This window comes from Dryobates pubescens, chromosome 13 (assembly GCF_014839835.1).
Source record: "Dryobates pubescens isolate bDryPub1 chromosome 13, bDryPub1.pri, whole genome shotgun sequence".
Classification (NCBI taxonomy): domain Eukaryota; kingdom Metazoa; phylum Chordata; class Aves; order Piciformes; family Picidae; genus Dryobates; species Dryobates pubescens.
The window spans coordinates 8,064,690-8,176,145 of record NC_071624.1 but is presented as its reverse complement, the minus strand read 5'-3'; the positions used below and the strand labels follow the sequence as shown (position 1 = coordinate 8,176,145).

Genomic DNA, 111,456 nt, shown 5'->3' with positions numbered 1-111,456 from the left:
TCAGTTCCTTTTCTGTCCAGTCTCTGCTTGAATATTTTCAGTGGCATCTTTGAAAATGAAAAGCCTCAGAGAATATCACAGTATCACAGTATCACAGTAACTAAGGTTGGAAGAGACCCCAAGGATCATCAAGTCCAACCTGTTCCAACAGACCTCACAACTAGATCATAGCACCAAGCGCCACGTCCAATCTCCCCTTGAACACCTCCAGGGACGGCGACTCCACCACCTCCCTGGGCAGCCCATTCCAATGACAAACGACTCGCTCAGTGAAGAACTTTTTCCTCACCTCGAGTCTAAACCTCCCCTGACACAACTTGAGACTGTGTCCCCTTGTTCTGGTGCTGGTTGCCTGGGAGAATAGAATTAACCAGGTTGGAAAAGACCTTCAAGGTCATCAAGTCCAACCTATCACCCTTTTACCCCTCTCATTTTTTCCCTACATGACCTATGAACATCCTTAAACATTTCATGGAACAGCCCCTGTCTGGTAGGAAGTCAGGTTTCCAAAGTGTTCTAGTGAAACACTTAGGACTGGGGGTTTGGGTCAAAATAAATGAAGAAATAAAAAGGCATCTTGGTCCATTGACAACTCACACACTGATAAGAGTGATGTGAACAATATTTAGCTAACAAAAAAAACCCAGTAAAAATGATTGCACTCAAAAAAAGAAACCCCAAAACTTCCTTGCACTTCTCTTTGCTTGCACTGAACCGCCGTGGACATCAGGGTCAGCTTACTGCTGACCTTTACAAAAGCCTTTCTTGCATCTTCCAGGGAACACACAGCCACAGAAATGCTCATTTGCACACACAGGCAGTGTAATGGCTGCTGTGAGCAGCAAGAAAAGGCTGTGGGACAACTCTGAAGGGGGGCAGGTAGCTGGGAGGTGTCCCCAAGCCCTAGCTGATTGCTGTGTGCTCAGCTGTCATAAAACCACAGAATCACAGAATTTCTTTGGTTGGAAAAGACTTTTAAGATGGTCAAGTCCACCCATTCTCTAACTCTGCCTAATCTGGTACTCAGCCATGGCCCTCAACCCCTGCCCTGGAGAGTCTGTTCCAGGGTTTGAGAACCCTTTCAGTGAAGAAGTTTCCTCTAAGTTCCATCCTAAGCCTCCCGTGGTGCAACCTGAGGCTGTTTGCTGTCATCACTGTTCAGTCCTCCAGCAGCTTGTTCTACCTTTTCTATTCAGCAATGCCAATGTGGCCAACATCCTGCAAGTTTTCTGCATGTTTCCAAAGTCCTGCACTGACAGGACAAGGGACAATGATTTCAAACTACAGAAGAGCAGATTTAGATTGGATGTTAGGAACAAGTTCTTTACCATGAGGGTTGTGGAACACTGGAACAGGTTGCCCAGGGAGGTGGATGAGGCCCCATCCTGGGAGATATCTAAGGTGATGCTCAACAAGGCTCTGGGCAACCTGATCTAACTGAGGATGCCCCTGCTTACTGCAGAGGGGGTTGAACTGGATGACCTTTGCCAGTTCCTTCCAACCCAAACCATTCTATGATTCTATGATTCCAAGATTCTATGATTCTGTGATTCAATGCTCCTGCTCTGAGAAGCCAGTAAGCCTGGATGCTAAAGGACCTCCAAGCCCATGGGCAATGGCAGATCCGCTCCACAAAGTCCTGAGTCTCCTGCTGTGACTTTGTTTCAATCAGGGAGGTAACCTGGGGTCTCCAAGGATCCCTGCTGACCTCAGAGATACTGGGATTTCCTGTAACCCAGCTTTGCTGAGCAGAGGGCCTTTTGCTCCTGGCCCCTTCTCTGCTTATTACTTCTCTTGTCTTCCCAGGATGCATTTGGCCCCAGAGGAGAGGCCTTGCACTTGGGATTCACCAGGCTTTGAATTACCCCTGTCCCACTCACCAATGCTTTCTCATTACCCTAATGGGGCTATCAGTCCCCAGGCCTTTCAGTACTCACACTGACACATCCATGTGGCTGCTGCTCCACTGCAGAACTGGTGTTCAGAATCCACACATCCCAGGGATGCACCATCTCCCAGCTCCTACTCTGGTGCCTTCCCAGCACAGACAGACCTCTCCTACAACAGTGCAGCACTGTTTTTGTCCCAGAGGATGAATTTATCTATCATCACCACCACCCTTTGAACTGAGCCTTAGCTGCAGCCTTTCTTTGAACAGAGATCCAGCCCTGCCATCGTGTATCAGCATCAACCAACAGGTAAGAGGCAAAATGAGGACCCTGTCCATCCTCCACATCCTGGCTGACACAGGTCTTCTCTTCCTTGCCTCCTTGCCACCATCCATTTGGGCTCACCATTGCTCCTCTGCCTCTAGGAGCATCAGAGGCATCCCAAAAACTTCACTGATATGAAACAACTTGGGCCTGACCATGGGGCTGGGGCATTTCCTCCTCCAGCAGGCAGGGATGTAGCTGAGCACAGGGTCATGCCCTCCCTGCAGCCAGTCCTGGCCCAAAGCTCCACCCTGCCCCACACTGCCTGCAGCTGCAGTTCCCACAGGCAGGCAGAGGTGTGTGACCCACATACCAGTGCTCGGGCGGTGTGGCCCTGACTCATTGTTCATGTGAAGTAACATACCTGAGCAAGGGAAAGAACCCCCCAAAACCCAACCCCCACATGCCAGCAAACCCTTGCAGTTGAGCTGGAAGAGTGTCAGAAGAGTTTTGGTTGCAAAAGGCCTTTAAGGTCACTGAGTCCAATCAGTATCTAGCTTTACCAAGGCTGGTGCTAAACCATTGCCTAAACCACATCTCTGCCTCTTTGAAACACTTCCAGGGATGGGGATTCAACCACCTCCTTGGGCAGCCTGTTCTAGTGTTTGTAAACCCTTTCAGTGAAGATCTGGTCCAGCAGGTCCATGTCTCTCTTGTATTGGGAGCCCCAGAGCTGGACACAACACTCCAGGTGAGGTCTCATCAGAGCAGAGGAGAAAGGCATAATCACCTGCTGACCATCTGCTGACCATGCTCCTTTTGATGCAGCCCAGGATGCCACTGGCCTTATGGGCTGCAAATGTCCATTGCTGGTTCACATCCAGCTTCTCATCCACCAGCACCTCCAAGTCCTTTTCTGCAAGGTTGTTCTCAACCTCATCATCCCCCAGCCTGTGTTTGCCCTGACCTAGGTGCAGGACTTTGCCTTACTGAACCTCATGAGATTCTTCTCAGCCCACCTCTCCAGCCTGTCCAGGTCCCTCTGGATGGCATCCTGTCCTTCACTCCAACCTCCCTTTAGGGATTTGTAGAGATTGAGAAGGTCTCCTCTTCATCCACCTTTTCTCCAGACTAAACAACCCCAGTTCCATAGGAGACCTCATCCATCTCATCCCTTTTGCAATCAGCTCTGACCTTCTGGAGACCTGCGAGTGCTGAACCTTGGGCTGGAGACGTGCATTCGGTCACAGCCAATCTCTGCCTGGTCCTTGCCCACTATGTGCCAACACGAAGACCCCAATACCTAGTCTAGGGAGAGCTTCCAGGAGTCACACCTAAGAGCAAAAGCCTAACAGGACTGCCCTGCAGGAGAGTGAGGAGGCAGAAAAAGGGAGGGAGGGTTCCTAACCCTGCCAGAAGACCTGCAGGGCCAGTCGAGGAATACCTGCTGCCTTGCAAAGGCTGGCTAGCTGGGCTGCTCTCATGCTGCTCTCAGGCCCCAGCTGCCTGCAGTGTCCTGGACACCCTGCTCTTCCTATTGCTGGGGACATGGACACAAAGCAACAAGGACAGGTAGCATCCATGCCCCTGCTACACCTGCCTGCACAGCCTGCACCACCATGGAGCATCCCCAGCTGCCTCCAGCATCTCCAGCCACACTGATCATCTTCAGCCACCTTGAGCATCCCCAACCACTTCAAGTATCTCCAGCAACCTCGGCTAGGAAAGGCAATGTGCACAAGGTTCCCAAAGAACCAGATCATGCCTGCTACTCCATCACCAGGCTTCCCTCAAGGAAAAATTTCTTTATTTGAGGGTGCTGGAGCACTGGACCAGTCTGCCCAGAGATACTGTGGAGTCACCTTATCCGAATGTGTCCACCTGGGCACATTCCTGTGCAACCTGCTCTAGGTGAACCTGTGTTTGCAGTAGGGCTGGACTAGATGATCTCTAGAGGTTTCTTCCAACCTTCACCATTCTGTGATCAGGTGGCCATGGGGACCATCAAGAGCAGCAGGCAGAGCATGGCTGGGAAGTGAGTGCAAGCAGAGACAGTGAGCTCGTCTGCCTGGTTTTTCAAGGTCACAGAGGTGGTGGGAAGGGAAGAAAAGAGATTGAGGGGGAAAAAAATTGACTCAGAAACCACAGGGAATTTTTTGCCTTTTTAGAATACTGGGAAGAGAAAAAAATAGCCACAGTTATTCCAAGATTCCAGGATAATAACAGCCTGTTTACTGTTTGCATGCAAAGATGGCAGGCAGGCAGCACAGCACAGCACAGGGAAGAGGAATGAGGAATTTGCCATGGCCCAACCATTTTTGTTCAGCCCACCACAGTGTCAGGCAGCTCTCCCAACCTGGCTGCCAGGGCAGGAGCCCAGTGTGCCTGCCACAGGCTGGGGAGGAAGGGCTTTGGGAAGGGCCTGGGGCTGTGGAGCATGGAGAGGGAGCTGTGAGCTGGGGGAACACCTGGGAAAGGCAGTGGAGCAAGGGAAAGAGGAAGGGGGAGGGGAAGGGTTCAGCAGGCCTGGCGGGGAGAGCTTCATTCCTGTTGGCCTGACAAGCAAGCTGGGACTTGAGGCAAGAGAAAGCACCATGGTTTGCCCAACTGGTTTGCTGGGAAGCCAGCTGCAAGGCTGGCCCACAGCATTTCCAAACTCCCCCAACAAGAACCATGATTATTTGGAAGGGGAGTGAAATTCCCTTTCTCACAAATCCTAGTGGGGATTTTTCATCATTTCAAAGAGCTTTTTTCCACCATAAGGAGATTGTGATGAGCTTGTCTTTCTCCATCCAACTTTAGCACTTGGCAGGTGAAAAAAGGAGGGTAAGGATTGACTAGGGCCAGTGAAGGACCTGCTAGTTCCAAGGATGCTCCAAAGACTCATGTCCAACCTCCAGGCTTCAGGGAGAAATGAGGAAAAGCAGAAACCAAAGCTGCAGAGATGTTGTTGTGTTACAGCACCGAGAGAACAGAACCACAGAAGCAGCAGAGATGTTGTGGTATGGCACCAGGGGAACAAGGTGGTCCTGGCTTGGAATGGGTCTTAGTGGTTGGCCACAGGTCCCAAACAACATCCTCAGTCTCATCCTGAGTTGCTGTGACCATGTGAATAGCCCCTGGGACAGATAAGCCGTCACCCTTTCAACCTTGAAGGAGCTGCTGCCCCAGGACAGGGTATCTCACTCAAAGCCACCAGGATGACAGTGGTGGCATTTGAAGCAGAGCCTCTGGTCCTTTTGCATTTCTCCAGCGCTGTGAATGTGCAGCCCACAGGTGTCTCATGCAAGCACCAGCCCAGCCAGAAGCTCAGCAGACATCTGGGCTCTAGAGCCACCAACACAGGGGAGACACAAACCTGTTGGACCAGGTCCAGAAGAGGGACACAAAGATGATCAGAGGACTGGGGCACCTCTCCTGTGAAGACAGGCTGAAAGAACTGGGGCTGTTCGACTTGGAGAAGAGAAGGCTGGCAAAGGACTGTTTAGGAGGGCTTGCAGTGATAGGATGAGGGGCGATGGTTTGAAGCTGCAGCAGGGTAGATGTAGGTTGGACATTGGGAGGAAGTTCTTCACAATGAGAGTGGTGAAATACTGGAACAGGTTTTCCAGAGATGTGGTTGAGATCCTGTTCCTGGAGACATTCAAAATCAGTCTTGGCCCTGGGCAGTCTGATCTAGTTGGATGTGTCCCTCCTGACTGCAGGGGCATTGGGCAAGATGACCTTTGAAGGGTCCCTTCCAACCCAGTGCAATCTGTGAATCTGTGAATCTCCAACCACCCCTTTCCATGGTCATGGGAGCCCAGGGACACAGAGGTGCAAAGATAGTGTATGCAGGGATGCAGGAACACAGGGATGCGGAGATCAAGGACACAGGGATGCTGAGATGCAAGGAAGGATTGAGGACACAGGGATGCAGGGTCGTGTGGAAGTGAAGATCAAGCATATATGGACACAGAGACACAGGGATGCAAGAGCCAAGGACATAGGGATGCTGGGCCACAAGGACCAAAGACAGAGAGATGATGGACACAACAATGGGAATGGGAGCAGGAGGCTTGGTTCCTGCATAGTATTTCAGTTGAAACACCAAAAAAGTCACCAGCAACTGTGCCACAGCATCAGGGACATGTCCTAGCCTGAGCAGGACCCACGTGGGTCCAAGTGATGCTGATGGCGAAACCCACTAAGATGGTGTGAAAAGGGTGGAGGGAAATGCCTGAAATGGCAGAGTGATAAAGCAGGTGATAACACACCCCCACACCAGCCTTACTTGTGCCAAGGTACCGAGCTCTGTTGGGCTGTTGCTCTGGCTGAAAAGCAACCCTACCAAAGCGAAGGAATTTGGACACTGCTACCACATCCGTGGGGGATGGAGACATGACCTCCTGCCCTAGTCTGTTGTGCTCAGGCATCCTCTCTTCATGGCCTGACACTTGCATTCACAGATGAGCTTTGGGGCTTTCCTTCCCCTTCCCTTTTTTTACAGCTCTTCTTTGTTGCCTGGCTTGTAAAGGGCTGTGCACCCTCATTTCCTGCTTCCCCGACGCTGTAAAGGACCTGAGCATGACGATCCACAGGGTAATGATGGGCAGGATGGAGGATGGCCAAGCACTAGGCAAACTCTCAACAGGAGCCCATTCCCTGAATTCCTGGACCTGGAAGGCTGCCTGCAAACAGCCAGACCTGCTGCAAAGGCCACTCAGCATCCGGGTTCCGGTAAATAAAGCATGGGGCGGGAGAGCTGTGGTATGCCAGGAATGCTGCCAGCCTTCCCTGGTTACTGCCTGCAGCACTGGGGCAGCAGGAGCTGGGGGAGGCAGGGCAGGTATGATATGGCTCCTGGCTGGAGGCCACCAGGACACCACCCCACAACCCTCTCCTCCCCCAGCGTATTCCCAGCAGCAGCTCCCTGTGAGCTTCTCGGCTAGTCATCCCGACATTGGCTCTGTTTTGGGCAGGGCAGAAGGATCCCCTTCAGAGCATGGTGGGAGCTTGTTTCCCTGCTTGCAAAACCCAGAAGTAATGGGAGGAGCCTGGCTCCAAGCTTCCCATTGCTTGGAGTCTCTCTAGCCTGCTCTCACAGGGATGGAGACCTATTCAAGGTCAGAGTGTTGGAAGACTGAGAGGTGCTTCACAAGGTAAAGCCTTGAGGGATAATAATGTGCCATGAAGCTTAAAAGGAGGCAGAGCCTTGTGAAAGGAAGAGCTAACATGGACTGCTAAAATGGTGCCTTTCCCTTTGGTAATTACAATGTGAATGGCCCACCCCTCATACAGACTCAAGGTACTGTCAATAGGATTAACTAAGGTTCCAGGGGGGTGGGTGGGGAGTGAGAGGCACTGGGTGATCCCAAAGGACAGCAATAACCAGAGCATCGAGGTAAGAGAATGGTAAAAATTCTGCCTTTGAGTGGAGTGAGGAAACCACTGCCTTACTTTGTTACTGTTTTGTACGTAAGACCCAGCTTCTGTCTCAGGAGGGCTGTTAGCTACTTGACATCACCCTGCTACCATCTGATCCTGCACATGGTTGTAATAAACTTGGTATGTTGTCTCTCTGTGTGGACTGGACTTTGCACACCAGGCAGAGAGTATGTTTCTTGGGACAACAGCAGCGAGCCTCAAGTTTTCAGCCATGTTCCTTTCAGCCAGGCTGGGGGTCCGCAGCACAGTCCAACCAAGACCAGTGATCCTCAGCAGAGTCCTAAGCCACCTTCCAGCAAGGACTTGGCAGCTAAGCTGGTTTCTTGTGCCATTGTTCTCCATAATCCAAGCTAAAACCCACTGCAGAGACTCACATAAGATCTCCTGGTCCCCAGAGACAGCAGGAAGGGGGAAGAAAAAGAAAAAAGCTGCCAATGAAAGTCAAGTGATGCACAAAAGGGAAAGCCCCAGCCCAGCTGGTGATGGCTCCAGCCGGGCTGCCAGCACCCAGTCAGACAGACCAGAGTCCCTGGGCATGCTCTCTGGGAAGCATTAATGCAACAGCTATTGAAAACAAAAAGCAAATGTCAGCAGCACACAAAAACCTTCAGAGAAGGACTGGGTAGCAGCATGATGTGACCAGGGAAGTCCTAAGGCAGTCCTAGCTTGAACACTAGAAATGGTCCTCCAGAAGACCAAGCAGCTAAGCAGAGGGGGAAGGGATTGGAGGTGGCTGACAAAGCCAGGGAAGAGCTTGGGGGCCAGGTCCATCAGTGCTTGAGGATGTGGCCATCAGAGTCCCCATGGGGGAGGCTTAGGAGGGCAGGAATAAGGCATATGAGGAAAAGGAGGATCCCATCAGGACCGGGTTATGGAGCGCTACACACAAGAAGGAAACTACATTGGCATTTCTAGGCAACTCCATCCTTTTCCTCCATCAAGATGGGGGAAGTGGGATCTCAATGGAATTTTGGGGAATACAGAGATATTCTGGAGCGATTTTTTCCCCCCCTCTTTCAGACAGCTGCCCCCCAAATCGCTGTCCTCGGGAGCTGGGAAGAGCAGCATTTTACATAGAATTACATAGAATTAGAATTACATAGAATACATAGAATAAACCAGGTTGGAAGAGACCTTCAAGATCATCGCGTCCAAGCCATCGACCAGTCCAGCACCACCCAAACAACCAACCCACGGCACCAAGCACCCCATCAAGTCTTCTCCTGAAAACCTCCAATGACAGTGACTCCACCACCTCCCCAGGCAGCCCATTCCAATGGGCAATCACTCTCTCTGTATAGAACTTTTTCCTAACATCCAGCCTGAACCTCCCCTGGCGCAGCCTGAGACTGTGTCCTCTTGTTCTGGTACTGGCTGCCTGGGAGAAGAGACCAACATCCGTCTGTCTACAACCTCCCTTCAGGTAGTTATAGAGAGTAATAAGGTCACCCCTGAGTCTCCTCTTCTCCAGGCTAAGCAACCCCAGCTCCCTCAGCCTCTCCTCGTAGGGCTTATGTTCCAAACCCCTCACCAACTTTGTTGCTCTTCTCTGGACTCATTCCAGCAAGTCAACCTCCTTCCTAAACTGAGGGGCCCAGAACTGGACACAGCACTCGAGGTGCAGCCTAACCAGTGCAGTGTACAGGGGCAGAATGACCTCCCTGCTCCTGCTGGCCACACTGTTCCTGATGCAGGCCAGGATGCCATTGGCCCTCTTAGCTGCCTGGGCACACTGCAGGCTCATGTTCAGTCTACCGTCAACCAGCACCCCCAGGTCCCTCTCAGCCTGACTGCTCTCCAGCCACTCTGACCCCAGCCTGTAGCTCTGCATGGGGTTGCTGCGGCCAATGTGCAGAACCCGGCACTTGGATGTGTTCAATCTCATGCCCTTGGACTCTGCCCATCTGCCCAGCCTGTCCAGGTCCCTCTGCAGAGCCTCTCTATCCTCCAGCAGATCAACTCCTTTCAACCAAGGGGGTCCCACCGTTAGGCCCCTTCCCCTTGGCAGCATCTCACCCCAGTGCACTGGGGGGGGTGAGGGGGTGGGGAGGGGGTGGGAAAGAAGAGTAGCCATGGGTCAAGAGTTGGTGGTTTTTTATTATTTTATTATTAAAATACTGTTATACCAAGTGGAATGCTACAGCAATCTCGGTATAGGGCGTCAGAACGAAACAGCCAGGGTCATGTTTAAATACTTCAGATAACTTAAAATGCACAAAAGAGAACTCATTGTCTTTGGCAGGAAAAAAAAAACCAACAATGTTCACAGCACAAAAAAAAATACTTAAAAGAAATACCAATATTAATATAAAATATATTAAGTTGTGGGGTTGTTTCTTTTCTCTTTCATTATGTTTTGTTTTTGTTTTTGCTTTGTTTTCCACTTTGTAAACAATGCATGAGAACCAAAGGCATTTTTTACCTGTCTGGGAGAGAAAAATAACAAATGCAGTTGTCCAGCAAATGCACATGGATTGAAAGGGAGAAAGGAAAAGAAAGGGGAAGGAAAAGAAAGGGGAGGGGAAGGGAAGGGAAAGGGAAGGGAAAGGGAAGGGAAGGGAAGGGAAGGGAAGGGAAGGGAAGGGAAGGGAAGGGAAGGGAAGGGAAGGGAAGGGAAGGGAAGGGAAGGGAAGGGAAGGGAAGGGAAGGGAAGGGAAGGGAAGGGAAGGGAAGGGAAGGGAAGGGAAGGGAAGGGAAGGGAAGGGAAGGGAAAATTATATATACATGAAGGGTAGGGACGAGAAGTGTTGGAACTTGGAGGAGCAAGATGTTGGCACTGGCTATGGGCAGAAGCCAGCTGCCAGTAGCCAGGGATGAGGAGGGATGAAGCCAGGAATGGCACACCCCACTGGCTCCATCAGCTGCTGTCAGTTCACTCTGAGCATTTAATCTCTGCTTTCAGGGATATTTCTTTTCCACCCTTCATTCCCTTGATTATCAACCATTTTCTCTCTTATTTCACCACCACCCCATCCTGATCCCCTCACCCACCCATGATAAAAACCCAGGATGCAGGTGATGGATGCAGATGGTGGAGGTTTGGAGTTAACAGCACTTGGCTTGGCCACGTAGGTGCAGGTGGCTGATGGGACTTACGGAGGATCCCTGCTGCTTCTGCCCTCATGCAGCAATGTCGGCTTAAAAGGACAGTATGGGTGAACAGAGGGATCTTCTAGTCAGAGACCAAGCACCTGGGTGGGAGTGGATGGCCAAGACCCAAAGATAGGACAGGGATGGAGCCAGCATAGGAGGGAATGCAAAGAAGTCTCCTGCCTCAGGAAGGAGAAGAGGCTGAAAGGATCAGTCAGTTTGCTCCTGTCATACAAAACCTGGGTGTATTTACAGGGGCATCAGGAAACCCCAGCACTGCTGTGGGGTCCCTGGGCTCCAGCGCGCCCTGCGCAGCTGGGGACTCCTGGGGGTGCTGAGCTGGGACAGTGGCCCTTCCGCACACAGGGGCCACCCGCAGAGACTGGCTGTAGGGATGTTGCTGAGCTCCTGGCTCAGTCCTTCATGCAAACTCCTCTATCCTGGGCAGCTGCAGACAGGGTGGCTCTGCCGGTGTGTCAGGCAGGGACGGCGGAGGGGTGGGCATGCAGCCCCTGACTGCCGTCAAATCAGGATCTCTACAATGTCAGACAGGTCCAGGGCTCTGGCAGCAGCTGAGCTCTCTGCAAAGAGAGAATGTGAGAGCTGTAGGAGAGGTGAAAAGTATCAGCATGGCACCCACCCCACCAAAGGGCTGGCAGCAAGCATACTAGTAGTCCAGCCTCTCCTCACGGTGTTAAAACAGTGAGAAAGTGGATTCAAAGCCACTGGTCTCATCTGGGGCCTTTAAAAGGCTTTCAAAAACCCCACCAGTGCTTGTGTGCAAAGCCTGTCTCCTGGGTGCCCAGCATACATGCAGGATCATCCCCAGCTCTCCCCTGTGCCATCCCCAGGGGACTCACCCAGCAAAGTGGCCGGATGCTCAGTGCCCTCGCTCCGGCTGTTGCTCTCAGCTGCCCGGTCTGTCTGTGTGCTGCCATCCTTGCTGCCGTGCTTGGAGTGGGAGGGCAGGGGAAGGGTGGCAGGCACTGCTGCCCCTTCTTCAGTGGCTTTGCCTGCTGGAGGAGAAGCCATTACAGATTGTTGATTCTTCCAGTCTGTCCCTATGGCTCACCAGAGAAATGCCCCCTCCCCAACCTCTGATTCCAAAACTGACAGGGAAGCTGCAGCCAACTCCCTGCCACTGGGTGAAAACAGGAAGCAGGCAAGTGCCTCTGTTTACCTGTGCTGTCCTGGGAGCTGCCTTCAGCTGGTCGGTCACCCTGGCCAGCCCCTAGCCAGCTCGGTGCAGCAGAGGCAGTGAAGACAGAGGGCACAGACTTGGCTGGCCGCAGGGAGCCCTGGAGGGCTTTGCTGGGGTCCCTCCGTGAGCGCTGCTGCAGGACCTTGATGACAGCATCTTTCTCCAGGATTTGGGCATGAAGGGCTTTTAACCTTGGAGAGAAGAGGCAGAAGTTGGGAGAGGAACCGGAAAGGCGGATAATGGGCACTGCTTGACCAGGCCATGGCACAAGCTTGTTGGGGCAAACAATTCCAGCAAAGTGGGCCTACCTGTTCTCCATCTCCTGGTGCTTGTGGCTGGCCAGGAGGAGGTCCTCATTGAAGCTGCTGTTGGGAGAGTGTCGTGGGGAGTGGCTGATGAGGGTGGTGTCCCGCTGGGCGGCTGCAGTGGCTGCGGCATCCATGGCAAACTGTCGCATGGTGCACTCCTCTAGATACTTCTGCTCCCACTTGGTCATGTCAGCCTCCAGGGCCAGGATCTTCTCCTCCTTCTCCCTCAGCTGCTCAGAGAGTGAGTGAGCACTCAGCTCTGGCATTCCCCTGCCTGCAGCACTCGCCTGCCTCTGGAGCAGCAGAAAAAAAAACACCCAAAAGAGAGAATGAGGAGGTGCAGGGAGAACACAGCGCTGTGGCTCACCAGCACCCACTGCTGTACCTCACTGGCGCCCACCTGCTGAGCCCGCAGCATCTTCAGCTCCTGCTCCAAGCGGGTGCGGAGCCGCAGTTCAAGCTGCTCCCGCTTCTCACAGGCGGCCTGGAGCTGGCCCAGCGCAGCCTGCAGCCGCTCCACCTTCTCCACATAGGCTCGCTTCTTCCGCAGCTCAGCCTCCGCCTTGGCTGCCCGTGCCTGGGCGCTGCCCAGTGCCTGCTCCAGCAGCTCTGCCCGGCGCCGCTGGTCCTCATTGGCACTGCGCAGCAGGGACACCTCCCTCTCCAGCTTCTCCTTCTCCTGCTGGTGCTCATAGCCTGCAAAAGAGCCCAAGTCTCAGCTGAGAAGGCTTTTCCACCCTAAGGCACTCTGCTCACCAAAACCTGGCCGTGCCACCCCTCCACTAGTAGACACAGTGTACGGGGGCCAGAGGCATCCCAGTTGCTCGGGCAGATGGACAAAAGCCTCAGTTTGCCACATTACAGCCCACATTTTGGCTCATGAAGGGTAAAAGCCGACTGGTGTGAATTCAGACACCCCAGGGAAGGGGATGCGATTCCTCCCACCTAACGCCAACACCACATCTTTCTGCTAAAGCAATGGATTCAGGGATATTTTCCCCCTTAAAAAGCCCAGTCCTGTGCAGCTGCGAGGTGGAGGAGGGAGGAAGAAGGGCCAGGCTGGCTGGGGCGGGAGTGCGGGCTCAGTGCTGGAAGAGCCGGCGCGGCAGCAAGAATGTGGAGTATGCGGGTCACGCCGCTGGCTGGCCAGCCCGTCGGGATTAATGGCTCGAGTCCAGCGCCAAGAGTGGCTCCATCCTCCCCAGGGAAGGGTGAGAGCTGCTGCCTGCCACCCACCTCTTCCTCCTCCAGCCAAAAGGGAGCATGACAAGCCCTGCCATCCTGCTCGCGGATGCCATGGGGAGCTAGGCAAGGACAGGCATCCCTCAGGACTTACTCTGTGCCAGGAGTTTGGCCACACTGCCCTGGTTGCTCTCCTGGCTTTCCTGGGTCTTGCTGGCCAGTTGCTTGTTTGCAGATTCCAACCGCTCTGGTCCAAAGGAAATTAAACCCAATTAAGATTTAAATACAGGACTTTGGTCGGAGGAAGTGGGAGAAGCCTAGTTTCCTGTGGTAAAACTCAGGGGAAAGGCCAGGAGACAGAGAGCCTCCATGGGCATGGGGACATGGAGAGTCCCTCACCTTTCAGATCCCGGTTGAAGTCCTGAAGCCGTCGCATCTCACCATCTCTCTTGTTCCTCATGGCTTTTTCTAAGGCTTCCCGCTTGGAAGACGCCTTGACAAGGTTTTCATAATCCTCCGAGATGCGCTGGATCTCACTCTCCAGCTGGGGTGGAGGAAGGGACAGGCCGGGGTTAGATATTTGTGGAATGAGGAAAGGAAGAGGAGACGCTGGCTCAAGCTCACTGGATTGCTCAGCCTAAGTCCAGTTACCAGAAGAGCTTGGTGCACCCATGGGACCCCCCAGGCTGACCCCCAGCACACATTTTTGGGGGAAAAAAAAATTTTCTTTCTTCTTGCAGAGGAGCCCCTCTGCAGCTTTTAGCTCTGCTGTAGTCCAGCCAGCAGGGAACAGCCACCCCTTGTACGCAGCTGCTCAAAGGGCTTTCTGTGGAGGCCAGGGATGGGGAGGCCAGGCGGCGGGAGGGGGTCACAGGAGAATGGGCTCCTTCTCCCCTGTCCTGGCTGCTGCACTGCCGAAAAGCAGCTGCTCGGAGGCAAACAAACTGCCAGAGGGAGGGGGAGATGAGATTAAAACACTCAAGGGGGTGAACTTTCACAGCAGCTGGTTAAGTAGTCCCCTGGGTGGGGGGACACGATGCCATGGCCGCAGGGCTGCCGCTGCTGGCTCACCTTCTGGATGCGGCTGGCCTTCTCGGCGTAGCTCTCCAGCTCCCGCCGCAGCTTCTCATTCTCCCGCTGCAGCCTCTCATTCTCCCGCAGGACTACATCTGCTCGGGCCAGGCGGCTGCCAGCTGAGACCGCCTGGGCACTCACCAGTGCCTCTACACCAGCAGGGCTCAGTGTGCCCGGGCACAGGGCACCTGGTGGTGGCAGGAAAGCAGCAGGGACATGGGTGGACAGCACCCTGCAGGGAAGGAGGAGAGAAATGGGTTTAGCTTGGTAGGGCAGGAGAGCTGACTGCATCTCCAGCATCCCACCAACCACTTCACAGGCCAAGCAGGTACCAATGCCTTTGGGTCTCCTCAAAGGAGGAGGGAGGTTATGGGAAGAACCTATCCTACTTCTCAGAGCTGGAAAGTGTTTGCTTTCTAAAAGATGCTTGCCCAAGCACCCTAGAAGACAAAATAAACTGCATCTTGCAGGAATGGCTTGACCTAACATCTCTAGGGTCTGGCTGACTGGTCAAGATGGGCTCCAAGCCCCCCAGGCCCACCTGGTGGGGCTGGTGGGCTGGTGGGATGCAGCAGATGACAGTTCTGCAAAAGATGCACCTTGGAAGCCAGCAGTGCCCCTTTTCCTTGTGTACTGGGCAAAGCCAGGGCTCCTGGCATGGCTTCTCACCACCAAACTATTAATACATCCTCACTGTATTTGGAGGAGCAGGGCCAGCATGGTTGCTCTTCATGCAACCACTTCAAGTTCCTCGACAACCCATGGCCACCTCGAATACCCTGAGTGGGGCGGCTGTGCATGGCCCAGCCCCATTCTGCTGCAGGCTGCCTGCCAAGGGCCTGCATTCCTGCGGGATGATATAGGAGCAAGGAAGAATAAATACATCTTCCTCGCAGCTCCCCTTCCCCTCTTTGTTCCTTGGAAGGAGAAGGTTTTCCTGCCTGGACCTCCTGGCTCCCCAGACCTCTCTGCAGTCCTTGCAGACAACTTTGGGTTTTGACAGAGGTGTCAAGCTGCTGAAGGGGAGAGCTGCCCAGCACTGCTCATTGCCTCCATGAACCATCTGGCATGAACCCAGGCTCAGCTGAGCAGCAGTCCCACAGCATTGGCACCAAACCAGTGCTGCGCAGACAACCCTGGGCTCAGAACCACGGGGTGGCTTTCCACAGAGCAGGGAGCATGTTTGCCTTCCAGCAATGCCCCATGCCTGTTCCACATTTAGCTGTTTCCTGAGTTAGTTCCAGCTCTTAAATTAACCCCAAATTCCTCCCAGTACATGGGGTGGAGACAGGATCTGCAAAGGCAGCGGGATTTTCATCACCGACTGGAAAAATCCAACTGTGCTGGGGGAAACTGGTGAATGGAAAGGACTAAAGGGGTCCCTGCAGATCCTCATGGACTGAGATGGATCTAGCCCAGGAACAGCTGCCCCAGGCCCCTCACTGCTCTCCACATCACACATCCTCCAAGCATCCATCCCTGCCACTCCTGGAGCACTGTAGCTGGGAGGTAGCCAGTGAGCACCCAAAAGTGGGGCCCAGAGGTCAAAGGTTACCTGATTTCAGGATGCTGAAATCCAGGACCTTCCTGGGAGCAGGGTTGGGGTTTGGCCAGGTAAGTGTCCTGGGAAGGGATGATGTAAGGATACTCCGGAGGAGGTCCCCGCAGCTCTGGCCCCTCAGGATACTGTCCTTGGGGAGCAGCAAGTTGGTGGTGGCGGGAGAGCTGGGGGTAGCTGTGGGAGGTGCTGATGGGACTCTGCGCTTTGGCTCCATTCCTCTCCAGTGACAACCGCATCAGCCGCTCGCTGAGCGACCGCACGTGGCCGTGCTTCAGGTCCTTCAGCCCTTCATCAGGGCGTCGGGTGCCACTCTCAGCCCCACGGGGGCTGCTTTCACCCTGGATCAGCAGGCTGGTCCCTCCAGGCTGCTGCCCGGCCCGCTGAGAGGCGTAGTACTGGGAATGTGCCTTGGCCTCCTCATAGGTTGGAAGCTCCTCGCCCTTGTGCTGGGGCTGGCAGAGCCGAAAGACACTGTTCTCCAAGTAAACATGGTCTGAATGATGCTCCTGGCCCTGGGGCTCCTGCCGAGTGGACTGCTGCACCATTTGTGTTTCTTCTGGGCTGAGGCTCTCCAGGGAGGAGCGCGGGCTGCCGGCACCACCAGTACCACCGCTGCCACGCAGGGCCTGCTGCTGGATGGCCAGCAGCGTGCGGTTCTCTGTCAGGTTCCCATAGCGCAGCTGCTCCTGGATTAGGCGGTGCAGGACTGTCCCGTTTGAGTCCTCTGCTGTCCTCATCTCTGCTCGCAACGAAAGCAAAGCTACGTATCCACCCGGGAAGACCGTTCTCAGGGACCTTCAGCACCAACTGGCTGCACCGAGGCACCTATGCAGGGCAAAGAGGGGACAATTGGGAGCTGGCCCAGGCAGGATGCAGCACAGACTCTGGTCCACCAGGGTCTGTTTCCCAGGAGTGCCGCTCGGCTGGGTGGCTGGGACGCACCGGCCGGGCTGGAGCTGGTGGTGGCGGTGGGAGTGCGGCTGCCGCCTCCCCACTACCGAGGCTGAGCACTGACGTTCTCATCGCACCCACAGCCAGGGCTGGCTCTGGGAGCCGGGGCTGGCTCCGGATGCCGGAGCCGGGTCGAGGGTCGCGGCTGGCTTGGGGGCTGGCTCCCCGGGGACTTTCCCAGGGACCGGCGCTGCCCCCGCGGCCCGAGAACGGGGAAATGAGGTAGCCCCCGGGAACCGGGCACAGAGCCACCGGGAGGGCACTGCCGCCCCCCGCCCCAGCCACCACCCCCGCAGCAAGAGCGAGCCGAGTCGGAGGTCCCCGCACGGTTCTGGTGCCGACGGGAGCCCCGCCAGGGCGATACTTACCGGGACATGGCGGAGCGGGGCGGCGGCGGTGACTGCCCGGAGAGCGCAGCAGCGGCACTGGGCGTCCCGCCGGCAGCGCGGGCCAGGCCCGGGCGCTGCTATGCCCGGAATGCAGGGACTGGGCCCGCCCGCTCCGCTCCGCCCCGGCCCTCGCCGGCCCGGTGGGGCCGCTGCCGGCAGGGGGAGCGCGGACACGGGGGCCGGGGCTGGCAGCGTCAGGACCCCGAGGAGAGCGACGGGCGGCCCCGTTTTCCCACTCCTCAGAATCACCCCAAAACTCGCGTCTCCCGTGCCCACCGAAGCCCCGCTGGCACCGCGACCCCGCAGGGGGGGCGCAGGGAGCACCCCGGAGCGTGCTGCAGAACCACAGAATTGCTTCGCTTGGAAAAAAAAATCCAAAATCTTAGACTTCAACCATGGAACCAACAGCACCACGGCCATGAACCCTCTCCCAAAGTGCCACATCCACAAGTTTCTTGAACACCTCCTGGGACAGTGACTCCACCGCTGCCCTGGGCAGCCTGTTCCAATCCCTGGCCACTCTTGCAGCGAAGAAATTTTTCCTAATCTCCAACCTACACCTCCCCTGGTGCAACTTGAGGCCTTTTCCTCTCATCCTATCACTTGTTCACTAGGGAGAAGAGACTGACCCCCACCTCACTCCAACCTCCTTTCAGGGGGTTATAGAGACTGAGAAGGTCTCCCCTCAGCATCCTTTTCTCCAGACTAAACAACCCCAGTTCCCTCAGCTGCTCCTCACAGGACCTGTTCTCCAGACACCTCAGCAGATTTGTTGGCCTTCTCCAAACAAGCACCTCAGTGTCCTTCGTGGAGTGAGGGCCCAAAACTAAACCCAGCACTCAAGGTGTGGCCTCACCAGTGCTGAGTCCAGGGGGGCAAAAACTGCCCTGGTCCTGCTGGCCACACCATTCCTGATGCAGGCTAGGATGCTGGTAGCCTTCTTGGCCATCTGAGCACACACACTGGCTCATGTTCGTCTGGCTGTCAATCAACAGACTTTCTCTGCTGGGCAGTTTCCAGCCACTCTGTCCCAGGCCTTGAGACTTCATGGGGGTGTTGCCTCGGGTGTTTGGGGCACTTCCTGAGCTGTGGCAGGGGCCTTGCACATCCCATGGGTGCTCACAGGCAAGTGCAGGCCCTGGGAGGCAGTTGCAGCAGTGTGCTGAGGACACTACAGGCGTGCGGGGAGCTCGCAGCTGCTGCGGCTGGGGAGGGGGGCCCAGCGAGCTCTGCCCACCAGCTGTCTGTGAGCATAAATCTCTCTGTTTAATCACAGCCTGGAGAGACACGCCATTGTTTGCAGGGCCAACCCAGCCCCACAAAAACCTGCTGATCCCATCTGCTCTACCCTCACACTCCCCCTTCCTCACGTTCGTCCTGCCCCACCCTCTTTGGTGGGGGGATGGCTGCTTGCTGCAAGCGCATTGTCTCTGCCAGGTCTTGCCAGTCGGGTGCGGGGTTCGGCAACTTTGGGTATTCCCCTCCTTCCTCCCAGCCACAACTTCCCTCTTTGGGCAAATGTCCTTTGCAGAACAGCCACCAGACCACAGCAGGGCTTAGCCACCCACTGTGCTTGGGGGCATGAGATTATGGAGGAAGCCATCAGGGGCCAAATTCCTTTTCTCCTTTCAACACCAAAAAGCCCCAGATAATTTATGGGGGCACACGGAGAATCCTCAACTGCAAAGCAGAGAAACACAAGCACTGTCTTAGTCCTGAGCACCCAAAGCTGCCAGCGCAGAGCCCAAAACCAGGGCTGTCTGCAAGGCCCTGAAATGGCAGATGGCCAGAGGGAAGGCAGGAGTGACAGAGAAGCAGGTGCAGGGGAAAATTGCTCATTAGCTCCAGGACATTAAGCTCCCATTCTTGGGAGAGGGAACTGAGTGTCTTCTGAGTGGTAGAGACCCAGGAGTCAGTTCTAGGGGGGGAACACAGTCATCTCCAGGCTCATCTCCTTGCTTTGCTTGGCTCTGCTGATGTGAAATCTACCTCATCCTACACCCTGATATCACCCCTAGGCCACACCAAGTGCCCTGAAAGCCACAGGTTGTGATAGTAGGCAGGCACAGCTCCTTCCCCTCTCTCCCAAAAAATGGGGGAGGAAAAATTAATCCCTAGGCAGAGATTACCTACCTACCTATAGCAGGTAACAGACTCAAAGTCAATGAAACATGCAGAGGAGATGCACAGGGAGGAGTCAAGGTTAGAGGAACAGAAGCACTGCATTACAGACCCAGAGATGGATTTGTTCTTAGCAAAGCCAGGCAGGTGCTGAGCCTGTGTTGGTCGCTGTGTATGGGGGAGACTCCAAAACCCTGGTGAAAGTTTAGCCCTTTGTATGGAGGAGAGGACGGCACAGTTCTTGTCCTTGTGTCCCCACAAGGACACATGTGGGGCCTGGACAGACTAGCCCAGGTCTAGCACCAGGCAGATGGACAGATGAATAGATAGATGGATGATCAGAGATAGCAAGACTGGCAGTAGCACTTCTGGAAGGACCCAGGTATGCCTCTGCCCTGCTCTGTCCCATGGGGCCAGGGTACCCCACCCTGAGCCCTGAGGGAGCGAGCCCAGTTTCCCCAGCATGTGGGCTGCCTCTCCCGGCTCATCTGTTGGCCTTATCTATGCCTGCGTCATCCCGGTTCCCTTGCTATCTTAACATGGCTCTATTTTTGGCAGCAGGAAACCCCTCCTGGACTGATAACACCCCTTTGGAAAGTGATCTGAAGAATTTCCTCCTTTTCTTTCTAATACTGGGGGTAAGAAAAGCCTCAACCTTTTCATTTTCCCCTGGAAGAGGTGAAATAGCAGCTGGCAGCTCCACACCAGGCAAGACCTGTTGGCAGCAGACAGCAGCAGGGGCACTGTGGTAGGACCCTCTGAAAGGTGGGGGCGTGCAGGTGGAAAGCCTGTCTGGGACCATGCCCTAGTACAAGGACTAGCAGCTCCAGCTGGAACCATGGAGCTGGGGGTGAGCACAGGTGTGCTGGTCCCAGGCTCCCTGGGTGACACACGGCTCTGCAATGCAAAACTCTCCCACTGACCTCACCGCTGAGCCTTATCGGCAAGGCGTTGGAGCAAGACGCATGAGCCAAGAAAATGCTTGCAGGATGAGATCACCTAGGCTGTCTTTGTAGCTCCCAAAATGCCTGGGCTGTGCTGAGCCCAGATAACCAGAGCATTCGGGCACTTCAGGTGCCTGCAGTGGAGAGGAAGTTTGCAGACAGAGCTTCAGGCTGGGCTCAGCGCATCTCCTGGGGCTATGGTTATGGTGGTGAGAGTGTCCCCCTGCCACCAAGCCCTGCTGCTGAGCTCCGTGATGCTCCGTGGTGATCTACCCTGTAAAGCTCCCCCCAGGTACCTGCTTCTTACCCAGTTCAAAGTGCAGCCAGGTAGGAAGGGAAGCTGGAGTTCAAGGAATCACACAAGCACCTTTCCTGTACTGTTGCCCTGTGCAAAAATCCATGCAGAATGGATGGCAGAGGGAGCCCCAAGGCTGCCCCGCAAGGGCACCGCATGCTACATTCCTGTGGGCAGGGAGCAAAGGCAGCACCCAGGCCCTTCTCCATCCAGCATCCCAGCTGGGTACTCCAGCCCTAGAGACACTCTTACAAAATCATAACCATCAGGACTAGGGATGTGATTTTACCCTTCTACTCAGTACAGGTGAGGCCACATCTCAAATACTGTGTCCAGGTTTGGGGCCCTCACTACAAAAGGACATTGAGGTGCTGGAGTGGGTCCAGAGAAGGGCAACAAAGCTGGTAAAGGGTCTGGAGAACAGGTCTGGTGAGGAGCAGCTGAGGTAACTGGGGCTTTTTAGTCTGGAGAAAAGAAGGCTGAGGGCAGACCTTCTCAATCTCTACCACTCCCTGAGAGGAGGCTGAGTGAGGTGGGGGTCAGTCTCTTCTCCCTAGTGAACAAATAATAGGATGAGAGGAAATGGCCTCAAGTTGTGCCAAGGGAAGTCTAGATTGCATATTAGGAAGAATTTCTTCACTGAAAGGGTTCTCAGGCACTAGAACAGGCTGCCCAGGGATGTGGTGAAGTCCCCATCCCTGGAAGTATTTGAGAGTCATGTAGACATAGTGCTGAGGGACATGGTTTAGTCAAGGACTTGTCAGTGTTAGGCTAATGATTGGACTCAATGACCTTGGAGACCTTTTCCAATCTGGGCAGTTCTATGATTCTGTGAGTCCTCTTCCCTACCTTCTGACACTGGCTTCTCTTTGGCAGCTTGGAATTGCACTGCTCTGAGCATGTCCCAGCTCTGCCCTACTCTGGGGATTTGTGGCCTTGGGGTACTGCTGCATCACAGGACCAACCCCTTTCCTGTGGCTTTTCCCACAGTCACAACTCAGGGAATGCACCTCAAGATGACTGGGGAGGGCATGGCAGGAATGTGGTCCTCCTTGCTTTTGCCCAATCCCTTCACTCCTTTTGTTGCTGCTTCCTGAGTTGGTGACTGATACGGCTGTTCTTCAGTGGAGGAAGATTCCTTCCTGCCCATGAGGAAACCCAGACTGCCTTGGTAGGAGCTCATCTGGAGTGATGGGGGACCAGGGCTGGTCCTACTGGGGGACCCTGATGGGGTCATTGCCATAGGCAGCTCTCCCTGAGACAGTACTGCTCCTACCTGCCCTATTGCTCCAGGAAAGAGCCAGTTGCCTCCACTCCTCAGATGTCTATTTCAGAGCTAGGGCTCTGAGAGCCCCCTTTGTATGTGGGGATGTTGAGTCTGACCCCAGGTGAGAGTTGCACAAAGTTAGGCTGCTCTTGCTCCACCATCCCACTTCCCCCCAGCCTTGTCCTGGGGCAGGAGAGGACTGTCTGCCACAGAGATGGGATGTCCCAAAACTGGCACCTGGGTAACTTAGAGAACATCCACCCTCCCCAGCAGGGGAATTCTTGCTGCAGTTCCCCATTATTCAGTCACCCAGGGAGGTGATGCCACAAGTGTATTCACAGAGACCCTTCCCAAGAATTCAGAGAGGGGAAAACCATGGCTGGAAAAACCTGGGCTGCTGCTTATCCATGGGATAACATAGATGGATGTGTTTCTGAGTGTGCACACTGGTATCTTCTGCAGTGCCTCAGCTTTACCTTCCTAGCTCTGGCTCCAGAAGCCACCACACTGCACGACCAAAACGGACTCCTGACAGCAGGAGGGACAATCCCAAGATTTTTTTCAGCCTTTGGGAAGTTGTCGTCACAGGAGCCCAGCAAGGGTGCACTGAGGCTGGATGCCTTCTGTGCTCTCCAGCCCCATTAAACAGGCAGCAGGGGCTAAACCCTGGCATAAGGGACAAAGTAGTAAATGTGAGGGACAATGCACAATGTTGTGTCAAAGCCACTTGGCCATCATAAAGAGGCCAGGACAATATGCATCCTCCTCTTCTCTGTATTTTAAGCCCCTGAGTAATTTCCATTCCTGGATGTTTAATTGTTCTTTAGTGCTTTCCTTTATTTCCTCATTTTCTGAAAGGGGTTTGTTGTTCCTGACCTGCTGGCACCAGTGCAGTTGGACCCAGGACTTTGCTTTCAGTTGCCGGCATCCACCAAGGAGATGCCACTGAGGACAAAAGTTGAATGCAGCAGCCTGCTGTGGCCTAGTGAGATGCAGGGAGCCACCAGCCCCAGGGGACACAGCTTGGCATTTTCATAGCAAAACCCTTTGCTGTTGTTGGGCCATCTTCTCACGTCTGAGAATTCTCACTCTCTTGAGAAATGGGAAGCGGGGTGTGATTTCCTGGCCTGGGGAGGGTTGGCAGTGAAAAGCCCATGGCTTCCACATCACAGCTCCACCTCCTGCCCCACTGCTGGGTGGGAGCATGGAGTGAAACAGTGCCACTGGGGAAAGTGATATGGGCAGGCAGCCATGGGCAGTGTTCCACTGCTGGGCACATTTCACACTTCTCTCTGCTCCAGAGCACCTCCAGGATGACATGGTCTCCTTGTCCATACCCCTTTTGCACAGCCAAGCAGGGGATCAGCACCCTAATTTGGTGCCACTACCTGCAAAAGCAGGAGGGTTTCACCCTCTTCTCATTGCTCTCTTGTGATGAAAGTGATTTCACACATCTGCATCTCGAAGAAAGCCTCATATCTTCCTGGCTGTGAGAATAACCTGCCAAGGCTGCAACCTGGGAAAAATCAGCTTGGTGGTGTGTTCCTAAACATAGAGTAAGTGAAAACTATCCATACTGGAAGATCAGCCCTGGCCAAGTCATGCTGGGATGATTGGGGGAGAGAAAAAGGCTGTCCACTTGTGTGCCTTGTGCTGACACTTTACAAAGCAGGCTGCCAAATAGCTTTTCTCCAATGCATGGACATATGAAATAAAAAGCAGGAAGAAGAGCACTGGGCAGAGGTCATTCTTCATTGCAAAATTCCACATGCAGCAGGAACTTGTTGCCTTCTCGATGCTTCGCCTGCCTCCTGCCTGCCCTAGTAGAGACCTGATGGTCTGTTGGAGAGATTTAGGCCACTCTGCAGGAGGAATTTAGCTCCCACACATGGGGTGTCCAAACCCTACCTCATGCTGTTCATCTTTATTCATTTGGTGCTCCCACCTCAAGACAGGAGGAAAGTAAAGGGATAACAAGGGCAGATGTCAGATGGCATCAGCCTGGGTGCAGCCCTTCATTTCTGGATATCATGTCATGGTTTTGAGGTATACACTCTCAGGAAGCTACAGTGGGCACCAGGCCCCTGGTGTGAGTGTGGTGTTCTTGTCCTGCTACAAAAGGGTGCCACCATGGAGCAGGACATCAAATGAGGCACTTCCCTGGCAGTGGCTCATCTTGTGACTCCACCAGGACAAGAGGCATTGTATCTGAACCTGAGAACTGCAACCTCCTGGAGCAGCTCCCACTGGGTCCCTGCTACCATCTGCCCTTGGCTAAGAAGCCACAAGAAATAGGGATATGGAGGGAGGACTTTGCTTTCCCCTTTCTCAGATGAGCACCAGCTGCTCTTTGGACCGCTCCTCCAGGTGAATTAGTATCTGGTGACCCACATCCATGGTCATCTCCTGTGCAATGCGGAGGGACAGCCGTGTGGGATCTTGTAACTGGGTTCACAGCCCTGTTTGCTGTTTCACCAGCTCCTCTGCAGAACTGAGGCATTTTTACACAGCAGCTTGGCACCGTGAGTAGGGGAGACAGCAGCCACCAAGCAACATGCTTTTAAATTTTCATGCAAACACTGAAGAGCAAAAGCAGGCAGGAGAAAGACTGAGCGTTCTCCCAAAGCCCTCACCGTGCTACACTTCCAACAGACCTTCTCAGGACAGCTAGGCTAGTCTTTGTAGCTAGCAACACATTTTGAACTGCCTGATAAATTGCAAAGATAAACTTTGTTTTGCAGAACATAAAATACACAATGGGAAAGACAGATGGATGCATGGATGGATGGCTGGAAAGAAAGAAGAAAGGAAGGAAGTACCTTGTTTTTTCTCCTCTATTTAAATGCCATAGAGATAATAATGTCTTATCAGTACAACAATTAAATGGCCAAATTCTTCAAAGCTCAGTTGATGCCTCCATTTCTTCAGAAGCTGCTTGGCTATCATGAAAGGAGATGGGTGTGAGCATTTTTCTGCAGGAAGAAGTGTTAAGGGAGAGGCACTGGAATGAGGTGCCATGCTGAAGGTTGTCTTGCTCACACAAATGAGTTTGGGGTTGGCAGCCTGAAGCTCTGCTCCCTGAGCCACCTGCTTTTCCAAGGTGTGCCTCCTCTGGGAAGATGGGGACAAGTCCACATGACTGCCCTGAACATACAGTGTCAGTTCAGGAATCTCACAGCCAGCTCTGGGCAAGGATGGTGATGGCACGCAGTTTTAGGAGTTGGAAGAGTAATACCTGCATTAGCTGGGGCAAATGAAAGGCGCCTTGGCCAGGGTGTGGGAGCTATTTTTGTTGTTCTGGGGGTGAACTGTTCTTCAGAGCTAATTTGGCAGTCCTGTGTCACATACAGGCAGAGCCTGTGACACCTGGAAGCTTCCATGAGGAATATGGAGAAGCCCAAGTGCACCAATAAGGTGGTACTGGTATTCTCAGCAGTTTCTCCTTTTACAGTGGAGGAACCTTCATAAAGCATGGTGCAGACCTCACCCTTCCCCATCCCAGCCCAAGGCTGGAAGGTTATGTTGGACTGAGTAAAGTCCTTCGAGCAGAGCTGCAGGTTTTATCTGCACACTTGATGATACAATAGAAAATACCTCTGAAGTCCCAGCCTTCTAGAGCATTTCCTTAGCTCACTGGAATTTCCGTTCAGCTCTTCCTCTCCCAAGCTCTTACAGAAAACTGGTGTCACCACATGTGTCCCCTTGGCAGGCTCTGAAGACTGGTCAGTTCCCTCGTTCCCCCCCTCAGATCTCTCACCAATGTGCTGGGCATTTTCAAGCAGTGAGCTTCCCGAGGGTGTCAGCTTCAGCTCACCCCTTGATTAATCACCAAAGGCAACTGTGCCAGTCAAGGAAAGATTTACAAGGCAGGCAGGAAGCTCTTGTTTTTACAGGAGTGCCTCAAACACACAGCACACAGTAGGAAAAGCAAACATTCCAGGCATACCAAGGGATCCATGGGATAAAAATTCCGCAAACAGCCCAGATTAAGACACTTGGCAGCACATGGAAACACTAAAACCTGCACTCAAGGATTTAATTGTCTTATTTAGCAGAGTGCCCTGAGCCCTCTATGGAACAACCTGAGCTGCATGGAAATAGCCACCCCGGGGCAGGGGTGGGGAGCAGCGAGAGGGTCAGGAGGGGTACAATAGAAGTCAGGGCTGGCCCCCACCTCTCTCCCAGCTCCATATGGTCACCAGAGCCTTATGGCAGAGTTTAATGTGAATCTGACTGTGGAAATGCTCAGCTCTGCTCTCTTAACAAGTCAGGCAGGGTCACAATGAATTACAGCAACACTAAATCTGAGCCTGTTGGATCAGAGAGAAGCACTGTTCTGGCTCCAACCACCAAGACTCCTGGCCTGAGACCTGTGGTTGTCATGCTGGGTCAATGCCTGTTACCTTCCACTCTACTGATGCAAGTAGAAACACTCACACCCTCTCTGGTCCAAAATGCTAACCCAGAAAATGCAGCTTGTGTCCATCGAAATACTCCTTAAGCATCATCAGGATTGAAGGAGAAGAGAAAGGGGCAAGCCAGAGCAGGTCCAGTCCCACCAGTGGGGTCAGTCCCCTGGGCTGCTTGACCAGCTCATTCCCTGGCTGGTGCCCAGCTGTCACTGTTTGACAAACAGCAGCAATATTTTTTTCATGTATAGGTTTTCAGAAGGCCATGCAAAAGGCAGGGGGGAAAGAGCACTTTGGTTTCTTAAAAAAAAAATCCAAACCAGTCCAAATTATGTGCTTCCTCTGTCTCTGATGCTCTTTTGAGCTTCTTCTGCTTCTTTTTTTTTCATTTGAAACAATTTTTCAAGGGTGTTCACTCTGTGTCTGTATTTACCAGAACCTGCTCCTGTTTGTCAAGTTATCTGTGCAATAATTTCACAGTGGTGTGGTTAGTCTTGACTATGAGTTGTCAGATAAACTGAACTCTACATCAGGGTCTGAATCTGTTGGTGAAGGAAAGGACGAAGCCCTGCAGGACAAGAAAGCAAGAAGGCTCAGCCATTTTTGTAAGCTGGAAATACTCACCCCTCTGAAAGGATCAGTTGCCACATAAAGGCTGCTTTTACATCTTCCTGCAAACCATCCCAGACAAAGCAGAATTTGACATTGGCAAGTTATGTATAGCTTGTCCACTTCTGTTCCAAATCCAGCTGCCAGTGGTTTGTCCTGATAGCAAGCTCCAGCTCCCACTTACAGATGGACAGTTTCTGGAAGAGCAGTGGAGGGGACTGATAAGGAAATAAGTCATCTGCTGAAAGTGAGAGTTAAATGGAAGCACATACTTGAGATGGTTGAATCACAGGATGATTGGGTTTATCTAGCTCCAATTCCCCTCCCCGTGGTCAGACATGACTGGGGCTGCCTGCCCAAAAACCTCACCCCAGCTGCCCTCCTGTAGCCCAAGCTTTCATAGAGCTCTCTGTGGCTGTGAGGATGCTCCGTGGGATCACACATAGGAACACAACTTGAATATTGAGAGTTTGCATCTCAGTTCATCACATCCTTACCGCAAGCATTTTCCTTGGGGTCCTCTTCTCTTTTCCACCTCTCCTCATCACCAGCTAATGCAGCAGAAGTCCAGGAGACCTTCTGACAGCTAGTTCACAGCCATGAATGCATCCTTCAAAAACTGGTTTTGTCCCAGTAAATATGATTGGCTTTAATGTGTGGCTCTGCAGTTCTGTGATCATATGTGTCAGCTCCTCATTGTGTGTGACCTTCAGTCTAGCAGCCAAGTTTAAACCTGCTTCCATGTCAGCTTTCCCAGCATCATCCTCCTAACATGGCCACAGCTGTGCTGAGCATGCTGTCCCTTTTCAGGAGCCTGCCATCATCTCTCCTTACCACAACTTTTGCCAGTCACATCTGAAAGTTCAGCATCTGCTTAGGAAAAAAAAAACACCAAACAAATGAATCTGGCTGCGTTTCGGAAGTTTAACGTGGCATTGCAGGGACATGAGTCACCAGCAGCAGTGTTTTCTGTGCCATGGTATTTTTGTTTGCCCTCAACCACAGAAGAATGACAACTCATCTTGGCACATGCCAGCAGCACCTGGCCTAGCAGTCGCAGCTCCATCTGTTGATAAAAAGGTAAATAAAAACTAAAATCACACCGTGCAGCCCAGGAGCCTTCCTGAGGGAGATGGCCACCACACACACCGTTCAGGCCAGTGCCACGCAGGGACCAGAGGGTCCTTGAATCCAGCAGCCACTGACTAAATGTGACACAGAGTGGTGGATTCAGGAAGCCAGTGGTCAAGCAATTGCTCACTTGTCCTAGAGAGAATCAGGGATAAAGGTCCGGGGAGCACCATAGTCAGGAGACCTGCTGTCAGGAGGACAGCTGTGGCTGTCACCCACTGCAGATGCTGGGAAGGCTGGAGGCCTCAGTGAAGCACTGTCTTCCATGGTCTCAGTTTGCAGCTCTTTTTGAAACAGTTCAGAATGAAGATGCCTCTGGGGGAACCCAGAGGCCTTCAGCATCAGCCCTGAGCATTGCTGCTGCCCCTCCAGTGCTCCTTTCCTGCCAGGGAGGGCATGGCATTGGGAAGTGGAGAAATGTTAAGGCAGGTGGGACTTCCCACCCTGACCTCAAAATGGGATTGGGAGACTTGGCCAGGGTGCTTCAATATAGGAAAGAGACATGGAGCTGATGGAGTGGATCCAGAGAAGGGCCACAAAAATAATCAGGGGGTTGGAGCATCTGTGTTACATGGATAGGCTGGGGTTGTTCAGCCTGGAGAAGAGGAAGCTCTGGGGAGACCTAATAGCAGCCTTCCAGTACTTGAAGGGAGCCTACAGGGAGGATGGAGAGAGACTGTTTACTAAGGCCTGCAGTGACAGGACAAGGGGCAATGGCTTCAAACTAGAGAAGAGCAGATTCAGATAGGGATGTTAGGAACAAGTTCTTCACTATGAGGATGAGGAAACACTGGAACAAGTTGCTCAGAGAGGTGGTTGAGGCCTTTCCAGTAAGGCTTGACGAGGCCCTGGGCAGCCTGATCTAGCTGCGGATGTCCCTGCTGGCTGCAGCAGGTCGGATGACCTTTGGAGGCCCCTTCCAGCCAGGACCATTCTGTGATTCCATGATTCTAAGAGGCTTTGGGTAATACAGTTAATGAGCCCAGATTCTGAAATGACCTGCATTTGCTATTGGATCAGAGATGGGACCCAGGTAATCCAGATACATTTAAATGACAGGATTCTGGATTGACATGCATCAAGTGTCCTAATCTGGAGCCATCACACTCCAAGATTTGATGCAGGAAGATCAAAGGCATCCAGCTCCAGAGGGAAGTCTGTTGGGCAGCTCTCCACAACAAAGGGCTCAGCGAGCCCATCGGGCGGGCTCCTTGTGGGCGCTCCAGCCTCACAGCTGCACGAGGGCCTCTCGCTGCAGGCGGGCAGGGCTCGGGGCAGCGGCAGCAGCCGGCGGCGGATGCTGGCAGGCCCGCGCCGCCGCTCGCTCGTGCCTGCCCCTGTCCCTCGGGACGCGGAAATGCGCCTCTGATCCCCGCGAGCCCGGCGTCACCGTCAGGGGAGACCGGCCTGACCCCGCCAGCAGCGCGGGAAGGCACTCGGCAGCTCCCGACAGGGCGCTCGGCAGCTCCCGACAGGGCGCTCGGCCCTCAGCTCCAGACCACAGCGCACCGCCGGCCTTTCGCAAAGGGGAAGGAATCTCGCCCGAAGGAAGCCAGACCACACGGGAGGCGGGACGGGGCCTTCCCGGCGGAGAGGCCGCGGGCAAGGCGGGACGGGAACGCCGCCCTTAGGCCACCGTCGGGCATCGCCCCGGACCCGCTCCGCTCTCTGCAGAGCAGGGACCGTGAAAGCGTGCAGAGCGAAGCAGCTCCCTCCGGGGGAAAGTGTTGCGCCAGGAGGCTCTGCTCAGTGTCTGCTGTTCCAGAGCCAACGCAACGAAATTATGGAAATAATTCATGTATTAAAAAAATATTTATTATCTGTAGATTTATATACGTGTATATGTTATCTGTATTTATTATGCTTTATATACCTACACTTCTTTACCTAAATCACCAACCATTCCTCTAGCTTTCAAATTAATTCTTCAGTGGAATTACTCTGTTGCCCCGCTCTTTTAGAACACGCAGCTTCAGCATCCAGGTATGGGAACAACAGCTTATCCCCGCGAGGTTGCCCCAGAGACAGGGACTTTCGGTATGGCACAGTCAATCAGGCCCAGCAGCCTGCCCTCCAGTCGTGCTGCAGCTGTGGCCCTGCCGGACACTGCGGCGGGAGAGAGCTGAGGGCGGTAAGTTCTCTCGCTCGTGTTGGGCAGGGCTCGGTGGTCCCAGGCTGTGCCTCTCCACAGGCTGTGCGGGGAGCTGCAGCAGCAGGTAGCGAGCGTAGGCAAGCAGATGTCTCTCCCCTGTCTCTGCCCCTGTCCCTCGGGACGCCGAAAGGCGCCTTTGGCCAATGTGGGACGAGCAGGGTTTCTCCCTGAGAGAAGATTGGCCTGTTCCCGCCAGCAGCTCCCCACCTCCAGGCACGGCCCACTTCGTGGGGCAAAGCTGCGGTGGAGAGCGGAGCACTGCGGCGGGCGGGCGCGCCAGGCCGTGAGCGGGACGCATGCGCGGGAGATTCACCCCAACCCCGGCACGGCAGCCAATGGGAAGGTGGCCTCACGCGCGCGCGCGGGCGAGGTGGGTGTCGCGCGCAATGGGCGCACTTCCGGCGCGGGCCCGCCGGGCCTATGTACCAATGGCTGCTGGGGACGCTCAGCGCTCTTCTTGCTGCCGCCCGCCGCCCCGCGCCCTCCCCAGCCCCGCCGCCGCGCAAGAGGCCGCTCCCCAGGTCAGCGAGCCGCCCTGCCGTCTCACGGCCCCCCGAGGATCAACTCCTGCCACCAGCCCCTCCGACCCCACCGCGGCTTCTTGGGGTTGGGGCCTGCGGGACCCCCAGGGCCCGCCTGCCGGGAACGGGAGCCCGCCCGGCGCCTTCGGCCGGCTCTCTTCGGCCTGAGTGGGTCGATCCGAGGACGGGAGAGCCGATAGTTGCTCTGTGGCATCGTGAAATCGGGTGCAGTCCGATGTCTTGCCCTGCGGTTCCCCTCCCTCCAGCTCCCCTCCAGAGGGCTGGACTCAATCCCTCTGCCCGTCTAGAAGCGCCGTCCGTGGCGGTAGGGCTCGCGTGGGTCTCCCAAGAGGCCTATCTGTGCCACCCACCGCCCTTTCCCACCCTGGCACTGGAGCGGGGGAAGCAAAGCTCTCTCCTGGCCCTGCTGTCCCGTGTGGCTGGCAGTGGCTCAGGCAGCTGTGAGGTCACCCTTGCCCACGGCCGTGGTTCATGTGTGATGCTGAGATGGTTTTTGGTTCCAGATGCTCCTGGTCATTCTGGTGGCAAATCCACCCACTTGTTTGCTTTTCATCTGCACAAGGCGATTTTGAAAAGAGGAAAAGGGGTGGAGACTTGGAGTAGGGGTGTTGAAGGAGAAGAGAACAGTGTATATGCATCTGGGAATAGATGGGTTGGAGGAAAGTTGTGGTGATGTGGTATATGGTATGTGGTGTGGAAGAAAGGTGAATGCCTTCTCGGGTGTCCTGGAGCTCACAGTGGCAGAGGGCTAAGCCATCTCTGTACTTCTTGCTCCTATCTCCCTGAAGAGAGGGAATGAATGGATGTGTTTGAGGCATGTGGATGCTCCCTTTGGGAGAAACTTGCTCCACAGTAGACTCTATTTAGTGTCTTCTGTTACAGAGAGAATGGGAAAAGCAAACATCTGGAAAGAGCCAGGTGGTGCACAGGCTGTTGTTCCCAACGCTGTGCTGAGCACAGTCCTGCTGTCAGTTTTGCTAAGAGATTACTGGGAGTGACAGGTGAAGCAGCTGGGGTGAAATCCAAGTGAAGTTGCATTAGGAGGCTTCAGAAGCTGACCTACAGAAAACAAGTTTTCCATCAGTGATTTCTGAGATGTACTGTGACATGGCAAAGCTGTTCCCAGGTCCCCTGTGTGAGTCTGTTCAAGGCAATCTAAACCACAGGCTGGTTGTTATGTCTGCTGCTTGAGGTTTTGGCTGGATGGGAAGGAAAAACCCTGGGCATGAGTCTGATGGAGAAAGTAGATCAACATTAGCTGCTCTAGAACTGCCCCACTGAAGCACAGTGTGATTTTGTTGTTGGGGGGGTGTAACCTGTCAAAACTCAAACTTTTGTACAGTTTAGAATTAGAAATCTTCATGAACTGTGCTTAGCCCTGATGAGGGAGGAGTTTTGGAAAAGAGGGCCTGAGGCAGTACAGGTGTATGAGGAGTTAGGGAGCTTTTCCAATAACGTGTTTTTTACCCTGTACTTGCACTTCAACAATTCTTTGGTGATGGGAACAAACTCAAAACATTTGGAAGCATTAAGGAGACAAAGTAGCCTGAGATGCTTTAGTGAGATAACCAGGTCTGTGAGCAGCCTGTTGTTGGGAGAGGTGAGGGGTGTTGCTGAGAGGTGCTTAGCAGTGGCACTTCAGAGAGGGTTGTGCCTGAGCTGCTACTGGGGGCACTTGGGTGGGGAGACCTTTGTGGTATGAAAAGTAACTTTGAATGTCTGGGCCTCTGAAGGGAAGTCAGCCTGTTGGTAGCCTGCTGTGGTAGCAAAACACTGTTTTGTGTGTTCTTTCCTCAGCGTTCAGCCACCTCTGGAAGATGAGGAGGAGGTTCCATCAAAAAGGCAAAAATCAGGTATTGCCTGTGACAGGAGTGTTTGTTCTGCTTGATTTTCTTTAGGTTTTGTGTACCTGGGAAAGCTCTGGCTTTTGTCCTTCAGCACTGTGACTTAACCTGTAGCTTTTCAAGCCTTTCTTTCCTTGTGGCCCTTGGTGTAGCCAGTGCCTGAGGGTGTCTCCTAGGGCCTGGTCATATCCAGATGTTCTCTGTGTTGGCTGTGGTAAGGCACAAGACTTTACTGCCAGCAAGAGCTATCCCAGGTCCCTCTCCCTGGTTGAGAGCTCATGCATGTCAGCAGAAAGCATTTTAAATCCCAGCTGTGTGTTCCCTGCTCCCTGCACTCACAATGTACCTCTGCCAGTTCAAAATACCTCTGTGTCTTACAAGAAATCACTTGAATCTGGGCTGTGAGGAAAAGTCACTTCAAAGCGATGGCAGGCAAAGAAATAAAGCTATTTCTGTGAGCTTTGAGGAAAAAGGAAAGCTGAACTGAAACCCAGAGTCCATTTTGTCTGAACCTGACAATTTTGGCATGTGAATTATGAAAAGGCAGCAGGAGAATGAGTAAAGAAGGAAAGAGATGCATCAGAGGCTAGGCCTAGAACAGCAGGGTGGAGATGTGCTCTCTTGGGTGAGCCTTTCTCTGAATCTCCTTCTGTAAAATGTTTAAAGGTAAAACATTGCAGCTGCCTGCAGACACATTTGGGCCTCTGGATGCCAGCTGCATTGGTTATGATTTGAGAAGGACATTTCCTCTTTTCCCCTCTTTGCTGATGAAGAGGAAAGATTGAAGCTTTTTAGACTGTATGCCATTTAGTTCTGCAAGTTCTATGAAGCTCTGCGAGTTCTCCAGGGAGGTGTGGAGCTTCCTAGTTCCTGCTAGGCTGCCCGTGCTGGCTGCCCCTGCTTTAGTGATAGGGGCTGCTGAAGTGTTCTTTTCAGGCTTAAACAGCTTTGACAAACACATCACACTGATATCTTCTTCCTCTACCTCTCCTTTTAGCAACAAGACCAACTCTTGGTAGAAACAGTTCCCACATCTTAGTAAGTGTACCAGATAGCTTCCAAGAACATCGTGCTATCTATGCCTTCATTGCTACAGCACCACTCTCTTATCTTCAAGCCAAGGCTGTTGTCTAATAGGATTTGCAGCCCCTTATTAGGCAGCTGTGGCTCACAGCTGTTTGGCAATACTGTCTGAGAAAGGGCTTGCATATCTCAGCTTCTTTCATGCTGAAAAGAACAGGCTTAGGCAGCTTTGGTTTCTAGAGCTCATCAAAGAGCTTCTCTCAGCTCTACAAGAGTGATGCATGATATACTGCAGCAGTGCCTGCCCATGTGGAGAGGATGAGGAGGACATGTTGCATCCTGTGGTGCTTCTCCAGAAACAGGGAATGTTCCCCCAGGCAGGGTACTTTTTGCAGCTCTGGCTGGCAGACTGGTGGGTCAGGCTTTGAGCTCCCCTCAGAAGCATTGCTCAGTGAGCCACCTGATAGAAACCCAACAACAACTGTTCTTGGCAGAAGGGTCTGTGACTTGGAATGTGTTACACTGCTTTAGGTGGGACTAAGGAGATGGGTTTTAGTGCAAGTAGATTTCTCATCCCTTTTTAAACCATGGTCTTCTGTGGCCTCTTTTGTTCCAGGTGATGTCATCGCTGTGAATAAAGAGAAAGTTCCGTCGCTTTCTGCAGTGGTGAAGTTGCCAGCCAAGACAACAAGGAAACACAATGCCACTGCAGAGTCTGCAGAAGAGGTTAGCAAGTCTTTTGAGACTGGGTAGGCTCTGTACAAGATGGCAGAGGAAGCAGCTCTCCCTCAATCATCTTTAAGTGGGCCTGCTCTGAGCCTGTCCAGTAGTAGGTGGTTCTTTGCCATTTGTAGCTGGTTACTCTTGTGTGCTGGGTTTGGCTTAGTCCAGTTTGCCTGCTCTGCTGTAGCACTTACACCTGAGGAAGGAGCAAGATGTTTGTAATCCCTCAGATACTTTGCAGTTGTTCAGGTTTATGGTTGTAGTGTGTTCATAAACTGTTACTCTTTTTCTCAGGCTTCTAGTTAAGGAGTCAAAATACTTTATTTTATAGGGAAGACTCTGTACTTCCTCTGAATAAACCTCTTTTTGCTAGGATTGTTTTTTAAATCCACCAGTACAGGACAGGTTTCCTGTAGAACTTTAGGTCTGTAGAAATGAGGCTTGAACCTAATTTGTTTCAAAGTTGTAGTGATTTTTTTTTTCCCCATCTTACTTCCTCATAGGATAAAAGGAATAAGAAATTTTCATACTTTAATTATTCATTCCTGATAAACTCCTTGACTCTTATTTGTACAAGGGCCAACCTATCAGACTATGCAGTGCTTAGGAGCTGACTGATGAGAACTCGCTTATAAGCTTGTGTTGTTTTAATCACTGTATGTGACAGCTTGTCTCCTGCAAAGCTTTGTATTCTGCTGCAATGTGAACCAGCAAATCATGGTCCTTATGCTTGGAGTTCATGTTTGCTTGGATTCACATTCAGATTATACTCCTGTTGAGACTTACTTTGTTGTGTTGGTTTTGTTGTTTGTTTTTTTAAGAGTCAAGCCACTACTTCTGACCTTTCATCTAAAAGACCAACAGGTTCTGCACTAGAAATAGAAATGCTACAACTTGGTAAGGGTGACATGAAGTGATCAGTTTGTTACTACCACTACTTTGTGTGCTCTGCCACTCTACCCCTTGGCATGTGTGGATTATAGCAGGTATGATGTCGAGGTGCTGTATAGGAATATGTGAGCATGCACTCTGTTTCCTCCTTGCATCCTGACATTGCCTCTGGAGTGGGGCCAGGTATTAATCTTGTCAGCTTGGTAGAAGAGCTGCTTTGGCTGCAGTCCTTCAGTTTTGGTATGTCCACTGTTTGCTTGCCAGTGATAAGTCAGTTTCAATAGTAATTTTAGGTAGTACACCCTGATCACCCTTTGTTAATTTAAGGTGTGGGCAGGCAATAGTTTGTGTGCACAACTTTCTGTCGTGGCCAGGATGAAAATCCAAAAATGTCCTAAAGTAACATAACACAAATAATATTATGATGTATGAGAGAAAAAAATCATTGATCTGTAATGGAGCTCTTTACTGTAAACTCATAAAATTCTTCATTTTCCTTTGATAGTCACTGGTGGCTTATGCTCTTCTTTTGTAGATAAAATGCCTTGTGGAACCAATACTTCCTTGAACAGAGAAACACTCTCCCTTTCACATAAGACAGTTCCACACCTGAGGTAAAAATTCTTCCATGTTCTTTGACTTCTTCTCTGGGTGGTTTCCTGCCTTTCATTCTTAAACTTCCTCTGTGTCTACCTAGCAATATTTTCCCAAGGTATCCTGGAACTCCTCCAGGCTATTACACTAAGGGAGGCCTCCAGCTCTTTGGCTTTTTCTTTTTTTCCTTCAACCAACTTTAAACTTTTCCTTCAAATCCAGATATTTCATAGACCCAGGAGATTAGACACAGGTTAAAGGTCTGTGGTAGGAAGAAGTGTGAAACTTGAGAAGAGGTTGAGACCAGAACTGTCTTTTGAAAAGGTCCCAAGTAGTTAATTTGACAGGAAAGTGTAATGTACTGAAAAACAAACCAAAACCACACACATGAAATAAACCCAAGAAATACATCAACATTTTCTCAAAAACCTCCTTGGTATTTGGCATAAAATAGTTCCTGGTTTGATAAAAGGCCTAACCTTTATCATTGTGTTTGTTCTGAGTTGTGCTTTCGTAGATGCTGAGGCACTGTGTGTACACTTAGCTCAAAGTCAGATGTGGCTGGAAGGAGAAGGGAATAGCTCATGATGTGATTTGATGCTGCTGTTTGCTTTCTGGTCTTAAAATCGAGTTGGTAGTCTTGTGCCTGCAGCCTGCAAATTCTGTGGTGACAGAGTTACAAAGTCTAGTTGAAGGCCAGTCACTAGTGGTGTACCCCAGGGATCAGTACTTGGGCCAACACTGTTCAACACCTTCATTAATGACCTGGATTATGGCACAAAGTGCACCCCCAGCAAATTTACAGATGGTACAAAGCTGGGAGGAGTGGCTGATGCATCTGATGGGTGTGCTGCCATCCAGAGGGATGCAGACAGGCTGGACAACTGGACAGTGAGTTTATGAAGTTCAGCAAGTGGAAATGCGAAGCCCTGCATATGGAGAAGAAAGTCCATGCAGCAGTGCATGCTGGAAACTGGCCAGCTGGAAAGCAGCACTCTGGAGAAGGAGGTCCTGATGTGTCCATGAACTGACCATAAACCGATGTGGCAAAGGCCAACAGCATCCTGAGCTGTGCTAGGAGTAGTGTTGCTGGCTGTTTGAGAGAGGTCATCCTTCTTTTCTGTTCAAGCCACCTTTGGACTGCTGTGTCCAGTGCTGAGCTCCCATGCACAAGGAAGATGTGGACTTGCTAGAACAAGTCCATCAAAGAGCCACAAAGATGATTAAGGGGTGAGGCAGTTTTCATATGAGGAGAGGTTGAGAGTGCTGGTACTTTTCACCCTGGAGGCTCAGAGGGATCTCATCAATGTGTAAACACATCCAAAGGGAGGGAATGAAGAGGAGGGAGGCAGACTCTTTGCAGTGGTGCCCGCTGACAAGCCAATCAAAGAATATATCTAGTTGGAAGGGACCTCAAAGATCATCAGAAGGCAGTGGGTGCAAACTGAATGCATCTGAACATTGGGAAACACTGTTTTGTACTCTGAGGGTGATCAGATACTGACACACGTTGCTTTGAGAGGTGGTGGAGTGTCTGTCCTTGGAGATGCTTGAAAACCTGTCAGGACACAGTCCTGAGCAAGGATTTGCACCAGAGGATCTCCAGAGGTCTGTGCCAGAGCGATTTTGTGAGGAAAGCAGCAGCTGCAGTTTGGTGACAGTGCCTTAGCAGAACAGAGGTGGATGGTATGAATAACACACCTGCATGGTTCTTCACTCTTTTGTACTGACTCAGGACTTGGTCTGCCACGGACATAACTTGGCCTTTTGAGGGCAGTTGTGATGTGCAGATCAAACAACAGTCTGTATTAAAGGCAGTTGTTCTGATTGTCACTTTTACTTCTCTATACTTTCCCATTGGCCAGTTGAAGGCAGCAGGTCTTCATCTGAAAGTTACCAACCTCTCGTGCCTGTCTCCATCATCATGGGTGTACGTGCTTTACAGGATAGTTGTTGTTGGAATTTGAATCAGGAGGTGCATGTCTGAATGTTCTCTTGATGCTGTTTCTTTTTCCACTGATGATTTTAGCACGGGCAGGAATGGCAAACACTTCGTCAAACCCGTTCCGGATGTCAGCTTAACACTAAGGCCTCCCATTAAGGAGCGTGCTGTGCCAGAATCCACCACTCCAGAGGCCATCAAAATGGGGAGGTTTTACTGTACTGCTGAAGAGGTAGGCTGGCTGAGAAAGGTGACTTTTGAAATGAAACAACTTAGCAATTACAAGGAGGTTGTATGCAAAGGCCAAAGTGTCAGTTGGTAACTGCACAGTGGGTGTAGTAAGGAAGCTGCAAGAACGCTTGGGGGAAATTGGCACATGGCATTCCATTTGGTTTTGGATTTGTGGAGTCTTGGAACAGAGCAGTGCTTTGGTGCTAAAACAATGAATTTTAAACAGTTTTCATGGAAGTAGTGTATTGGGGAAGGACCCTTCTGGTTGTTTCACTATTTTATGCTTAGCCTAGTTCAAGAGTGGTCTTGACATAGCAATTTTAAAAGGGCAGTGTAGGCAAAAACACCCCACTCAGCTGCTGATAATTCATCCTTACCAGACTATCTGAGAGGTCTTTCCCTGTCTTTTCCTTCCAATACCTGAAGCAACACTTGTAAAATTCCTGATTAACCTAGCTCACATGGGAGAAGCACTTACACCAAAGTACTGTGAAGCAGGCCATGGAAAGCTGTGGAGTATGATTAAGACACTCTGGGGACTCCTAGCACCTAGTAATTCTGTATATTGACAAGAATGCATCTTAGTCTGCAAGAGATGCACACCACAGCTGAAAGAGAAGAGGCCTCCATTTGAAGAAACAGTTGCAGAAGGAATTTTGAGGTTTATAGTGAGAGACATGTTTCTGGACCAGGGCTAACACCAAATGAAGGTGTGGGAATTCCTGCTAAAGTAAACTTGGGTAATGTGCCAGCATTTGGGGAACAGCCTGTGCACCACACACACGATCCAGACTGCAAACATTGGCTTCATATGCTGTGGTTATCTGTGTTTTTTCCCCCTCATTCTACTAGGATGTTCAGCGAGGAGAAAAGGAGAAATACAAACAGCTCTTGCAGCTGGTAAAGGAAAACTATGCTGGGATCCACCCTCCTCCACAGCTGACAAGCTTCTGCAGGTAGTTACTGGAAAAATAACTATTAACTTTATGGTGGTAAATTTGTAGCTGTTGTACATGGAAGTGGAGGGGAATTCATCTTTCTTGCTTTCAGAGGTCTGGCCAGTGTCCCAGGGTAGGTGTTGGGGCAAACTAAAAGACCAACACTCTCTTCAGCTCCCTGCAGTGAAGGACAGCTGTTCTCTGAGTGTGTATTCTGAAGAGATTAATGCTTTGCTGAGGTGTGGATGTGTTTCTGATACTTCTTTCCCTCTCTTGTGTTAAGAAAGGTGGTCTCTATTTCTGATGCTGGCAGTGTAACTTCTAGTATAAAAATCCCCAGCTCTGGTTATTCTGTAGCACCATCAAAGAGAATTTATCTTCCTCTTGTTTGCAGTTGATGAGTTTTTCTGTGGTCAGGAATCTAGTTTTATCTGAGAGTATGAAACTTAAGGTAAACACAGGGGATGCCAGAATTTCCTCTGTTCTTTCCACCTCCCCCAGTCCTTCTCACACCAGTTACAGGAAGTTTTCTTGTTGCAGTACACTAAGTTGACAAAATCCCATTGGTGTGTAGACTTCCACTCACAGTATCACAGTATCACCAAGGTTAGAAGAGACCTCAAAGATCATCGAGTCCAAACAAGCCAAGAGAAGCAAGAACCATAATTAAAATGACTCTGCCTGATCACATAACTCCTTTGAGGCCACTGGGAGTTGCAAAGATCTGCACAGAAAAGCAAGCAACCTGTAAAGGGGAACTTGTGTGTAATTCTGCTTTGTGTCTTAGCAGCAGCTGTGCCATGGGATTGTTAATGGCACAAGCAAAAAAAACCCACGAATATACTATAAGCATTTATCTTAGTGGAATAATTACACTCCAGAGCTGTGCAGAAGGGTTCTGATTCTTGTAAAGAAGTTCCAGCATGCCTTTCTCCACAGTGAGAGAGTAGAAAATGCAGTGCTTTCTTGCAGTTTCTCTTAAGTGCTGTGAAACAGGGGTTGTTACCAAGGTGTAGGAACATCTGTGCTTGGTGGCTCACAGCTAGAAAACGTGTGAACACGCAACTTCAGAGCAGCATTTCATGTTGAAATATTCTGGTGCACAAGGCTTCCATGGAAAACAGTATCACATGTGATTTCAGGTGCACTGGTGATAGCATCTAATCTCCCAGTCGTCATTGTTGTGGTGTGGCTTATATCTCAGAGCAGACCTGGAGCATGTGAAATGGATTCCTTTCAGGTGAAGCTACACCAGAGCATTCCTGTGGAGTGTGTCTAATGCACTCCAGCTGCTTAATGAGCATGTGGTCTCTGAGGTCAGAGTAGAGCAGGTCAGCATTAAAATGCCACAGAAGTATGTATGTTGTGGACACTGCATTCTCACTGTCAGTATAATCTTTACTCAATGGATTGAAAAGAGCTGGTCAGCAGTGGTTGTAATGGATGCTGTCCTGTCCCAGAAGATAAAGTGGCCTTCTTAGGTTAATAGAGAGAGTTGTAGGATGTGCAGAGTTTATTTTCTTTTGAAAGAAGACAACAAAGAAGCCACTGAAGAGTGGCTGGTGAAAAGATAAGGGAATCAAATCTCACAACTGATCAGTCTCTCTTGAATTCCAAAGAGACAAAAAATGTCTCCTGTATCTTCAGCAGGCCTGGGCTGAGACTGGTTGAGCTTCTAAGTGTAAAGTGCTTCCTCATGGAAATGCCCTTTGCATGCTGCCATGGAAGCAGTGCATGAGGCAGGATGCTTCTGTGAAGGAATTAGAGAGCCTCATTCCGCTTTACGCATTCCTGTTGCTTTAACTGTGGCTTCCAGCTCTAATGTAGCCAGGAGTGTACAAAGAAACTCTATCCTTTCTAGTGAACTGGTGTGCACTGATAACTGATAAATAAATTGTCCTTCTTCTCTGGGGTGTTTTTGCTGCACCAAAGTGTTGAAGCCTTCTCCAAAGAGCCCGTGACGACTGAGGGCCACCTGAAGGAACGAAAATATGGAGATCTCTACCCATATATGACACTAAGGACCAGTGAGTATCTACGGGATTCAGGTCTGTTCTGCTTTGTAGGTAAGGCTGCATATCAAAATAGAGCATTACCCCAAGTGTCAGAGGTATAGATTGTGCTAAAAAGATTAGTCAGTGCTGGTGTGTCATTCATCTGTGTCTGTTTATGAGGAAATCTGAATCAGCCAGCATGAATGAAATGGTCTGTCTCTGGAAAGAAAGGCAGATAAAATGAAAGGGGCTTCACCCCCACCCCTAAGTCCTAGCTCGTTGTGGGCTGAAATGACTTCATGCTGACCTAAGACCACCATGTCCTTAAGAGCCATGACCACATGTTTCTTGAATACCTCTGGGGACGGTGACTCCACCACCTCCCTCCTCGTGCCAATCTCCTTTCAGGGAGCTGCAGAGAGCAATGAGATCTCCCCTCAGCCTCTTCTTCTGCAGACTAAACAACCCCAGGTCCCTCAGCTGCTCATGAAACTTGCCATCTGAGCCTGGAGGAGCATCTTGGTTTTCAAAAATCCCTTTTGCAGCCAAGCTGCAATCTCAAGATTTCAACTGAATTTCAACTGCTTTCATCTCCCTTACACTCACATGTGATTGTCAAAGTTCAGTTTGCTAGAGTTTGAGCTTCCTAAGCATAGAGGTGTCATTAATTGTGTGTGTGTTATGACCCAGCATAGAGAACTCTCTCCATCTGACAGTAATCAAGGACTGACTCTTGTTTTCGTGTTACTGCTGTTCTGTGCAGGTATCAACTGTGCAGGTGCTTGCAGCCCCCAGCGGTCTCAGAGAAGTGATATGGTCAGGTAGAGTCATTTTATCATGGTTCTTGTTTCTTGTGGCTCTGTGCATGTCTCTTTCAGCCTCCAGTAGTGTCAAGAAGAAGACAAACGTCGTTTATCATCTCGGTGCTGCAGAAGATGAGTAGCTAGCTTGTAGCTCCGGAACTGCTTCTCACAACCCAGCTGCACCTCAAATACACCTAAAGCCATGCTGTGTGACAAATGGTTGTGCTGCTGTGGCGTTTTCTGGGCCCTTTGCTGTGGGAAGGAGGCCAGTGAGGGTGACAGTGGTGGCTGAACCAAGTTGTGCTTGGATTTGTAGACTCCACGTCTGCTCGTGTCTTTCTGCCAAACCATTACTGAGCTGTCACTGTGAAACTAGAGGTGTTCAAGAAGCATGTAGATGTGGCACCTCAGCATATATTTTTTTTAGTGGCCATGGTAGCTGGGTTATGGTTGGACTTGATGATCTTAAAGGTCTTTTCCAACCTTAATGATTCTGTGATTAGAGGGCTGGTAAAGCCTGGTTGGGCTGGAGTTGTTGTGTCTTACAGAATGCCTTGGCTTTGAATACGAGACCAGAAAGGAAGCATACTGTTGGATTCTCTGCCTGTTTGAGAGGCCAGGGGACTCATTTGTATTGGCAGGACTCTTGTGTCATTGAGGGAAATGGGCTTTTGGTTGCAGTAAGTGCAGCTCCAGGGAGAGATTTTGTGTAGCAGTCTGATGCATGGCATCTTTCTGCAGTGACTGCCTTTGAATGAGAGAGGAGAAGGCATGGATGGGAGCAGAGAGGGATTCAGTTGAGGCAGTCTTGATTTTTAGCTAATCCTATCCCTGTTCTTCTCCCTTCTTTAAACACTAGTGCTGTATTTAGCAGTGCAGCACCATTTCTAGGCTTCAGTTGTCACTGGTTCCCCTAAGCTCTAGGGGAGAGAAGGAATGAAAGAACACTGCTAGAGTATGGTAGGTTCAAGGAAAAGGAACATTTTCTTGCCTTCCCCACCACTTCCCAATTTAGCTAGTAGGTGAAAGCATTTGACAAGGCTTGTCATACCTACTTTTACCATGCTGGCCTGAAAGGCTTCAAGAGTGTAGGATACCAGGAGAGTCTGTTGTAGGTCTCCCTCCTGAAAAAGGGGATCTTTGGTGACAATGCAAATTCTTGATTTTGAAGAAGGGAGAGATATATATATGGACAATTTTAATGTCTGCATATTTGTTTGCTCTTTAGAGTCTGCATGGTTCTAATGGTAATCCTCTCCAAATGGGGATAGTCACTCTCTTGACTAGCCCATAGAAGGCAAGTAAACATCCTGTAGCTGTCCCATTTTTCATTCAATGTGTTGGTCTTAGTTTCCAGCAGCTAAGTCTATTTGGATGTGAGTGTGTGTTATACCTGGCAGTATAACATCCAGCCTGCAGTGTTGATCACCAATAGATCAGAAAGCACTTGTTAGAGGAAGTGCTGGTTGCCTCCCTGTTTTCCAAATGATGAAACTGATAAAGAGAAACAACAGGAGTCTTGCACATGGAGATGGAAGGTGGTTTGCAAAGCTTGTGGCTCTTCATTCTATCCCAGTCTTGCTGCTATGAAGGAGTGGTGCTGGAAGCTGAGATAATGTTGTCACATGTTCATGTGTATGACTGAGGCTCTAGTCAGAATCAGCCTTGGAAAAGCATTTTTATCCAAAAGGTGAATTCTTGAGAATTACCTGGGGCAGTACTGATACACAACTCACGTCTCTCTCTCTTTCTCTCTCTCCTCACAGGTACTACACACCAGTAGAAAACTCTAATGAACAGGGAAGACCAGTGAAAGCAGTGACTGCAGGGGTAAGCTTGTTAGGAAAACACAGCTGTTTGGTCAGGACTGTTTGTGCTCTTCACTCACATTACTCACTCAACAAGATAGGTATTTGGCCCAGTTGTTTTCTTCCCAAGGAAAGTGGGAGCATTGTTTGAGTTGCACTGTTGCAAAGGGTTTCCCACTGCTGTTCATTGTGTTTCTGGACACTGCACCACTATTTTTATTCTTCCTTTTTCATGTATTGAGTAGAGATTCAAGGTCTCTCATGCACATGCTTAGTTGACCTGCAAAGCTGGACTGTGTCCTCGATTTACTCCCCTCTTGTTTCATGAGGTGGGATGTACATCTCTTTCACTTGCTTCTCTTTTCATGACTTAGATAAAAAAAATCCCAAATCATTATGGAAATCAGAAATACTCATCTCAACCTCAACTTGACCTCTTCATGTGGAGGCTTTGCTGGGATTGTTGATGCCAGTCCAAGCCAAACTTAAGACTCCTCATCTCTTGCCATCCTTTAGTTTGAGTGCAGCACTACATGGGTGCACAGGTGGGATGGAGTCATCAACAAAATGTACCTTTGGAGCTTGCTGGTTGGATGTGTATACAAAATCCTTTCAGTTTTCTCCATGAGCAGGAGTTTCTGCACTATCCCTGAGGAAGCAAACCTGTGCTTACTTGCTAGCCTCATGTCCATTTGTCCAACAGGGACACTATGGAGCTGAACGCTCAGAAGCAGCATTAGTCCAATTACATCTGGCACCTGTTCTGTCCACAAAATCAGCTGACCTTGAGGCAGAAGAAACTAAATTCCCAAGACTGGAAAAACCAGCAGAATTCTTGTCTGTGCTCACAGAGGTACCACAGCCAACAGTGTTAGAGAAAACAAAGTTAGGCAGAACCATCCATATGACAGTCAGTGGCACACACAGCCTGAACTTCTTTTCCAGGCCTTGTTTGAGTTGAAAGCTGCCCACAGGTGCTCAGCTCTGTTTCACAAGTGCTTCCCCATGTCATTGTTCATTGCAGGCCTTAGAGAGGGAGGTCCATGCTGCGTTTGGCAGAGGTGAGCCCGATGAGATCTTGAGCAGTGCCTTCAAACTGAAGGTGACCCGTGAGGACATTGGCACGCTGAGGGAGCATCGCTGGCTGAACGACGAGGTAAAGCAGCTGCAGCCCAGTGCTTTCCAGTGCCCCTGCACTGCCTGCACAAGGCTTTGCAGGGTTCCTCCACAACCTCCCCTGCAGAGCCTAGCAATGTCTGAGCAGTTCTTAATTTAGGGACTTCAGGGCCTGGTGTTTCTGGAAGTTCTTTTACTTCTTGTATGAGGCATCTTCCAGGAGTTAGTCCAGGTGGGTGGCAGGTGTTCTTACCAAGGTGGAGAAGAAAGCAAGTGCCAAATTGTCAGCACACACTGGTGGCCAGCAAGGACATGTTGCTCTGTGTTTCTTTGCCTTGCTTTACATCTCAAGTACGTCTTGTGGTACAGGTCATCAATTTCTACATGAGGCTCATCGCAGAACGAAATAAGAAGGAGGGATTTGCAGCAGTCCATGCCTTTAGTACTTTCTTCTACCCAAAACTAATCTCTGGAGGCTACACAGCAGTAAGGAGGTGGACCAGAGGGGTGGATCTGTTCCAGCAGGACCTCATCTTTGTGCCCATTCACCTGAGGGTGCACTGGGCACTAGTGGTGAGTCACACTGGCTTTTGTTCAATAGGACAGGGAGGGAAAACTCGCAGGAATAGTAATGCAGGTTTAGTTCTGTGTGCAGCACAAGGGTGTGCTTTGTCTAACAGTGGCCTTCTAATAACAGGTCATAGATGTCAGAAGGAAGACCATCAAATACTATGATTCCATGGGACAGAAGGGGGACAAGATTTGTCAGACTCTGTTGTAAGTAACTGCTCAGTTGATGCTTTCATGTTGTGAATGATGAGAGAGGTTTTGGATGACGTTTCTGTACCATGACTGCAAGCTTTCACAGTTCTTGTAAATAGGACACAAAATTGTCTTGTGTGGAGACTTCCCCCCCACACACACTTGTACAGCTCATCCTGTTGATTGTAGTGAGCTCTCTTGCCCTTGCTGGTTGTTACTGGTATTTGTGACATTCTCATCAAGAGAGGGGCCTGCAGCAAATAATTGCTGCCTCAGGAGCATTATTCCAGCGGCTGGTGGCCTGGGCACTTCCTCAATGAGAGGCCTGAGCCCAAGAGCTTTTGCATTTGTTCTTCCAGAGGTGAATCCAGTATGTGAGGTTTGGTTTTGTTTTCCACAGCCAGTATCTGCGAGAAGAAAGCCATGAGAAAAGAAACCTGGAGCTGGCTTCTTCAGAGTGGACTCTTCGCAGCATGGAGTCCCATGTACGTGAGCACGCCTTGGCTTTCAGCTCTGAGCTGAGCTGCTGCCCACAAAGGTCTTGGCACTTTTCCAATAGGTCCCAAGGCCTTAGAGAAAGGCTGTGAGCATCACACGTTCTTGTGGTGCCATCTCAGGCTGGAAGTGCAGCAGGAGCCATGCTGGGATGAACTCTTGAAGCAGTGCCTCTGCTTGCTGGCTGGAGACTTGATTCTGCTCTTAATGATTCTGCCACAGGGAGGTGATTCTGGCCTGGCCCCCATATTGCAGGTCCTACTGAACAATCTGTGTAACTGTGGTCAGAGAAGGTTGTTGTCTTGTTTGGAGCACGGAGCCTGGCACATGCCAAAGCAAAGGGTTGAGCTGATGGTTCTCAGCAAGTTCAGAGTACAAAGCACTGCATCTAAAGGCTTGATGAGGAAAGAGAGCAGTGTGCAAACCTCCAGGCACCTGCAAGGAGGATGCTGCTCCCCCTTATCAGCCTGCCCAGAATGTGGCTTGTGACCTCTCAATGAGGGAAGCAGAGGGCAGGGATGATGTGCAGTGCCTTTGGTCTATTCCTTGTGTCCAGCAGTGGGAGATGGCTGATGCAAGGAGGTTCATGGGTGTCTGGTGAGGAATCGTTGGCCTGGGGAATGTGTGCTGCTGCCAAATGGGATCAGTGCTGGGCCCTGTTCAGTGTCTTTACTGATGATCTGGAGGAGGGGATTGAGTCCATCATCAGTAAGTTTGCAGATGACACCAAGGTAGGAGCAGGTGTCAATCTGTTGGAGGGTAGGAGGGCCCTGCAGAGCGACCTTGACAGGCTGGATGAATGGGCAGAGGCCAATGGGATGAGATTTAACAAGGCTAAGTGCAGGGTTCTACCCTTTTGTCACAAGAACCCCAAGCAGTGCTACAGGCTGGGGTCAGAGTGGCTGGAGAGCAGCCAGGCAGAGAGGGACCTGGGGGTGCTGGTAGATAGTAGGCTGAACATGAGCTAGCAGTGTGCCCAGGTGGCCAGGAAAAGTGTGGCCAGCAGGATAAGGGAAGTTATTCTTCCCCTATACTCAGCACTGATTAGGCCACACCTTGAGTCCTGTCTCCAGTTCTGGGCCCCTCAGTTCAAGAGAGATGTTGAGGTACTGGAATGTGTCCAGAGAAGGGCGATGAAACTGGTGAGGGGCCTGGGGCACAAGCCCTATGAGGAGAGGCTGAGGGAGCTGGGGTTGCTTAGCCTGGAGAAGAGGAGGCTCAGGGGAGACCTCACTGCTGTCTACAACTACCTGAAGGGTGGTTGTAGCCAGGTGGGGGTTGGTCTCTTCTCCCAGGCAACCAGCAACAGAACGAGGGGACACAGTCTCAAGTTGTGTCAGGAGAGGTTCAGGCTGGAGTGATTGGCCATTGGAATGTGCTGCCCAGGGAGGTGTTGGAGTTGCCATCCTTGGAGATCTTCAAGAAAAGACTGGATGAGGCACTTAATGCCATGGTTTAGTTGATTGGATAGGGCTGGGTGGTAAGTTGGACTCAATGATCTTGGAGGTCTCTTCCAACCTGGTTGATACTATGATTCCATGATTCTTTCACCAGAGACTGAAATTCTTCATCTGCTTTGTATCCATTAGGAGATCCCTCAGCAATCCAACGGAAGTGACTGTGGGGTGTTCATGTGCAAGTATGCGGAGTACATCTCCAGGGACAGAGCCACCACCTTCACCCAGGTTAGTGAAGGCTCTGAGAAGCTCCAGAGCTTTTGGCACTTGTGTAAGAACCAGGGGGGTCCTGCAGCAGTTGTTAATTGTGCCGGGGGAGGGGCTGAGCTTTTGTACCTCTGTGGTTTTGGTGCATGGCTTGCTTGGGTTGGAACTTCCAAGTGGGCTCAGCTGGACAGGACAGAGCTGTCTTCTCCATCCTTTGTCTGGTATCTGCTTCCTAGTGGAAGCCATGGGCTTCCTCTGGGGCAAGGCAGAGCAGCCTGTGGATTTGTGGCATCTGGCCTCTGCATGTTCTGGAGGAAGGGTTTTCAGGCTCTGACCCATCAGGAGCCTGGCTATTTCCCAGTGCTGTGGTCTGTCACTGGAGTGCTTGTAGCTGCTGTGGAGTCAGGTCAGCCTGCGTTTGTTGGGTTGTTAATTCACCCTCTTAGGAGCCGTGTGGCTGAAAGCCTTCTTGTAGCCAAAGGCAATTGCTGAAGGTCAGTAGAAGGAACTCCAGATGGATGAGCTGATGGGGTGTTCGTGCACTTTGCCTCTGTCTGCCAGCAGTTCCTATTTGATGGCCTTTCCTTTCCAGAAGCACATGCCTTACTTCCGCAAGAGGATGGTGTGGGAAATAATCCACCAGCAGCTGCTGTGAGCCGTGCACTGTTAGAGTAACACTGTGATCCCCCGGGGTGACTAACTCCTGCTGTAGTTACTGTGCCAGGACCTGGGCTTGAGGAGGCAGCAGGCACACAGGTCTTCCTCCTTAGGCTAGGAAGCAGCGGTTAAGTTTGGGGGTTTATTTTCCTGACTTTGGAGGCAGTCACTCCCTCTGAAATGAAGTCCTGCACCTTAAGTGCAAGCCAGCAAGCCAGCTGTGACCTCATCATGGGAATGGTTGAGAACAAATGCTGTGAACCTCTGTCGTGGATGTGGATGGATGCTCGGCACAGGTGGCCACGCTGTGGACAACAGGGACTGTCACCTGTGGCGGTCGCAGCAGGCCAGCTGCGTTAGCTGAACTCGCCTGCCAAGGACAATGTGCTCAGCTACTGTTTCCTCAAGGAGGGCTTTTCTGTCTCTGGAACATCCATGATCTACTTGATTCCTAGAACTGGATTTGTGATGACCATAGCAAGCAAGCATTGACTGTCCTTTGATTTGTAACAAATCCATAGTGAAGCCCCTGTAGTTGGGGTTGCTTTCTGGTTGGGGTTTTCTTTCTTTCTTTCTTTTTTTTCCCTCTGTGTCCAGGGAGTTATCTAATGTGAAAAGAGAAATATTTATTTCTTATTATTAAAATATGTAACTTAATATGAAGAGGCTTTCTGGAATGGAACTCTTCCTGCTAATGAAAAAGAGCGATTTGGGTGTTTTTAACTGAAAAAAACACCCCTCCCTTACAATCTAGGAGGCAGAAGGCTCAGGCGAGGATGGGAGTCAAGAGCACAAAAGCCTGAAGCCATTATCACCAAATCCTCAAGGCACCATCAGGATGTCACCCAAGGGCAGTCCCAGTAACAGTAAAGCAAGAGACTGCTTTTTTTGTTGGGCTCTGACTGGACTTGTCAGTAAGACACAGCCTGTGTGCACAGCTCGGGGAGCACCAGCTGCCCAGCACTGGTGTACTGCTGTGGCAGCGGCACCAATGTGCCGGGCTGCTGACACAAGTACTGCCAGGGTCAGTGGTGCTGCTGGAACCTGTCAGTGCCAGATGAAGAGCTGGGGCCAGTGTTCACTCTGGTTTGGTCAGACCTAGGTAGATTAGTTTAATCTTGGTGTTTTTCCTTTTCTTGTATTTGTTGGGGTTTTTTCCCACTTTTTGGATTGGGATTCCAGGTCTTTACCAGCATGGAGGAAACCTTGCCTCAGAGCTGCTTTGGAAGCCACATTTTCAAACACTTCTTTCTATCAAGAGTCATGGAATTGTTTTGGTTGGCAAAGACTTCAAGTCCAACCATCAACCCAGCACCACCATGGCCATTAACCCATGTCCCAAAGTGCCACGGCCACATGGTTCTCAAACATCTGCAGGGATGGTGGCTCCACCATCTACCTGGGCAGCCTATTCCAGTGTCTGACCACTCTTGCAGGATTTTTTCCTGGTATCCAACTTCAGCCTCCCCAGTAACACTAATTCCTCAGCAGCTGATGGGTGGGAGGGACAGAGCACAGCTCTTGGGGCTTATTTCCCTCATCATGGCATCCATCAGCCCACCACGAGATGCCCTGGCACAGCCCTACCTCTGCCACCATTTCACACAAGGGACAACAAAGCTCCACTTTGGTCCTTTCCCCTTTCAGTGTTGCCCTTCCACCCATTCTAGCAGTGGCCTCCTCCCTGTGGCTGGTGAGACCGTGGTGCCTAGTAGAGCAGTGTGGGGCTGGGCAGGGGCACCATTCTAGCTCCAAGAGCATAATTAGCTTGCCATTAATACCTGCAGCAGTGTCACAGCATCACTTTGGCTTTGCTGAGTGACTGGGGAGAGGCTCAAACCCTGGTTTACTGTGGGGAAGAGGTGGCTTTGTGATGGCAACACCACCCCAAGGGTAAAGCTACACCTGGTGATGCCTGGAAACACAGCGCCCTGACAAAGTACTTCTCTCCCCATCCTCCCCTCTTTACCCTGCAGCAACTCAGCTGCAGCTGCCCAGCGCTGCAGGCTGGGAAATGAGGTAGCTGTGGAGAAGCCCTCACCCCCATCTCGGCAGGGCCAGGACTAAACACAAGGCACTTGAAAGAAAGCAACAGACAGCGAGCTCAGGCTCTTGTTAGCTGGATGTATTTCTTTTTCTTTGTTGCCATTGGGTTGGGTTTTCACAGAAAACTTTGCAGTAGAGGAAAAACATCACATCACAGCCCCAGGGTCCGGCGCTGGCTCCGGCACACGCAGCTGGTGGCACGTTGCGCCTGGCCCTCCTCTTGGCCCTCCACTTCAACCGCTTTTGCTCAGGGTTGGCTTTATTCTCTTTACCTTTCCTTAGGGGTTGTTCTTTTGCCTTTTTTTTTTTTGTTTTCCTTTTTTTTTTTTTTTGGTGTGTGTGTTTTTGTTGGTTGGGGTGGTTTTTATCCCCCAAACATTTCTCAAGCTTTCTCTGAAGGAACGGCCACCGGCTCTCAGCTGGCAGAAGGAGACGATGGAAGAGCTCTGGGACACAGGGGAGGGTTTCCTTCTCCCGCCTCGCAGCTGACTTGATCAAGATAGTTTTCCAACTTGTTTTTTATTAAAAAAATAAAAAAAATGCTCCAACTATCAGTTTTACAAGGCATACAAAAATCTCTTTAAAGAGGGAAACACAAGCGCAAGGTGCTGAGGTACGAAAACCTGAGGTAGTTTGTGTGTGTGTAGATGGTGTCAGGTGGGGTTGGGGCTTCAATTCCAAAACAGTTTTGCTAGCTGTTTCTCCAGCCCAGGGGCTCACACCCTCTTGTGTATCTCGGGTTTTCCCTCCTTCCCCCCCCACCGTGTTACCCTCCTCTCCCTGCCACAAAGGTACTGCCCCAAAGACCCAGGTGGGCAGGGCTGGTGCCACCCCTCGCGTTCCAGCGCTGTCAGTGCCCAGCATCGCTGTGTGGGGCAGTGACGCAGAGAAAGAGGGGACAGACAGAAAGGGGGGACAGAACAGATGCAAACCCCAGTTTTAGATTCTGTGAAGCAAAGAGGAAAGGGCATGTGAGAGAGATTCCTCTTTCAGGAGACGGTATCCCTTCTGTTGGCTCATACAGGCACTGCTCTTCTCAAAGCCTTTGAGGAATTGCTTTGTAACGCTCGTATTTCTTTTCTTGCTGGCAATCCTACATCTCTGCTCTACTGTGCATTAGAGAACCCATGGACTAGCTCCTTTCCTTTGAACTCTAGAAAAGCCTGCTTTTGCTCTTTTGCTAAAAAATAAAAAGCCTTCTCCCCAGACCACTTTAAAATAAAATTAAGAACAAAAAAAGCATTAAAAAGACTTCTTCCAACCCTCAACCCCTGGTGTTAGTTTTGTTACTGATATATGCATTCTAAAAACCGATGTGCATCAAGCCCTGTGGCTGCAGCCCCCCCTGACCCCGTGCTGGGGACAGAGTTCTTCCAGCCATGCCTGGCTGAGAACAGGTGGCTCTTGGGAAATTAAAATACACAACTTTCTCGGCCTATGTTAGTCCAACTAAAGGGATTGCGTCAGGAAGTGACAGGAGTTAAGGGGGAGGCTGTGGGATGGAGAGAGGCCTCCCCGCACCCCTCCACTGCAGATCCTCGCAGCGCCCTGGCAGTGGGAAAGAGGCTCGGGGAGGTCTTTGGTTTGCTCCTCTGACCTGCTGGGGGCGGTCCGGTGGTGGTGTGGTTACATTCATCGGGCGGTGCTGGCCAGCAGGGGGAGCCTCACTTGCTGTGCTGCGAGGCTGGGGCTCCCTGAGTGTGTTTTTGCTCTTGCTGCTTCACCTGCTGTACGATTTCCCTGATCTTCCGCTGTGCAGTCTTGGGAGGAAGGATGAAGACATGGAGGTCAGGATGGGCACCGGGAGCAGCCGCTTTGCCTGTCCCCCAGCTTCAACAGCATCTTGCTGCTTGTCACCCTCCACAGCCTCAGTTAAGGTTGTGCAAAAAAGCTGTCACTCTGCTCCCATACAGCTCCAAGTGGAGCACTGCAGGCTTTTAATTGGTGCTTTTCCTCTCACTCCTCAAGAGCCTGAGTTTTGGAGTGCCACCACCCACTCAAGCAAGGCTGTGGTATGTGCACCCAGGTGGGATGCAGGTACCTGCAGGAGCTCCCTGCCAGCACAGACAGCAGGGAGGAGCTGTTTCACACCCTGGGTGCCACAAGGCATGGTGTCTAAGATGATTTTTTTAGCTAAGTAAAGCCCATCTTTGATTTTAATGCTGTGCTGGCAGAGCTGCCACAACACTTCTAGTGTATAGTGGCTGCACAGGAACCACCCAAAGCAGAGCAGCAGGATACTCAAGCAGCACTGTGCTCAGCAGCTTTCCTTGGTGGATTAAACTGGCTGGGAGTACCAGAAGAAACATGACCAAACCTTACCTGACTGGCAAAGAAATGCCCAATTATTTTAACAATGACCTCCTCGTTCTCATCTGGGGTTTGGTCTCGTGGCACAATGACTTCTGCACTAGTTAAGTTTTGCAGCTCATTCACCTGGAGCAAACAAGCAAGTCCTGGGTAGGTTTTGTTCTGGAAGAGGCAAAATTCCTCACTGCCCATGTCACAGAATGTTAGAGGCTGGAAGGGACCTCAAAAGGTCATCCAGTCCAACCCCCCTGCCAGAGCCGGATCACCTATACCAGGTCACACAGGAACTCATCCAGGTGGGTTCCGAGTATCTCCAGAGAGGGAGACCACAACCCCCTCCAGGCAGCCTGTTCAGTGTTGTGTCACCCTCAGAGTGAAAAAGATTTCCCTCATGTTTCCATAGAACTTCTTATGCCTCACTTTCCACCCATTGCCCCTTGTCCTGTCACTGGGCATCACCCCACAGCTCTGAGCCAGCACATGGCACCAGGCTGCTGTGGGTTGCACTCTGGCTTTGGGATGGTCACCACCCAACAAGAGCCACCACCAGGATACAGGGCTGGGGTCAAGATGTTACTGTGATCACTGAGCACCTGGGCTTTGCTCCACGAGGTGGACAGGGTGATGCCCGGCTCTGCCCAGCTCAGTCTTGGGGCACAGGGGAGCATCCTGGCAACCCTTACCTACCGTCTTACCACCTTTGCCTATCACACGGCCAGCAGCAAAGGAAGGCACCTTGATGTGGGCTTCAAGCTTCACTTCTTCTTTTGGGTTAAAGAAATTTTCCTCTTTCAGCTTCCCAAATATTCGGCCCTGGGCCTGGAGAGGAGACAGAAGAGAAGTAAAAACCACCAGGCAGCAGTCCTGGCCGCTGCCTGCTGTGCCCTCCACCCAACAGGGATGATGTGCTGACAACAAGCAGCATTGAAACCAAGGTACCGAGTGAAGAGCTCTCCAGGCACTCAGAGAGGCAAATCCAAGCTGGCAGCAGAGCAGCAACCAGAGAGAGGCTACTGAATTGCCCCTGAGCATCCTCCCAAGCCCGTGGCAAATATACCTTGAACTGAGCCTCGGGTGGCCCTGTGATTATGACCATCCGCTCACTGGCATCAGGACCTTCTGCCGGGGCGATCTGCAGCGGGATGGGGAAGAAAGGGCATGAGTAGGCCCCTGCTCTGACAAGACCTCCCTTATGAGGGACATCTTCCCATGAAGGAGCATCCTTTCTCACCCAGGCAGAGGTGATAACAAGTGTGTTGCAGGACTGAGTTTCTACTAGTTTGGGGATCAAAACCACTTCTTAAGGGCTCCCATTCGCTGCACTCAGCAGTAGGATAGGGAAATCGAGACATGAAGCCTGGGACCAGCCCCACAGTGCCCTGCTCACCTTGATGGAGGCACCAGCAAACCGTGCCAGCTGCTTGATGTGCTGCCCCTTCTTCCCAATGATGGCCCCCACTGCCTGCGTCGGGATGAACAAGTTCACAACTTCCTGCTCTGGCAGCTTGTGAGGGCACGAAGAGCAAGACGGTCAGGGGACCAGCTGGGCCAGAGGGTGACTGCCCCCCTCCCAGCATCCCAGAGCCAGTATCTGCCCACCCCAGACATGTCCGTGCTCACCCTCCCAAGCAAAGATCTCATGGAGGGGGATGCCAGGGCACTTACAGAGTGCTGATGGGGGAAGGTGCCAGCTGGAGGGGCTCCATACCGACCTGAGAGGTATGCCGAAGAGCTCTGTGGTCAGAGAGAAAATGAGGGTCGGTGATATCCCCAATATGCCAGTCCCCTCCCAGCCACCCCCTAGCCTGATGCAGAGCAGTATGTCACCACTCTGAGCCTGGAAGAGACATGGAGACAAATCATCCGTGCTTGAAAGTCCTGGGGTGAGCTACAGCCAGGATCCTGTGCCTGTCACACAGCAAAATGGGGCTGGGAAGTGGATGGGAAGTCCCAGTTTCCCCCAGTCCCTCCCTGCTGCTGTTGTGGGGGTTTTTTTGCTGTACCCTGCTGGTGTTTATCCTGCCCCTGCTGCCTTACAGAGCAGCTGTGAGCCTGGAAAGCCCAAGCTGTGCTGTAACCACCATCAGTCTCTTGAGGAGAAGGTGGAGGTTTGGTGAGAAATTAACTTTTGTCACCGTTCCTTCTCCAGCTCCAGCTCCAAAAGAAGGAAAAAGAAAGGCTGAAGATACTCTCCCAAGACCTGGGATGGGGACAGGGAGAAAGCAGTGGGTGTGTGTCAGCACCCCCGTCCAACCCAACCCCTCCTCAACTATTCTGTGTCTCAAGTACGTCAGACATTTCTCCTGGCAAAGGACACAACTCCCACTCTGGGTCTGGGCAGTGCAACCAGACACTCCCCGTAAAGCATGGTTACCCAGCTCCCCTGCCCACAGCAGATGCTGCTCTTGCTGCTCCTGGCCTCCTTCTTCAACCTGCCACACTGAGGTTTTGTGCTGCTCCTCACACCAAACTCATACTTTTGGCCACAGGCTGCTCTGTGTTTCCTACACCAACATGTCCTCTCCTGCCCAGATGGTTCTCAGGGCTAAGGTGGACACCTTCCTAGCTCCCCCTCTTCACTGTGAGGCTCCTTCCTCATCCTCCATCCTTGCCAGGTCCCTAGATCTCCAAAGTTAAGGAGGCTACAGCTGCTAGACTCGGGTCCTGCCAAGGACATGGGAAGAAATGGCCATGTGAGACACAAAGTCCTAGGGTGGAAGGAGCTGCCACAGAACCAAGCTGGTTTCCTTTGCATTTTTTCTTTCCAGCTCTTTGTTTTACTGTTTAAAAAAGTTAAAAACATGGCAGCAACAATTGCTCCTCTTAGCTTCACCAGGGTGCCTCAAAAAGGCTACCCAGAGCTTTGGGGTGAAGGAGCCCACACTGAACACCATCTCTCAGAAGACCTGGTCAGCTCCTCTCTATCACACCAACAAACACTCGAGCAGGCGTTTCCCAAAGCCTGCCAATGCGAGCACAGCCTCCTCCCCTCCGTGGCAGTGCACAGACAGACCTGGCTGCCCTCCAGGGCCACCACACACATCACACTCATCCATCCCTCCTCACCACCAGCCTGGCACTCACCGTTCTCCTCTGACTGCTCGGCTGTGGCGTTGCCAGGAAAAGAAAACAGCACAAGTGAATTAAGCTGTGCGGTGCTCAGACTGACAGAGACAGACCAGAGCCTGGGGCTGCTGAGAGCTCTGCAGATGTGACTGGGCAGAGGGTAGGCTTTCTCTGTCAGTACTCTGGGTGGCATTTCTCCTGATACTGAACCAACCCTGCCTGTCTGCAGTCTCAGTGTTGGGGAAACTGTTTCCCAGGCTTGCTCTGTCCCAGGCCTCAGCAGACACAGCATCCCAAGCAAGAGGAAAAGCCTTGCATATAAAACCAGGTGAAGATAAACCCCCAGCGAGCACAGCCCTTCAGATGCCAGACACACAGGGCACAATCAAGGCTAGATCATCAGAGCCCAGTGGTGGGTTTGGGGCCAGGAATGAAGACCATCTCTGTGGTTTCTCTGTGCTGGCATCAGCATAGATTGTCCCCAGCCACCTTCGGAGAGCAGTGCCCTTGGGCCAAGGCCAGTCCTTAGGCACAGGACTTAGATGCTGAACTGTGCTAAACGCAGAACAATGCAACCTTCCCGGAGAGCTAAATCCCAGCAGGGACAAACCACTAGCAGGAGCTAAACCATGTCCATTCCTCGTCTTGTCCATTTTGCTGCCATGATGAGCATCCTCCTCAAACAGTCAAGAGTTGTAGCTCTTGTTCAAGGCTCCCCATCAGGGCTCCCCCAGCTACAGACTCCACCCAAGCCCCAAGAAATAAAGCAGGAGAGTCGAGAGACCACTCTGCCCCCAAGAATGTGTCCCATGCACCCCGAAGCCTCTTGCACTTACTGCAAACGGGTGATATGGGGTGGCTGTTGCAGACCCTCGGGCTCCTGGGGTGGATGGGAACACAGACAGCCCCGATGAGAAGATGCCCAAAGCACTGAGGTTCAGTCCTGGGATCAGGTTGGCTTGTTGCTGGGAAAGCAAAGACATAAGAGAACCATGTAAAAGACAGAGCGAATGTCCTGGGGTTCTCACCACATAGTGTGGACGTGACGGGTGCGGGCCCCCCCTTGCTGTAACGACTGCCCCCCCAGCTTTCTTCTGGCCACCTTAGCAGGGGCAGCCCAGGTGGGAGGGCTGGGAGCTTACATTAATGGCCACCACATCACTCTCGTAGGCCTCTCGCAACTTCTTCATGATCTCCACTTCAGCACTGCAGCATGCCTCTGTGCTGCCCTTCACCGTGATGGTCCGCTCGGGGTTATAAATGGTTAAATCCTGCAAACTACCCCACAGACAGACCCGGAGATGCAGTCACACTTTGGGTTTAAGTTTAAAAAACACAAAAAAGGTTAAAATCAAATGGAAAACTCCAATCAAAGATGAGAGTTTCCCCTCGAGACAGTGTGGGACCACAGCCCTCGCTCTGCCCAGCACCGCCGTTCAGCTGGTGTGAGGCGTGCCCACCCGGGATGGGGAACACGTGTAGCAGGTCACAACTGCTGGTTTCTGGTCTCAGTGCCGCCCTTCCCACGCTGGATGGGGGGGGAAGGCTTGGTGCTCAGCAGGACTTACGGGGAGATGGTGATCTTTGTACCCGTGTCCTGCTCGATCTTCTTGAGGTTGCGGCCCTCCTTGCCGATCAACCTCCCCACCAGACTGTTGTGTGCTAAGATTTTCAAGGGAATCTCTTCTGCTCTAAAAGAGATTAAGAAAACATATCTAAAGGTCCCATCTCCCCAGGAAACCAACTCCCAGTAACAAGCACTAATGACGTGGTGGAAGGAGCAGAAGAACCACCACTGTTCCTGACCACTGTCATCTCCTCGGTTTCTGAGGAATGGGAACTCAGGGATTTCCCAAGCCCAGTGGCACATCTGTGTTTCACAGGGGTTTGGTCTCCAGGTTTGCCTGCACAACTCCTTGGGGCCACCATGATGGAGAAGTCATCAAGTTAACCGACCCATGAGTCTGTTCTGAAACTCAAACTCCTTCAGTGGCTGGGGAGTGACAAGATGGCTGCTTCTCCACTGATGGCGGAGTTCACCTCCCTTCCATCAAACCCACCAGTTTCACTGGGCAAGGGGAACTTACAATTTAGTCTCATCAGCCTCCTTCTGCATGATCTCAAGGATCATGCGACATGCTTCTGAGCAGCCCTCCGGTGTGGCATGGATGGTGATCGGCTTCTCAGCAGCACCGGCGTTCTCCTTCCGGTGGATGTCAACCCTACAAGGGAACAACCAGCAGAGAAGAACTCCCTGAGATGTGCCTATTGTCGTGCCACACAAAGGCTTTCGAGAGCTCCGGAGCTGAACTTGCTGTTCACAGGAAGAGCTCCTTTCAATACCTGCTCAAGCTCTGGGGTGAAGCCAGGCCTCACTGATGTACCCTACTGTCACCTGGTCCCATGCAAGCCCAGGTAGTGTGTCACTTCAAGTCGGTTTAGATCAGATTTGAGCTACAATCACCTTTATAACCCAGCCTGGCAGCTGAGGGATGTCAATCAATGGCAATGATGCATCAAGAGCAGAGAGAACAAATCCTCAGGTGCATAAAGCCCTCACGGACAAAGCCCTCAGCAATCTGGTCTGTCATCTTGGATGCCACTCCCACTCGGGAGCAGACCAGGTTAGACAACTCCAGAGATCCCTTCCAAACACAGCCTCTCTCTGCACAACACCTGAGGCTGTCTGGCAAGCAGCAGCTGCCATGACTACCATGTCCCCTCTGGGACAGAAGGCAACTTACCCACAGGCAGTGTTTGTCACACTGGAGGCACACTTCAACAACAGCTCTTATACTCACGCCCTTCCTTCCACAGGAGACCAGAAAGCTGTCCCTTGCACCCTGCAGGGACCGTGCTTAGCTTCTCTGCTCCTCCCCTCACCTCAGGGCTGGGAGGAGGCATGGGCCTCCAGCTTGCTCCTCACTGCTCAACCGTACCTGGCCAAGGCCCTGAGAGAGAGGGAGAGAGGAAAGCAGGGTAGGAGACTCCTGCCATGTCAACCACGTCTTGAAGGACAGAGGTAAGCGACCTTTCCATCTTCTCCACACAAATCTGTGTGCTCTTCCCACTGGAGCATGATGCCATGCAGCCATCCTGCCGTCAGCCACCGCCTCAGCCTCCCTCTCACTGCTGCAGCCAGGGCTGGGCTGGCCCAGATCTTCTCAGAAGGTGCAGTAGTGGCCACCCAAGCCACTCAGTGAATGCCACCAGCGCTCAGCTCCAACGTGGTGCCCTCCAGCCTCCTCTTTGCTTTCCTAAGAGGTCCCCATCCTGGCCAGGATTGTTCATGGGTGCTGCTGTGCATGCAAGGCCAAGGGTCGTGATGTAGTCATCCCTAAGCAGCACCACATTTTGATGCTGCAGGGTCATGGTGGGTTTGCACAGGTCAGCTCTTCCAGGAGCTCATGAAGCACTGGGTAGAAACAGCAATGGTTCATTTACAGGTAGTGGGGTGCAGCTGGGTGAACCTTCCCTGATGTAACAGAAGAGCCTACCTTACCAGCTTCAAAAGGGACCCTACAGTGAGCCCTTCATCTGAGCATGAAGACTGAAGCAAGACATAGTTTGATCCCCTTTTCAGGCTCTTCAGCCAGAGCTGTTCAGGCAGCAGACTGGTCCTTCCTGGACTGTGCAATGAGATGCTGGAGACAGTGTCACCACCAAGCTTTCCCCGCTCTTTATTTATGTCTACAGAACACAGCGACCCAGTTGTGTGTTGTGTCACATGCTCTAAGGCTCTCCCAGCTGTGGAGCCCCAGCAGGTTGGTTGACCTGGAGGATCTGTTCCTTCAGAGGCAGTGCCCAGCAGGCACTGGGCAGAAGGCAAATGCATGAACCAGTGCCACAAGAAACAACGTCAGGCCCACGCTGCAGAGCAGTGGCTGCAATGTCACACACCAGGCTGATGCTTCCAGACAGGAGGAACCAGTGAGGAATCCATCCCAACAAAACCCACAGCCAGGAGTGTGGCAGCTTCTTGAACCCACAAGCAGTTGAGCCTGGTGGAGACAGGGCATGTAGCTGAGCCTTTGTTCTGAAGAAGGGCCAAGAGCCATGGATGGGCTGAGTGGATGCACAGAAGTGACAAGTACCCTGGACAAGCCCAGGAGATGGACATGGGCTAGATTTCTGGCTGACCTCCAACAAATTCCAAACTGGGATGTACAGGCAGAAGCTCTAGAAGATGGGGCACCAGGAAGGAAGTGGTGCATTCAGGCATGTCCCACCACAAGGAGCTGGAGGGTGGAGGACAGCTCTAGACTTCCCAGCACATCCCAGTGATGCTGCCGCACAGCTTCACTCTGCCAGGAGGATGGAGAAGTGGACCCTCAAACCCTCACCCCATCAGCAGATGCCTGGGCCCCCAGGGTGCTGCAAGCAGGGGAGACCAGAGCAGCTGAAGGGATGGGGGGGCAGGAACAGGGCAGGTTTGCCCATGGTATAGCATTTAAAACCTTCAAGACAGGTTAGTAGGGACACTGGGAATATTTCAGAGTGGTAGCCCTGACAGCCTCTCTCAAGCGGACAGTACAGTGTGCACGTAGGGTCCTGCTGGCCCCACAGCTGCTTGGTAGCAATGGTCCTCTTCTCCTTAAGTTACAGGAGCTGCAGTCACTGTGCAGTGTTGTGTGGGCTCTCCTCAGCCAAAGAAAAAGATGGCTCAGCCTGGAAACAGTTTTGTCCCCTGGAGCTCAGGAGAATCTCTGAGCATCACTGTGCATGAAGACAGGGGTAGAGTCCTATGTAACCTGAGGGAGCCAGGAGCCAGCGTTGCTCTGGGCAGGATCAAGGGCCAGGCAACAGGATGTCACCAGCACCCTTGTCCCCAGGATCAGCACACTGATGGGTGAGGGTGGCCTGAGAAGGGAAAGAGCTACAGCCTGACAGCCCCAACCGAAGGCAGCTGTCTCTTGTGTCTGATCAGGTTGAGTGTGCATGAGGTCTCCTCTGCTCAAGGCTGGAGTGGAGGTGGTGGCCCACCATGGCACAGGGCCTCCTCTGGTAGTCAGGAGAGGTAAGAGCAGGGAGCACAGACTTCCTCCATAGCACTAGGTCTTCAGGTCAGGCAGAACTGGCTGCTTGATGGCAGCATTTGGCCTCATGGTTGGGAAAAACTGGCATCTGGTGCCTCCCACCTTCTCCCTGGGCTCAGGCAATCATCCATGGTTGGGTGATGAGCACACAACTACGCCCACTGCGCATCACACCAGGGGACTCACCTGGAGAAGAAGGACTTGCAGCCAACCAGGACCAGCTCACAGCAACCACACTCTAGAGCTAACCAGGTTCCAAGAGCTCCTCTCCCTGTGCATCTGCCCCCTTTCCATACAGGCCTCTCCCTGCAAACCCAGCGCTGGGGTCTGGCTTGCTCAGCTGCAGAGCAGCACATCTGATCAAGCAGACGTACTATGACCAACCCATTTGCCTCTAAAAGCTTGTCCGAGAACTAGGATGCCCTGGAGGATGCTCTGGTACAGGAGTCCTATATCCTGTGGGATCAACAGGTTCAGGATAATGAGCATGGCAGAAGACAGCTTTGGGTTAAACACACACAAATCTGGGCAGAAACAAAGCATGCAGGAAAACCATGCAGAAAATCAGAGGTGAAATCAGTGTGAACATTGACAAGAGAAACATGGAAAACTTTGGCAAGGCAGTCTCCCTTTTCTTTTTGTCTTAAAAAAAAAAGTGTTAGACTGCTAAAAAGGAGAGGCTTCCAACTTACAAAGAGATCATCCTTCTCACGGCAGTGCTCTGCTCCCAGGGCGCCCCTCTCCCCTACAACAGCCCTAGCCCATACAGGGTGCTGTGGGATGAAAAAATCCCAAGGGCAAGTACCACGTGGGCATCAACCACTGTACCCTGGATCCCTCTTCAGCACTTTATCCCCAGAATTTGCCATTTCTCCCTAAATCCCTGTCCCCAGACGCTGTGGTGATCAAGCTTTGGTAGCCCCTCCTGGTCTGTTCAAATGTGCATCCCCCTCTTGCTGCAACCAGATCACCCTGGCCGGCAAGAACTGTTTAGGACCTGGGTTCTGCCACCATCCCATGAGGGCTGCACCCCAAGAAGACAGCGCTAGCCAGCGCTCCAAAGCCCCAAGAGCAGGGAGGATCCATGCCACAGACCTAGAGTACCCTATGGAAGGAAACAAAACCATTCATGGTACTTACTTGGACTGGGTTTGCTTAGTAAGATTCTTTATGGTCAAGCCCTCCTTTCCTATGATCGCACCAACAAACTGCGTGGGCACCAGCATCCGCAGTGGGAACTCGAGCTGTTTGGGCTGTGAGGAGCCCCCTGGGGAGGAGCCCCGCTCCCTGGAAGAGTGGCCCCCGCGGCGGGATCGCTGTGGGGGTGGAGGGGAGCTCACCTCTTCGTCCGGGATGTAGGAAAGCTTGAAGGAATAGTTCTCAAACTGGTGGTCGCTCAGCTTCTCAATTGCTCTGCAAGGCGGGGAAAGCGGTGAGGGGCTTTCCGACGGCTGTATCTCCCACACACCAAGCACCTGCCCTGGTAGACTTCACAGTATCACAGTATTGCCAAGGTTGGAAGGGACCTCAAGGATCATCGAGTCCAACCTGTCACCACAGACCTCATGACTAGACCATGGCACCAAGTGCCACGTCCAATCTCCCCCTGAAGACCTCGAGGGATGGTGACTCCACCACCTCCCCGGGCAGCCCATTCCAATGACTCTCTCGGTGAAGAACTCTCTCCTCACCTCAAGCCTAAACTTCCCCTGGCACATCATGAGACTTGCCCTCCCCAGCCCCGCATCCTCCTCCCTTCCCAGTTTGGAGAAGGCAGCCACAGGAAGCCAGAGTCCCCTGCTTTCCCCAGGCAAGCCCCATAGCATGGTGAGGCAATGTTCCCTTCCAAGTGGGTGACACCAGGGCTAGCACAGTTTGTCTCCACAGTGGAGGTGGGATGCTAGCCTGAGGATCTGCCACTTCACCTGGGGAAATGCTGGCCAGAAGCTACCACACAGCATGGAAATACTCTTGTGGGCTTTTTGGATATGGAAATGGTGACAGGAGGGCTCAAGTAAGAGCTGCTGCTTCAAGGAGCAGGATGTGACCTATGGTGCCTCTCTACTGGGAAGTCTCGATCCCTTTCCAGCTCAGCAAGACTGGGAGTGCAGCACACTTCTTCATCCCCCCTCAAGCCCCTGTTCAGCAGTGTGATGAATTCTGCAAGCAATGATAACTTCAGCCATACTTCCTCCTCCTTCCTACCAAATCTCACTTTGAATATCTACAAGCAGGTGTATGAATGCACCACTGCAAGCAGCTCCTTTCCAGGCCTGAAATTCACATCCAGTGAGGACCTCTGCAGCTTTGCTGCCCCTTTCCAAAATCAGCACTGGGCCCTGCTGTCTGATTTCTCTGCTGAGGTCTTCCTTTCACCTCTTCCGATCATAACATACCACGCACATACCCATGAGCCACCCTGGCCTTTCCTCCTATCACTTGCTTCTGCATCAAGCTGCTAAGCACCACCTTCAACCAATGCCTTATTCAGTTCAGCCAGATGCAACTCATCACAGTGTCTTTCTCTAACCCTGAAGTGTCTTATTGCAAAGCATCAAGCACTCCTGTGCTGGTGACAGTCTTCACCTGTCCTTCCTGTCACACATCCCAAGACTCAGCAGCTCATGTTATGTTTATCTGTGGTCCACATCACCTTCCACTGGCCAGCTGAGGCTAGAGCACATCCAGCACAGCCAGTCCAACAGTCCCAAGGAGGACTCTGAAATGCTGGTTCAGGAGGCCAGAGAATTCTCCCTGCTGGACTTAGACCTGTTCAGGAGACCAACTGGCAGTGCCCCTTAGGAGGCCATCCTGAAGGACAAATGTGTTGAGGAAGGCTGGGCATGCTTCAAGAAGGGAAATCTGAACAGCTCAGGAGCAGGCCATCACCATGGTAGGGAAGACACAGCCCAGCTGAATGGAGAGCTTTGGCTGGAGCTCAGGAACACAAGGAGAGTCCATGGCCTTTGGAAAAGGGAATGGGTCACTCAGGAGAACTACAAAGACACAGTGAAGCTATGCAGAGAGAAAATTAGAAGGGCCAAAGACCAACTCTAGAACTCAGTCTAGCTATTGCTGTAAAACAGAATGAAAAATGCTTCCATAAACACATTATCAACAAAAGGAGGAGGAGGGAGAAGCTCCATCCTCTATTGGATGCAAAAGGAAACACAGTGACTTAGGAAAAGGAGAAGGCTTGAGGTGCTGAATGGCTTTTTCACCTCAGTCTTCAATAGCTGTTTGCTGAGTAGCCAGCCCCTCAAGCTGGAAAATGGGGATGGGGAACAGAAGGAAACCTCCATAATTCCAGAGGAAATGGTGAGGGACCTGCTGAACAAGTCTATGGGGCAAGATGGATTACACTCAAGGGTGCTGAAGGAGTTGGTGGACGTGCACACCAAGCCACTCCTCATGATTTGCCAGGAGCCCTGGCTGACCAAAAAGGTCCCAGCAGACTGGAGATTACCAAATGTGATGCCCATCTACAAGAAAGGCTGGCAGGAGGATCCAGGGAACTACAGACCTGTAAGTCTGACCCCAGTGCCAGAGGTCATGGAATAAATCATCTTGAATGCCAAAACACACCATTTACAAGACAATCAGGTGATCAGGCCCAGTCAGCATGGGTTCATGAAGGGCAGATCCAGCTTAATGAACCCCATCTCCTTCTGTGACAAGATGACCAACTTGGTGGATGAGAGAAATGCTGTGGATGTTTTTCACCTGGGCTTCAGTAGAGCCTTTGATGCTGTTCCACACAGCATCCTTCTGGGGAAACTGGCTGCCCTAGGCCTGGATGAGCATGCACTGGCTGGATGGCTGGGCCCAGAGAGTGGTGGGGAACGGAGTTAATACCAGTCTGCAGCTGGACACAAGTGGTGTTCCCTAGGGCTCAGTGCTGGCACCACTCCTGTTTATCAGTGATCCTGACAAGGAGATTGAGAGCTCCCTCAGTAAGTTTGCAGATGACACCAAGTTAGGTGAAGTGTTGATCTGCTTCAGGGTAGGAAGGCTCTGCAGAGGGACCTGAACAGGCTGGATCCATGGGCCAAGGCCAGTGGGATGAGATTCAACAAGGCCAACTGCTGGGTCCTGAACTTGGGTCCAGGCTTGGGGCAGAGTGTCTGGAAACTGCCTGGCAGAGAAAGACCTGGGGGTGCTGACTGACAGCAGCTGAAGACGAGCCAGCATGTGCCCAGGTGGCTAAGGAAGCCACCAGCATCCTTGCCTTAATCAGCAATAGTGTGGCCAGCAGAACTACAGAGGTGACTGTCCCCCTGGACTCAGCACTTTTGAGGCCACTCCTTGTGTACTGGGTTCAAGTTTGGGGCCCTCTCTCCAAGAAGGACATCGAGGTGCTGAAGCAGGTCCAGAGGAAGGGCAAAAAAGGTGGTGAAGGGTCTGGAGAAGAGGTCTGGTGGGGAGCAGCTGAGAGAATTTGGGTTATTTAGTCTGGAGAAAAGGAGGCTAAGGGGAGACCTTGTTGATCTCTACAACTCCATGAAAGGAGGCTGTAGTGAGGTGGGTGCTGGCCTCTTCTCACAAGTCACAACTGGTAAGACATCTGATAGGCCTCAAGTTACACCAGGGGAGGTTTAGGTTGGACATAAAGAAAAACATCAGTACCGAAAGGGTTCTCTAAGACTGGAACAGGCTGCCCAGGGGAGTGGTTGAATCCTCATGCCTGGATGTATTTAAAAACCATCTTGATATGGTGCTCAAGGATATGATGCAGTAGTGACCCTGGCAGAGTTAGCTGAATTCAATGATCTTGAAGATCTTTTCCAACCATACTGATTCTGTCATGTCTGTCCTTACAGGTCTAACCTTGTGACAGGTCAACCCTGATGAGAAGTTACTGTAACACTCATCTACAAATGGACTCTGGCAAAGGCTCTTCCTTGCATGGTATCTGCCTGGCTCTTGGTCATAGCAAAAATACCCTGGTGACTAAGTACAAGATGAGCTCACTATGGACTCACAGCCAGCTTAGGGTTGGTCTCCAGCACAGAGCTAAAGTCATTCACAAGCCCAGAACAAAGTGGCCTCCTTGAAATCATCCTTACATTTTAGAAATAACCCTGAATTTGTACTGTTCTCTGATGGCTATGGCAGCCCTGATGCACAGCCTCATCACATTCTTCCATCCTTTCCAAGGTGGATGTGACTCTGAGCAACCTGATCTAGCGTGAGATGTCCCTGCCCATGGCAGGGGCGTTGGAACTAGATGATCCTTGAGGTCCTTTCCAACCCTAACAATTCTATGATTCAACAGTTCTTGGTGGGTATTTCTTTCCAACTCTGCTGCATGACATGCAGGTAATTTCCCTTTGCTGCTCTGCTTTCCTGCAGAAACTGGCCATGAATCTGTGGCTCCCTCTCACCTCCTCTAACCAGGGATTTATCCACTCAAAGGCCCTTTCCTCTCCATGGCAGAACAACTTTGTGACAGCCTTTTAGAAGTCATAGAATCATGTAATGATTTGGGTTGCAGGGGACCTTAAGGATCATCTAGTTCCAACCACCCTGCCATGGGCATGAACACCTCCCACTAGACCAGCTTGCTCAAGGCAGTGTCCATCCTGGCCCTGAACACCTCCAGGCAGGGGGCATCCATGACCTCCCTGGGCAACTTGTTCCAGTGTCTCACCACCCTCACTATACAGAATTTCTTCCTGATCTCCAGTCTATATTTCCCCTCTTCCAGCCCAAAGCCATTGCCCCTCATCCTATCACTACAAGCCCTTGTAAAAAGTCCCTCCCCAGCTCTCTTGTAGCTCCCTTCAGATACTGGAAGGCTGCTCTAAGGTCTCCTTGGAGCTTTCTCTTCTCCACCCTAAACAGCCCAAATACTCCCAGCCAGTCCCTACAGGGGAAGTTCTGCAGCCCTCTGATCATCTTTGTGGCTTCCTCTGGATCACTCCAGCAGTTTGATGTCCTTGTGTTGGGGGCACCCAAAGTGGATGCAGTACTCCAGGTAGGGTCTCACCAGAGCAGAGGGTCATCCTTCATTTGATGCAGCCCAGGACTGAGCTGCCTTCTGGGCTGCAAGCACACATAATTGACTAGCTGGTTTCTCTTGACTGCAGGAAGCAGGAGGTGACAGCTTCTGCCTGCTTGTGGCCTCCAGCTTGAATTTTACCCCAAATGGTGGAGCACACTTACATCACCCATCATAGCAGCATTTCTTCAGCATCTCTCCCACCCTCTTTACCACATTCCACCACTTCAGCAGCTCAGGCTGGGTGTTCAGACTGGCAATTAATCCAGTGCATTCCTAGTTTAGGTCTGGACTTCCAGCCCAGGAAGACAACTCCTTGACTAACTGCTTTTCTAACCTGACCCTCAGCTTTCTAGAGCACTTTGCTCACTTAAGACAAGAACACTGCACCCCTGCAGAGGACCTTGCAGGAAGTTCAGTGTCCAAAGGGAACTGCAAAACAGTACACCTGGGAGACATGTCCCTGGGAATGACAAAGAGAAGGCACAGAGGAAGAGTGGACAACCACAGGGCTGATGGCTCCAAGCTGGACCAGCAGTACCTGTGTGTGTATGATGGAACACCACAAGAAATTCCATCTCCTATGCAAAAGAAGGCAAGGAGACTGCCCATCAGTGGGACAAAGAGAGCTGACAGAGGACACACAAGATGACACAGCTCAAGATAAACCCATCATCTTCTTGCTGTACCTTGAGAAGATGCACAGAGAACCCTTAAGGCACTTGAAGCTCACACTGTAAGAGACAAGAAGAACCCTGGAAGGTATCCCAGATTCTTCAGGAAAACTTTGAGTAGTGTTAAAATACAGACAGAAGGAAACAAACCCCACTTACACTTTTGCTTCCTCTTTAGTTGCATAAGTTACATTAACAACAGCTGTTTCTGTGTCTGTGTTGACTGGAGAAAAAGCAAGAGAAGAGGAGTTAGAGCAAGGGGGGAGAGCAACATTGCCACTGCTCCCAGCCTCCTCCCACCAAGGATTCACCAGTGATTCTATCATTCAGGTGCAGATGGTGGAAGGGTAATGCCTGTCCCACAGGGGACAGCCCCAGCCATTGTGCAGTGTGCATCCTTGTGCACTGTTTATTTTCCACCATCACAAGGACTGGGCCAGACTGGCAAAGGACCAGAAGGTGCCATGACCAGATCCTGCCACCCTTGCCAAGAATTATGTACAGCTGGACATTACCAATGCAACAGCAGACCCCAAACAAGCCTCAGCTCATTATTGCTTGCAGGGACAATTGGGTTTTGAATTTGCAAGCAACCAGAAGCCCTGGGGATGGAGGACTGATAGCCCATGATATCCTGCCACCAGACAGGTGGTCCCACCTCTGCCAGCAGGGCTTGCATCCACAGGGAAAATCATTTTAGCCCAGTACAAATGACTGGGAAAACTAGGTTTTACTCTCCTGAGTTTTCTCTGGCATGGGCAATGCTTGGGAGCAGCACTGGGATTTTTACATAGATCAGGACCATGCTGGACCATCTTACCTTGCTCTACATTCTCCACCATCCCATACTGAGCTAATAGGCCATCCAGCACCTGTGGCAGAGAACAACAAATGGGGTAGGTGAAGCATGAAGAAGAGGCTTCTGGACTGGTAAGAAGCAGACAGGGGAAGAACCTGCTTCACCCACAGACACCTTCCAAAGAGCCAGCATTGCCCAGCTGCTTAAATTCCTTCATCCACCTTCATCCCCCTACCCCAGTGATCATCCCCACTCCTCAAAGCTGACCCATGGCTCAGGGACCCAAAAGGAGGCAGGACACGGAGCCTCCTTTTCATGCTCCACCTCTCTCCTAGGACTACAAGGGTGGCTTGTGTGCAGGCCACATACTCCAGCAGCACAACTCATGCTGCTCAGCACAGCTGATGGAGGAAATGATGAATGGGATGGTTTTAGGATCATCTGCTTCTTACCTCCCACTGCAGGTGGGGGGGAATGTTTCGGATCTGGATCTTCCTGCTCCTGCAAAGACAAATCCCTGGGTTAGGGTCTGCAGGCATAGCATGGCAAGAGCACAAAGGCTTTCTATGAGTCAGAGAGCAGCTGGTGAGAGCCTGCCAAAGCATCTCACTTCCTCAGGCTGAGCTGGAGCAGCTCATTCCCAGGGAAAGCTCTTTCTGCCAGCCTCACCCCAGTTGCCACTTGCTGGGGCTGAAGCTGTCTCCAGAATGCTCTGTCCTCTGGCTACCAAGGAAACCTGAAAACAGCCTCTGCACAGTCATGGCCACACAGGCAGAGCCAGGATGTATGCATCCCCCTGACAGCAGTGCCCTGGGCTGGCCAGCTGGGTGGGGACAGGACCACAAGACCCACCAGGGCTAGCACTGTTGTCCCTTGAGGTGGACACTCCAAAGGTGCATTCTGCTGATGCCCACCACTTCCAAGCAATGCGGGGCTGCTTTCCATGGAGAAATCTAAACACATCCCCCAAGGCCTGCCCTTTGAGATGGCAAACACACCCAACCTGGCTGTGGTTGCATTCCCAACCTCACTGAGGTGCAGCCTTGGGAGATGGATGCAAAGGAAGCATTGCAAAGGCTTCCCAAGAGGTAACAGCCACCTAACACCTCCCCATCCAACTTTGTGATGGACAACCATCTGCCCTGTGAAACTGAATTTGGGGAGGGGGGGAATCATAAGTAACACAGTTATAGGGATGCTACCAAATACCTGCAGCAATCTGGAGCATCCTCAGGCAATCATAGGTGGCTTAGGCTGGAAGAGACCTCAAATATCATCTACTCCAACCCCCCTGTCATGGGCAGACAGGCCTTTCAATTAAACTTGGTTACTCAAGCCCTCATCCAGCCTGGCCTTGAACACCTCCAGGCAAGGGGCATCCACAACCTGCCTGGACAACCTATTCCAGAGTCCCATCCTCATACTGAAGAACTTGTTCCTAAGATCCAGTCTAAACCTACTCTCCCTCAGCTTCACACCATTCCCCTTGTCCTGTCCCTAGACACCCTTATGAAAAGTCCCTCTCCAGCCTTCCTGTGGCTCCTTTCAGCTATTGGAAGGCAGCTATAAGATCACCCTGGAATCTTCTCCAGGCTAAACACCACCAGCTCCCTCAGCCTATCCTCATAGCAGAAGTGCACCAGCCCTTGGATCATCTTTGTAGCCCTCCTCTGGACTCACTCCAACAATTCTGTGTCCTTCTTATGACAGCTCCCAGGGAAGTAACAAGTAATGCCCCCCCCCCCCCCCCCCCGAAATCCAGGGACACAGAGGAAGAAGAGCAAAGTTCAGGTAAGATGTGAAACAAAAACAAGCCACCAGATCTTCTGCCCAATTTCCACAAGCCCTCCCTGTGTTTGTCCATCCTTCCCCTGCCCACCAGAAAGCAGCTCCATGGACCACCCAGCATCCCCTGCTCTCCTGTTCCAGAGGAGCTTCTTCCCCCAGCACAAGCACTTGGGAACCAGACACTCAATTTTGCTAAGCCAGCTTAAAGGTGGCACATAAGGGATGGGACCACCACTCTTTGACAAAAAAAAAGGGAAAAAAGTTTAGTTTTGTTTTGGGTTTCTGACATTTTGGTTTTTTTGTTCCTTTGTAATATCTTACTGTAACAAAGCCACCTTCTAGCTCAGATCAGTATTGAGGAGTAGAGAAAACACTGCCTGACAGCTCCTGCTTTCAATAAATATCATTATTCCAAGAGACCCAGGTAAAAACTAAGAGAGGGGAAACCAACCAATACTGGAAACCAACCATCTCCCCCACAGCCCTGCCTGCTTTTACAGAACGTTTGTCCCAGACAAGAAAACGTCTAGAAGAAACCTGATGGTGGTCATCACCTAGGGACCAAACTCAGTCCCACCTTGATTCTTCAAACCCAGCAGCTGGGAGGATGAGACAGGAACACTGCCCTAATCAGGTAGGGATTAAAGCAGCTGTTGGGTTTGTGTCTCTTTCTTATTACATATATTTTTTAGTCTCTCAGGGTCATCTTTGGCAAGTTTTGCTCTTGCCCAACCCAATTCAGCAGTGGATCCTAACAAGCGACAGCTCCGTCAGCACCAGGCTGGATAAGCATTAAAGAGCTGCCCCAGTTTCAACCAGTTGCCAAGAGCATCGCAGACGTGTCTGCTCCAGATCCTCTCCCAGCCCAGGGGTTTTGCCTTGACGCTCTTAAGGAATTAAAATCTGTTCCAGTTAAAGCCTTGTCCTCTTCCGCAGGATGAGCAACCTGCCGAGGGACTGCGCGGGGGCGGCCGGCAAGGGCAGCAGGTGATGGATACACCCCCGAGCTGGGGATGTGTTAACAACAGGGATGAATGGGAAACGATGTCTCATCTGGCCACAGCTTTTCAAGATTGATGAGTAGGGGCGTGAAAGGGGCGGGAGAACACCCAAACCAAAACAAAACAAACAAGCAGGTGGGGAGAAAAAAAACAAGCCCTGTGCAGGAGCATGGCCGCCAGCTCCACACGCTGCGAGCCCCCCGTGTGCTGGGCATGGAAGCGACGTGCAGAGCTGCCGAGCCGTGCTCTTGTCTCCTGTCAGCCACAGCCACCGAACCATCCCTGCCCCAGTACCTGCCTATCCCCAGGGAGCGTGGATGGGTAGTGAGCAGGGGTAGGCAGAGCATCAATGCAATGCCCAACAGGGCAGAAGGGCAAGTTCAAACTGTCAGAGGCGCTACAACGAAAATGATAGGGAATTAATGTTCTTGGTCTCCCCTGTTCTGCATCCAGAACACAACCCTGCTCCCATCCTTGATGCCACTCCACTCCCACCCCTGATGCCACCCTGCTCTCATGCCTGCATCCCAGCAGGTGGCAAAGAACCAAGCGAGCAGGCAGCCAAAGAAAAATAACACAAGGCAAATGCCACCAGCTCCCAGTTATCCATGTTCTGAGAATATACCAAGTGGTACAACTGGCACTAGAGTCCACCTAGGAAAGGATCGCCTCCTGAGCATCTGGGATCTATGGAAAACCTGTGGCCCACCCAGCAGGCAGCAGGAGTGGGTTTCGCTGTGCGTCACGCCACCAGCACTGCCCTGGCAGTGCTTTCTTTGTGTTTGTGTATATAGATTGCCTGATAATAGTTGGACTCAAATTAAAGGTCTTTTCCAGCCAAAATGATTCTGTGATTCTAAAGATGTATATTTAAAAAAAACCTAATTGATGCATATTTGTGTATTTATAGAGTAAAAACTGAACTTCAGATACATAGTACCTTTACATAAAGTATCTTTTGTTGTTACAGACATAAAAGATATGAACATATATTTGTTCACATTTTTATAGATGTGTATAGAGAGCAATAGAAGCATAAAAGCAACTAAAATATATTGAAGGTGTACACAGGGCTGAGAGCAGCCCCACTTTTGGCACCCCAATTTTCAGCCCGCTGCTACCCAGCATATACCATAAAAAGGAAAACCTCCAGCAAGTTGAATTTTCTTGGCAATACAAAATAAATCCTCCCCACGCTGCAGCTGGAGAAAAAAAAAATCTCTTATTGCTCTTCAGGCTTTTTTTTGTTTGTTTTTTAAAGCAGAGCTATTAGAACCAGAGAGCCGTGAGAGCACTTCCCCTGGTCTTCATGTGTTTAGAGACAGACATGCACATGGGTGCTGGTGGATTTTGCTGGCAAAGCAACTGGTTTGCACAAGGATTTCTTCTCCCTTCATTAAGCATCCCACTAATGATGTGCAATCAAAAAGGAAAGACAAGATGGGCTGCCAATGAGGAGACAAAGGGGCTTGCACATTTATTCCAAGCCCTAACATCACCAGCGTTTTGGGTTTCAAAACAAGGGAGTGCGAAGAATCAGAGGAAGTAAATAGGGAAGAAAACCCACCCAAACCCCAGAAACACACCAAACCAACCAACAGCACAGACCAACCGAAATAAGTATGTGGAAACAAGAACTGAGTGGATGTTCAAGACAGGAAACTTGTTTAAGAACAATTCCTTTGAAACTAGGAGACAATCCTGCAGGACTTAATAAAATCACCCCCCAGCAAAGCTGGCAGGCATTTGCATCACTATCCCACCACAGCAACCACTGTCTGGGACAAAACCACGCAAGTTTTGCCATTTACTACAACAGCAAAAATTCTTGGGTTTTTAAAAAATACTATTATAGAGATTTCCAGCCCAAGCTCTCTCCAGCAGCTTTCCACTCCCTGCTCTTCAGATGCTTCTATTTCTCACAGCTGAAGACTCCAGCAGAAATTCAGAGGCACCTCTGCAGTTGGGAACACGACATTTTCATTGGGTTGGAGACACTAAATGGCACTCTGCTACGTCCCTACTACTTTAGACATCATTTTTATCCAGTCCTTGTATAAAAGTCAGCATTGGGGTGGCTGGGTTTTACTTTCCATATTTCACAGCAAATCCTGGTTTGCTTTGGGGTTGTTTTTGGGGGGATTTTTTTTTACATCTTTCTTTCCCACTAACAGGACTTTCAAATATTTCAGAGATGCAGAGTTTATCTGAAAGAAGAAAGATGCTGATGCTTCCCTCACCACCACACTCTGAGATACAAAACACTCTTCAAGAGGGATTGAACTGTCCTGCTTGGAGCAAATAAAAGCAATCTCTGCTGAATTTAAAAATCAATGTAAAATTTAATTCAATTTTTTAAAATGTTGATTAAAAGAGAAGGGGTTTTGGGGCTTTTTTTGCTTTCATTCTCCAAGGCACAATACAGTATGTACAAGGGAAACAACAATTGAGACACTGTTGGATCCTTCCTATAGCAGCCTAAAGCCTTTGTACAGCAGCAGAATGGCTGATTTTGAACTGTGCGAGGCAGAGCAGGCAGCATTCAGGCTCCTTCCTACCACCATCACCCTTAATTCCTGTCTTCGGAGAAACAACCCCCAGCCAGCAACTCCCAGCAGCACCTCGAGGAAATCCCTTCCCCTCCCTACCATGGGGGGCGAGATGTCGGCAGTGTTTTGCAGCTCGTTTCTCACTGAACCGTATTTATGTATGTCTGAGTGCATCGGTAAAACACATCTGTATTGGATTTGGTTATATAAATAAAGCACTCCAGGTGAATCTGGGCAGAGAGGGCAAGCATCTGGCATCAGCACCTCCTGGTTCCCATCCCTGTGACACAGAAACGCTGGGGGATGAGAGCCAAGAGGGGCTCAGGTTCCCCAAACCCAATTAAAGCACAACCTCATTTAGGTAACTGGAGGATTTCACCATCTGAACCCCCTCTGTGAACTCCCAGCAATTCTCTGGAACTTGACCACAACTACAAAAATTGGATTTTCTACAAATGTAGGGGGAGGATGACTAAAACATGACCACGTGAGGCTCAGCTCTCTGCCAAACACTCACATTATAAAAATAAAGTCTATAGTCTGAGGCAAAGGCATGGCCCTCCTAACTGGATAGATTCATTAATGTATTTTTTAGTTGTGGGGAAGGGAAAAAAAAAAAAGGCTACATTAGATCTCAATAATCTGGAGAAATTTAGGAGCTGAGATAGAAAAGGAAATTTGGAGGCAGCTGAAAACAGACTGATTCAAAATAAGTCAGCATTATTTCTTTCTGGGCTGTTTAAGTAAGAAAAGATTTTTCTTTTAAAACCCAGAGATAAGCAGGGGGACCCCTGCCTGACAGAGAACCTAGATAAAGATGAATTCCTTGTTTACATCCTCTTCATGCATGGTAAAGGTCAAGTTCTGAGTCCATACTATCATCGCAAATTCCCCGTTTCTGGGTCCATCACTCTCTTAAAAGTCATCAGTTAGAGCAGCCTAAGGCAGCTTCAACAGTTCAGCTTAGCAATATTACAGCTGGGATTATTTTGTTGTTTGCTTTTGAAGATTTTTTTTTTAAGGTAAGACAACGTGTGATCCCCGCCGAAGAAATCCTGCTCTGGCACACGTGATGCTGGGCACAAGCTGTTCCGCCACCCAGCCTCACTTACACAACAGCATTCCCCCCCTTTCCCCTCGTAATTCCACAATTAATACTCCAGCATCAACCAGAGGCCAAAGCTCCACACCATGCACCAGCAAATTAGCCTGTCGATTCATCCAACAGGCTTTTTATTCCGGCACACAGATCTTTTATCCCAACACACGCTGAGGGTGGAACAATCTTGTGACAAGGCAGCTACGCAACATGGTCCTGGGATTGATTTTCTCTTATCAAACACACGGATCCCTGTCCCTGCGTAGCTGGTGCCGGGACTCCCCAGACCTGAGGAAAATCGGCAGGCGCGCTTCGACGCAATGTACGAACGCGTCGCGGGTTTGTATCCTCCGGGTATTTGGGAAAAGCAAATAGCTGAATTACTTTAAAAACAGCATCTTCCCACGCCGCTGGAAGCCCCACTGCTGGGCACAACCTCCCTGGGTGTAACTCCCAGCTCACCCCAGGAGAAAGCGGGGGGGGAAAAGAGCGTTTTTCATACACCACCACCCCCCCAAAAAAAAACACGAAAAGAAACAACCAAACAACCAAACAACACCCCCCCCCCCCCCCCAAAAAAAAAAAAAAAAATCCCCGAGAGGCAGTCTTCTACTCACACTGGCTGGGAGTGCCCACACGCCCAGCAACCACTGCCCGCCACCAGGTCCGGGAAGGGACCAGACCCACCACCGCCCTCGGCCGGGACCCCCGCAGGAGCTTTGTCGTGCGCCGGGAGCTCCTTTACCCCGCCTCTGCTTTCCAGAGCGAAAGTAAAACCCGGCGGGACTCCCGCCTCCCCCTCTCCCTGCTCCAGGCGCTTCCCACCCTCCTCCCCCAGGCCCGGTGGCACGGCTGAGGGGTGGGGTGTGTGGTGGTGGCGACGAGGAGTTACCTGAGCTTTTTGGGCACGGAATAGTCCACTTCCATCACTTTGCCGTGCAGCTCCACTTTCCCTGCGGAGACAGCGGGGCGCTCAGCATCACCTTGGGCAGCCCACCCCCGAACTCCCCCCCACACAAATCCGACCTCAAACTACCACTACCATACCCGCCCCAGAGCCGTCTGCTCCCGCCACCGCCCCGGCCTGCACGCACCCGCCCTGCCGGTGCTCTGCCTGCGCCTCCTTAGCCGCTGGCCCCCAGCCGCCCCTTCGGCCGCCCTTTGCTCCGCGCCCCCGGGGAGTTCGAGCAGGGCACCTCGTAAAATGGTTCCCAGGGGGGAACGGGTGCCGGAGGGGCGGCGGGTCGGGGGGCTCCGCGTCCGATCGCTTCTTAATAAAATCGAAGAAAAAAATCAGCGAAAAATACCCGATGTTGGAAAGAGCTAGGGCGGCCGCGGGAAGGAGGGAAGGGAGAGAATGAGGCGGGGGACACACACGGACGGGGACCGACGGGATGTCTGGGGAGCGAGGTCAGCGGGATGGGGGAGCCCCCGCGCAGGCGAGGGAGAGCCGTGGGATGCTGGCGTTGAGGGGGTATGGGCTCCCTTGCTTGGCTTACCCGAGAGGGTCTCGATAGCCCGGATGGCCCAGTTTTGGTCCGGATAATCTACGAAGGCGTAACCCGACTTGAGCAGGACCTGGCCGGCCAGGGGCAGCTTCCTCTCCCCAAAAAGCTGCTTGAGGTCGTCGGCGGTAGCGGCGGGACTGAGGTTCCCTATGTACAGCTTGTTCATCCTCCGTCGCTTCATGGGGAGCAACCCCACCCCCCCCACCCCCGCTCTCCCGGCTCCTCCCCGCCTTCGGCGGCCGGTAGAGACGCGGGGACGGGAGGGTCCGGCTCTGCGCCACCCGCCCTACCCCTGCCCTAGCCCCGCAACAGCCTGCGAAGGGCGGCGGGTAGCGGGCGGGGCGGAGCTGTGCCGTGCCGAGCCCAGCCCGCCGCCTCCGCCCGCCAGGACGGGGAGCCCGGCCCCGGAGCCTCCTCGTAGGGTAGCGGGGGTCGGAAGCAGGTGGAGCAGCAAAAACTCTTACGTGGGGACCAGCCGGGATGTTCCAATCTTGAGGGGTGTGTGGAGGGCAACCAGCGGTCGGGGCCAGCTCTTCTCCTCAGGGGGTGGTGGAGCTTGCCTAGCCCGGGCAGAAGGGGCTTCCACTGGGGCCCAGCCATTTTCGGGTCATTCATTCATCGTGGATCAGGAGGTCCCACCTGCGGCAAGCTCCCTGCCCACGCACTGCAGGACCTCTGTCCATAAGCCCATTGCACCCCATCTCCCCCAGTTTGCCCGGCTCTCGTGTCCCACAGGCAAATCTTTGCTCAGAACCACTTGAGGAGTTCCTTCAGGGAGAGGGAAATGGTCTCACTGAGGAACTGAGATGAAAAAAAAAAAATCAGTAAATAAACAAAAGCCTGGATTAAATCTGGGGGAGTTTGAGAGAAAAAGTGGGCAAACCCATCCCAGCTGAGGTCTGACTAGCCATCACCATGTGAGCCAAATGGCTTCCAGAAATGGCAAGATGATGCTCTAGCATCCCCAAACTGATTTTTTTGGGTGTGTTCTCATCCAGGCAGTAGATAGCTGCTACAGCTTCTGGGGCACATGGCTCTTTGGGCCTCTGCTGAAGATGTCCTCAAGCGACCAAGAATTAGTGTCACAATTTGGCTGATCTGCTGAAGGCTTTATGCTGCAGCTGAAATGGCTTGTCTACCTCTCTTCTTGAGAATACAAAGCCAAATCTTTATGCAAGTGTGTCTGGGCCATGACTGGAGACTAAAATAAGGTGCAGAAGTGACCTCAGAATAGAATGTTATGCCCTAGGACCAGTTGCGCTTTACTGGAAGTGGGATGAAGGGTAGTAATCAAATTCCCCAGCTTGTAAGCAGCATAGCAGGACAATTAAAAGTGACACTCCTTCCTGATGCACTCCATCCTACTGCCACCCTTCTCCTGTCATGCCAAGGTGCTGGAGCGAGTAGGAATAGCAGTGACGGATGCTTGATGTCATGTGTATAGCAAAAATAGATGTGGCTGGACTCTGATGATGCAAAGCAAGAAGAATCCTTTCTCCAATTTCTTCGTCTTTGCTTTCAGTGCAGCTCACGCTGGGCTGCTGGGTGGCTGTAGGACAAGGGTCTTTCCTTTCCCTAGCACCTTCTTGCAGTGCTTTTAGGCTGAAACATCTTGATGATGTAACTTCAGAAAGGAAAAAAAAGCTTACCCTCATTTGGATCATCAATTCATCCTCAGTGGTGAGCCACTGACAGTGACAAGGCAGGAAGCTGCCCTTTCATCACATCAGGTCATTGCCACTGGGCAGCAGCAGGACATACCCAAAGTTTTTGGAATAATCAGTGCCCACAGGTTGCAATATTCATTTATGACTCGTCACTCAAGTCTTCTGCAAGAGCTGGATGCAACATAGGAAGGCTCCTGTAATTACCAACATGATCTCATTCCTCCTGCTTCTCATTTTTGACTTTGCAGGAGGAGGTCAACAACCTTCTCCCAATGTTTTCCCAGCCCTATGGAGCTCAGAGTTTTGGTGGACCATCCTTGGTCTGTATGGGATGGTCTAAAAGCAGGTAGTTTAGGGAGGCAGATTTAAGAGCACCGATACCAAATAGCTGGTGAGACAGCAATCATACAGGCAAAGCTTGGAGTAAATGGTCTGGTGTTAAAAGTTGGTGCAGGACCCAGCAGGAAAGTCAGGTCTTCTTCTAAGGTCAGCCCTGCAGGTAGGAAGTGCAGTGAGATCATTCCTTCCTGAGAGAAATGGAACAAGTCTGGGAAGCAGCAGTGAGACTGATAAAAGCAAAACCACACAAGAGCAAGGAGTTGAAGGAGACTTTGTTTAGTCTAGTGGAAGAGAAGATAAGGGGCTTCTCCTTGTGTGCAAGAAGGGCTGCATTGAAAACACAGGAGAAAGTAGGACAAAATCCTGGATTATTTGATCAGAAACGGGTACTATTCCTTGACTGGAGGTTTCGGGAGGTGGTAAGAAACTACATCCACCCTGGTGCTAGGGCTGGCCAGAGGGATTCCTGAGCCCTCAAGCTTAGGATAAACAGGTTGGTCCCCAGCTGTTTTAGCCCAAGCCTTTGTTAAATCTATCTTGGAGCAAGCACATTAGGATCAGTGATATTTCATCACCATTTCCTGATGGACTGGTCTTATGCCTGCAGTAACGGCACTGCCTGGGCTTCTGTTATACATACTTTTGAGGGGGCCTGGCTGGGACTGCACTGAGGCATGTATGTTGGGATACCTCCTTAGCTCCCACAGCTGAAGCATCTGTCCCTAGAGAGTGTTTGGAACAGGACAGAGAAAGCAACAGCACAAGGAAGAATCCTGCCTTGAGCCAACGGTAAGGATATAGCGAAGCTGCCACATTTCCACCAGTAGAGGGGCTCCAGTTCTGATGTGCTTGGCAGGGCTGGCAGCAAGGCAGACTTGGGGATGAACCCAAGGGAGGTGTTCCCTGCTGTCACTAGGGATCAGAGAAGCACAGGCATACCTTGCAAGTCCAGAGGATGCAAAAGCACCAAGGGACAAACAGAGGGTGGCTGTGGTCTGGCCAGATTTCATAGTCCAGCACAGGCAGGTGAAGAGCATGGCTTTTCTGCCAGCAGACAAGATCATACACCTGCCTCTTGCAGCTGAATACAGCAGTTGTAGCTGTGTGTGTGTCCCAAGGGGTGGATCAATGAGCTGTGTTGGGAGCAGAATTGGCTGACACACCTTGACACACCTGCTTGCCATGATCCCCAGGAGCTGCATGAATCCAGGGGGAAAAGCCCAGCTACCTGGCTTAGGAAGAACCTGCCTTGTCTCTCTGACCTGACCATTTTCCTTGAATCCTTAAGGCTATTTATCACTCACTGATGACACAGGACAAATCTCAGCAGAGCTTTGTCCCATCCCTGCCCCTTTGGTTTCAGGGGCAAAATGGGAAACAGCCACTTGTCACTGTGCAGGGATGCACCTCTGGCTGTAGAGAAAACTTGATAGTAGAAACACTGCCAAAGAAAAGCCTCAAATCAACCCTCCCTTACAAATTAACTTCCCTTACAAAACAACTGATTTTTTTTGTTCTAAAAAAATTGTAAAGGCAACTTTGATGCAGTTGATTTGCTGGAGTTGAAACGTTAACAAAGTAAATAGCTTGAACCCAAATGAAGAAGTCCTAGGGAAAATAGCATTTTGAGGAATTTAGGAAATTTAGTGGAAAGCTGAAAGCTGCTGCACTGCTTGGGGAAGGGGTGCCAGGAGAGTTGATGCCCTGTGCTCTCCATTCCCCACATGCAGTGTCACACCAGACCCAGATGCTCTGAAGACCCAGTTTCAAGTTAATTTGTGTTTGTAACCCACCTTGCACATTAGCTTCAGTAACATCAAGCTGAATATCCTAAACCTACAACTACCAACCCTCACATGCTGATGCTCAGCAGCTCCCTTGAGCTACACCACTCCTCATGCCTGTAAGACTGAGGAAGCACTGTAGGGTCATGCAGGGACTGAAGCATCTCTCATACCAAAAGAGGCCCAAACTGGCCCAGAGGAAACTCCACCTGCACACTATGGGTAGAGACCAGCAGCACAGCAACAAAAACATGGGCTTTTCCCCACAAGCTTTAAAAGCTTTTATTTGTGCTGCTCCTGACAGGAAAACGGGTCAGCAAAGGGCACAGCATTTCACATCCACCCCAGCAGATGTTGCTCACAGCTACCACTGCAGAGGATGCTTTGCAACTGCTGGTAGGATTTCTGCCCAAGTTCAAAACACTTTTCCCCTGCACTGAGTTTTGGTATTACAGACTGGTAGAGCACCAGGCCATCCAGCAGTGATTCAGAGGTGTGTTCAAAGAACATCACATACCACAGCAATCTGTCATTCCCATGTAACAGGGCAACATTACACACACTGAGGAGCATCTGACCAGGGGCTCTTTCTGGACTCAAAGAGCAGGAGCTTCTGCTTTCCCCAAACCCTAGAAACAGCTTTCAAATGGATTTCAGGACGCACTTTGGTGTGCTGCCTCTACATAACCCCGTTTCCTTTTGTAAAGGAAGAGGTCTGCTTTCATCTGGAGCACAGCACTGCTCCACAATGGATCCAAGCCTTACCAGAAATACCAGGTATCACCATGCAAGGAAGGGGTGGGAGGATGCTCTTCTGGCAGCAGGCAGCCATCAGAGGAACTCAGCTGCCAGGAACTGCACCACAAGTTACAAAATCCTCCTTTTGCTAAAACAAAGAAGTTTTCTGCAGGACACACATTCTTGATTCCGTATTTGTCAACCCCTGCCAAGCGATTCAAAGGGTAGGTCCATGACTAAGAAAATATGGTTTGAAATAATTAGTGTGGAAATCTCATTGTCCAGTCTTACATCCAGACAGTGAAAACTGGTCTAGATTTAAAAATAACCAGGTATTTGCAAAAGCCTTCCAAAGATGCCTGACATACAACTCCTAGCCACCTTCCTCCCCAGGCAGCTGCAGCATTTGCCTCTTGCTTTGTGCTGTTGCACAGAATTTGTCAAGATGCTTCTGAGAGCAAAAAGGGAAAGTATTTTCATTTCCACAGCAGTAGAGAACACCATTTTTTGGCCTCTGAAAACATTACTTCTACACACCGAGAACTGTAAATACTGAGTGTAAATCAATGTGGAAAGCTCAGTGCACCTCCCCCAGTGCAGGATGAACAAGTTAATTAGATCATACCTGCACAGATTTTCTGCGCACGATACACTACCTACTTCTTGTTCAAGATCTTGGAACTCCCAACAGGTAACTTCGCAGACAAGAACCAAAATGAGTGACACAGTACCGCTTCCACAAATCACAAATGGACTTCAGAAGCACTTCATGAAGAATCAAGTGCAATTTAGCTTTCATGGGAGAGGAAGGTCAGGTTGTTCCCACATGAGCAATGTTCCCAAATGTGCAAGCACTTACCCTGCGATTACTTTTTGGTTAGGCTGTTACAGCAGTTTCCACTGAATGAAGAATTTGAGCATAGAAGAGGTTCACAGTTTCAAGTATTACCACTCAAATCCCACCCTGTAATGGCTTTTGGTGGCACTATTCTTTCCAGCTGAATGCCAGCACAGCAGCTCATACAGCCACATTTTAAATTCTCAAGGACTGCAGGGGCAGGCTCCTGATCACTTATCCTCTGGTGCAAGCTACTGTAGGATAGCCTGCAGCTCGGTAGTACTTAAGAGTACCAAACCAGGACACATGTGAAATAGTGTTCAGAAAGAAATTGATATTAGGTGACTACAGAAACCCACAGTTCCTCAGCCTGTGGAACATTGTACACCACCCTGTTCCTTCCTTCCAGTCCCCTCCAAAGGAACTGACCATGTTACCACCAACTTCCATAGAAACACTTAACCAGAGCTGAAAACTACAGTAGGACAAGAGATTATGGAAGCCACCAATATAAAATGGCACAGAAATGCACAGAGCAGCTGTTTGTCCTAGTCCCATACAGAAGCAGGGGAAATCATGGAATAAAGATCAAGAGGCTGCAGGTGCACCGGGTTGTGAAACTGCTCTTAGTCCATAAAAACACTAGAAGTTGCCATACCGGAAAACAAAAGAACTTAAAAAGCCAAAACAACAGTGTCAGATACAGCTTACAGAGTATCTCACTGCTCTTCTTTTTCGGGTGCACCATGGGAGCTATGATACCAGGCTAAGGGAATTTATAGTTTGACAAAAAGTACTTTCAAATCTTGCACAGAATTTTCCTGTTCAGTGTGTGAAGTTCATGAATCCAAGGAGACAAAAACGGTACTATATCGGTAGGAAAGCATCAAGTGACATTGTACGTTAGCCAGAGAGGCAGACAGAGACACACACTCTTTAAAAGATGGGACAATCAGTGAAGAAGTAAGAAAGAGCAAAGACTAAATGTTATTTCATTGCCTTCTCAAGGTGTATAGTTACCTACATCCACTCTTCTTTAGATCAAGGGCTCCATGTGACAGCAGGTGATAGCCTGCTGAACAGCTCACCCGGAGCTCAGTAGCATTACCAAGAGTTTACTGTAAGTCTTGCTCCATAGGTAGACTGCCACTGAATGACATCTTACTGCTGTACATGCTCCATGTGCTAGGTCTGCATAGCTGAATGTATTTGAGAACAACTAGCCAGCAACACAGTATCAGGGTCAATTTTACTTCTGGGCTTCCAACATCACTCCAGAATACACAGCCTAAGTGTTGTAGTCTCTTTTCAACTCATAAAGCTTACACTTGGCAAAAGTAAGTAGGAAAAGAAAAAACAAACGCCTTTTTGTTTTATTTCCCACTTTTGGAAAGCATTTTACACAGGTTTTGATTTTCAGAATATCTTGGAATCAGTAGAAAAAAACCTAACTGAACAGTTTGTCTTTACAATAGAAACCTTTCAGGAGTCAAAATTGAGACTAAAAAAATACATGCAAAACATACTCCTTTCAAAACACAACTTGAAACAAAGCACCAAACTACACAAATATGCTGAATGAACATCACAGAAGTAGTCTTCATAAAAGGTGTAAAAGTCACCTATTCACTAGGCACTGTTCACTTGTTTAAACAGAAGAGACAATAAAAATATTGTCAACAAACTTGCAATTTCAACTCAAAGGCTGTAGCTGGAATTTCCTCCGTGTGTCATGCTTTAGTAGCGACCTGAATTGAAACACAAAATACATACATCATTAGACTTACAAGGATTGACAAATTACAGAGTTCTGTCTAAAGCCCCTGCCACCCCTCAGATCTGCATTGAATTCAAGAGCCTTATCTGGCAAGGTCCAGCAGTCAAGGCAAGTTCTGCCAGCAAGTTCCTCTGTGTAGAAGAAAAGCCCAGCTCCTGATGCACACTGACTGTCCTCTCATGCCCAGCTTCCCCTATCAGGAAAAGCAGTTACCCTTCATATTGCTTGTTTTCATGTGGACAGAGTATACATGAGAACCTAATCTATTCTTTCACTCTGTCCATCACAAAGGGATGCTAGGAATGCTATTGTGTTTTAGTAGCTTTCTCCCTCTATTTGCAGCTTATCTTCCACACACAGGAGCAATTAAAAAAACCTCACACTGGTTGGACCTTGGGATGCAGTTAATGTTTTCAACATGTTATGTAGTGAAATTTACTTTCAGTGTTAGAACTTGGGAGGGTTGGAATTTGGCCTTGCTCTTCTGCAGGTAACCCAACTGCTAACGTTCTACAAACTTCTGTTTTAGAGTTTCAGAGAAAAGAAATGGCACTGCAGACTTATTAATGAATGGTATTACTGCAAACTAAATATTTACTCTCTCCCTCAAAGTTGCCAATTGCTCAGTGAAACATTAAAGGGAATTGCGGTTCAAAAAAAGGATGACCACATGCAGTCCTTGTGGACACAAAAGCTCAAAGTTCAGGCCAGGTGGAAGCTTCCTTTACTTACGAGGTGAATAGGACCGAGATCTGGATCGAGATCTGTAGCCCCCTCGGCTGTAATATGGTGATGGTGATCTCCGCCTGTGAAAGAGGGCAACAAAAGCAATTCCTTTGTTAGAGCCTGCTGCAGCAGCTTTACCTCTAAGCCAGACCCTGGCATCTGAAGAAAGCTAACCAGCACATAGCTGATCAACATTTCTACTGGACAGCAGAACAAAGATTAGATGATTTTATCATCACCAGGTCACAGAATATTACTTTGGATTAACAGAGGAAACGCTCTTGCATTCACAATTTGACTACATATGATTTTGGAGTTTCAAGACAGGAGCATCCCAAACAAGCAGAGTAAGTCAAATTACACCTTAACTCTTAACCTAAATGACTTGTTTTGAGATTAAGAGTTTATTTCACTAGCACTCACTGCCACAACCAACCCCACCTTGCCATCCCTCCAATCCAGGCCAATCCCCAATTTTGCCATTCCTTGTCTAGTTCCACTCCTTTAACAACAACAACAAAATAATCAACACTTACCCCCCACCCCTCAAACCTCCAAAGATTCACAACATTAATCTACTGGCATAAATCAAGTTTTTCCTTCCTGCATAAAAGCAGTCCCCAAACTAATCTAACTCCTTTACAGAGCAGTAAGAGAATGTCTGAAATGCAGCACTGCTCACTGAAGAGCTACAAGTACTCCATATCTATCTGGTTTCTGTTTGTGTGTTTACAGGTTTCCTAGACTTGATTTACAGAATGCTCCCAAGATATCACATGTAAGAATTAATTTCCAGATGACCAGACACTGAAAGCTTTCTTTTCATACCTGTAAAACTGATCCCTGTCTTGAACAGCTCTCCATCCTCCACCTCCTCCACCACCACCACCTCTGTGAATGGAAAAAGTAAAATGACAAAAGTTCATTGTACAAGCAAAAAGCATCATCAGATGTTAAGAACATGACTACAAGGGAACATTGGTTTCTACACTGATAAAAATAAACAGAATGAAGTACACAGTATGTATTCCTGGAATGAGCTGGCTAAATTCTGTGAAGCAGCAGCTAAGGAGGACTCATGTTCCTGATGACCAATACTGTAGCATTTTACTGTGTCATGCTCTCCAACAAGCAGCAAAGAAAGATCTGTACATCATTTTTGCTCCTAAAATAATTTCTATTCTCAGATGCTTACCTTCTCAAGGCAAGCAAACTTTCAATTCACTGTCCTGAAGAAAAGGCTGAGTCCAGATAAGTGGGGGAAAAAAACCAACCCACACCCTTACATCTTAACACTTCACAATCACATTTTAAATGAAGGCACTTAAGAATTGAGACACAACTTTGTATATAGAAAGCTGCCTAGAACTGAGACAATACATTATGGTAGTTAAGAATATTAAGTGCTTGGGCTGGTACCTCCACAGATTTAGAAAGAGCAAAGCATTACCAGACAGGTAACAACCCAGAATTTGGATTATGGACTGCATAATTTGTGGTGGGGAGGGGATCTGCCCCAACCCATTACATGGAAGAACCACTGTCACAGGCATCTCAGAAGCTCAAGAAGTCTATAAATCATACAAGGGACAGAGAACCCCCTAGCTAGTGTGCAAAATGGATTTTTTCTTTTTCTTTTAAGGTTACTCTTTAATTTACAGATATTTTTCCAGAAGGAATGAAGCATCCCAAAACAATGAGAAGAAATTATTTTTATCAATTTTAATTTGAAATTGCATTTACCTTAAAAGGTTCACTGCACAGAGGGCAAGGGAGGTAATCGCTACCAACTGATTTCATAGGGCAGAGTGGTACTTTGCAATGCTCTACTGCATCTTTAACAATTCCAACCTTCCCTTCCTCATGACACAGTATTTTCCTCAAATGACCAAGTTCTGTGGCTTACGTTCACTCTTTCAGTATCTGGTATGAAAAAACACTCCAAAGGTTCTGCAATGAACTAAAAGCTCATTGGAGTGTGGGATTTTATTAAGATAGGAAATGGAAGTCACCCATGCTGGAATTGTCAATATTTTCACCCCAAAGGCCTCGTTTACAAGAGACATAGAATGGGATGCAGGAAAGTCAGCATCGCACCCACCACGTGGCAGCCTCAAAGACCTCGACCAAAGCATGGCCATGAATTCCGACAGGCTACACGCAGAGTAGGGCACTAACTGAAGCAATCTGTCTTCTCATATCACTCTTACTAGCCTACTCTTCCCCCCCAAAGGCATATACTCAGCTTTATGTTCAGTCACTATTTCAGTCTGGACCTACTCTCACCAGCACAAACAGAACTCATGTAATTAAAGCTTCTGGTAATCACAGAATGTTAGAGGCTGGAAGGGACCTCAAAAGATCATTGAGTCTAGCCCCACTGCCAGAGCAGAATCACCTAGAGTATGTCATACAGGAACACATCCAGGTGGGTTTTGAATGTCTCCAGAAAAGGAGACTTCACAACCTCTCTTGGCAGCCTGTTTCAGTGCTCTAGCACCCTCCAAGTGGCAAAGCTTTTCCTTAAGTGGAACCTTCTATCCTCCAGCTCGCGCCTGTCACCCCTTGTCCTATCACTGGGCATTACTGAGAAGAGCCTGGAGGGGATACTGGTGACTGATGAAATTTCTCACTTCGTCTCTACTACACTCAAATTGTAAGCTGCCACTGTAATTCCAGCTCAAATATTAGAACTGCACCTGTAACTCTCACAATTTCAATGCTAACCAATGAACCAACAAAAGATTCTTTTTAAATCAGAGTAGGAGAACATACTTTGTTTTTTTAATCTGCATTGGGTTTTGAAAAACATTATAGACTAACCCATGTCACAGGTTAAACACCACAAAAGCATTTCTTGATTTGCCCAATGTGATTGGTACTGAGCAGTCATTCTGGTGAAGATTGGATAGTGAGATTCCAGAAAGACAGACACCATGTGCAAAAAGTATTTTGGAACACATATGTGGAATGAACTGCTTAACGCTTCTATAGGTAGAAATGTACACAAGAAAGTGGAGTTCAAATAGCAGCTGAGTATTGCAAATATTGCCTCACCTGTATGATCTGCTGTAATAGTCACGATCATCATAGCCTCTGTCGTACCCTCTGTCATAGTAATCTCGGCGTCGTGAGCTGCCGCTGCAAACAGTGGAAGAGAATTACACTTAACGAGATCTGAAACATTAATATTGTTCACAGTGCTTCCCAGTAGGCAGGCAGTTAAGTATATGCCATTTGAACTGGGTTATATTGTTACCTCATGTCCTCACAGTGAAATGACTACGAGCAGCATTCCTACTTTCCCATTAGTGCAGGTGCCAACAAACTACTAAAATAATTGCTTTTTCTAAGCCCTTGAACTTTAAGACAGCTACTTTCCTCCTTGCTCCGAAACCTTCTAACTTTTTGATACCATAGGCACACAAGAAATTCCATTCTGTGACAACTCTTCATTCACTTTTAACTCTCAGAAAGCTCCTTTTAGAAGAGGTTTCCAATTAGATAACCTAGTTTCAACATGACAGCAACTATTTAACCACCAGTACTGTAAGATGAAAGCCTTGGGGAGAAACTGGGCAATTACTTGAGAGAAGAATTTATGTTCTTGGCAACTTGAAGTAAAAAATGTACTCCCAAGAGAGGGCAGACTGCACTACATAACTACTGAATTAGTATCTGCTAATTCACTCTTGAAAACTCGAGCTTGCAAAAGGCACTAACATTTGAGGGTGTATAGGATGACAGCACAATTTAGAAATAAAAAAACCTCAAGAAAACTATCTTAGTGTAGACTTAAATGTTTAGATAACTTTTGTCTGGGCTGCATAACTAAGAAACAGGGTTTTGCTCAATCCAGGCTGCCCCCAGATCAGTCACTGGCAAGCACCATATAAATTAACTCTTCCTGTCTAAAACTTGTAAAGATACACCTCACTACTGACAGCTTTCCACACCTAGCCTCTCTCTAATTCTGAAGATCTCCTTTACCAGTGGGGTTTAGCTTTCATAAGCTTTGGCAGATAACCATGAGTGCTAGCACAACTCCTAAGGATTTAAAAAAGAGTAATTAAAGTCAGACATCAGTGATTTTTGCATTTTAGTTTCTAGTACTGAAACAACCTTGTAACGTACAGCACAAGTCATAAGCAAGGAAACAGCTTTCAGAAGAGTTATTAATGCAAAAGCCCAATAAACTATGAAACCCACATGGACACAGGTCTCTTGGCAGGGATACAGAACAGTTCTTGAACAGAATACAAGCCAATCTTATCTGCTGCTGGTTTGGAAAGCCCCATACAAGTAACTCACTAAGTGGGCCTTCCCATATAGATTCCAGGGGTAGGCGTGTGAGGTCTTTTTGTTATGGAGAAGTCTACCCGGATCCTTCTTCCATCCAGCTCCATTCCATTGGCACGTTCTTTCGCCTAAACAGTGATACAATGCAGTTAGCTGTAGGTATCAAGTTTACTTATGATCACAAAATTGTAACCACTGCTTCAGGATTAACTCACAACATGGCTCTTAGTAACTATGCCTTGTATGTAACACTGAACACAAACTCTTAAGACATTCTAGGCCAACTGGATACAAGCTTCAGTAACCACTTAAAAAGTGGCTACATTTCATAAAATGCCTGGAAGGACCATGATTTAACAATTGTTTCAGTACCCCAATTTCTAAAATGATTAAGAGGAATCTTTGAACATGCTTACATACAGAAGTAACTACTCCAATATGAAACAAAGCATTCAAAAGTTAAAAGCACTACTGGTTTTCCTCCAGTAAGCTGTCAAAATCCACCATAACCTTGAATATAATAACATCAGTGTCAACAGTAAATCTGAAGTGCAAAACCCAGTAACTCTCAAACACCCTCACACACTATTGTTGCCCCCCCCAGCTTTTACTCCCTCCAGCCAAGTAGCAAGACCTACAGCCAAAGCTTCAACCTAACATGGGAGCTTTCATGTCAAATTTGGAAAAGACAACGCTAGAGACTAAGTAGTGGAATTTATGCTGAACATAAGCCTAGTTACAGCCCATAGGCACACTGCTTCCCAAGGGCTGGGTGGAGTGCTAGAATTCTCTACCTGGCAAGAGTAGAATCCCCCGTTCATTCTGCAGCACTTACACTCACAAATCCTGTAACTTTGTTACAAGGTTTTTGACACATCTTCCAATTTAACAAATCCCTTAGGGTTTACCCTGTACACTTACTGTCACAGGAAGCCATGTGCAGCCTGCCCTTTTATTGTCAGGAAAGGCTTCCCCTTGTCCCTTTCAGGCCAAAGCACTAGGAGTCACACAGCAGAAAGCATCATAGTGCTCTTACAGAGCGCTCTGCAATGACTGCCTGGTCCACTCTATACGTGGCTGTTATTAACTAGTATCACACGTGGAGTTACGGAGCAGCCTGCGTTTCTCTTTTTCTTGTTGGGTGGCACTTCAGGCTAGGCTGAAGTTTCTTTCATGAATTCACAATAGCTCGGCCTGCACAAGGACCAGTGTTCCTACCTCTCCATTCTCTCCTCTGGTACACAGGAGGTATCTTTAAGACATTTATGATGATGTGCCAAGTATTTTTTTAAGCCTGGGAAAACTCACAGCCATATCCTGTTACAGAATATACATCCTACCAACTGTTCCCACCGCAAAGATTTGGTACCCCAACCTACTTCCTTAGCATCCTCTACGTTTTCGAAGTACACAAATGCAAATCCTCTTGAACGCCGAGACTGCTGATCATACACAATGGAGACATCAGCAATTGGACCATACTTGGAGAAAACTTCTCTGAGATCTCTTTCTGTGGTGTACAGACTCAATCCAAACACGCCAAGACAACAATTTGGGTCAGGATTTGCCTAAAGGAAGGGACAGACAGATATTAAAATGAAAACACTGGTATCTGCACTACAAAGTATTTCACAATTCATTGACTGAAAGCTTCAATATAAAACAACAACAAAAAGATACCGAGATTCAGGTTGGGTTTATTTGCTGATAGATATTACCACAGTCAAACCTACAGGTACACAAGCCTCCTTCAACAAAAATACTTTGCATTTCTCAGGGTATTGTGCAATTAAAGCACACAAAAGGTACTGTATTTAAACAGTTTTCCCTCCAGAGGCTAGCTGATGACAGTTGAACAGAGAGAGATATATACACAGATAGAGGTTGAAACCACATCTTCATCTGTATTTGCTATCACCTTTTCCCCTACTTCAGCACAAACCATACTGTGCTCAGTCACCTGAGCTTCTAAAGCAGCTAAACCGTCTTACATGCTCCTTTAAGGACATCATCAAAACAGCTTTTAATGCAATGTTTTAGTTTTCCAGGCTTTCTAATCAAGTAATTCTATCCCCATCCCTCGCCCCATTTATTACATTCACTCACTACGTCACGTATATAGTGACAACAGCCTGCACTGGCAGCACTTCTAAAGGCATCTGCTAAAACCCAAACAAGACACCCTCACAGAAGCAGGAATCACCTGCTTGCATAACAGACATACCCTGTTTCCAATATGACGTCTGCGAGTCGACATGGGTGAATGGCTGTGACTGTGTCGTCGCCGATAATCCCGACTGTAAGACCTACTTCTTGACCTCCTGTGAGAGCGGGAACGGGAGCGGGATCTTGTGTAGTGTCTGCGAGAACTCCTCCTTGATCTAGATCTGAGGGAAAAAGGTGCAGTGTGGGGTTTGATTTGGTTTGTTCACCCTTAAAAGTATGTCAGATATTCACAAACAAAAAGCCCAAATACCCATTTTCTACAGACCTGCAGCAGCACACGACTCAGCTACTCTATTTAGTCACTCAAGGAGTGTGTTACTTTTAACAGCTGTTGGCTAAATCTCTACAATCACTGTAGATGCTGAGGGACCTCCTGTAGAATGAGAGCCTCAACTTTCACTATTTTTTTTATTCCACTACAGCTTTTAACTTTCTCTAACAAGGCTATCTTGACTTGGTGCATGCTTAGAATACTCATAGCATTGAAATAAAAACAGCTAGGGTGGCTTTCTTTTAAAGATTTAACAGAAGGAAGTAACTTAGAACACATGACTGCAGAAGTGCACCTTTCTTCTTATTCTAGCACTCAGAAAAGCACTGCTTTCAGTGAGACTGAAAGCAAATGCCCCTGAAACAGAGCTTAACATGATAAAAGAAGCTAAGCAATAGCTTATTTAAATGTATTTCAACAGTCATTTAACATTAACTATTCATGAATATTGACATTTCAAACTTTCCAAGAGCAAAGGTGCAACTGCTCATTAATATGAGCTGAGGTCTCCTCAGAACAGTTCCAGAAGTGTTTTCTGACAGCACTAGGTCTGCTGAGATCAGGCTCTGAAACACTTCAGCTCTCTCAACACAGACCGCCTTAGCTGAAAATCTAGGCAAGCACTCAAACTGGAATAGTACACCTGAGCTTGGCATGCTGATGGCAGTCACTGAATAATCTGCCTTCCACACAACTAAAAAGAGAAATTGCTGCAAGGCTAAGAAACACAATGAACAGTTTAATACTCAAAGGTTGTAAGTCACAAGCTGTTAATTTTCAGACTAATTTGTGTCTTAAATGTCCTTCCTCTAGTCCGTGGAAGCCAAGGTAGTTTAGTACCGACCAAAACCATAAGCTACCATCATTCTACAACCATTTTCACAGTAACAGCACCACTATACTGGCATGAATGAACCTGGTCATATGCCTGAGTGTTTAAAAGCTTCTTCCACAGTCAGAATTTCTCACTAGGCAAATGTCACCAGATGGCCAAACTGCAGGATATACACTGTTATCTGTTACATGCTTCCATAAAATATATGCCCTCATCCTTCTCAGAAGTGAGTCAGGTAGGTGCTGTTATCCTTAGACATGTCTAACATGTCCAGGAGAAATGACTTTGGCTTGTCCCATTACAATACTTCCAATGATGTATACAGAAAATTGTTTTTGGTAACTGAAAGTAAAAACAAAACAAAAGGACTTCCCTGAGGCAAAGCAAGCAGTAAAGACAGACAGAAATAATGCTACTAATAATGAAAAGAGAAGCTCAATAAATGCATACAGCCATGTTTCATCCAGTGTCAGGGGGAAAAAAAGAAAAATAAAGAAGGCAAGCACAAAACTGTTGGTTCCAGGTAACAGAATGCACCCACTGCACCTAACAAGAGCTGGACAGTTCTGAACGAGGCAATCCATTATGTGAGAGAACAAGTCTTCTTTAAAATAGGCACTGCTTACATTTCTGCTTTACCTGGCAGTGTGCCATTATTGGCCTTTGCTGCAAAGCAACAGCAGCTGACAATCCTACTCCTTCATTAGGAACTGTTTAGATTTCACAGAATCAGCTAAATATAACAAGCATGCTACACTGCTGCTGAAAACCTCGAAAACATGAAATCAAGTATATCCACACCCCGACTAATACACACAGAGATTTGTTCCTAAATTGAAGTTAAATTTCTAAAGCTGGTAACTAAACAACAACATTACACTTCCAACAGCAACTACAAAGAAATAACGTTTTAAGTTATTTCTCTGGTGAGAGGCAGTTAGATGACCTCCTCAGAAGAGACAAGTATGTTGGTTCTAAAGATGTGCCTTGACAGAATTCTGTCTAAACTTGCTGGTAAACACACTAACTTTATAATAGTCTGGAGTATTTCCAGCCACAGGACAGATCAGGAAGCAATGGTAGTCAAAAGCTTCTACTTTGTTGTTCAAGAAGTCAAAAGCAGTTGCCTGGGTATTATTTAAAGCATGATTTCTCCTAAACCATTTGCTAGACCTCTTGTAACATTCTGGATCTTATATTTGTTTCTTTCAGCACTTCACACAATTAGTGACTACATTCCTAGACACTACTACAGTTAGTCTGCAAGTGAGAAACATCGTGATTAAAAGAGTATGAAATCCCTACGGCTTATGGATTAAGGTGCAGAAGGACTGCTGAGCTGGTCCTGACTTACTTGTTATCATAAAATTAGGTTTCCCCCAAAGGTATTTGGCATTCTACATGTTCAGAGTATTTTCATTTTCCCAAAAGGCTTTCAAATTGATAGAACTGTCCTCACAAGGGGACCTAAATGCACTGATGGTGTTTCTCATCATGGGTCATTGCTATTGCTAATACCACAATGTCCTCTGAAGTTGTCATCCCTCTTCCTGCCTGACCCCCAGGATCCGGCAAACCTAATTCATTCTTATACACCTAAGTATCTTAGGAACAGCTCAGCTGGAAACCTCACTGCTGAAACCCACATTTTAACCTGAATGATTACAAATGAGTAAAGGAACTGTCATTCACTTCTGTAGTCAGCACTCAATTATCTGGTTACGGTGAGTTCAATCTTGAAGTATTTTCAACCAGGCAATTACACGATCTAGACTCTGAAGAAAATGTAAATTAATTCAGAGATTCTGTCATGTCTCCACTCTTTATTACATGTGTACCTCTTATGTAACACCCAGTAAAGCAAATGCAAAGCAGCTAAGCAGTGACACAGTCTTACTTCTAGACTATCAGCATATTGTTTCACAGTTTTAAGATCAATTCTGTGGCCATGAACAGATTGTTTAGCAGCAATATGGTGGAAAAGGCGTTTTCACAGGCACCATTTGTGTTGCCACGTGGTAAATACAGTAAGCAAGCTACTTTTTCCACAACTTTTAAGAGCTTGGAAAGCTGTCTAATCTTTAAAGCTTTCCAGTTTGCTAACTTTTAAGTTAAATTAATAGAAATTTAATCAGACAGAGGCCTGTTGAAATTCACATTTATACCTACTGCTTCTTTTTCATAGAATATACTGTTAGCTATCCCTGAATCATCACTGCTTCCAGTGAGAAACTGTAATACATTGATATGGCATAAAAATATGACGTGCAAAATTGAGTGCACAGAAAAATAAACATCTTTGAGTGTGAAAAAAAGAAAAAAGTGGAAAATTGAGGGGGAAATGGGGTGGAAAACATTAGGAACTACTGTATTGCACTCAAACTAGCCCTTATTCCAAGGCTTAAAAGGCAGGCCACCCCCCTAAACTCTTACCAGCAGAGGCACAAGCCTATGTAGCCAACTATAAAAAATGTTGCAAAAGCATTTAACTTGGATCTTTTCAAATCCTGAAGCCACACATGCCCTACTGGACTCAATGTCCACAAGATCACCAGTTACCTCTGGAAACAGAAGCGGGCTAAACAGCATTTCAGTTCACCTCTGACAACCATCCGGTTTGTGAAGAGGAAGAAGAGTTAAAAGAAGTAAACTCACCTGGATTCAGACCTGGATCTAGATTTTGACCTGGAACGCCTGGAATCCTCCTTAGATCGAGATCTTGCAGGGGTGTGCCTCCCCGACTTGCCAGACCCATGAGCGCTTCCGCTTCTGGAAGCAGAACGGGATTCCTGCACGCAGATATTGAAAGCCTAATTTGTACACAATTGCTTGTTTACCTGAGGTGTGTAAACAAGCTCCAGTGAAATAAATGGTAACAATTCATATCTATGTGTCCGGGCAGTCGGCATTAGAACTGCCTAGATTGTTAAGTAGTTTTTATTTTTTTTCCCTGGTAGACACTTCTTTACCCTGCATATACTTTTGCTATTAAACAGATAATGCATGCATGTTTAGCAAAATATACAGGGACACATAAACAGACTAGTAATTACTTAGCGTAGTGCTTTCAGATTCCAGATTACTTCTTATCTTAACTTCATTTTTATTCCTTTTCTTCATTCTTCCGTTTCAAATTCTGACTTCTTTCATCTTCCCCACTTCACACAAATTGCTCAATATTCTACAAGTGGGACTTCTGGTCTGATAATTAGCATGCATTCACTTTCTTTTTTTTCAAATTTCAGCTTCACTTATTCCTGAGCTTCAAATAATTCTCATTTATAAAACTTGTCAAATGGCGACTTCCGCATTTTCCTTCTTCAACATTAACCTTAATAGAAAAAGAACAGGATGAAGAATATTTAAAAACTCCAGGATAAAATCTAGTGCCAAAACTGAAACTAGAAAAAAAGTTTTGTGGACTTTTAACTAAATATGCAGTTCAAGAATAGCATCTACCAAATACCCTACTATTTTATAAACAGATTCAGTCAGTTTAACTTAGCACTAAGTAACTGAAATCACTATTTATGCCTACGATTAATAGCAAATGCGCAGCGGATCAACTGATTACCTACTAATGAATTTTAGCATTAAGATACTCAAAATACTTTGCACTGTCAGCCTCATTCTTAGACAAAACTCATCGAGAAGTAACTTATGCAAGGTCCCTATTGTGGCCAGAGATGACTAACTGATGTGCTTTCTGAATGCAGAAAGCACAACGTGGTTGGTCTTTCAGTGACTTACAATTACGTTTCTTCTGGGGGTATTTCTTGCCCTTCAAAAGAAGGCCCCGTTTGAAGGTTTATGAGCAGACTCACACCTACTTTGTCTGCACAAGTGTGATTATGGATGCAGGCTTCATTCTTCCACATAATTCATAGTCTTCCACTGACCAAAACGCAATTCTGTGTAACACACTCAAACACTGTTTTGGAACAATAACCCATCTACTCTATTATTTACTTGTAAACTTCTTTGGTAATGACCCAAATGGCATCTTCAACTTTTATATTCTTTTAACCTGCATAATTCTTAGCTTCAGTCACATGCCTTGAACAGTTGCTTTCAACACACCAGAAGGTAATCTTTATTTCAAGGTATTAGATAAAAATGTAAAATTCAGTAGCAGAATTCTATTTACTCTGTAAAGACCATGCTAACTTTTCTGCCAGTTCTGATCACAAATGCTCACTAACACTGGATTAAGAAATTTCTCTCAATGAATCTGTCAATCGCTCAGTAACACCTCCAAAACCTCTACACTCAACTTCACGAGCATTCCATACTAAACATTCAGAAATTCATTTGCTAAACCAAAATTTCATCATGCTTAAACCACTTCTACACCACTTGAAACAAAATTTAGTTTTTACAATGCCTACCACACAATCCTGAGGCGGTGGGGGAGAAACAAGACTTACAGGATAAAGCAGGTATTCGATTAATACACGAGCAACAGAAACAACAGAAAGTTGGCCTTATTCCTCCCTATCACAATATTTAGGGAGGTGTTCTAAACTGTATCTACCTCATATACCACCATTGTAAAGGACAAACATTGAGAACCACTCTCAAATTACAAATTTAACCTAAATCCATTACTACCTTCAGAAGAAAATAATCCATGGAGTTCCAAATTAATGCATTAATTTACCCATAAGAAGTCTTCAACTCTAAGAGAATTAGAAAAAGCAAGACTGATGAAGGACTGAAAAACAAAACTATGGCTGTTATCCTTTTGAGGAAAAATACTTCTCCTCACAAAACTGAATTCTTGGTAGGTCCAGACTAGATAGAAGGAGCCATGCTCAGATACAGGTGGTCTAACACCGAAAAGGACAAGAGATGCAGGACGGGAGCAAAGCAGCAGGGAGAATCTTGCCCATAAACATACCCCATACCCTTTTTAGAAGTGAATCAGCTTTGAGAGAAATCAGTAGGAAAATGGTATTAGTGTAAGCAAGTATCTGAAGTATTAATGTATTTGATATGTATTATTTTTTAACCTCTCTACAGTCTTTGCCTCTTATGTTAAGATTGATGTGGAAAATGGGTATCTTGGATATGAGAAGAAAACTCAGTGGATGCCTTAGGACAGCTGTGTATCTAAATCAGAAAATTAAACAACTGGCTTGTTTTCACTGAGCTCCTTTGGACCTTACCACATTTTTCAGCTTTTATTTTCCAGATCACCCTTCTTCAAAGCATTTATCTTTGACCTACCGCATTTCATTACTTCCTTATTACTTCTCACTTTACCAGAACTCATTCCACCTCACTTATTCCAAATGTTACTAAGAGTGGTAGCAAACCCTAAAATTTCAAAGTTGTTACCATACTCACCTCAACTTCCAGAAAGTCCTTCCTACCCCAAATTTCAAGCACCAGGAACATGCAGCACCCCAAGTCTATTTTACACCCCATTTACTGACACCACCCACACAAGCCCACTCCCACAGCTCACTGAAATTTAGGCTTTTCCATCTAGTTTTGTTGTTCTTAATATATTTTCTATTTTTACTATTTCACTTTGTGAATTTTTACTATTAACTGCCAGTGTAGGCTCCTGTCCTGTGGAATAAGAAACAACCTACTTTATTCTACCTCTATTCAAACACTGTTGGTAAGCAGATCAAGAGTGATGTTCACTGTTAAATAACTACTGTTTTTCTAGCTTTGAGTTTATGCAGCATGGATTTTGAAGGTCACCAGAATCCCTTGATCTTTACCAACAGTCCTTCCCCTTCATCAGGCATTTCTGGAAGTCAGGTGGAACCCCTTAAGTTCAGGTTTACAGTTTGCAAATTGTTCTCTACGTATTTTAAGCACATCAAACAATGTGTAATACACTACAGGGATGGTATTTGTAACACCTCAGGCACATTCAGAAAGATGCTTTACTGCCATCTACTCTATAAGCAGGAAATGTCACAACAGCAGAATTATTTGGGGGGCAGACAGAAAAATGCACAGAAATCCAGTTTTTCCTCATAGGAACACAAGTTACAGACTTCAGTTACCTAATATAAGATACAGGAAAATAAAATTAGTACTATTTTTTGAATCCTAAATACCCCTCAACATGTATTGCCACTTGCTTTCCTAAAGGAAAGGTGCTGCCTCACATTACAAAATCTGCAGTCACCACTTATACAGGGTGTAGCTGTGCTGACTTCACATTCCTTCTGGTCCAACAAAAGAGCTTTTGCTTCTCTTCCCCCTGAAGAATATGATCAGATCACTGCTGAGGGGGCTGGGAATCTGCCCAGATGGAAAGCACAACCACCCCTTTCCACAAATTTTCAAACTCCACCAAAATGACAAGAACATGACTTGGAAAAAATCAAGCTAGCAGAAGCAGCCCAGCTTCTTCCCACCAGTTCTGCCACATGAGCTGATCTTGGGGGCTGATTCAGTGCACCAGGATGTTAGGAAACTCAAGAAGCAAACTATTTTCTGACAGCTTAAGGCACTGAATCTGCCCACCAAGAAGTCAGATCAAGAGCCAGCTGATGTCCTTTTGGTGACAGCAAGCAATCAGATTGTCTCTAATCTTCCCAAACAGTTTCCTTAGACATTCATCCACAACTTAGTAATAAAAAAACAAACCCCACAAAATCAGGCTTTTTTCAAAACGTGTTAAGTACTTTGTAAGTAAATCTATAAATACTGTTCAAGTTACTCAACAAAAAAACTGTCAGTTTCTGATCACATGCATACCAAGTAATCACAATCAGCACTAACCCGCTCATAGAAACTATTTTGTCCTTTGACCAGTCTTCTTTACAACCCTTCCATGTCAGCACAATTTCAACAAACGAAACCAAAATATAAAAGTGACTTGGAAAGATGTGGCAACTATTACAGTACACTGGCAGTATCTGAAGCATCTGTAACATTAAACATGTAATATCTTCATTTAAACTTTCTTCTACAATTTATACTCCACAGTGGAAATTCTGATGGGAGTTTTCCCCCCTCCTTATCTTCCTTTTTGCACTGTGAGAGAAGCCAGTTTAAGTTTGTGTTGCTGCTGAAATAGCAAGTCCCTTTACTTGGGAAAGCACCTGGTATATCTTTGTCATCCCCAATGCTGACATTAAGACCTGTGGCTACACAATCAAATCAAGTCTGCAAACCAGTGCAGCTGCAAATGGAATCAGAAAACGAAGGAAAAAAAACTTCAGGTGATTTAATTCCCGAATCTGACTGACTATATAAACACTAGCACAAGGGAAAAAAGAAGAACATTTTCAGGAGCACAACTCTTGTTGGCAGCACAGACTTGGAACAGCTGAACAGGCAGTTGTAAAGTCAAATAATAAATAAATAATCTAGGATATAAAGGTTTCTGCTCTGCAGAGACTTCAGTGCAAAAAAGTACAAAGCTGTTGACTCAGTAAAATACAAGCCTTAAGTAAACCAAAAAAACCTTAACACTGGCAACAGCATTAGAAAAGCCACTCCCTGATCCAGTAACTCGATAGTTTTATCTTTCAGTTTTAAGAACATGTACGTTACATACAACTTACCTATTTATGATCCACAAAAGCTCAGACATAACCCATTGCCTGCATGTTTTCTTTGCATATCCCAAACAGTTATGTTTCTAGAAGAGTTTGCTATAATGATTTTAACACTTCCACTCATTCTGATTGAAATTCAGATGAAAATTAACCTGGTAACCTTCAGTGAAGTTGATACCGTCCTTAAAGTGTTTTTCAGACTTGCACAGAAAACTAAGACATAGAAATCCACCTTGGGCAAGTCAAAAGTAATACTGACTCACTAAAAATATACCAACTGCAAGAGTGACACGAAGCCATCAATTGAAAGATGATATGGGAAGTGGCAGAAGTCTATCCAATCTCATAGCATTTATTTCTATCTAGCATTTTCATCTTTAGGAAGATCAAAATCTTCTAACCTCTTCTAACCAAGTTTCTCTACGTTGAAGCTGAAACACACATGCTCTTAAAGATTATAGCCAATACGAACAAAGCCATAGTCAGAGAAAGACAATGCAAGACACGGCAATTTTGCGCTCAGAATTATTACACCCTCTTTAATTTTTTTTTTTTTTTGGCCACTTCCAGTGAAGGTTTAAGTTTTAAGCTACTCATCACCTCCACAACTCCCTGGTGCCGCAGTTAGAAAGTTAAAGTGGTGCTGAAGAACATAGCATTGAGATTCATATCGCGCTTGTCTGCTGCAGTAAAAATTAAGCATCTCAACGGAAAACAAAGCTAATTCACTAAAGAAAAAACAGCTGTAAGTAATCTGTATTGCACATACACATTATAAACATGAAGCCTAGCAAAGTCATCTACTGCCATGTTAGCAAAATTCCGCCCAGACATTAACATCTTGCAGTAACGATGCTGTTTCAGAGAACATCTACCGCAGGTTGCACGAAGCAAGGATATTGCCCTAGTACTGTTCGAAGTTGAACCTTTCAACTACTGCAATCACATTTAAAGCAAGAGGCCAAACCATTTGCATGCAAGGCTGCAACTACATCAAGAAGCAGTGTTAGTGTTTCGGAAGCACGAGGAGCAGCAAAGGGGAGCTGAATTTACAAAGTAATTACCCCAAAGTGAATTGCAATGCAGCTTTGGCGACAGCCTAACAAAAGCTCGGAGTACTATCGGCTCCCAAAGGATCTTCCTTCCCTATGCAGACGTTACCGAACAGGATTGGGGGATGGAGGCACCATTGCATCAGCCGAGACCGCCGCAGCCCGTCTACGAGCTCGGAGGGGCCTGGAGGGCCGTGGCACGGGAGGGTGAAGCCGACAGACCCCTGCCCGCCCTTCGGGGCCGCGACGGAAGCTGGCAGGTGCGGCACAGCCCCACCACAGTCCGCGTGCTCTGCTTCACCCAGGGCAGAGACGAGACTGGCCCGCCGGGGAGAGACACGCTGGCGACGGCGCAGCTGCAGCCAGAACACGCAGCGCCGCCGACCTCGGCCATTTTGTCCCTCTCCGGCACGCCCGGTCACCAGCCCAAGATGGCGCCGGGCAGACTCACGATGGAGTGCGCCGGCGGGCGAGCAGCTGGAGCGTCCCTGCCGCGTGCCCCCACCGCCTTCTCGGTTGGGCCAGCCGCCATCTTCCCTCCGCCGAACCCGCACCCCAGCGGCTCTCCCGCGCGTCCACCGAGGCTGTCCTCACCCACCGCACCATGGCGGCCTCTTCCGCGGCGGCTCTGCCACCCGTTCCACCCAGGCAGCGCGACAGGGAGGAAACACTGGGGCGGATAGTGCCGCCAGGATAGGGGCGGAGTAGGACAGAAGGGGCCCGGCCGCGCAGCGCACTCAGGCTTCGTTTATTACCCGCTCGCCGTAGTTCTGCTCCCCGCTATCGCTCATTGTCCTGCCGCACCGCTCCCCGAAACCCGACCGACCCTGGCGCCAGCGCTCGCCGTAAAGGAAGTGACGCGCCCAGCGAGCGCGCGCGCCCCGCCCCGCGCGGCCGAGCCTGGAGACGCAAAGCCCCACCCTAAGGTGCAGTCCCGCCGGGGGGTGAGCGCTGGGGCTTGTGGCGGCGGTTGCCGGTGATGGCCCTGACCCCACCGGCCTCGGGAGCGGCTTGGTCCCTAGGAGTCACAGCCTGAGGAGTGATCTCTTCAGATCTAGCTCCAGTGCCGGGTGGAGATGATCCTATCCGCCCGGACGGGGGAGACTTTCGGGCCAAGGCCAAGATCTCTTCTTTCCCCTTCCGCAGCCCCACTCTCTACAGGCCGCGTAGGCCATGGAAATGCTTTTAAAGAATGGCTGTGATTGCAGCGGGCTTTCTCGGAGCGGCTGCCCAAGCGTTCGAAAGCACGCGTTTCCTGCAGGTCGGGATTGGAGGTCGGGGTGTTTCCACACTAACCACACGAGGGCAGCATGGCGCTACCGGACCGCCGGCTTGGCTCAGGCCCGCGGCTGCCGGTCGGACGGGCACCGCTGCGGCTGCCGGCAGCCACGCGAAGACCTTTCTCGCCGTCGCAGTCGTTCCGACTGTCACCGGACTTTTATTTCACCATGGCAAGGCAAGCAGGACGGATACAGCATTGCCATCCACAAAGGGTCAACGTGGCTCTGACTGTGCAGGTATTAAACAAGGACACCCAAATGGAGTGTGGACATGGAGGTGACCAAATGGATACCCATGACTTAAAAACACCATTTCAGTTTAAGCAAAATACTGACTCATTCAACACTCTTGAAGCCATGGCACTGTGCAAGGGTGTCTGGAGACAGACTGCACCATCACACCAAGATGGCATATCCCAGTGCAGTAGTTAGCCAGCACGCTGCCACTGAAGGGTGCAGTCCCACTCCCCCACTGCTCCCATGACCACCTGATGTGCCAAGCAGCAATTCTTTTTCTTCATTTAAATGCATTTTCTGTCGTGTGAGAGTTGGGATAATCACAGAATCACAGAATGTTGGGGGTTGGAAGTGACCTCAAAAGATCATCAAGTCCAATCCCCTTGCCAGAGCAGAATCACCCAGAGTAGGCCACACAGGAACACATCCAGGCAGGTGTTGAATGTCTCCAGAAAAGGAACTCCACAACCTCTCTGGGCAGCTGTGGCAGGTACGACACTGCCCTCCCTGCCACAAGCACAGGGTCCTGACAGGCTCCGAGAAGGGTGCTGGGGCTTGCTAGAAGCTGGTAAAGATGAGCTTGACATCCCCAGACATTAGCTGGCACCTCTGGGTCTAGAAGTCAGCCCTCCAACTAATTAATAAACTGATCACAGCACAACAGCTCTCAAGGATATAGAGTCCTGCTATGGAGAGAGTTGAGTTTGCCTCACACAGAAGCAGCCTGGCAGTCAGATCTTCTCCCCTTAGAGTGGAACCAAATGTTCCTCCCCATCCTCCTTGGTGAGTATACCAATGGGGAGATTTTCCTTTTCTGAGTGAGTCTATGCACATTTTGGTTCATATCTCCAATTGGTTTTTATTAGTTGTAAGGAGAGCAGATTAATTATAATAAATCCATAGTTTTGGGGTGGCTACTGCTGCCTGTTTTGTGGGTGCCTCCATGACAGCCTGCTCTCCTCTACCTGCTCAAAGCTGTCAAAAAATCAGCCTTGCATCTATTTTGCGAACCTCCTCCAGCATGATGCCTCTTGGAAAGCCAGGGAGACAGCCAACAAAGAGTGGGAAGGTGAGATTCCTCATTTCCCTGCCTCTCAAATCTTCTCTTTCCTGGCCTCAACCTCATCCATGTGTATCTGAGTCACCAGCAGAACCTGTGAGAGGTGTTTTTAGGAATCCTTCCACCTTCTGCCTTGGTGTAGCTCACTGTTGCTCACTGACTGGTGATACTTTGGGGGATTGTCTGAATTTTGGAGCAGGGATGTAAGCTCCTTGGTATCTCCTGGTAGGATGATAGGCTGGGTTGGGACAGAGCTATGGATCCTCACAGCTCATCCAGCATGGTAAACTCTGCTAATGGTTTCTCCTCTGGTCTGTGCTGAAGGGTGTGAGTGGGAAGAAGCTGCCAGGAGGGAGGAAGCGTGTCTCTGTGAGATGGATGAAGATGAGTACAATGCCCTCACATACAGAAATCCCAGAAAAACTCATGTGCAGAAAACCCAGTTTGATAGCAGGATCCAATAACTCCAGTGTGAGAGGGGGAAGAGGTCTGTAAGCATTCCCTGGGTAAGTCCCCAGGACAGTGTCCCTGAGTTGCCTGGTCTGGGGACCTTGATTGAACTCAGGAGGGTTACAGAGAAAAGGCCCAAAGTGTCTCTGACAAGCAGCACAAGGATGCTGCATTCCACCTGCCTGGTTCCCTGCAGAGGAAGGACCTTCTTTCTCCAGTGAGATGAGAACATCTCTTCATGTTAACGGTGAGGCTTTCAGCCTAACATAGACTCATGTTGACCAGCCTGACTCTTTGGGCAGAGAGTGTGTTCTTCAGTGTCATGTTAATTAGCAAAAGCTGGTCAGATAGTAGGGCCTGATTATTTACATCATGGTGCATCTGCCTTTAAAATGCCAAAGGCACTGGAATGTGCTGCTCTCTAGGTGGTTGAGTCACCAACCCTGGATGTGTTTAATGGTTGTTTGGATGTGATGCTTGGGGATATGGTTTAGGGGTGAACTTTGTAGAGTAGGGTTACTGGCTGGACTTGGTGATCCTGAGTGTCTTTTCCAACCTGAATGTTTCTGTGAAAGCCCAGTACCTGTAATCCTAACTGCTGTGCTAAAAGGGAGGAATGATAAGGGAAGAGTGAAGCACCTGGAGTTTTAGATAAAAGGGGAATTAAGCTGTCCTTGGGCACAGCAATTTCTTTCTTGGTAAACTTCTGAAGATGATTTGGCTAGGCAGTAAATAGTAAGTTATAGTAAGTTAATAGCATTTACCTGAGTCACTGTGCCCAGTCCAAGCTCTCTTTATCACAACCACAGTCAGAATGGTCTGAATGGCCAGGTCAATTAAGTTGTTGAAGGCAAACATCAGGGTGTAGCGTTCAGTGCTCAGGGTGACAGCAGTCTGGAACCTGATGGGAGGCCAGCAGATCAGTTAGGTCACACTGGGTGCAAAGCTGTTGCTTTGATTGATGATGTTTGGTTGATGAAAAGAAACAATTTGTGCAGGTGATATACTAAGGACAGAGTAAATGATGCTTCATTTGTTAGCTTCCTCTTTGTTATTCTACTTCTGACAACAGAGGAGCTCAGTCTCCTGAAAGATCTTGGCTAAGTTTGGGTCTGAGATTTTCTTTGATTCCTTCTTTACACCATAATATCATTAAGGGTTATCTGCTGGGGAGCACTCTATACCAAGTCTTTCCTTGCACTCCTGCAGTTTGTGGCCTGCGGCTGTTGAGCAGGCAAATGAATCTTAAACCCATGGCTGTTTCATTTATGCTGCAAACTGTAACCTTCCAAAGCTGGTTGTTCTTGTGCTTTGTTTGGGTTTTACCTTTGTTTAAGAGCTTTAAACGATGTTTTACTCTTTGAATTTTTGCTGCTCCATGTAAAAGAAAAGGTAGAAAACCCATACCTCCTCTATGCTCAGGTTTTTATCAGGCCCTGTTACATAGGGAGTCAGGAAAGGTTCTGATGGTTTCATCACACAGAAGAATCCATAGAGGCAGAGGAGCAGGGTGGGAAACATCCAGGTGTTGCTTTTCTCTGGCTTCCAGCAGCCTATGGCCCATGCAGCAGAGCTGTGGAAGAATGTGGTCAGAAGGGTGACAACACCCACTCAAGAGCAGAGATGTCATGCAATTGCTTTGTAGTCTCTGGTTTCTGAAGCTCAAGAGTGCTCATTAGAGGCTGGCAGCTGGAAAGCATTTTCCTTTATCACCTGAAAGTGAACAGCTTTGCCTGACGTTTGTCTGCTGTCTCTCTGTCAATAAAGAATCAGTTGGAATCACAGAATCACGGAATGTTAGGGACCTCCAGAAATCATCGAGTCTGTGGATGGAGACTCACTAACTTTTAGAATTAGTCTTTTCTCAGCATGTAAGCGTTATCAATAGTTAAGGGTTTAGCTTTGTAGACATAAATAAAGCAGACCTTGAGCTTGGTAGGGAGCTTAAAAAACAGGGGTGCAGCTGCAGATGGTTCACACGTCACAGAGATAAAGAGGAACAAAAGCAAGATGAACCCAGCCTTGTGGTTTTGGCAGAAGAAAAACAAGGGCAGAATGACCCGAGTTCAACAAGAGGACACCGCGGTGAAGAGGAAGATGAGAAAGTGAGTGGTCTCAGATGACCGCCGGATGCCTGTGATTTTCTAAACTGACAGTAGGGGGCAGCAAAGACCGAGAGGTGAAAGACCTGCGGCCAGGCCTTGCTGTGCTCGGGATTTGTCTGCCTGGGATAACCATCGCCCAGAGACTGCATGAGCGTGTGCTACTGACCCTGGTGTAAGGTGTGTAACCAGCTCTTTCTGGCGCTCATATGAGGTGGAGTTGATGCATCCACACGTCTAATAAAATGATACCTGGCTTAATAGCTACCTGAGCTAGTGAGTTGATTGATTTCACTGCATCAGATCCTTCATAGAATACATAGAATAAACCAGGTTGGAAGAGACCTTCAAGATCACCGCGTCCAACCCATCAACCAATCAAACACCACCCAAACAACTAACCCACGGCACCAAGCACCCCATCAAGTCTCCTCCTGAAAACCTCCAGTGATGGCGACTCCACCACCTCCCCAGGTGCTTTTCTTACCAACTTGGTAAAATGCAAAATGACATCCAAAATTAATCTAAATGGTCCTTTACCACAGAAAGCCAAGGAAGAGCAGAACTGGTTTAACAACTCTTTCAAAACAGGAAGCTCAGTAGATAGTGCAGAGGGGCCAGAGCACACCTGGAAATAGCAAGTGTGTTATGATTTCCTATAGATTACTGCATAGAGGCCTTTGTGAATCCTGAAGTAAATATAACCTCTCCTATGGAGACAGACTGAGGGGGGCTGGGGTTATTCAGTCTGGAGAAGAGAAGGCTCTGAGGAGACCCTCTTGTGGCCTCCCAGTATCTGAAGGAGGCCTACAAGAAAGCTGGGGAGGGACCTTTGAGGGTGTCAGGACTAGGGGGAATGGAAAAAAGCTGAAAGTAGGTATATTCAGATTGGATGTTAGGAAAAAGTAATTCACTGTGAGGGTGGTGAGACACTGGAACAGGTTGCCCAGGTTGGTGGTGGAAGCCTCATCCCTGGAATTTTTTAAGGCCAGGCTGGATAGGGCTCTGGGCAACCTAATCTAGTGTGAGGTGTCCCTGCCCATGGCAGGGGCGTTGGAACTAGATGATCCTTGAGTTCACTTCCAACCCTGACAGTTCTGTGATAACAGGTTTTGTAAAATGGCTTTTCCAGACTTCTTGAAATGCCAAATTAGTCTTCAGGACAGCATGTTTAAAAGTAGAGCTGATGAAATGAGGCAAAATGTTGTTTGGGGAAAAGAGCTTTTTCATTTGCAGAATGGAAAATGACTCATACATAATAATGTTTAGTATCTTTTGTCATATAAGCATATCAGAGCTGTTCATCACCTTGATAACTCTCAGCAAGAACAGCCAATCTCCTCCTGCTTCCCAGAGCTGGAAGTTGATCTGCTGAAGTCAGTGCTTTTGAGCAACAGTACTCATCTGGGTGGATTCTGCACAGATATTTTCATTTGAAAACAGCTGCTTAATAAAGCCTCTGACATTTTAAAGTTTGCTGTTGTGTTTAAGACCTGCTCTGAGCTAATACAATGCCATTTAAATGATTGAACCCTTGTTCAAATTCCAGTGTAAATTGTGTATTTGTTCTGTGTTGTGCCACGGTTGAGATTGTATCATTGGAAATAAGCAGGCAGGCAGGCAGGCAGGCAAATCCCATCGGTGCTGGGTTATTTCCTTCACTCAAGAGCAGACAGAAGTGTGTGACAAGGTCTTGGTTTATGTTTTAGTTCCATTGAAGGCTTGTAAAATGAAACACGAGTGCCAGGTGCTTCTGAGATACTAATACAAGTGGGAGTGAGAGTTTGTGTGTTCCCAGAGAAGGTTCCATGTGTGTGCATTGTTTGCAAATGGGTATTTTCCCCTGTTGCACTGGAGCATAATCTCAACTGAGTGCATAAACCCATCTTTTTGTTATTCCCAGTGATTGTGGTGAGGGTGTTTTGTTAGGCACCCTGCAGAGGAACAGTTTCATAACAGTTTATCAGCTTTTAAGCTTTTACAGTGCTGTGGCATACTGTAGTGATTTGCAGATTTTTATCTCCGTGACTGCTGGAGCAGATTTTGGAGAACTGAAGGACATTTTTTTTTTTTTAATGCTGCTTTAGAGTTTGATTATTGCATCATCTGCACAAGCTGTTCTTGCTGGCTTGGAGTTCTGTGGGTGCAGCAACTACAGCACTGGGCATTGGAGGAGCAGAATTAGCCCTGTGATCTGAAATTGAACATAAACCGGTCTCATCGTACTCCCCTTTTCTGGAACTGTTAAACAGTTTGTTGTTCAGAGCTGCCTGTGTGGAGCCCTACAAAATGCCATGAATCAAATGTCCCATAAATTCCCATCATTATCCATTCCCATGTGCAGATATTTGTATACTGTGGCTGTTTTAAAACACAAAATAGTCCCTCGTTTCCACATCCTGATTGCCCATCTCCACCGCTGTGGCTGACAGAACAACTTCCTCTAGGGAGAAGAGATTGTTATTTCTCTAACAAAAACCCCCACTTTTCTGTTTCCTCAGTCTTTCAGTGGACCATTTTTATTTCCATTTTGATCCATCTCTTCAAACACAAAGCATATTATAGTATTTTTGGTGACTTACAAGGTATCAAGGCAGGCTGACAGTATCTGGAAGCATTCTCACCTCTAATACATCTTAGTAGGGATTATTGTGACTATGAGGTAATTTACTTGTAACATAGTTATTGTCTGATCTTAGAAGTGATGTTAGAAAAGCAATGACCTCCAGAATCAGCACAATCCAGGCAGACATCACATTTGAAAATCCATCTGTCAGATTTTTTTCCTGATAACTCTCTCTTGTTACGGTTCTACATGTCTTTTTTTTCTGTCATGACCTTGCAGGATGGAGATGTTGCTTGTATTGTTTCTTCCTGGGTTTGAAAACAAAAAGTATGTGCCTGAAAGCATCCTAGAACTGAAAAGACTCAAAATACTCAATTCAGCTGGATCTCTTGATTCACTATATAAGACTTGATTATAGTTGGTCTTTCTTTCAGACCAGGCACAGTGTCCTCATTTGGGTTTGCCCTTTTAGATCTGGTCTAAGGTTACTGCTGGTCTCAGAGAACATGGAGAGAAAAACAAACACTGAGGAAAAGACAGTTCATTCAAGTGAAATATACATGTGGAATCAACACTCTGCAATACCTGCTGAGGCACTAGGAATTTTTTAGTTAGAGTTCAGTGTGTTAGAACTGGAACTGCTGTTCTGACAGGAGAAGAAGACAATGCTGAATATTTGTAGCAATGTTTGTTTTATTTTCTGTACATCAAATGTTGTTTTCTTCTCCCTTCCTCCCTCGTTCCCTCTCCTCTCTCCTATTTCAGGTGCTCAAAGTACACCAATTGCCACTGACTAATGCAGCATTTAACCAAGCTGGTTCCCAGCAAGTTCTTTGCAAAGTCAAAATACACAGCCATTAGCTGAAGTTTTGTGTTTGTAAATGAGTCGTGAGGGAATTCCAGTGCTCTTGGTGCAAAAAATAATTGAGGCCTGCTGCACATAAGCAACTTCAGACGTGATTGAGGGCTACATTTTAGTGCTCTGTGGGAGAACCAATGTGAGTTGTAAAAAAGTAGTGGGTAAGATTCAATTTATGTATAATTTTTTTCTTCCAAGGCAATACTTTGTTGGCAATTAACACATTTCATAAAGAAAGACCTTTATGGTAACAAAGAGAACGTTACCCAAAGCTATGTGAGCCTTTGATGGAAATGCATTTGGGGCTTTCCTTGTGGCACAATATCCTCCTTGGCTGCACTCTGCTTTGCTGCACTTTACTGATTTTCATCTAAGGCTAGGAGGAGGGCAGAGTATCCATCAGCCAGACCTGTCTTCACTGCAGATGGTTTTAATGAGTGTGATAGTCCAGCTGCCTAATTCAACTCTGTCCTGCTAAATGCCATGCAGCTGCGAGGTGCTTTCTGAGGGCCAGTACATTCTGAGGGGTTTAAAGTAGTGGCACTATGAGTTTGATCTTGTGCAGCAAATGCATAGGAATGGCTGGTGTCCCCAGCACAAGAAGGACATAGAAATGTTGGAGTAGGTCTGGAGGAGGCCACAAAGATGATCAGAAGGCTGAAGCACCTCCCCTGTGGGGACAGACTGAGTCAGGGCTGTTCAGCCTGGAGAAGGCTCTGGGGAGACCTTACACCAGCCCTCCAGTAGCTGCAGGGGGCCTACAAGAAAGCTGGGGAGGCACTTTTTACAAGGGCTTGTAGTGATAGGATGAGGCAATGGTTTTGAGCTGGAAGAGGGTAGATTTAGACTGGAGATTAGAAAGAAATTGTTTCAGTGAGGATGGTGAGACACTGGAACAGGTTGCCCAGGTACATTGTGGATGCCCCCTCCCTGGAGGTGTTCAGGACCACGTTGGACAGGGACTTGAGCAACCTGGTCTGGTGGAAGGTGTCTCTGTCTATGGCAGGATGGTTGGCACTAAATGATCTCTAAGGTCCCTTCCAGCCTGAACCACTGGCTGATATGGATGTGCATCTTCCTTGCCTGGCATTGGGGCCAATTGGTAGCTCATGTGGGCAATTTGAGTGGGGTGCTGGGTTTTTCCCATGGCATTTCCAGCTGAAATAATTCTGTGATTTTATCTGGAGCCCTTGGTGGGTGAGATGGTGAGCAGGCAGTCCTGGCTGTGACTGGTGCTGAGGAATGTGTCTGCTGCTCTCATGTATGACCTCCTACAGCCAGGGCATCTCCTGCAGCTCATGAGGCTCATCTGGTTGAATAAACTGTGGTGCATCTCTTCAAGCTCTTACCCAGCTCCCACTTGTACCTGTGGACAAGTTTTGCATCCTTGAATATGATCGTGTGTCATCTCTTGTTTGCTGTGAACCTGGCTTGAATGGGTTTCATTTGTGGGCTCCTAGTCTGTATTAGGGAACAAACTGAGCAGCCACCTCTCTATGTCTTTGTGGTACCAACAACCTACATCACACTTGTGTAGTGCACCTAACTTACTCTTTTTACCTACAATTGCATCTGGTATGAAGTTCTCCTGTGTATTTAGCATTGACTTTTCTCAGCCTTTTTTAATGGTGGACAAGTCCTGTTCAGATTCACCCAGCTAAGTGGTGGGTTCTTTTTCTGTTTAGCAGTAGAAATACCTTCACATCTGTGCAGCAGGGCAGTAAATACCTGTGCAAATAAGTAGCAGAAACTCTTTAAGATTCTGCCTCCCCACCTCCTGCCCACTTCTGCAGCCAGAGTGAGCACTAGCAGGATTTGATATGTCAGGAGTTATCCTGGGGATAATGCCTGGCAGGGAGTGTGTAACTCCCTGTTCTGTGAAGCTAGGAATGTTAGGGTCAACCTTGATGGAGCTGTGGAACCTGAGTGAAGCTGTAGGTTTGGTGCTGGGGTAAGACCTGGAGGTTGCTCTGCCTTGGTTTGGTCAAGGCCATGTCTCGCTCATCAGAGCTTTGAGAGGCTACAGGGGTGGGTGGAAAAGATAATTTTGGGGGCAGAATGGCTGGAAAGCTGCCCAGCAGAAAAGGACCTGGGGACCCTGGTTAACAGCCACCCTAACATGAGCCTGTGTGTGCACAGATGGCCAAGAAGGCCACCAGCATCCTGGCCTGGATCAGGAATACTGTGGTGAGCAGGACCAGGGAAGTGATTGTGCCCCTGTACTGGGCATTGGTGAGGCCACACCTGGAGTACTGGCTTCAGTTTTGGAACCCTCACTAGAAGAAAGACATTGAGGGGCTGGAGCACATCCAGAGAAGGCAAACAAAGCTGGTGAAGGGTGTGGAGAACAAGTTTTATGAAGAGCGTCTGAGCGGACGGGGGCTGTTCAGTCTGGACGAGAGGAGTCTGAGGGGAAACTTCATTGCTCTCTACAACCCCCTGAAAGGAGATTGGAGTGAAGTGGGGGTTGGTCTCTTCTCCCTAGTATCAGGTGATAGAACAAGAGGAAATGGCCTGAAATTGTGCCAGAGGAGGAAAAATTTCTTTGCTGCAAGCGTGGTCAGGCATTGGAACAGGCTGCCCAGGGAGGTGGTGGAGTCACCATGCCTGGAGGTGTTCAAGAAATGTGTGTACATGGCACTTAGGGACA

The 111,456-nt window shown here is 49.2% G+C and overlaps 4 protein-coding genes and 1 long non-coding RNA gene across 8 annotated transcripts; 2 read left to right on the top strand and 3 right to left on the bottom strand.

Moving 5' to 3' along the window:
- Positions 1 to 10,297: 10,297 nt before the first annotated feature.
- Positions 10,298 to 17,411, bottom strand: AMOTL2 (angiomotin like 2). Of its 2 annotated transcripts, none has more exons than XM_054166836.1 (10): positions 17,316 to 17,411; positions 15,991 to 16,821; positions 14,433 to 14,667; positions 13,761 to 13,905; positions 13,516 to 13,608; positions 12,580 to 12,875; positions 12,180 to 12,472; positions 11,851 to 12,062; positions 11,531 to 11,686; positions 10,298 to 11,251 (listed from the first exon to the last, which is right to left on the bottom strand). In XM_054166836.1, exons 2-10 carry the CDS (start codon positions 16,731 to 16,733, stop codon positions 11,193 to 11,195), a joined length of 2,232 nt encoding a protein of 743 aa, XP_054022811.1. In that variant the 5' UTR covers positions 16,734 to 16,821; positions 17,316 to 17,411; the 3' UTR covers positions 10,298 to 11,192. The 2 variants fall into 2 exon arrangements, with proteins under 2 accessions (XP_054022811.1, XP_054022812.1); XM_054166837.1 differs by having other exon boundaries at positions 11,531 to 11,683.
- Positions 17,412 to 30,681: 13,270 nt separating this feature from the next.
- On the top strand, positions 30,682 to 45,641 carry SENP2 (SUMO specific peptidase 2). The gene is made up of 13 exons (XM_054166844.1): positions 30,682 to 30,785; positions 32,604 to 32,659; positions 34,290 to 34,399; positions 35,218 to 35,293; positions 35,823 to 35,901; positions 37,911 to 38,055; positions 38,907 to 39,010; positions 40,925 to 41,019; positions 41,750 to 41,807; positions 43,556 to 43,619; positions 44,622 to 44,753; positions 45,083 to 45,286; positions 45,411 to 45,641. Exons 1-13 carry the CDS (start codon positions 30,685 to 30,687, stop codon positions 45,492 to 45,494), a joined length of 1,308 nt encoding a protein of 435 aa, XP_054022819.1. The 5' UTR covers positions 30,682 to 30,684; the 3' UTR covers positions 45,495 to 45,641.
- Positions 45,642 to 45,856: 215 nt separating this feature from the next.
- On the top strand, positions 45,857 to 48,496 carry LOC128897696 (uncharacterized). Its single transcript, XR_008462528.1, has 3 exons — positions 45,857 to 45,960; positions 47,560 to 47,655; positions 48,227 to 48,496. It is a non-coding gene; the product is annotated as an uncharacterized LOC128897696 (long non-coding RNA).
- A 2,712-nt stretch (positions 48,497 to 51,208) lies between these two features.
- IGF2BP2 (insulin like growth factor 2 mRNA binding protein 2) lies at positions 51,209 to 76,365 on the bottom strand. 2 transcript variants are annotated; one of them, XM_054166841.1, is made up of 16 exons: positions 76,160 to 76,365; positions 75,553 to 75,613; positions 68,676 to 68,724; positions 68,245 to 68,296; positions 67,584 to 67,647; positions 61,890 to 62,162; positions 57,801 to 57,935; positions 57,282 to 57,404; positions 56,856 to 56,991; positions 56,550 to 56,678; positions 54,313 to 54,381; positions 54,035 to 54,151; positions 53,705 to 53,779; positions 53,335 to 53,466; positions 52,660 to 52,773; positions 51,209 to 52,097 (listed from the first exon to the last, which is right to left on the bottom strand). In XM_054166841.1, exons 1-16 carry the CDS (start codon positions 76,347 to 76,349, stop codon positions 52,002 to 52,004), a joined length of 1,815 nt encoding a protein of 604 aa, XP_054022816.1. In that variant the 5' UTR covers positions 76,350 to 76,365; the 3' UTR covers positions 51,209 to 52,001. The 2 variants fall into 2 exon arrangements, with proteins under 2 accessions (XP_054022816.1, XP_054022817.1); XM_054166842.1 differs by lacking the exons at positions 67,584 to 67,647; positions 68,245 to 68,296; positions 68,676 to 68,724 and having other exon boundaries at positions 51,214 to 52,097; positions 76,160 to 76,363.
- Positions 76,366 to 82,762: 6,397 nt separating this feature from the next.
- On the bottom strand, positions 82,763 to 101,106 carry TRA2B (transformer 2 beta homolog). 2 transcript variants are annotated; one of them, XM_054166345.1, is made up of 9 exons: positions 101,008 to 101,106; positions 94,324 to 94,457; positions 90,561 to 90,723; positions 89,716 to 89,904; positions 88,349 to 88,464; positions 87,095 to 87,178; positions 84,866 to 84,928; positions 84,044 to 84,117; positions 82,763 to 83,282 (listed from the first exon to the last, which is right to left on the bottom strand). In XM_054166345.1, the coding sequence occupies exons 1-9, from the start codon at positions 101,041 to 101,043 to the stop codon at positions 83,272 to 83,274; spliced, it is 870 nt and encodes a 289-aa protein (XP_054022320.1). In that variant the 5' UTR covers positions 101,044 to 101,106; the 3' UTR covers positions 82,763 to 83,271. The 2 variants fall into 2 exon arrangements, with proteins under 2 accessions (XP_054022320.1, XP_054022321.1); XM_054166346.1 differs by lacking the exon at positions 82,763 to 83,282 and having other exon boundaries at positions 84,036 to 84,117; positions 101,008 to 101,105.
- Between the last annotated feature and the right edge of the window lie 10,350 nt (positions 101,107 to 111,456).

Bases quoted from the DNA above. Each gene is read 5' to 3' on its own strand.
- AMOTL2 (XM_054166836.1), bottom strand. From the start codon at position 16,733: ATGAGGACAGCAGAGGACTCAAACGGGACAGTCCTGCACCGCCTAATC. The intron at 14,668-15,990 runs GTAACCTTTGAC...CCTTCCCTGCAG, and splicing joins TTTCAGCATCCTGAAATCAG to GGTGCTGTCCACCCATGTCC. The intron at 12,876-13,515 runs GTAAGTCCTGAG...GCTCTTTTGCAG, and splicing joins GGCCAAACTCCTGGCACAGA to GCTATGAGCACCAGCAGGAG.
- IGF2BP2 (XM_054166841.1), bottom strand. From the start codon at position 76,349: ATGAAGCGACGGAGGATGAACAAGCTGTACATAGGGAACCTCAGTCCC. The intron at 67,648-68,244 runs GTAAGATGGTCC...CTTTTTCTCCAG, and splicing joins GGTGGAGAATGTAGAGCAAG to TCAACACAGACACAGAAACA. The intron at 56,992-57,281 runs GTAAGTCCTGCT...TCTGTGGGGTAG, and splicing joins ACAAAGATCACCATCTCCCC to TTTGCAGGATTTAACCATTT.
- SENP2 (XM_054166844.1), top strand. From the start codon at position 30,685: ATGTACCAATGGCTGCTGGGGACGCTCAGCGCTCTTCTTGCTGCCGCC. The intron at 41,020-41,749 runs GTGAGTATCTAC...TGTTCTGTGCAG, and splicing joins ATATATGACACTAAGGACCA to GTATCAACTGTGCAGGTGCT. The intron at 41,808-43,555 runs GTAGAGTCATTT...CTCTCCTCACAG, and splicing joins CAGAGAAGTGATATGGTCAG to GTACTACACACCAGTAGAAA.
- TRA2B (XM_054166345.1), bottom strand. From the start codon at position 101,043: ATGAGCGATAGCGGGGAGCAGAACTACGGCGAGCGG. The intron at 88,465-89,715 runs GTAGGTTGGGGT...ATCACTGTTTAG, and splicing joins ACGTAGAGGATGCTAAGGAA to GCGAAAGAACGTGCCAATGG. The intron at 84,118-84,865 runs GTATGAAAAGAA...CCTCTTTCACAG, and splicing joins GACAGGGATCAGTTTTACAG to GCGGAGATCACCATCACCAT.